The sequence below is a fragment of the Mustela lutreola genome, chromosome 2 (assembly GCF_030435805.1).
Source record: "Mustela lutreola isolate mMusLut2 chromosome 2, mMusLut2.pri, whole genome shotgun sequence".
NCBI lineage: Eukaryota > Metazoa > Chordata > Mammalia > Carnivora > Mustelidae > Mustela > Mustela lutreola.
Genome location: NC_081291.1, coordinates 19,903,845 through 20,033,926, shown reverse-complemented (window position 1 = coordinate 20,033,926; position 130,082 = coordinate 19,903,845). Strand labels below are relative to the sequence as shown.

Genomic DNA, 130,082 nt, shown 5'->3' with positions numbered 1-130,082 from the left:
CCTGTTTTCATTACGGAGGGAAAGAGCATCAGAGCCGTGTTTATAACCCCCTTTTAGATAACAAATCACATTTTCTTTTTGCCAGCGAGTGTGTTGAATTGATATTTTTTCCCCTCGGTTTAATGGGTTTGTGTGTTCAGGAATGATCTTCATCAACCGAAACTCCTTATTGTGTTTGATGTAATGTCAGCTTTCATTATGTGCTTCGGTCGGAGCCGGGCGCAAGGGAAAGCCGAGCACCCTGGAGCCTGGGCCCGGGGCCCCCAGCCCCCACACCAGGCCCACCGTGTTCCAGTCCTCCTGCTGGGTGGGTGGTGTGGCAAAGGTCAGAGATGCAATGGGAAGGCGGGTTGGAGCCTGGGTGCGAAGCCTTTCTTACCGCTGCTGTGTCCTCCTCTGTCTGAGGCAGGTTGCAGGGCTCCTGGGAGAGCCCTGAGCATGTGCGAAGCACTGGAGGCCAGCAGATGCCTCTGGTGACCAAAGCCATCAGGTTGTCTCCGGTCTTCCATCCACCCAGCGGCTGTAGTCTTGCCCACGCACATTGCCAGGCATGGGGCCGATGTTCCAGAATGCTTGGACTGTGTTTACGGGTCCAGCCAGTGGCCTCTACCCACCCAGACCACTGGTGGGAGACAAGACATCCCTGTCCCCACAACAAGCCCCCATACTGAGCACCTCAAACAATGGCCTCAGGCCCAGCACCTGGGCAGTCCCCAAGGCCAAGCCCCTCCCTGAAGCCCGAGGAGCCAGAGCTGAGGGGGAGCTGTGCGGCCCCAAGGTCATACAGCATGGAGTGAGGAGGGGGCTCTGTACTTGCCGTTTTATAGCCAGACCACTGGGCGCACACTTGGTCAACACCCCCATTTTTCAGACCACAAAGAAACAGGCTGCCAGGGCCACGCACCAGGTGTCTGCGGCACGAAACAGCGCAGGAAAACACTGGAGGAGGGCGACGTGGACAATGGCCCTCTCCTATGTCCTGAGCCCGGAATCCATAGGGTCAGGAGTGGGGTGGCCCCTCTGGAACCAGTGGCACTTGAAGGCCCCAGATTCACCTTCTGGCCGCTGCTGTCAGCCATGCTCAGTTCTGATTAAAGATCATTAAACATGAAATTAGCCCGTTTGTGTTACGGGTCCCCGGGGTGGCCGGTGATTATGGCGCGCAGATGGCCAAGAAACCAGGCTGCGGACAGGCTGACGAGGCCGGGGCGGCCGGGCTCACACCGGCAGGCGCGCAGAGCCCAGGGAGGCAGGTGCGGGGGCCGGGCTTTGTTTTCTCCCGCTCCTGTTGTGTAAACCCCCTTGCATTTCACAACAAATCACAGCTAATTAATAAGTACATGCCCGTAATGAGCAGGCTTTTTAATAGAAGAAATTGGAAGATGTGGTGTCGAGTCATTATTTCACTCTGGCCCAGACTCGGCTCTATTTTCCCATCTTCCTCACTCCCCCGGGGCTGCCTCAGCCAGAGTCTCTGCAGACAGGCTGCCTCTGAGCCCACCTCTCAGTGGGGTTGCAGAGAGGATGCCTGGTCCTGGAGTCAGGGAGTCTTGTGGAGACCCTGTGCAACCGGGAGCTGCGTATCTCCCCAGAGGCTATGAGGGCCCATGATGGGGGGAATGTCTGGGGCAGAGGTCGGCATGCCCGGTCCGATTCAGCCAGCTGTCCAGGAGAGGACCAGTGCTGTCCTCGGGCCAGGGGCCCTGGCTACCCCTCAGGTAGCCTTGTGCGGAGCTGTGAGTGTCAAGGCCTCTTTGTCCCCCCAGGAGGAAGATATCCTGTACTATGATGCCAAGGCCGACGCTGAGCTGGTGAGTCCCCTACCTCTGTTGCGGGGGGGTGGGGAGCTGCCAGAGCCCATCCCCCACCCCGGGCTAGTCGCCTCAGCTGTAAAATGAGTGTAAGATCTCGGGGCTCTCCCAAGTTCTGAGGTCACCCTGCAAAGTAGCAGTGGCACAGGCCCCACACCTGACCCCAGGCAGATAGTGAGACCCTTGGATCTCCTCCCATGGGTCAGTCCAGGTGCCAGCATGGAAGAGGCTGAGCGCTGTGGGAGCCAGGAAGAGGGAGCAGTGGGGAGGGCTTCCGAGGTGGCAGGCAGAGCCAGGATGCAGCTGTGATGCGGTTCAGATGGGGCAGGTACCTTCCCTGCGGTGAGGGGTCAGCGGCTTCCGCTTGCGGAGCTCCCTGCTGCTGGCCCCACCATCAGGGCTCCCCATAGCTCAGCCAGGCTTGCCCCAGCTGCAGAGGCAGCCCAGCCCTGTGCCTGTTCTTCAGACAAAGGACGGCCTCGGCAGCGGCGGCGGCAGCACTGGGGCTGGCTGGACGGCCCGGACCCACAGTGCCCCCCTGCCTCTGTGCCCCTGACTGGCTCATGTGTGCTTGGGCTCCCCGTCACCAAGGCCTCCCATGAAAGCCATATGACCATTTTGGTAGCAGGGGACCTACAGAGGAGGCAAGAGTGTCCGAAAGAGGACAGGGCCCACAGAGTAGACGGTTTTTGGTGAACACGCCAAGGCACAACTGCCAGCCTTGGAGGTAGACGCTGTTGAACCTGTCTTCTCTGTAAACGGAGGTGTCGTAACAGCTCACTCTCTGGGGCCCCACTGCTCTGGCCGGGGCAGGAGACCCCCAAATCCAGGGTTCCTCTCCTGGGCTTATTGGCCAGGGGCATTTCCTAGGGCGAGCGGGAGGTAGACAGTGACCCCCGGAGGTGGGTAGGCAGGCAGGGATCCCTGCAGAGGGTCGGTGGTGCCAGGCGGGCCTGGGTGAGCCTTCAGGAGAGCAGGCGGGCAGGGGGCCAGAACAGGGGTGCGGGGGGGCTAAAGCAGGTGTGCTTCCCCCTTGGCTGAGCCTCCGTGGCTCCCAGAGAAGTTGCTAAAATTAAAGCTGGAATCTGAAATTCAAATGAAGAACGAACCTTTAATTAGACCCTGAATCTAATTCCTTACCCCCCTCAGCAGCAGGCTGTAATTTTAGCAATCAGTGCATTAAATATAAACCAGGAGCCTGCAGTTGCCCACCGTACAAAACCCCTGGGCATGGGGGTGGCGCTGAGGGGCTTCTTGGCCATTCTGGTGCCTGGTCCCCTCCCAGGATCCCCTGAACTCCCTGTGCCCAGGACCCCCACCCCAGGGCTCCAGATCACTGATTCCCTGCACCACCACCCCTTCCCAGCCCCTCATGGGGGTAGGGACAGCCCCAGGAGGGAGAGGCACCCTAGGTAGGGCTGGGCTAAAGTCAGGCCAAAAGCCCAGCCCTCTATAAATATCGATGTGAACACATTTGCCGACTCCCCTGCTTGTTGTGTTGTTTTGTTTTTTTAATCTTTGCCAGAGGTACAGTTAGAGATCTTTCTAGACCATTTACTTTTAAATTACCAGCCAGAAGGTGGGGGTGGGGGAAAGAGAAGGAAGGAAAAAGTTCGCCAGCTGATAGCTTATCAGAACGGAATCCAAATGTCACATTAGTTGGGAAAGTTGGGAGATTAAATTTTCCAGCGCCCTTCATCTGCTGCTGACATTTCGGGGGCTTTCTTCTCCCGCACCTCCCCCTCCTGCAAGCGGAACGTGAGCGGCTCACGCCTCAGAGGCGGCAGGCTCGGCAGCTGCCTGGCCCGGCTTCACCCAGCATCCAGGAGCTTCTGAGGGCCCTCCTAGGGTGTGCCGAGGTGGGCAGAGGGTGGCACACACGGTGAGGGGCGAGGGAGCGAGGGGAGGGCAGCAAACGTCTTGGCTTTTGCTGTACAGAATCCGCCCTTGAAGAGACGCGAAGGGTCTTTCCTCCAGACCCTTCTGAGCCCTGCCAGCTCCGACCCAGGCCAGTCTGCGGCAGCCCATCCAGGCAGTAATTCATTCCCCAGGCCAGAGAACGGACCCGGAGCACTCCTGGGGTGGGGAGAGCACATCTGGCTGGGCAGGGAGGCACCATCACCCTTTCCCCAGACAAGATACAGCAGGAAGCAGGAACACGGCAGGGGTGCCCAGGACCCCGTGAGCAGTGGGGTCTGCAGAGCCACAAGGGGGTGGAAATGAGCTGAGCCTGGTATTGCCAGTGATCACAGGGACTGAGAGGCAGTAAGGGGCCATGAGCGTAATCCAGCTGCCCACACCCCTTCCTCCCAGGGCACAAGGCCCCCCAGCTCTGTCCCTGCCCTGCCTTGGTCTCCATCCCTCCTTTCCTCCCCATCTGGCTCTTCCCTGTTTTCCTCTTCATTCCCTACCACCATCTTCCCCTCCCCCTTGCACACCTGCACCAGTGCCTGCCCACCCCCCCGCCACCGCACCCTGCACCGCTCGGCTGCGGCATCAATGCGCTGTAGCCGCAGACCCGTTCCTGCCAGCCTGTGGTGGTGGGCGGGGGGGTGCACGGCGCATGCCCAGCCTGCTCGGCCGAGAGATGCTGTAATTGGCACCTGTCAGACGGCTGCAGCTCATTTTAGAAAGTCAACAGGAGCCTCTGCAGTCCTGCTGCTAGCAAGCGCTGAAGACCCTCCCTCCGGAAGTTCCTGGGTCTCAATGCTAGCCCCCACCCCAGCCCAGCTCTCCCCCCAAAACTCAGCCCCTACAGCCACCAGCTGCAGGAGTGGTGACTCTTCCCCAGAGGGGGCAAGGACCCTCTCCCTGGTGCCAAAGGAACCCCGTGCAGGGGGTGGGTGGAGCCCAGTGGAGGGTGTGGGGCTCAAGGCTCCTGAGAAGGGCTGCCTAGGCCTCTCTAGGATCACCCAAGCCTGTCCTTGTAAGCAGAGGTCTCCAGCCTGCTCCTCAACGGGATCCGTTTCCTTCACTGAGAATTGGTTTTCAAGAATGTGGGGGAAGGGTTCGTTTGGGTTTGGGCTTGGGTTTGAAATTTGGGTTTAGCAAATGTAGGGATGGTGGGTGTGGGGTGGGCAGGAACAGGTGGGAATCATGGGCCTCCTGGGGGAGGGGTCCCTACCCCCATACCTCTGTCCCTGTGTCTCTCCATCTCTCCCCGTCTCTGACTGCAGTAGTCTCTGATTCTGAGATGCCCCCGTCACCTGAGCTCTGGCCCTCTCCTACCTGCAGAGTTGTCTGACCCCACACCACCATTTTCCAGCCCTGACACTACCACGGTGTGGGGGGGTGGGGGGTTATCCCTCTCTGCAGGACGACCCTGAGAGTGAGGATGTGGAGAGGGGGTCCAAGGTCAGCACCCTCAGGCTGGACTTCGTTGAGGACTCAAACTTCAAGAACAAAGTCAACTACTCGTACACGGCCGTGCAGATCCCCACAGACATCTACAAAGGCTGTGAGTGTGCAGAGCGATCAGAGTGTGCAGAGCGCCCTCCGCAGCCACCACGGGGGCAAGGCCCACAGCCTGGGCATTGCCAGGTCCTGGGTGCTCAGCCGGTACCATCTGCCCTCAGCCCCTGCTACCCAAGGTCACACACGCTCACCTACACACAGTCATCAAGTCATTCTCAGGCGTGGCCTCACACTGACTCTCAGACTCTTACTGCTGTGCACAACAGTCTCCTGCCCTTGGGTGCACATGTGCCCCACAGGCCCCCAAAGCAGCTCCTCCACACCATCCCCCATCCCCAGGCCCCATGTAGGATTGGTTGAGGAGCTACCACAGCAGGGGAACACTGGGGCTGAGGGAGCAGGGAGCAGTCCCTCACTCACGGACACCAGCCCTGGAGCATTTCCCTCCTTGTCCAGGCACAGGGCAGCTTTGCACGGTGGGGAAAATGAGTCACTACAGCTGGAAGGATTTGAGTCAGACATGAGGAAGAACTTCCTGAAGATCTTGGGAGATGTAGGGAGAAGAGACTAAGAGTCAAGCACTACAGAGAGAGTTCTAGCAGTGGGTTTCAGGGCCCGGGGGTCTGGTGGCTTGGGGCTAATTCTGTGAGCCCCTACAAGGCAGCCTCGGACTCCGAGTGGCCCACTGGGTGGAGGCTCTTGGAACACAGATCCCAGAGCTTCTGGGTAGTCTCCAGAATGCAGGGAATCCTCCAGGGTCCTCAGGGAGGCCCCCTCCACCCTTCAGGTCAGCCAGACCTTCCAGGCAGCCTCAGGCAGGGGTGAGAATAGATGCTCCCCCCAGCCCTGGTGCCCCTGCCACGGGCCACCCGCAGGCCACCTGCCCGAGCTAGTCGAGGAGCACTATCACAGGCAGGCATACTAATTAAAACAGGAGCCATACCGCCCTCCCCAGTCACCCCTCGCTACCCACACAAATTACATTTTATATGTTTTTTATTTACTGTGTCACTTTTAATTAAATCTGTAATCGCCCGCCTGAGGGGGCATGGTCCCCGTTTCCCAACTCAGCGTGATCTGAGAGGGTGTGCACGTGGGTGCGGGTGTGTGCACGTGGGGCTGAGTCGCAGGCCCTCTCCAGGCGGGAGGCCGGAGTGCGCGCACGCATGTGTCTTACGCAAGTGCGGGTACGTGTGTGTGTGTTCACGGGTGCCTGCAGGGACCGCCCATCTGAGGCGGGGGGTCTACTCTTGGCTCTTGACCCAAGTCAAAGATGCACCTCTACCAGCAGCTAGAGGGGCTTCCAGGACAGTCAGCTCTAAGCCTCTCCTTGGGCAGATGGGGAAACTGAGGCCCAGTGAGGGTTGGGACTTGCCAGGCAGACTCTCCCAGGGTAGACAGTACCGTATGAAACATTGGGGAACCCAGCTTTCTTTTTTCGTTAAAGAGAAAAATAGAAATTGTTCGACTCACTAAGTTTCTAAATTAGGAACAGGACCATAACATACTGTTCAATAGGCAGAGCCAATGCTAGAAATGTGTTTTGTTTTCACATTATGGTCAGTTAAGAGAAGCTACATGGACGGAGAAAAGGGAGTGGGAGTAGCGGGAGACAGAGATTAGACAACAGACAGGATCCAGCAGAGGCCCCACACCGGAGGGCAAGAGCAGAGGGCCATGTGCCCAGGAATGGGTCGGCGCCCCCCTGCCCTCTGCCATGGGCAGAGCCTTGCACATTTGTCTCGAAATCACAGCTCTTCATCTGCTTTAATGGTCTCAGTGTTCAGAGGCTCTGCTCCCAAGAGAGGAGTCAAGCCTTTGGAAGGCGCTCTGATTCTCACTTGGGGTGGATCTGTGATAGGGATCTCAGGGTGATGTTGTCAGCGCTCCTCCTGGGGAGGAAGGAAGTGGAAGAAACTGGAGGGAAAAAATAGCCCCTTGGGGAAGGGGGGTTCGGTACAGAGGCCTGGCAGTCATAGGTGGCCAGCCCCTGGCCGGTTTCTTTAAGGGTCCTCTATGCAGAGACGGATACGCTGCGCGTGAGAGAGCATGGGCATGCGCACACATTGGCCAGATTTGGGGCTGTCCTGAGTTGGGGGATGGGGTGCTGCCCAAACCATCCTGAGTCTCTGCCCTGGTTGAAGGATCTACAGGACTAAGCCCACTCCTCTGGGAGAAACCTCGTTCTGTGACTGTGCATCGGGGCAGGGGCTGGGGGGCGGGTCTGGCCAGAGGATCACAGAGGTGAGGGGAAAGGGTGGGGGGTGAGGGTAACTTGCTCTTGTGAGAGCAAGACCCACTGCTGTCATCCCAGGGGTGCAGAGAGCTGTGTAGGTATGAGTGTGCCTGCCCCGTGCCTGAAGCAGCGGTCGGGCTGCTGGGCAGGAGGTTTGAGGATGAGGGACTCGCACACCTGGCTGGAAACACGGAGGCTCGGTGCAGAGGTATATGTTAGGGAGTGCAGGCTGTGTGCGTGTGTACATGTGTGTGCAAGTGCCTGTGTTGGAGCAGGATCATGGCACAGGCCCTGCCCTTCCAAGAGCCTCCACCCCCACCCCTGCCTGCTCCTGGCCCCAGCTGATTAATCATGGAGCTGAGTGGCTTCCAGCTTATCAGGTACCTTAATAGCTGAATAATTCCAGCCCCATCATCGGGCCCTTAATTGCTTTCTTGTGGCTGCAGCCTGGAGTGCATGCTGAGTGGGTGAGCTCCCAAGGGACCAGCTGCAAGCTCCAGGCAGCATGCTGGATGGGCACCCCAACTGACAAGTCCCTGCCACCTGAGCAGCCCCTCTCTGGGGGCCACGGGCCACAGCTGCCCTGTCTGCTCATGTGGGGCCTGGCCGAAGGGTAGGCTAAGCGGGCTTAGGAGGGGTTGAGGACCTGGAAGGCTTCCTGGAGGAGCTGGTGCAGCCCTCAGCTGAGCCCTGAGGAATGAGAGCCCTGCTAGGCAGGGCACACATGAGGCTTTCCAAGAGGGGGGAGGGGGGTGTTACATGCATGGGCGTCGGGGTAAGGTTCAACGGGGGGACAGCCCAGGCACTTTTCCCGCCAGCCCCCTGCCTCCCCCACAGCCACTGTCATCCTTAATGAACTCAACTGGACAGAGGCTCTGGAGAACGTGTTCATTGAGAACCGCAGGCAGGACCCGACGCTGCTGTGGCAGGTCTTCGGAAGCGCCACGGGCGTCACTCGCTACTATCCCGGTGGGTGTCAGCCCCTCAGCACCCACCCTCCCCTTCACCCAGCCCACTGTCCTGGGGCGTGTGGGGTGGTTGATCACTCTGTGGGCTGTGGGGGTAGCCACTCCTGCCAGGCCAGCTGGCCCTGGACAAGCCCTTCCCTGCCAGACCCCCCGCCTTCTTTCCTCCCGCAGCCACCCCATGGCGAGCCCCCAAGAAAATCGACCTGTATGATGTCCGAAGGAGACCCTGGTGAGTGGGCGAGGAGGAGCTGGGCAGGGACACCCCTCCACTCCCTACCTCTGCCGCCTGCTCCCCTCCCTCCCGATATCCAGGACTCCGAGCAGGGTGCAGCCAGCTCTATCCAATTTTCATTTCACACATCGTTGCCACTGGAAAATGGATCCCATCACCCAGGCAGGCCTCCCAGCTGCCTCTGCCCCCCGTCCACTGCCCAGCACTCCACCCCCTCGCGACTGAGGGATTGGGCTAGTGGGGGTTCTGGAGGGTGGATATCTCCTCTGATGGGTCGCCAGCCCCCAGGCCACCCATCAGAGCCCTGGACACCCCACCCTCTGCCTGTCTCTCCTGCGGTGCCCCATGACGTCCTCCCTCCCTGTTCGATCACACATACAGCTGGGACTCAGACCTCGGGGACTTGTCCCGGGCCAGGGGACATGACAAGCCACTGAGGCCATGGAACATACCCCCTTCCGCCTCTCTGGATCCCCTGCTCACCCCTCCTTGGGCTCAATTCATGTGCTGGGAGGCCAGGTCACTCATGTAATGGGCAAGGCCTGTTTTGGTTTTGTTTTTTTAAGATTTTATTTATTTGAGAGAGACAGAGCATGAGCGGGGAGAGGGCAGAGGGGGAGAGACAAGCAGACTCCCCACTGTGACACGGGGCTCAATCCAGGGCCCCGAGATCATGACCCAAGCCGTAGTCAGACGCTTAACCGGCTAAGCCACCCAGGCGCCCCAGGACGGTTTTATTAAATGTGCTATCCTCAGTGCCTAGAACGCTGTCTGACCCTTGCATTGGATGCTTCTTGGAAACATGTTGAATCAGTATATGGGTGAAGGAAGAGCGGACCCACAAGGTCCCAGTGAGGCTGGCCCTAACTGATGCTTCTCCCGGGCAGGTACATCCAGGGGGCCTCATCGCCCAAGGACATGGTCATCATCGTGGATGTGTGAGTGAGCGATGCCTGCAGGAGGGGTGGGGGGCAGAACAAGGGGTGCGAATCTGCTGCCTGGGACCCTCCGGAGGGAACAGCAGGAGGACACCTGAGGCCTAGCTGGTGCATCCATGACCTTCCCAGGAGTGGCAGCGTGAGTGGCCTGACCCTGAAGCTGATGAAGACGTCCGTCTGTGAGATGCTGGACACGCTCTCAGACGATGACTATGTGAACGTGGCCTCGGTAAGTGCCGAGGTGGCAGGCAGGCAAGAAACGTGTCACCCCACCCCGTGCCAAATGCCCCAGCCAGCCTGAGGCCGCTCACCACCCTTCCTGTCCCCACAGTTCAACGAAAAGGCACAGCCTGTGTCGTGCTTCACACACCTGGTTCAGGCCAATGTGCGTAACAAGAAGGTGTTCAAGGAAGCCGTGCAGGGCATGGTGGCCAAGGGCACCACGGGCTACAAGGCCGGCTTTGAGTATGCCTTCGACCAGCTGCAGAACGTGAGCGCCGGGAATGGATGGGGGTGGTGCAGGAGGGACTGGGGACGGGCCAAGGCCCAGGCTTGGTGACACCAGGGAAATCAAGACAAATGGCCTTGTTAGCGCCCAACAGGCGGCTCGGGCAGATCGCAGCATCTGCTGTGGGGAGGAGGGCCCTTCCAGGTGGGAGGGACACCCACCCCCAGACCAGGGAGGGGCCAGAGGCTGCCTGACCCCAAACCCACTCCTGACCAGTCCAACATCACCCGTGCCAACTGTAATAAGATGATCATGATGTTCACGGACGGCGGTGAGGACCGCGTGCAGGATGTCTTTGAGAAATACAACTGGCCCAACCGGACGGTGAGGCTCCGCCCAGGTGGGGGTCCCCCTGACCCGGGCCCGGTACCGGGGAGGGCTGTCCTCTCATGACCACGGCAGTAACCCCAAGCCCCAAACAGGTGCGCGTGTTCACTTTCTCCGTGGGGCAACACAACTACGACGTCACGCCCCTGCAGTGGATGGCCTGCGCCAACAAAGGTACCTTGTCCGGCGTCCCCACCCTGGGGCCTGCCTGCTGTGCCCTGCTGTCCATCGGGTTGCTTGTCCACCTGTCCGTCTATATGTCCAGCATTCCAGCTGCCTGTTTTCGCACTGTCCATCTTCCCACGCATGTGACTGTCCATCTCTCTGGCCACGTAACTAGTCCATCTGACTGAGCATCTTTCTGCCCATCTGTCTGTCCATTGTCCATCCATCTCCTGGCTTCTCTGCTCCTACATCTGTTTGTACTCCGTGCATGTGGGCCTGGCCCCTGGGTGGACTCTGAATGTCACCAGCATCCTGGCATGAGAGACCTCAGCCTCAGGCCCTTCCCTTCACCCTGCCTCTGCTTCTGTACATCCCTACACTCGTGGCCCCTTCCCTAGCATCAGCTCCTTTGACAGAGCAGTGGAAGGGAGCACTAAACGGATAGGAGTTTGGGAGGAGTGACACCAGAAAGAGAGGGGGCCTGGACATAGCCCAGGATACAGGAGCCCCTATGCCATGGGTCCCAAGTACCACCCAGACCCACCTCGCCTCGCCTTCCTTCACAGGTTACTATTTTGAGATCCCTTCCATTGGAGCCATCCGCATTAACACTCAGGTGAGAAGCCCCTCCACCCAGCCCCTTGCTTCCTGGGCACAATGGTAATTGGTGCACTGCTGCGGTGTGAGAGTGCCCCCTGGTGGTCAACTGATATACGGGGAGGCAGACCAGGGAAGATGCAGCAGGCAGGTGGATTTGTGACCCGTCACCTTCTCCCCAGGAATATTTGGACGTACTGGGCAGGCCCATGGTGCTGGCGGGCAAGGAAGCCAAGCAGGTGCAATGGACCAATGTGTATGAGGATGCTTTGGTAAGGCCTCTGGACTCCCACAGATGTGGGGGTCCTTAAATTCCTCAAGGGCCCCCATATGGGAATAAACCAAACAGAAGGAAAAAAGGGGGCCTATGCCTGAGCCAACCCTCTGAACACTCAGGGTGGGGCATGGATGGCCACAGGAGACTGACCTGTCATCCTCCTCTCCCTTCAGGGCCTGGGGCTGGTGGTGACAGGGACCCTCCCTGTTTTCAACCTGACACAGGATGGCCCTGGGGAAAAAAAGGTAAGGTTCCCAACCAGGGAAGGGCTAGGCATGCCCCTAGCAGGCCTGGGACAGAGGAGGGACAGGATAGCCTTCAGACTGGACAGAGGCAACCTCTTGTGAGCAGCATGAGGCCTAGGGCATGAGGTTTGGACAGTGGGGCTCCCCTGTGGATTTGAGTTCATTGCAGACCCCATGCCTCTGCTCTCAGAACCAGCTGATCCTGGGTGTGATGGGCATCGATGTGGCTCTGAATGACATCAAGAGGCTGACTCCAAATTACACAGTAAGTGTCCATCTGCCCGTCCACCCAGCTCTGCCTCCCACAGGGACACAAGCCAGGCTCAGCAGAGGTGTGTGAGAGGGCTTACAGCACCTCCAGGGAGACCTGTGAACTGAGGCAGTCAGGAAAGGCTTCTGGAGGAGGTGACATTGGGCCTCGAGCTGGGATCGGCAGACTTTCTGTGAGGGGCCAGACTATGAATATTTTAGGTTCTGCTAGTGTAAGTACTCAGACTCAGTTCTGCTGTTGTACAGAAAATGGCCATAGACAAAACAAATAAGTGGGCATGGCTCTGTTCCATAACAATTACGTTTGTGGGTCCCGAAATTTAAATTTCACGTAATTTTCATGGTATGATCTTTTTTAACCACTTAAAAATGTAAAAAAAAAAAAAACAGGGGCGCCTGGTTAAGTGTCTGACTCTTGGTTTCAACATGGGGTCCACCTAGGCCACTTAGCAAGGGAGTCTGCTTGAAGATTCCCTCCCTCTGCCCCTCCCCCCACTTGCACACATGCATGCTCACTTGCTCTGAAAATAAATAAATAAATCTTTTTAAAAAGAAATGTAAAAATTATTTCTAGCCACACAGTAACAAGTGACGGGCCAGGCAGGCCTGGCATTATGGTCAGATAGACTCCTTGGAGTTACAGGAAACCCTTTGAGCAAAGGACGGAAGGTGAACACCAAAATCATAAACCAGGGAAGGGGCAACGTCAGTGTGGCTGGCCCAGGGCCTGTGGCGAAGGCAGCTTTGGTCTTGGTTGCAAAAGGGTGGGGGATGGGACGTGTGTGACAGACAGCTTGCCTAGATGGGAGCCACATGAAGGCCCTGTGTCGCTGGCCTCCATGTGCAGTGAGAAAACAGCCTAGAGAGGTACGGGTGAGTCCAAGGTCCCATTCACTCCTCCTTCTGTCTGGAAGGGATACCCTCCTCCCTATGCGATCTACTGAAATGGGGACTAGAAGGAAACAGTAGTGGGGAAGGGACAGGGAGGGGATGTCCGCCCCAAGGGGCCAGAGGAAGCAGAACAGTCTAGGTGACTGACAGTTTGAAGAGAACGAGGAGCCGTGGGGGCAGAAGGCCAAATCGAATCGTGGTCCTGTGGAGCCCATCAGCCTCAACAAGGGACACTAGCGTGTTGGGCTAGATTTGAGAAACGGGTTCAAGGCCACATGGCATGTGAGGGCCCCTGGCCCAGGCAGGCATATGGCACCCCCTCAGTGATATGGAAAGCAGGCTGAGGAAGAGCTCGAGAGTCTGGGGAATCCCTGCCTGGCCCCTAGGCTCTGAGCCCCCTCATCTATGCCCCCAGCTTGGAGCCAACGGCTATGTGTTTGCCATTGATCTGAACGGCTACGTGTTGCTGCACCCCAACCTCAAGCCCCAGGTGAGCCAGGGGGCAGTTAGGAGGAGGGTAGACCCTTCAAGATGGCGACCCCTGACCTCCTGCCCTGCCTCCCACAGACCACCAACTTCCGGGAGCCTGTGACTCTGGACTTCCTGGATGCAGAGCTGGAGGATGAGAACAAGGAGGAGGTAAGGGAAGGGAGGGAAGTAAAGATGGCGGCCCCCAGAGCAGCTGAGAGCAGGGGCCTCGCCGCTCACATCCCTCCCCTTTCAGATCCGTCGGAGCATGATCGATGGCAACAAGGGCCACAAGCAAATCAGAACACTGGTCAAGTCCCTGGATGAGGTGAGAAGACAGTAGAGGGGGACAGAGTCAGGGCGGGCGCCCTCCCGCACACCATCCCACCCCTGCCTGCTGGCCCAAGTACTTGACCCAGCCTCTTCTCTCAGAGGTACGTAGACGAGGTGGTGCGGAACTACACCTGGGTGCCCATAAGGAGCACCAACTACAGGTGAGTGGGGTGGGGCGGGGCCGGCAGGGAGGGGCGGGGCAGCCGCAGAGCCCAGAGTCTGAGCCCTCTTCCTGTCTGGGTCTGCGGGTTGGGTCTGTGGGTCTGCGGGTTCTCAGGGGCTGCAGCCAGGATCCCAGTGGGGCACCAGCAGCCAGGGCTGCTCACTACTCACCCCGGGACTCTCAGTCCCCCAAGGGCCTCTGGCTGGCCCTTCAAGAACAAGGGCCATTTCCTGGAAGAACAGGACAGAGACAAGATAGTGCATCTGATGTCTCCCACGCCAGCCCACCCTCTCATGTCACCCCTGCCTGGATTGTGTCCCTGGGTATCTGCACCCAGGAGATCACCTTCAGCACATCCCTGGGCTGGCTCTCAGCAGGCACCACAGCCCTCAGAAGAGGTACCCTTATGGGTCAGGCCCCGGGCTGTGCAGGCTGTCTTCTTGGGCCCCCCAGAGCCCGTCTCACTCACACCCGCGTCCTGGCTTGTGGTTGCTCCTCAGCGTGGCAGCCCAGCCTTGCTTTCCACTGGCCCTCACACGGCCTAATCCTCTGGGGACCGAGGACCCCTCTCCCATGGCTGTGCTCCCACCAGCCTAGCTCACTGACAGTGCTCTGCCCCTTGTGAGTCTGCTGGCCTGACTGAGGAGGCTGGCTTGGTGTCTGGGAGCAGGGGCTGCTGGGTGGGGACTTGCTTTGGGCTGGGCATCCTGAGGTGTCCAGGAGAGTTTGGGGAGTGAATCTCCCACAGCTACCAGGGCAAGGTGGCCCTGGTGGGCAGAAGAGGGGACTTCACAGCCCATGCCACTCTACCCAGCTCCAAGGCCGCGGAGTAGGGGCGCTGGATGTCCATGTGGCCCCCCTCTCCCCAGAAGTGAGTGACATATGCTCCTTCCCTCTCCTCCTCCCCAGCCTGGGGCTTGTGCTCCCGCCCTACAGCACCTTCTACCTCCAAGCCAACCTCAGCGACCAGATCCTACAGGTCAAGTGTAAGTGGCCCGGCCCCTGCCTGCGCCCTGCACCCCTGCCTCTGCCCCGCACCCTGGCCGGCCCCAGGCAGCAGAGCCAGCCACTGGCGGCAAGGCAGCCCCTCCTGCCCAGTCTGCCCACCCCCCAGGCACCCGCAGGCTGGGGCACCAGCCATCCAAAAGTCTGTGGAAATCTGCATGCTCGCCTTTTCTCAGATTTGGTTCCAGATCATTCTCTCATGATTTCCGTTGAGGTTTTTGATTTTAGTTTCTCCTACTGCGTGTCTTCCCTCCTTAGCCTGCCTCCCCTCCGCACACCCCTGGGGGCTGCATTCTTGGAAGACACCCCCTCCTCTCATCTCTCCTCTCCCCAGCGCCCTGTAGCTCTCTCCCCTTGTCGTGCCCCTCTCCCAGGGTCTCTCTCTCCCCTCCTCCACCCCCCCAAACCTCCTGCATTTTCCTCCTCCCTCAGCTGCCCTCTCACCTTCCTCTGACCCCCCCTGCCTTACTCCCTCTGCCCTTCCTTCTCTCCCTCGGCCTCCTCTCCCCTTTCCCTGTATCCCCCCCTTCTCTGTCTCCCCCTTTCCCTCTCCCTTCTCTCTCCCCTACTCCAGTATCCGTACTCTCTCTCTCCCTCCCTCCCTCTGCTCTCCTCCCCATCTTCACCCCCCCCAGCCCACCCTCCCTGCCTCTCCTTCCTCCTTCCTCTCCCCTTCTCTTCCTCTCCGGATCTCTCTCCTTCCTTCCCTCCCTTGCCCACTCCTCTGCCTGTGGCTCATCCCTGCATGTCCTGCTCACCCTGGGCCTCCCCCCCCCAAGAGGCGGAGCCTGTGGCCCCGCCTGCCCTCTGCCCGGAGTCACTGGGAGGGAGGCTGGGGCTCCGGCCCCCACCGGGCGCCCCCCCCCACCTGCCTGGCCGACTGGGGCTCATCTCCTTTGAGTTTTCTCGCTCTCTCTTTCTCTCTCATGTCGTTTTTTTGCAAGAAGTTTCCTTTCGGTATGATGATGAGACACAATATTTTCATTCAAACAGCCATTGAATAAAATATTGTTTGTGCCCCTCCCCTTCCCCTCCCCCTTTTCGTTTGTTTTTGTGTTTGTGTTGTTTTTGTTTTCCTCGCTTTCTCTCTTGGTGGACTGTCCCAGTGCCAATCAGCAAACTGAAGGGCAAGTATATTCAGAACCAGTGCACCCTCCTCCCCCCACCCCACCCACCCTCACACCCCTGCTTGCCCCCCTCCCTGCCCAGGAACCAGCCAAACCTCCGCTCTCCAGGGCTCCTCCCAGCATCCCCTTGTCTCCTCTAGTTCTTGCCTTTTTCCTCATCCCTAAACCCCTATTACAGCCAGCAGCCCTTCTCCTGGCCCCGCCTGCAGGGTGGTTTCCGGGTGTTCTGAGAGCTCAGGCCCCCCCTCGTCCTCCTTGCTCCCTCTGGGCAGGTCCCTGCCCATCCCCACTTTCTCTGTCCCTCCAAGACAACTCAACAGTGGGGACAGGGCTGGATGCCTCTCCACCACCTCCCACCCCCCACGACAGAGGCCCTGATAGGCAGGGAGGGGCTAGAGAGAAGTCCTCCACGGGGCTTATGAAAGGCTTATGGGAAAGCCACAGCCACCTCAGGCTTCCTCTGGGATAGTTCTCCCTCCTGTGGTCTCTGTCAGTTGGTCCAGAAGTTGGCAGCTCCCCAAGGGGTGACAGAGGCTCTGGAAGCTCTGCCCTGGGACGGGCAGGATGGAGCATCAGCCACGCCACTGGGAGAGCAAGGCCGACCCAACCATCCTGGGCACTGGCCTAGGTGCTGACGCCCCTGTCCCCTACTGCCCCCACTGCTTTGCTAAAGCCCGCTGGCCCAGCCCAACCATGGTACCCACTGCCACTGGGGCAGGTGGCCAGGTATGGAGAAGATGTTCCCCGGGAAGGAAAAGCAGACTCAGGGATGGTGAGCCTAGCAAGGGCCAGCAAAAGAGCTTGGAGGGAATGAAGGGGATGAAGAAAAATGTTCTGGCTCTAAGAGATAACCGAAGCCAGAGACTCTGGAGGAAGGCAGGCAGGGAACTCGCAGACTCAGGTAGACAATAAGGAGAATGAGAAAGGGAAGCACGGGAGGGGCTCTGCCACAGGTACACAGAGACACCCTGCCCAAGGAGTGCTGTGACAAAGGGGCATGGAGAGCCACAAGGGGATGACCTGGAAGCCAGGGCTCCCCCAGGAGCCCCAGGGGCCCTATCCAGCCTAGTCCAGCAAAAAGGATAGAGCTGGCCCCAGTGGCCTGGGTGGGGGTGGGGGACAGGCCCTACTCCCACTGGCTTGAGTTGTCTTTTCTTCCCCTTCCACATCCCTTCCAGTGTCCCCAGAAATGCAGGGCTCTGGTAATAATGACAACTATAGCCTAGTCTCCCTACCTCCTTCTTCTTTCTCCTCCTTCCCCTCCCCCACACCCATTCCCTGTCGGCTTGTGTCCAAACCCTGCCTCACAGTCCCATCAGAAAGCAACAGTCCAACCAGTGACTGCCCAGCCCCTCCAGGCACCCCAAGCCCACCTCTCGGAATCTTGCAGTGCATTGTGGGAGTATCTGGGAACAGATAAGACCCCTCTTCTGCAAAAATAAAGCCCTACGGTGACAGAGAGGTTGGAACCTTGGCGAGGACAGGATTGGAAGGTGGGCAGCCCAGAGGGCAACAGGTCATGGGGCAGGGGCAGCCTGCCCCCAAAATGCAGAACCAGCAGGTAGCTGACCCAGCCCGGCAGGAAGAGGCCCAAGAGAAGCCCCAGCGTCACTCCCAGAGCCACCCAGAGACAGTCGTACACATGCATGCTCACACAAACACAAGCTCTCCCATGTACTTATGTGCTCACTCCCAAACATGTGCACAGGCCCAACTGGGGATCCCTCAAGAGCACCCCACAATTCCTGGAGCCCCAGCATTCCTCCTTGGCTGCTCTGAACCCAGACAGGTCCTAGGAAAGGTGGAGGCCCATTCTTCTTCTGCCAGCCCCCTCACCACCCTCATGTCGCCAGCCCAAGAGGACAGGACACAATCAAGCAGCACTCCCATCCCCCCCTCCCCGGCTCCTGACCTTCCTCCCTCAGCCTGGGAACATTCCCAGGCACCTTGAGAGTCTCCCCTGACCCAGCCTCCCAGCCCAGGAAGGACCGTGGGACCCCCACAATGCACTGCAGCCCGGCCCCAGCCACCCACCCTGTCTCTGGTTGGACTGTCTGTGCCCGTGAGAAATCCCCTCGGTTTGGCCATGTTGATGCCTGACACGGAACAAAAGCGAGACCTACCAAAATGCAAACAGCTGCAGCAAAGAAAGAGAGATAAAAATCCGCAGCCAAAAGCCAATTCCCTTCCTCAAAGTCTCTTTGGAGGCAAAGGAAGCTCCGCATGCGGTTTTTTCCATTACGGACGTGATAAGAGCGAGACCGGCGCCTCCCCCAGACCATGCATATATATAGCAGTGTGTGTATATATATATGTGTGTGTGTGTGTCCGTGTATATGTGCTATACACAGCCGTATGGAAGCATATACAGCCGCGCCACGGGACTCACTGCCGGCAGAGGACCAGGCCTGGGCAACATATTGGCTATAACTGCCCTCCTCCTGCGATGCGTGGTCTCCACAGGCCCTCCGCCCCCCTCCCCGCCCACCCCGTCTCTCTGCCCGCCCCTTCTCTCTGGCTCGAACTTGAACGTGGAAGTGGCGGGTTCCCTCTTTGCTGGTGTCTCCCCCTCCCTCAAGCCACCCTCTTTCCCTGTCCCTCCGCCCCGCCTCCCCCGTCAGCTCTGAGCCCCCTGGCCTCCTGCCTCCCCAGCCCCCGCCGGATAACCCCCCGTTTCTGTTGCAGATTTTGAGTTCCTGCTCCCCAGCAGCTTTGAGTCTGAAGGACATGTTTTCATTGCTCCCAGGTAGCTTGCGTGTGGCCTTGCTGAGGTGTCCTCCCTAAACCCAACCGCCCCAGCACCCCCCCCCGCCCTCCCTCCACCTCCTGCACTACTGCCTGGAGCTGTGTGTGTGTGTGTGTGTGTGTATGTGTACCCTGTGCGGTTTCGCCCCGGCCACCCCGTGCATAGCCCTGGCTGCGCACCCCTGTGCATCCCTGGACCATGTGGCCACACCAGGCAGCAGCGGCCAGCACCTTCCCCCAGCTGCAGCCCCCACTGGGCCTGGCATGGGAGGGCCCCCGGACTCTGCCCATCTTCCCTGCCCTCCCAGGCCACACCAGGAAGGACCCTTTCTGCCCTGGGCAGGCTGTCCACAGCCCACTCGTCCCTGGACAGCTGCTGTTCTGGTTTGTGGCGCGCGCCCCACCCCACCCCCACCCTGCACCCCAGCCTTGTTCTGTGTCAGTCAGTGTTTGTGTGGGTCTGGGGATGAGCCAGCCAGAGCTCCTGTGGGCAGTGCTGAATTTCCAGCTCACAGGGCCTGGGGGAGGTGGGGAGTACAAGGGCTTTGAAGAGCTGCTCAGGCTGGTGAGGGGCCGGGGTCCAGCACCCTGGGCCTTCCCTGAAGTGCACACTCAGCCTGCACACACATCCTCAGGTGCCCACCCTCTGCCTGTTGCCCCACAAGTGAGGAGGCCAACAGGCCCCCACGTGGCGAAGCCCTCCCCCACGACCTCACTCTGGACAAGGGGCAGTTTGGGGGAGCTGACAGAGACCCGGGGGCACTCTCAAGCACCACATGGGGGCTCTGGACACTCCTGACCTCCACGTGTGTGCACGTGTGAGCATGCTCCCACAGATTGCTCTCGACTCTCTGTAGATGAGTGTTTTATCTGTGAGTAACTGTGAACATTTGTAAGTCTGAATGTACTACGGGGGGATGTCTATGGTCATGAGTGACAGTGGCAATGAGTGAAAAGGCCTGTGTGGCCCACGTGGCCCTGAGAGAGGGGACTGGTTTGTTTTTGTCACTTCTGGACCTTTGGCTCAGGAGAGCTCAGTAACTATGCGTTGGGTGAGCGAAGGAAGTAATCCACAGCTGTAAATGTACATAGTGTTGGGGCAGGGAGGTGCGGCAGGGGGTGGAGGGTTGTAGCTGAAGCACGACCATATGGGTGTCCCTCTGCATGTCAGCTGTGCCCCACATGGCAGAGCACAAAGGCCATCGGGGCCAGAGAGCAAGCGGGAACTGAGATCCGGTCCCCGATGCCTCACCAAACCATGGGCCCTAGCATAGCCTCAGGAAGCAGTGCATTTTTAAAAATTCCTAAGGTTGCTGCCTCCAGGCCAGTGGGGAGGTGGATGGTGGCAGGGGCGCGGGACTGGGCAGGAAGGAGAGCTCCATCTGTACAAGGACAGCTCGCCAAGACTTCCTGGGGAACAGAGCCCTAAGCAGGCCTCTCATGACCCCAAAGTTCCCAAGTTCTTGGGACCCAGAACCCAAGCCCAGCGAGGGCCTTGAGGAAGTGAGGGATTTCTCCTGTCCACTTCTGGGGTAGGAGCATCCCAGGCAGAAGGAACGGCCAGTCTGAGGCCCCACATGCTCCCCCCTGACTTCCTGACACTCTCTGTGGTATGAGGGGAAAACCTGAGGCTCGTGGAGCTTAAGTGAGTTGTCCAGATGTGAGAAGCCAGGAGGCGGCAGAGGGCTTACACGCAGCCTGACAAAGCCAGTGCTGGTTCCTCACGCACCTGGTGCCCGCAGGTACTTCAGCGTACAAGGGGACGAGCCAGCCATGAGGCCTTTCCTGGGGCCTCCCCCGTGGGCCATCTCCGTCCAGCTACACAGGAGGGGTGGGAGGCTCTGTGGGGCTATACCCAGGAGGGAGAATCTGCCAGACTGGAGGAAGCGGACCATCCTTCTCGTGTCAGCTCTGCCCACCACCCCCAGACGTGGCAGCCTGCAGGGCACACACGGCCCTAGCCAGCAGGAATACACAGTCCCCAGCTGAGGCCCGGGCTTCTCAGCCAATGGCCAGGCAGGCCTGTTGGGAAACCTCAGCCCTTCTGCTCTGTCCAGCCCCCCAAGCCCACTCTTCTCACCCCTCCCCATCCCCAGAGAGTATTGCAAGGACCTGAACGCCTCAGACAACAACACCGAGTTCCTGAAAAACTTCATTGAGCTCATGGAGAAAGTGACTCCAGACTCCAAGCAGTGTGAGTGCCTGGTGGGGCCTCCGGTTCTGGGCAGTGCCCAGGCCCCAAGGGAGGCAGCCCAATAGAACCCCGAGACCGGGCAGGCATGATGCAGACCCAAGCCCAGGGCAGGGTCTGGGCCAGAGAGTGGGGAAGGCTCCAGACAGTGTGGGGTATACAGGGGACAGTGGGCAGGGAGCCACAAGAAGATGCCCTCTCCACCCTTACCCTCCCATTCCAGGCAACAACTTCCTTCTGCACAACCTGATCTTGGACACTGGCATCACACAGCAGCTGGTGGAGCGTGTTTGGCGGGACCAGGATCTCAACACGTAGGCACTGCCCAGCCTGTGGGGGCAAGGAGGCTGGGATGGGCCCAGAGGCCCTGGCACTGCCCTGAAGAAGGCAGGCCTGTGACTCACCTCCCTGCTGCCCCTCAGGTACAGCCTTCTAGCTGTGTTCGCTGCCACTGACGGCGGCATCACCCGCGTATTCCCCAACAAGTAAGTGACCTACCTGCCACCCAGGACCCTGCCGCCGCCTGGGACCCTGCCTCTGTCCCGCCACCCATAGGCCTCCTTGCACCTGCTGAGACACTGTCCCCTGCACACCACCCTTTCCACCAACCTCTGTCCATCTCGGTAATCAGAGCAGCTGAGGACTGGACAGAGAACCCGGAGCCCTTCAATGCCAGCTTCTACCGCCGCAGCCTGGATAACCGTGGCTATGTCTTCAAACCCCCACACCAGGATGGTGAGTGTCCTCCCAGGTGCCCAGCAGCGGGTGGGAAGTTGAGGCTTCCCTGTCTGCTCGGCCAGGGCTGGTCTCTGCTGCTGAGGCCGCTCTTGAACATGAGGTGAGCCAAGACTGGGGCCAATAAGAAGACAGAGCTAGGCTGTGTCAACGCTACACTGGGTACCAGGTGCTTGGCTTGGGCTCTGGGGTCCACAGGCCCAACACAGAGTGGCCAGTATGGCCACTGGCCCCTACCCCTGACCGCCCCACCCCACCTGCAGCCCTGTTAAGGCCACTGGAGCTGGAGAATGACACGGTGGGCATCCTCGTCAGCACAGCTGTGGAGCTAAGCCTGGGCGGACGCTCACTGAGGCCAGCAGGTGAATGCCTGGGGCGGAGGCGGGAAAAGAGATGATGGACAGGGTGCTGCCCAGGCAGGCGGGCGTTGATGGCCCCTTGCTGTCCTCTATAGTGGTAGGTGTTAAGCTGGACCTAGAGGCCTGGGCTGAGAAGTTCAAGGTGCTAGCCAGCAACCGTACCCACCAGGACCAGCCTCAGAAGGTACCTGGGCGGGGGTGGGGGCAGTAAGCCCAGCAGTACTGAGTCCCCCGCCCCCCAGGAACCCCTACCACTCACTCAGAGTGGTTCCTGTGCCTTCTGGGGAAACAGTGGCTGTTGCAGATGGCCTGGGGACACAGATGTATGAAGGGTGATGGGAGGGGGAGAACTGGCAGGCACCTTATGGTTCTTGCTCTCTGCCCAGCAGTGTGGCCCCAGCAGCCACTGTGAGATGGACTGCGAGGTTAACAATGAGGTACGTGGGCCCTGAACCACAGCATACCCTAATCCCAGACTTCTTAGTCCCAGCTGCACTGCTAGCCTGTCCCTTGGCCTGGTTGGGGGCGGGGCGGAGGGGTGTCTCAACATCCCCACCTTGACTTTACAGGTTTACCAGACCTGTGGGGGGAGTGGTGCCCCTTTGACCCAACCACCTGACTGCCAGGGTCTGGGGAGGAAGGTCTGGGCCTGAGCCCCTCTCCATCCTCCTCCCCTTTCCTTACCTCCCAGGACCTGCTCTGTGTCCTCATTGATGATGGGGGATTCCTGGTGCTGTCAAACCAGAATCATCAGTGGGACCAGGTGAGGGTCAGGAAGAGGGTGGGAGGAGGGGAACCAGGACTGAAGCCTTCCAGGGGGAGGGAAGATGTGGCACTGCCAATCCTGTGACCACCACTCTCCTGGCATTCCCAGGTGGGCAGGTTCTTCAGTGAGGTCGATGCCAACCTGATGCTGGCACTCTACAACAACTCCTTCTACACCCGCAAAGAGTCCTACGACTATCAGGCAGCCTGCGCCCCCCAGCCGCCCGGCAACCTGGGTGCTGCACCCCGTGGTGTCTTTGTGGTGAGCCTCAATGATACCCAGCCAAGAGATGGAGAGGGGGAGGGGCGGCCCTGGGACACCTGCCCACAGATGATGCTCCACCTCTGACGAGAGAGTTTGGGGCGGGGTGACCCAGGTCCGGGGACAGCCGCGGCAGCCCACGCCCCTCTCTCCACCGCAGCCCACCATTGCAGATTTCCTTAACCTGGCCTGGTGGACCTCGGCTGCCGCCTGGTGAGTCCCGGGGGGAGGGCACAGAGGGAGGGTGCTCCCTGGGCAGGAGGAGGGCTCAAGAGAGGTGGTGGGGCAGGGCGCTGATCTCTGGTGACCACTTCCCCACTCAGTGACCCATGCCCTGCAGGTCCTTGTTCCAGCAGCTTCTCTATGGCCTCATCTATCATAGCTGGTTCCACGCAGGTAGGTGGGGCTTTGGAAGCCCCTCCTCGAACACCCCACCCTTCCCCAGTCTAAGCTCAGACCCATCCCAAAGGGAGCTGGCCGCGGTGTATGGGTAGGGCTGAGGCGCTTTGGCCCTCGCAGACCCCACGGAGGCCGAGGGGAGCCCCGAGGCGCGCGAGAGCAGCTGCGTCATGAAACAGACCCAGTACTACTTCGGGTCGGTGAACGCCTCCTACAACGCCATCATCGACTGCGGAAACTGCTCCAGGTGCCGGCGGGGAGCGGGACCGGAGGAGCGGGTGGGATGGAGGAGCGGGTGGGATGCGGCCCGGACGGGAGCCTGCCGGGTGGGCGCGGCCCGGGGCGGGGACAGGGCTCCAGCGGGGAGGGGCGGGGCGAGTCTCAACGCCCCGCCTTCCCGTCCTGCCTCCAGGCTGTTCCACGCGCAGAGACTGACGAACACCAACCTTCTCTTCGTGGTGGCCGAGAAGCCGCTCTGCAGCCAGTGTGAGGCTGGCCGGCTGCTGCAGAAGGAGACACACTGTATCCTGCCCCCGCCGTCCCCCGCCGCCCGCGCGCCCCCTCCTGCCCCGCGCGCCCCCTCCGTGCCCTGCCGCCTCCTTGACTCCCCACCCATGCCCAGCGGACGGCCCGGAGCAGTGTGAACTGGTGCAGAGACCGCGATACCGGAGAGGCCCGCACATCTGCTTTGACTACAACGCGACGGTGAGGAGGGGGCGGCGCACTTGACCTCGCGCTCCCTCTCCTCCCCGGGCCACCCGGGCCGACCCGCTCCTTGCCTCTTCCTGCAGGAAGATACCTCAGACTGTGGCCGCGGAGCTTCCTTCCCGCCGTCGCTGGGCGTCCTGGTCTCCCTGCAGCTGCTGCTCCTCCTGGGCCTGCCTCCCCGGCCGCAGCCCCAAGTCCACGCCCACGCCTCGAGCCGCGTCTGAGCGTCCCCCTCCCACCCCTCCCGAGGCCTCCCCGTCTCTCCCCTACTCCCCTGCCCCCACACACCCCGCCTTAGAGCCTCGCCTCCTCCCTCACTGAAGGACCTTAGCGGCCAGGCTCAAGAGTCTGAGCCTTGGAGTGGGGGGGAGTCCCAAAGGAGGGCACCGCAGGTCTTTGGCCCCCAAGCCACATCTCGACGCTGAACCGTCAGAGTGACCCCAGACCCCTTATTCCCACTGGACTCACCCACCCCTGAGGGCTGGGACAGGGAAGCCACAGTACTGGTGCCAAACCAGGCCTCCACTGCCCACCCTGCCCCAAGGCTCCCTTTGTGCGGGAGACCTAGGCCCTGCCCCAGCGACTCCTCTAACCCGGCCCTTAGGTCCCACCCAGGACCAAATCTGGATTCCCTGGTAATAATGAAGTTGAGATGGGCAATTTGAGGCCTGTGCATCCCAGCTTAAGTCCTTGCAGGAGAGAAGTCCTGAGGCAGCCCCACAATGGACTCCTGCCCCTTTCAGGCCTACAGCCACCTCCCACCTTCCTCCAGCCCTAGAGGTGACAGGCCAGTGATTGTGACACTGGCTCAGACACAATCCCGAACACACCTGGAGCCCCGAGGGCAGAAACTCACATTAGACACACCAAGGAGGGGACACACACACACACACACACACACCATGGGGTGGGGTGGGGGTGGGGGCTCACAAAGCCTTACACAGGGCAAGGGGTTGGTGGGAGGGTTGGCACATCCACACTTCATCTCCTGCTCACCGCCCGCCTCTAATCTGACCTGCAGCCCAGCTGGTCCTCTGTCTCTAAAGCTGAATGTCAAATAGTGCCAAATGCTGGGGCAGGGGGTGACAACCCCTCTGTCCCACCCTAGCCGCCAGTATCCTGGAAATGTCCCTCACCCCGCCAGGTGCTCATTGTAACCATTTCGCACTAGTGTCAGGCTCCCAGCGGGACCACAAGCCACTGCCTGCACCTCTCAGCAGAGGAATATGCACCAGACATTGCCCTTTTCCTTAGCCAGAGTAACATAATCACTCCTGGCTGGGCCATCCCACCCCCAATCTGGCCCTTACACACTCAGGCCCGTGCCCATTCCCTGTTTCTTCACACACCCATACATACACACATTCCATGCCCCCAAATGGGGGGGGGTGGCAAACTGTTCCCGCTGAACACACACTTGCACATGCATAAACACATGTACATACACTGCACACACGGAGGCTGGGCCCAGGCACATGTCTTCACACCATTCATTCTGATCATTTCTCCTAAAGGCATCCCAGCCTGGGGGCAAGTGGGGGACGGAGGGCAGGGGGATGTGGCCAAGAGGCTCAAACGGACTGGGAGGAGGGGGGAGGGTGATGCATTAATTAATGGCTCCATTAATTAATGTCAAGTTGCTTGTTGCTTTCTCAGTGTGTGTGTATGGTCCATGCCCGCTGCTGGTGCCAGGGTGGGCACCCAAGCTGTACACCCAGCCTAGATGCCAGCCATGTCTTGTGGGGGCGTGTGTGTAACTGTAGTGTAGTCAGGTGCTCAATGGAGAATATTAAAATAAAAAAGAATCAAACATATATAGAAAAATATATATTTTAAGTTTAAAAAACAGGAAAACAGACAAACAATCCCCATCAGGTAGTTGTCCAACCCCGAGCTGGGTCTGATCCTTCTCATCACCCACCCGACCTGGCTGCCCCCTCACCTCGGGCTCGGGGGATCTGTGGGGGACTGGGGGGCCATTTCCTTTTCTCTGCGCCCTTTTTTTTGGTTGTTGTTCTATTTTGTACAGACAAGTCAGAAAAAACGGTGACAAAAAAGTCAAGAAACTTTGTAAAATATTGTGTGTGTGATTCCTTGTAAAATATTTTCAAATGGTTTATTACAGAAGATCAGTTATTAAATAATGTTCATATTTTCACTTCAAATGGTTCCCATCCACTGTGTCTGCCTCAGGGTGGGGATCGGGTAGCCTGAAGGCAGGTGCCATGACGTCAAAGTCGCATCTACCATTCAGCCAGGAGTGAAGGCCACTGCAACCTAGGTACCCAGTGGGTGTAGGGCATAATGCTTCCTGGTACTCCAAAGTGCCAGGACCTTGACATCCTTTCTCATATAACCTCAAAAGCCTCTGAGAAAAGCTGTCCTTATAGGCCAAGGCAGTGGAAGAAAGAAGACAGACGAGATTCAAGTTTAGGCAGCAGTCTAGACATCAAGGCAGACCACCAGGACCTAGTGGGCGGGTCATCCACTTGGAGCGATGAGTTAGTGGTACTGGGTGCACGTCCAGGACCCAGTGCTTGAGGGCCCCATCCTGTTGTCTAGAGGAGGCCAGGGTCTGGCCCACCCACAAGCATGACCACTGCTCCTTTCCAGCCCAGAAGAGGCTTAAGGCCCAGTGCTCTCCTTGACCGCCACTGCTCACACTGGAACCCAAGACTGAGTCCATTTCAGTGAATCCTCTCAGACCTTCCTCTGGCCTGTCTACACCCTTGTTCAATTTAATCCCAACTCTCTTAATAATCAATCCTAGTCCATGTGACCCTTCACACTCTTTTCAAGAAGAAAAACCAGTAACCACCAGCACAGAGGTTTCCCAGTACTGCTGATGCTCACTCTTCCATGAGTACACTTGTATGCACCGGCTGGGCAGCCAACCTACAACCTTAGACGTGGGTACTAGTTTATCTCCATACTGCAGATAAACAAACTGAGACAGGAGAAATCCTCTCCTCCATGGTGAGAAGGGCAAGAAATCAGCAAAGGTTTCAGAGAGGACCTGTGGCTGGAACCAGGCCTTCACAAAGACGCCCATCCTCATTCCCCTCCATGGGTTGGCCACAGAGCAATGCCTAACTAGTAACCCCAGAGACAGCTCCATGCCCTGCAACAGCCCCCAGATCCTGGGGTAGGGTTGCCAGATAAAATGTAGAATGTCTAGTCATATCTGAAATTCAAATAAGCACGCATTTTTTTTTAGAATGTTTCCAATACTGCACTATACTAAAAAGACTGGGGACATGCTTACACTAAAAAATCATTCATTTATCTAAATTTCAAATTTGACTGTACACCCTGTACTTCGATTTGCTCAGTCTGGCAACTCTACCCTAGGTGGCATCCAATGAGAACCCAGACCCTAGGCAAAGAAAAGGGTGTCACGTCAACACCCTTTGTAACCTGGAAGGCTATGTGCACACTGGGAGTTGTACTGAGATCAGTGGCTGAAAGGAAGGGATGGATTCTGCGCTTTATAAACGTGCTTTGTCGTATAATTATTTTAATTATTCATGCACAATTTTAAAAAGGGACTCAATACACCAAAAAATCAGTTTGCTCAGAAACTGCAGGAAGCCACTGTTGCAGTAAACACCCTGGCCCAAAGTCTGTCGGGGAGACCTCTCTTCCTCAGGGCCAGAGATGAGAAATCTGTGGCGGGGAAGAGAGTCTCTAAAAGGAGCCCAGTCTTGCCTCTTTAGGGGCAGGAGACCTGAATTCGAGTCGCAGCTCCACCACACTAGTAACAAGGTTAGCCTGAGCAACATACTCACTGGGCACCTAGGGTGGACTGGCATTTTACACCACAGTCCCCACGAACCCTCACCGTGCTAGGACCTGTCATCATCTCCATTTTACGGTTCATTAAATTGAGGAACTTGGCTCGTGTCACAGAGCCCCCAAATGGCAGAGCAAGAATCCCAATCTGGGTCAGGTCCCATACACCCATACAACCTAGGTCAGGCACACACCGGACTACGGAGTTTCGGGAGTTCCCGAACACTGGTACGCACACCGAGACCACCTACATTCTTACCTACACACCTGTCCACAAGGACACACTCAGATGTACTCAGAAGTACATGCACGGAGTCACTGTTCCCAGGAAGTTCAGCAAGCCAGTGTCCCCAGTTGTGCTGCCACGCGGGTACCCGGAGCCTTCCCAAGGTTACCTGAGCCAGTTTACTCCTCCCCAAACCCGGACAGCCAGCGGAAACGGCCCTAAGCACTACACCTCCCCAGCACAGCCTCCTCTTATCAACCGGAACAGCCGGGGCGCACAGCTTCCTGGAACTTGTAGTTTTACAGAACTCTGATCTCCGCTCGTCCCCGTCTTCAGGAGAGGACTACGTGTCCCAGCATGCCTCGGAGCCGGAAGGGCATCCCGCCACTGCCCGGACGCGCAGGCGCAGCACCGCTGTTTGTCGGCGCCTGGGAAGGGAGGAGGGTCTCGGTAGCAGCCGAGACCGAGGCCGAGCCGGAGCTGACGAGACTTGACTGGGGCTCAGAGCAAGGCTCCAGTCCGGCTCAGACCATCGGGCCCCTGAGTGGATGGAAGAGGCCGAGCCCTGAGATCAACGCCAGCCGGGTCAGCTTGGCGCGGGGCCCACAGGCAGGCAGGACGGCAGGCAGACGTGCCGAAGCCTCCCAGGGCCTTCCCTCAGGTCCCCGGCGAGGGGCCTAGGCCCCGGGCCCGCGACCAAGCCCAGCTCGGCCCTTTGGGACCGGAGCCGACGCAGCCAGAAGTAGAATCTTCACCGGGGCCATAGGCCAGTGACTAGGCCGGGCCCGGGCCTCCCGTCGGGGCCGGACTGGGACGAGGCCCCGGGGAGGCCCCTGACACACTAGACCCTTCCCTCAGGCCGACGCCCTTCGGGAAGATGCAGCGCGCCCTACCGGGCGCCCGCCAACATTTGGGGGCCATCCTGGCCAGCGCCAGCGTGGTGGTAAAGACCCTGTGCGCGGCAGTACTCTTTCTCTACCTGCTGTCCTTCGCCGTGGATACCGGCTGCCTGGCGGTCACCCCAGGCTACCTCTTTCCGCCCAATTTCTGGATCTGGACCCTGGCCACCCATGGGCTGATGGAACAGCACTTGTGGGATGTGGCCATCAGCCTGGCCACAGTGGTGGTGGCTGGACGTTTGCTGGAGCCCCTCTGGGGAGCTCTGGAGCTGCTCATCTTCTTCTCAGTGGTGAATGTGTCTGTGGGGCTGCTGGGGGCCTTCGCCTACCTCCTCACCTACATGGCTTCCTTCAACTTGGTCTACCTTTTCACTATCCGCATCCACGGAGCCCTGGGCTTCCTGGGTGGTGTCCTGGTGGCACTCAAGCAAACCATGGGGGACTGCGTGGTCCTGCGTGTGCCCCAGGTGCGCGTCAGCGTGGTGCCCATGCTGCTGTTGGGGCTGCTGCTGCTGTTGCGGCTGGCCACGCTGCTCCAGAGCCCAGCACTGGCATCCTATGGCTTTGGGCTTCTCTCCAGTTGGGTGTATCTTCGCTTCTACCAGCGCCATAGCCGAGGCCGAGGGGACATGGCTGACCACTTTGCTTTTGCCACCTTCTTCCCTGAGATCCTACAGCCTGTGGTGGGGCTCTTGGCGAACTTGGTACACAGCCTCCTGGTGAAGGTAAAGATATGCCAGAAGACAGTGAAGCGCTATGATGTAGGTGCCCCATCTTCCATCACCATCAGCCTCCCAGGCACAGACCCTCAGGATGCAGAGCGGAGAAGGTACTGTGGAGTCTTCCAAAACATTATTGAGCTAAGGGAGTTTTTATTGCCCGAGTCTCGTTCCATCTGTTGTGCTTGCTGTGTGTTGGCTGGCAGCCAAGGGTCAGGTGTTGGGACAGACTCAGGAGATAAAATCCGGTTTGTGGCCTTGAGAAACTCAGCAATTAGGTGCCGGGCTCCAGTAGCACTTTCCAACATGAAGGAGTGCAATTTGCCTTTCACACCACTCGGGCCACTTAACAAGTCCTAAGAAATGTCCAGTTTCCTTTGGTACTGTGTAAGGGCAATTGGAGGGTCGGGTACACATAATCCTGACCTTGTCTCAGAGTCTTGGAATCCTAGACACTGGTCCTGTGGGAGCCAGAAACAACCTGCTGGTCCTATTGAGGGAGGGACGCACATGAAGACCTTCCTTACAAGGTGGTCTGAGCCACCCCAGTTTCAAAATGCTGAACTATGTCCTCTTCCTGGGTCCTAATTCAGATGCTGTGCCTCTCTGCCACTTAATTTATTGAGGGGGAAGCCTCAGGGTATTACTAGCTTTGCCATCCTGTCCTTCCAGCATGTATGTGTCACCACACCCAGGGAACAGGCCATGTGACCCACCGCGGGAGCATGCTGACCACACAGGGAGTGGAGACAACCTTCATTATCTGTAAACCAAGCCATCTGGAGCCCCAGCTGAATTATTCACTGAATGTACCGTGTCCAGGGCTGGGAAGACATTTTTTAATTCAGTTTTCTCTCTCCCAGGTCTGTAGACTCACCAGAGTTGTCTTAGCTACATTTTCAACATCATTGTTGAAGTTCTTTTTTAGGCAGTTACTTTGGTAGTGAAATCTGGAGCAGACTCTGTTCCTCCTTTCTGGATTTGCCAAAGGCTTTTGCTTTTGCTCACCTCTTAAATTGATTTTTGGCAGGCAGCTTTATGAATTCACCTGAAAGGTTATCCCCGTGCTTAGTCCCCACTGGGTCTGTGGCATTGAGTGTAGGATACACCCCTTTCTTGAAGGAGTTGCCAGCTGGAGAAGGGCCACAGATTACTATGGCCTAAGGTGGTGGGTGTCGAAAAGTACACAAAACATGTTGCGGGGCATTACTGTGAGCCCTGTGGTTTGTATCTCTGTGGCCAATGAATCCTAAAGACCAAGGTCTGTCTTCACTTTATCCAGTGGAGAAGGTGGGACCAAGAAGGCTGAACCTGGCAAAAACTGAGCTGTCCTCAGAGCTCTGTAGGACAGGTACCGGTGGGGACTCTCTTTAGTGAGAAGTCTTGGATTAGTTAGGGTTGGCTGGAGATTCAAAACAGCTCTGCTCAGGTCCAAGAAAATGGCAGGCTGAGGTAGGGAAGGTTGTCAGGAGCTAGGTTCCTGGCATAGCCCTGTGGTTGTTACTTCTCCGACCAGTTGGGCCTCTAGCAGCATGCTGCTCCCAAACCCAAAGGGCTACTAGTAGTGCGAGGCAGGATTTCCTATCTTTGACCCTCGTGAGGAAGTGAGTACTATGTCACTTACCTCTGTTTTAGCGGACTTTAGACAGAACTGACAAGGCTGTCTCCAGGCTGGAGCCTGGGTAGCACAGGGAACTGTCCCATCTGTGCCAGTCTGCCATGTGTCAGGCTAGAGCACAGGATGGAATTGGGCTAGCATTTTCTGTGTCCATGTTCTTGTTGCCTTTCCTGTCATTTGCCTGGCATGTTGACAGTTTTGCTCCTCTGATGGATCTTGGAAGGCTGTTAGAGGCTGTCCCCCATCCTTATAGCACAGACAGGTTGAGGCATCAGGGTCCCAGAGTTACCACTATTGGAAGTATTAGCTGGCAGCATGGGCATTCCACCTCCTGGGTAAACTAGAGTCCCAAATGCACAGGTATACCTACCAGTCAACTTTCCCACCTTCCCCCAAAGTAAGGTCCAAAAGGGTTTGTCCAGTGGAACCGTAGGCTCTAGCCTGTCTCCTACACACATAAGCTGTCCCTCCTCTTTCTGCAAGGACTTGGTGTGTCCCTGCTCTAACACAGGTCCTGGTGGCTGTGGGGATTCCTCTGGGAAGGAAAACATTAGAGTCCGTTAGGAGGGATCGGCTGACCCAAGTTGGCCCTGCTTCCCAGGTTGAGATCCCACATAGGTGCTTGAGTTCCAGCATTCCCCTCCAACCCCTGCCAGGAGACTCAAAACACAACTAACAAGGAGAGAGAGAGAAGTAATAACCCTCTTCTTGGATGTGATACCAGTGCCCACATCCAAGGGACTTATCCTTCCACCCATCTTCCCTGGGGTACCAGCTCTGCCCATGCTTAGGCCCCATTCTCAGAATCATTGCTGAGGCTGGCCTGGTGGCCAGTCTGGCAGACACCCTGCTGGCCTTCTAAGCCTGGAGGTGCCCAGACTATGAAGGGAAAGCTCTGTGTGTGGGCAGCCAGCCCTTTGGGTCCTTATTCTGATGGCTGAATGGGTCCTATCCAGTCCCTGGGGAGCCCTGGGTCTTTCATGGCAAAAGGGAATGCATAAGATTCTAAGAGAAAGCTGGGTGGTAGGGGGAGCCAGCTTCATGGGGAAAGAATATAGGGCATGAGCCAAGTCCAAACCCATAGTGATTTGTCATCTTTCCTCTGGCTCCAGGCAATTGGCCCTGAAGGCCCTCAATGAGCGGCTGAAGAGAGTGGAGGACCAGTCGGTCTGGCCAAGCATGGACGACGATGAAGAGGAGGCAGGGGACAAGGTGGATAGCCCCATACCCTCTGACAAGGCCCCCATGCTCCCAGGAAAGGGGGCTGCCCCAGAATCCAGCCTGATCACCTTCGAGGCAGCTCCCCCGAAGCTGTAACTCCAGACCACCTTGAGTGTAGCATCTCCTCTCCCAAGCTCCCCCTTGACACCTCTCAGCTACTCCAGGGCACTGACTGCTCTGAGGAGAGGGAAGAAGGCCTGCTGGGGGTCTCCACAGCCTTCTGCTATTTCTCGCCAACACTACCCAGGACTCTTGCTACCTGGTTCCAACTCCAGACAACCACTATGCCAGGTATGGGGCCTCTGAACCATCAGCCAGCCCAGGCCCTCTGAGGTAAGACTGCACCTCAGCAGATAGCCCCAAGCAAGTGGCTACAGGGACACTGGTGTCACAGTGCCTGGGCCAGCCCAGGTTGCCTGGTTGCCAAGAGCCCTGAGCCAAGGCAAGGATTTGCCAAAAACATTCTGGGGGTCCAGCCAGTGCCGGACTGCAATTCCCTGCCCACCCTCAGAAAGACTATGTTCGTGTGAAGATTTCTGATTCCCTCTGCTGTGGCTGTGGCTTGTTCTGGGCCAGAAGAGCCACAGCTCCCAAGTATTTTTTACAGGACCACTTGAGTGGGCAGCCAGGCCCAGCCTTGCAGTATCAATAAAGCAGTTCTTTGAGGTATGGCTCCTGGGCTCTGTCAGACCACCTTGCACAGCCCTCTCATCGTGTTCAATGGTAAACTTAGGGACTTTAGAGTCCAGGGCTTGGTTGCCATGGCAACTCCAGCTGAATAAGAACTCTGTTACTCCCACTCCCCCCTTACCACCACATGCCCACTGTTAAAACCACCTTCCCAGGGCTCTCACTTCAGATCCTTACTCATTTTCTCTCCCTCTGATTCCCAGTCAGGGAGGCCCTGTCCAAAGGATCTGATGGCAGAGGGCCCGTCTCATGAAGGGCTGTTCTCTCTGATGGCTCACCCCCAAAACAGAGTTCTCAGTGCTTGATGTCTGTGTAAACAGGCTATCCCAAGTTCCCACCCTGTCACTGTCCGCAACTAACTCCCACAGTCTGGAGGCACCAGCACAGCGGGCAGCTGGGGGACTGAAAGCTGTACCACGCACAGCTACAGCTCTAGGGCCCTCGTGGCACAGGCCGCTCAGCAGCCGGATCCTGGAACCTTGTGTGCTGGGACAGCTTCAGCCCTGCAGTGAGCAGCCAGGGACGGGGGTCCCCAGCTTGCCCAGCTGCCTGTTTGTTCATGCTGACAGCATTAGCAAGCACTATCCCCAACTCTAAGCTATTCCTCCCATCCAATCACAGTCATTCTTTTTTTATTTTCCTTTTTTCTCTCCTGTAATTTTTGGACATACCGGTACAAGTAAGAGGTGAGTGGCCGGGGAAGTAGTCTTCATCCCCCACTTCATCCAGCCACACCATTCGTAAACTCCTCTGACAGTACAGAAGGAAAGGGGAAGCACTTCAGGGTGAGGAGCAAGCAAAATGTCACACACAAGACTCCTACTCTAACCTGTCCCAGTGCCCGAGGTGCTCCCATGACTTGGGTCAGCTGAGAGAGTCCAGGAGGTCCCAGCCCCAGCTGCTATGCTGAGGGGCAAATCCAGGCTTCCAGGCTGGGAAGAGCTCATGGTTGGATCCGTTTGCGGTACAGGTAGGCGTTGCTCACCTGACTCATGATGACCAAGCTGGTAATGACAGGACACAGCACAGCCAGATACCAGACCCCACCAGTGACTGTGGCAGTGAACCAGAGCGAACACATGGCCAATAAGAGGCTGGCACTACCCAGAAGGTAGCCCACCAGCCCAGAAGTGGCATGGTACAGCTTGAGCTTAGCCAGGGGCCATCGGGGCAGTAATTTGGGGTAGAGCAGCCCCACACCCCCAGAGCACTGCAGCCCCGCCCACAGCACAGCTATCAGCCCTGCCCTCCCATGCCACGTGGCCAGATGCGCTTTGCCAAGCTGTTCCTTGTGGAGGATGACAAGGCCTAGACCAAGCAGTGCACACAGCAGGGCCAGCAGCTGCAGCACCCAGTGGCAGCGGGCTCGGCCCTTCCGTGAAAGGGAGCGCAGCAGCGAACTTTCAGGAGAGAACACCAGCAGTGCCTCGGTCATCAGGAAAGAGAACTGGGGAGACAGGGATGGGAAACAAAGTCAGGGTGCTGCTCAGCAGAAGGAAAAAGAGGTTTAGGTAACTTGCTAAACTGCCAGGCACTCTGGGCAGTCTCCCTTTTCACTCTCCCCAGTGACAAGAGTATCCATTTGGTGCAGTAAGAGTAAGAAACGCCAGGGCCAACATCTGCCCTGAGTAACTGGTGAGAAGTATGTACGTCTCCACACTCCTTCCTAGGTGATATGCTAAAACGTCATCTCTGCTATATTACCCAGCAAACACTAGGTTTGAGATGTGGCAGTTATAAATGATTCACAGGCTTTGTTTCCCTGACACGGGGCTGGATACAATTTCTTGGCAAGAGCTGGCCACATGGGTGCACTGTTTCAAGGAAAATTCAATGTATCACTATAGATTAAGGTAAAAGGGGACACAGGTAGACCCAAATGCATTTTCTAAGCTTCCTGCCTGGAAGTGGGTGAAGTCTCATTTTGTGCTTAGACCAATTTGCTCTGGGTTTTGAATACTATGGTTCAAGTCTGGGGTATGAACCACATGAAGGAATTGGATTGCGCCACTTCTCCAATCCCACATTCCATCCCTCCTAAGAGATATGAAGTGTCCATAAGGATTCAGAGACTGTCAGGACTACCACCCATACCTGTGCTCCCTCCCACCCCTAAGAGCTGGCCAGGTGCACTACTTACAGCCAAAGACATAAGCGTGGGGTGCCAGGAGAACAGACCTGGAATGAAAAGGAGTTTTTGTGAGGCTGAGGCAAGAAGAACCCAGCCACATCAATCCCCCACAGGGTGAGGAAAATGGGCAGTCCAACACCCAAGGAAGCGCTGCCAAACTGCTAGCCCCCTCTTACTGCAACAAGCTCACCCCCTACCTAACCTTGCTTCCTGGTCCCTCCGTGGAGCAGAGGCCATGCTGTGCCACTCTGGCAGTTCTCCCTCCTCTTAGCACTTCACAAAGGGCAGCCAAGTGGGACACCAAGACAAGGAAAGAGAAGCCAGGTACTCTGGCCAAACTGATAGAACCCCCACACTCACCTCCTCCCCACTTAGCCCTCCATACATAGGATGTCCCCCAGCTGCCAGCCTTTCCTGGAGTCAGGCCCAAGGCTTCCTCTTGCTCCTGCTCCCCAGGAGAAGGAGCACTTTCCTTCCCAGAAGTCAACTATGAATTCTACTTACTGGAGCCAGGCCGGGCAAGCACAGCCACAAAGATGGTAAAACCCAGGGCCACAAGGTGGGCAGCAGCCCCAGAGGCCGTGCGCAGAGCTCTGTAGATGTGCGACTCGGTCTCCACAGAAAGGGCCATGGTCAACCAGGCCAATGGCTGTAGACTGAAAGCATAGTAGAATGAGCAAGGGTCTCAGGTGCCTGCTGTCCACTCTTCTCACTGGAGCAAAGGTTGCGGGTCAGGAATGCCACTCTCTTCCAAGAAGTTAAGGTAGGAAGGGACAATACCAACACAGGCACTAGGAATAGTCGAGGACCGGCAGCCTGTCGGCGTGTACCCGCATCTGAACAGGCACTGATCCCTGGCCCACCTTCCAGGTAGGATGCGCAAGGCCATGTAATAGACTACAAATCCCAGCGGGCGTCACGCCGTCGCCGCGCGGGAGCGCCAGCTAAAAGGGCGTGAAGCACTACGGGAATTGTAGTTCCCATCTGCGTACCAAATTATAGCCTGAATCCCTTCGCGCACAGTCTCCCTACGTGCCGCTGGCATGCTGCGCCTACACGCTAGGGACTCGCCTGCCTCACCCTCAGCGCTGACCCGATGCGGTGGTTTCGTCCCGAGAAAGCTGAATACTCGGGGCACTGCCGCGCGCGGTGCCGCTCCGACGCGGAGCCTCTTCACTTCCGGGTGCGACGTCTGCCCAGCCAGGACTTCCTGAGACAAGATTCCCCCACCTCCAGCCACACCTCCCAGTCGCTCTGCGCAAGCGCTGTTAAGCAGACAGCTTAACCGGTGCGTGAGTGCGCAGGCGTGCTTGCCTTGGCTATCCAGGCCTGAGGGCTGTCTCCGACGGGTGTTCGCAGGGGTCCAGGAGCCAGGGTCTACTGACCTGGACCCTGCCGGCGTCATGGGCAGCGGCTGCCGCATCGAATGCATATTCTTCAGCGAGTTCCACCCCACGCTGGGACCCAAGATCACCTATCAGGTGCCATCCGTGCCCGCGGGGCTGGGGTCGTGGGGGTCGTGGGAGAGGGACGCTCCCGGGAGCTGAGCAAGCTGCCCAGAAGCGGTGGATTCCTGTAGCCCATGCTGCACGCAGGCATACCACTCCTTCATTCGCGGAGAATCGTGAATCGAGAGGCCACTCAGACCCAGGTCCCAGGCTCCCGGTGTGACGGGGCAAACAACCCATAGACAATGATTGTGGGAAATCGGGCTGCAGAGACCCCAGGGAGGTGCCAGCTCCCAAGTGAGGCGGGGTGCATGGCCTAGTAGTATTCCTGGATGTTTAGGAATTTAGATGGAGGAGGAGTGAGTGAGCCAGGTAGGGGAAACAGCATATGCAAAAGCCAGGAGGCAGGTGAGAACATGGCATATGTTTGGAAACACAAAATAGTGGCAGGTCTGGGTGGATGGGGGAGAGGAGAATCTCTGGACAAGAGGGCTTAGGCTTTGGGGGGGGTCACCCAGTGTACTCTGCATTGTCCCAGGGTCCACTAAGGGGCCTCTTACCACTCCCCTCCCCAGGTCCCTGAAGACTTCATCTCCCGAGAGCTGTTTGACACAGTCCAGGTGTACATCATCACCAAGCCAGAGCTGCAGAACAAGCTTATCACTGTGTGAGGCCCTAGTGGGGAAGGGAGGGAATGTCCCTTGAGGAGTGGATGAGCTTGGGGACAGAAGGAGCCTGACTTTGCTCCCACCTGTTCCCCTCATCCAGCACAGCCATGGAGAAGAAACTGATCGGCTGCCCCGTGTGCATTGAACACAAGAAGTACAGCCGCAATGCCCTGCTTTTCAACCTAGGCTTCGTGTGTGATGCCCAGGCCAAGACCTGTGCCCTCGAGCCCATCGTCAAAAAGCTGGCTGGCTACCTGACCACACTGGAGGTCTGCAACAGGATGGGCTTGAGTGAAGGGGAAGGCAGGCAAATGTTTCCAAAGCCCTCCAAACCTGGGTATCTGCCAGGGCAGGATACCAGCCAGGGTTCCTGAGGTATGCCCACCATGTTGTCCATACTCCATCCAGCTAGAGAGCAGCTTCGTGTCAACAGAGGAGAGCAAGCAGAAGTTGGTGCCCATCATGACCATCTTGCTGGAGGAGCTAAATGCCTCAGGCCGGTGCACTCTGCCCATCGGTATGGCCCTGCCTTTTCAAGGACAGCAGAGGGGTAGAGGAGGGATACGAATATGGCAAGGGAAGGCAAGCCCAGCCATGGGCAAGACTTATGAACAAATTGGTGGCCCAGTGAGCTGGGTTAATGATGTCCAGGGTCCAGTGCATGTTGGGATTTGGGATGTGGAGGCCAGAAGAGCTCTCCATGCTCCTTGGGTATGTTCCCTTCCCTCTCTGGACCTGTCTCTTGCTCCCTAAAAGGGGGAGATTGGGAGCACCTGGCTGGCTCAGTCAGTAAAGCATGTGAGTCTTGATCTTGAGTTCATGAGTTCAAGCCCCACGTTGGACATGGAGCTTACTTAAGGTGGGGGTGTGGGAGACTGGCCCTACCCAGGGCCACCTGCCTGCCTCAAGAGCTGCTGGGAGAACTGAAGGGTAATTGAGGTCCTCTTGAAAGAGACGACACTGAAGATATGGGTGGGTCCCCTGCAGATGAGTCCAACACCATCCACTTGAAAGTGATTGAGCAGCGGCCTGACCCTCCTGTGGCCCAGGAGTATGATGTGCCTGTCTTTACCAAGGACAAGGAGGATTTCTTCAACTCACAGTGGGACCTTACCACACAACAGGTGTGCTATCCCTTCCTGGGTATCATCACCTAGGGCTGGCCACAGCTCTGGCCTCATCCCATTCCTACTGACCCTGCCCTACACTGCCCCGCTTTTCCCAGATCCTGCCCTATATTGATGGCTTCCGCCATGTCCAGAAGATCTCAGCCGAGGCAGATGTGGAGCTCAACCTGGTGCGCATCGCCATCCAGAACTTGCTGTGAGTGGGGCAGCAGTCACACTTGGGACAGGGTTGCTAGCCAGAGAAGACCCTCAGGACCCCACGTGCAGAGGTGGAAAGGCATGGCCCTCAGAAGCTGAGCACAACTATCTCCCCCAGGTATTATGGCGTCGTGACACTGGTGTCCATCCTCCAGGTAGGTGAGTCTGGGGTCTGGTTAAGCAGAGAGTAAGTTACATGGTTTGGCCAGACTGGGGCGGTGTCAGACTTCCAAGCCCCTCACTCAGGCCCCTGTGCTTCCTGCTACCCTCCAGTATTCCAATGTGTACTGCCCGACACCCAAGGTCCAGGACCTCGTAGATGACAAGTCCCTGCAAGAGGCCTGTTTATCCTATGTGACCAAACAAGGTAGTGGTGGGCTCTGGGGGAGGCCATCTTGGGGAGGGCAGGGCTACCTGCAGAGCTGACCCTCGGTGCCCACAGGGCACAAGAGGGCCAGTCTCCGGGATGTGTTCCAGCTGTACTGCAGCCTGAGCCCTGGCACAACTGTGAGAGACCTCATTGGCCGCCACCCCCAGCAGCTGCAGCGCGTTGATGAACGGTCAGAAGAGGATCCCCAGGGGCACAAGGGGTTTGCATGAAAGCGGATACATTCTACGTCTCTCTGGAGCCTTGGGTTAGAAAGGAAGCTGGAGATTCCTAGTGAGCGAATCATGTGGCACTACTAGTGTAGGCAGGCTTCCTGGAGGTGATACATTCGGAGGCCAACAAAATCAGAAGGGAGACTGCAGGAAAGGGTTAGCGGGGCTGGAGGAAGCCCTGGCCAGGGCATCACCCCTCTCTCCCTCAACCCCACCCCAGGAAGCTGATCCAGTTCGGGCTGATGAAGAACCTCATCCGCCGACTACAGAAGTACCCCGTGCGGGTGTCTCGGGAGGAGCGGAGCCACCCTGCCCGGCTTTACACAGGCTGCCACAGCTATGATGAGATCTGCTGCAAGACAGGTGGAGACAGGCAGGGCATCTGGGGTGGGGTCAGGGCAGATGGCCAGGCCAAGACTGCTCACCTTACCTGCACTGTCCCAAACAGGCATGAGCTACCATGAACTTGATGAACGGCTGGAAAATGACCCCAACATCATCATCTGTTGGAAATGAGGCTGGTGGGGGTTACATGCGTCTGTGGCTGCTCTCTCTCCTGCTAAGTGCTCCCCGGTGCATGAGAGCTAGACCAGTAGACCCGTCCATATTGTCTCAAGGGTGACCCTAACTTCTGTAAATAAAATTATCCATTTCAACCTATCTTTATTGAGTACTGCCTCTGAACCAGCCACCAGAGGACTGGCGGTGAAATAGCCGCGGTCCTGGCGCTCTGCTGCGCCATCTGGTGGGCATGAATGACAATGCACAAGTAAAAGTGCCAGCTAATTATTAATTGAAATGAACAGCCGAAAAACAATCGGGAAGCTGTCATGAAGAATGAGTTGGGGATGGGAGCTGGGGCTGTTCTGGATTAAATGGGCAAGGAAGGCCTCGCTGAAGTGACTTTCAACTGAGACTTGAAGGAGGAAAAGTATTCCAGGCAGAGGGAACAGATGTGGAAGCCCTGAAGCAAAAACAGGATGCATGAGGAAGCCAAGAGAGGCCCCAGGGGCTGCAACATAGGAGGCAATGGGGAGAGGGGCAAGAAAAGAAGTCCCAAGGTACTGAGGGGGCAAGAGCTTGATACTGCAGAGTTCCTGGTAAGCTGCTTTGGACATACTATTTCAAGGGCTAGAGGCAGCCATAGAGTCACCCAGAAAAAGACGACAGCAGTTACTTCGAGAGAGGTTGGTGGCAGTCTGCTAGGCTAGGATGGAGACAAGTGGGCCCTGCGCAGTACTTTGTGGGGGTAGAGGCAACAGGTGGAGCCGGGTGCGAGACACAGTAGGACGAGGAAGCCACGGAGAGGAGCATCCGCGCGGCCGAGGTGGATCCGCGGCTGAAAGAGCTGGAGGGGGCAGAGTGACCCTATCCCTGTGCGGGTCGACCTGACGTCCGAGGAGGGAACCTAGGCCACAGCAGTCTGGTACTCAGGGCAGACCCAGGAGCTGCCAGTCGAAGGTGAGGGGTAAAGTTCTGGGAGTCCAAAGAGGGTCGCTACCAGCCTCCGGGAGGGCGAGACGGCCGGGGGCGTGGCCGGCGCCTGTGCAGGCGGCACTGCGCAGGCGCGAACTGACCGTTTCCATGACTGCGAGTACCAGCGCATCTAAACCGCTCGGCAACTGCCGCGTCCAAGACCTGGACCCCGCGGGAGACGTTCGTCTCCGAGAGTTTCAGCACTCGCACCTCAGCGCCGGCTGCTGTCCGGGGTCAGCTGAACCCCCCCCTTCCCGCTCGCTCTCTGCGGCCACAACATGGGCGACCTGGAGCTGCTGCTGCCAGGGGAGGCTGACGTGCTGGTGCGGGGGCTGCGCAGCTTCCCGCCGCGCGACATGGGCTCCGGAGGGTGAGGCAGCTGGATCCAGGGGTTAGGCGGAGCCACGGGGTCGGAGTCCTTGAATGGAGGAGTAGGGACCTGACATGGGGGAGAGGGTGACCAGTGTGGGGGAGCCCCCAGGTGAAGAGACAGAGCTCTCCGACTTAGGAGTATATGGCCCTGAGCCCCCTCTGGCCCCTCAGGATCAGGTTAGGCTTCAATAGGACCCAGCCCACCCCCACTCCTACGGCACACGTGTGCTCCCAAATGCACATACACCCCCACTCTCTGGGACAGGTGGAACCAGCAGCATGAGAATCTGGAGAAGCTGAACATGCAGGCTATCCTTGATGCTACAGCCAGCCAGGGGGAGCCCATCCAGGAGCTGCTGGTCACCCATGGGAAGGTATGCTGGGATCACAGGCATGGTTCCTGCCTTCCCACAACCTCCCACACCACCACTCTACCTCTCAGGAGCACCCTGGGTGCCACTTCCCTCGGCGTGGTACACTTGTCTTCCCCAAGGGAAAAGAGAGGAATGTGCTACACCTTTGATTTTGTGCCCCTTTTGTACAGGACTCTGGCACCCAGTCCAAGTGTGTGGCATGGCTTGATTTGGGAGGTAGTTGTGGATCAAAGAACAGCCTAGGCTGTGGGGGGAGGGCCCACATTCTAAAGACATCCTTGAATAGACTGTCAGGCCAGAGGGGACCCTCAGTAAAGAACAGGGTGGGGGCGCCTGGGTGGCTCAGTGGTTAAGCAGCTGCCTTCGGCTCAGGTCATGATCTCAGGGTCCTGGGATCGAGTCCTGCATCGGGCTCTCTGCTCAGCGGGGAGCCTGCTTCCTCCTCTCTCTCTCTCTCCGCCTGCCTCTCTGCCTACTTGTGGTTTCTCTCTGTCAAATAAATAAATAAAATCTTAAAAAAAAAAAAAAAAGAACAGGGTGGGACTCTGGCATGGAAGGAGGTAGCCTTTCTCTTCCTCTTCCTCAAGGAGAGAGGACTTAGAAACCAGGGATCATGGGGCGCCTGGGTGGCTCAGTGGGTTAAGCCGCTGCCTTCGGCTCGGGTCATGATCTCAGAGTCCTGGGATCGAGTCCCGCATCGGGCTCTCTGCTCAGCGGAGAGCCTGCTTCCCTCTCTCTCTCTCTCTCTGGCTGCCTCTCCGTCTACTTGTGATTTCTCTCTGTCAAATTAATAAATAAAATCTTAAAAAAAAAAAAAAGAAAGAAAGAAACCAGGGATCAGCCTGACTGGAACTTGAGCCAGGACATGGCTCAGATAAGTAACCTAAGGCATCACTTTGCAAAAGCATTCTTCTGCAGATGAAAGGTGGAGCCTCCTGCCGGAGGGTGGGAAAGGACTAGGAAAGTAAGGATGAGGTCAAGGCACACTAGAACCTTGGGAGGCCAAAGGACTGGGATGAGAGGGAGGGCATCAGCAGGAGAGCCAGCCTGAGAGGAACACCTGGATGGGGACAGAAGGGACAAGAGCATAGATGTAAAGGAGAACAAGGCAACCTAGGGACTAGGCAAGAGCCAGTTATAGGAAGCATGAGGAATGTCCCCACAGAGATATCAAGGGCAATTAGAAATGAAGGTCTACGGGGTGCCTGGGTGGCTGAGTGGGTTAAGCCGCTGCCTTTGGCTCAGGTCATGATCTCAGGGTCCTGGGATTGAGTCCCACATCGGGCTCTCTGCTCAGCAGGGAGCCTGCTTCCTCCTCTCTCTGCCTGCCTCTCTGCCTACTTGTGATCTCTCTCTGTCAAATAAATAAATAAAATCTTTAAAAAAAAAAAAAAAGAAAGAAAGAAAGAAATGAAGGTCTAAGGTGCAGGAGACACATTGGGAAGGTGCCTATGGAAAGAATCTAGGGGCCCAGGGGACTTTGAGGAGAGTCAGGCAGGGCTGAGCCAGGGATGGGAGGGTTGCCAGGCCAAGGTAGGCCTGCTTCATCCCTGTCCTTTCCCCTCCCCCTCAAAGATCCCAACGTTGGTGGAGGAGCTGATTGCAGTGGAGATGTGGAAGCAGAAGGTGTTCCCTGTGCTGTGCAGGCTGGAGGACTTCAAGCCCCAGAACACTTTTCCCATATACATGGTGGTGAGCTAGGCCCCTGGTCACACCCCGCCTGTGCCTTTAGAGGGCTCTGGATTCAAGAGGAGAGCTAGTAATTTCCTCAGCAGCTCCGGACTCTGTTCTCTTTATCTGACAGGTACACCACGAGGCTTCCATTGTCAACCTTCTGGAGACCGTGTTCTTCCACAAGGTGACGCATCAGCCCTGCCCACCAGCTGTTGCCCCACGCTAGGGCCTGACAGGGAAGGGAGGTTGTGGCTGTGTGGGGAGAGCATTGGAGACAGAATGTTTCCCCTCTCCCCTCTATCTCCCTCTCAGGAAGTGTGTGAGTCAGCAGAAGACACTGTCTTGGACCTGGTAGACTACTGCCACCGAAAATTGACTCTGTTGGTGGCCCAGAGTGGCCGTGGTGGCCCTCCTGAGGAGGAGTCCCAGTACAGCACCCCAATACAGGTAGGTTGAGGTTCCCTGGGGGTGCCAATGGGTAGACCGGGCTCCCTCGGAGCCTGAGCAAGCTGGGGGTGGCCCAGCTTAAGCACCATGTCCCCCCCACCCCCAGGAGCTGCAGAAGCAGGCTGAACTGATGGAGTTTGAGATCGCATTGAAGGCCCTCTCAGTGCTGCGCTACATCACAGACTGTGTGGACAGGTGGGCAGTCCTGCCAGGCCTGGGGCCTACAGTCGAGGACTGGGATCCCGGGCCTGTAGCCTCTGCTCACTTCTCTCCACCACCACACCTAGCCTTTCCTTGAGCACCTTGAACCGCATGCTCAGTACCCACAATTTGCCCTGCCTCCTGGTGGAACTGCTGGAACACAGTCCCTGGAGCCGCCAGGAAGGAGGTAAGGTCCTCCCCCACCTGCCTAAGCCCCAGCTCACGGCTGCCCGGAGACATGTTCTCAGACTGACGGAGACAGGCAGCTTGCCCCGGGGAAACACACTCTGCCCGCTAGCTCGTATTGGATCCAGGGATGCCTCACGTGGGATGGGCTTGGACCTGGGCTATGCAGCAGGCAAGGCCTCTGTGTCTGCTACTAAGGACTCCCCCTGCTCTAGAGGAAGCAGTGCCCCAACCTGGGCCAGTCCTGAGCCCATGCAGCTGTAGTGGCTGAGTGAGCAACCCCCATTCCTCTCCCCAGGCAAGCTGCAGCACTTTGAGGGTGGCCGTTGGCAGACAGTGGCCCCCTCAGAGCAGCAAAAGCTGAGCAAGTTGGATGGGCAGGTGTGGATCGCTCTGTACAACCTGCTACTAAGCCCTGAAGCCCGGGCCCGCTACCACCTCACCAGCTTTGCCAAGGGCCAGCTACTCAAGGTGGGGCCCTCCTCCGGTTGCAGTGCCACGCCAGCCCACCCCAGCCCAGTGCAGCCCACTTACCTCAGCCCCAGTCCTATTTCTAGACCCTGAACCTCAAGCGACACGGTCCCCACAAGCACCTCAGCCCAGCCCAGCACAGGCCCTCTCTGGTCAGCCCTGCTTCACACTGGCCTTCCCTGGACTCTCTTGCAGCTTCGGGCCTTCCTCACGGACACACTGCTCGACCAGCTGCCCAACCTGGCAGACCTGCAGGGCTTCCTGGCCCACCTGGCCCTGGCTGAAACCCAGCCCCCTAAGAAGGACCTGGTGTTGGAACAGGTAGGTACTAGGAAGTCAGTGACTCAGGACAACTCCCCGCCTTGCCAGCTCCTCCCTGACACTTTGCACATTTCTCCCACAGATCCCAGAAATCTGGGAGCGGCTGGAGAGAGAGAACAGAGGGAAGTGGCAGGCTATTGCCAAGCACCAGCTGAGGCACACATTCAGCGCCTCAGAGCAGGACCTGCGGCTGCAGGCACGAAGGTGAGGCCTGCTGAGCAAGCAGAAGGGGTGGAAGGGATGCAGAAGGCACGGGCATAGGCAGGGGTGCTCTTGTGTGCCCACAGGCCAGGCCCAGCCAGGCTTTTCTGACCTCTTTCCTAGATGGGCTGAGACTTACAGGCTGGACGTCCTGGAGGCAATAAACCCAGAGCGGCCCCGCTGTGCCTACTGCAGTGCAGAAGCCTCCAAACGCTGCTCAAGGTGCCAGAGTGAATGGTATTGCTGCAGGTGAGGGCATCCTGGGACCTTGGACCCCTAAGACCCCCTTTCAGACCCTCTGCTAGCTCTGCATGCTCACCAGCCCGCCTGCTTGCAGGGAGTGCCAGGTCAAGCACTGGGAGAAGCATGGAAAGGCCTGTGTCCCGGCAGCCCAAGGTGACAGAGCCAAATGAAGGCTGCAGCTGCTAAAGGCCAGCCACCCGTACAGCCCACCGCCCACCCAAGAGTGTGCCCTTGAACCTCAGGATCTCAGCCTAGCCTCTGCCAGAGCTCCAGCCTCCCAGGTGGTGAGCGCAGCGAGCACAGACCCATCTTCCCCAGCAAAGCGCTCCCCACTTCCTGCGCTACCCAGCGGGTAGGCTGAGGGCGCTGCCTCTGCGAGCTGGAGCAGGAAGGCGGGGGCAAAGACAAGAGCCGGATGTGGGGACCCTGTTCCTCTAGCACAGTAAAGCTGGCCTCTAGAAACAGCCTGCCTTCGAGTGGCCCTTCGCAGAGGTCGTCATCGGTGTGAGCAGGAGGGGTGCTCCCGGGATGCAGGGAGAAAAGGAGAGGGAGGGCCCGGACCCTGCGAGAGCGCTCGCCATCCCACGCCCTCGCCACCCCACTCAGCCTGCGCGCCGACACAGCCCTAGCGCCCAGGTTTCCGTTGCGCGGCTAGCCCCGACTCTCTCCCGCGGCCCTGCCGGGATCCCGGGGGCGGTGCCGTATCGCGGCCCGCCCCGCGGCCCCGCCCGCCCCGCGCTCGCGGGCGCCCAGAGCCGGCGGGAGTCCGGGCCGGAATCAGCCATGTCCACGGAACCTGAACTCATTGAACTGAGGGAACTGGAACCCGCGCGGCGCGCCGGCCCGGGCCGCACCCGGCTGGAGCGTGCCAACGCGCTGCGTATCGCGCCCGGCACCTCGCGCAATCCCGCACGGCAACTGGGCGCGGGCCGCGGCCACCACTTCCAGCCCGCGGGGCCCGCCACGCACACGTGGTGCGACCTCTGCGGCGACTTCATCTGGGGCGTCGTGCGCAAGGGCCTGCAGTGCGCGCGTGAGTAGCAGCCCCGCGCGCTGGCGAGAGAGCGAAACGGGCGGCCAAGAGGCAGCGCCTGCGCTGCGTGTCAAGTCGCAAAGGAGGGGGTCGGTCGGCAGGGTCGGTTCCCGCGGGCCAGGTGCATTGGCTTTGACCCGTCGTTTAAGAGAGTGCAGGCGGATAGATATCCTTGTCCTACTCCACCTGCATCGGGGCACAGCTGCGCAGAGGCAGCTGCCGACGAATAACTATGAATAAGGTGCTGATTCCAAGCTTTTTATCTTTAAAGTGTCTTGGCTCTTCTTGAGAAAGGCTTTGTTTCCACCACTCACTATAAGCCCCTGTTCCCAGGCCCACCCCTTCCCAAAGATTCACTCACCATGTCCTTCTCCAGAATCTCTGGGATGGGGGAAGTTTTACCCCCTATGGGAGGGGGGCAGGGGGAAAGTATCTTGGGTGGGTCCTCTGCAAATAGGAATTTTGTTGAGCAAATACCTATCGCAGACCCAGCCAGGTGCCAAAACATGAAACACAACCACACACCAGCAGCCCTTCTGCCTCCCAGGAGTCACCCACCAGCAAGCAGAGGTTGCTGCCCCACTGGCTATATACACCAGCTAGAATCGTTTGGGATTTTACAGCCCTCCAAACCCCTATGCCTGGACTTCAGACCTGTTGAATCAATCACTGGGAGTGTACCAGCCATTGGCAGAAAACAAATCATTCCACTGGAATTGAGAGTAGTTGAGAGTCACTGTTCTAGCCCATTTAGGGATAGACACCCTCTAAACACCATTTAGAGAAGGTGTACCAGACTTGTGTAGGCATGGAGACCCTCTCATCCAGAACAAGAGTCTGTCCTGAACACCAGGGTTGTGACAGAATACCAACCATGAACAAGGGCTGGAACACTGAAGTGTTCCCAAGGAGAAATAAAGTGGACAGAGATAAAATACTGGACAATTTGGGTGTGTGTCAGAAGCAAAGAGAAGAGAGGAATCAAGGGTGATTTTGGATTTTTTTTTTTTTTTAACGTCAAACTGGGATAGTAGCAATTTTTGCTAAGATGAGGTGCTCTGGTGAGGGGAGGATGGAGGTGAAGAGTTGTTTTGGCCACTTTGGGTTGACAGGGGCTTCGACCTAAGGAGGGAGGTCAGCGATGGAAGTCTTGGATCTGGTGTAGGTAAGTGTACACAGAGCAGGGCAGTGATGAGGACTGAGCCTTAGACACTCTCCATTAGATCTGGGTGTTGAGACAGAACGAAAGGAACTTAGCAGGAGCTGCCGGGAAACCGGGGTAGCAAGGAGCTCTGGAAATCAAGGAGAGTAAGCATCAAATGATGCTGAGGGGGTGAGGATGAAGGGACCTGGCATGCGACCCTGCGCATGTTGCTGAGGACCCTAACTCGTTTTCTGGAGGGAGGGGCAAGCCTGACTGGTAAAGGAGAGAGGACGGTAAGCAGTGTATGTAGATGAATGTTGGTAAGTTTTGGTGCGAGGGATGTAGAGACAGATGACGGAAGAGAACAAGTGTTAAAGGCTTTTGTTAAATGCGCGGAGATGGCGGGGCGGGGGGGGGGGCGTTGACAATGAGGGAGGGGTATATTCTGCACTCAGTGCGAAAGATCCAGCCGTTCAACAGGCTGGATCCCTAACCGCCGGAGGCCTTCCCGTCAGTTTCCAGACGTTAGGGGACCAATACTAGAATCTGTATAGCAGCGGGGGGTAACAAGACCTTAAGATAAGGCCGGTCATGCAGAGCCTGGCGGGCAACGGCCTTCATCCCGGGGGTTCTCTTCCGTGCCCGGAATGCTTCTCTGAACTGTAGCTGGGGCTCCTCCGCCTCACCGCCAGGCCTCTCTGCAGATTGCAAGTTCACATGCCACTACCGTTGCCGCGCGCTTGTCTGCCTGGACTGCTGCGGGCCCCGGGACCTGGGCTGGGAACCTGCGCTGGAGCTGGACACGAACGTGGTGAGCGCGGGGCAGGGGAGGGCGTACGGAAAAGGCGCGCAGACCTGTCGGCCACACTGCAGGAGTTGCTTAGGCCGCGCGGCGTTACGCGCAAAGAGCGTTCTAACGGGGGGTTTCCCGCGACAGAGAAAGGCTAATTCTGCGCGCGGGCTCGAAAGGGTGCCAGGGATGCCGACTACGCGCGGACGGCCCGGAATCGCCCTAACTCCGCGTCCGCGCAATTTCCGCACCTCCCCGCATCCGCATCCGGTCTTGCGGCCACGCTGGTGCACATGCGCACACGCTCGGACCTGTTCCCCAAGAGAGGAGGGGTCTTCGAGGCAGAGCCGAGCCGAGCTGCCTGGGCTATGAGGTCATTCCTGGAGGCGTGGCGCGTAGGAACCCGCCCTCCGAAGTCCCTCCCCCAATGAGACGAGTGCCGGATCCTGGCTGTCTACGTTTCAGTGTTAACGGCTGCCGCGCGAACTCGGATCGCGGCGCACGCGCACACGCGCCTGGGGCGGTGGTTGGAGGCTACCGGCGCACGGGACTTGGGGAGCTGGCTGGCGGGCGGGCGCGGCGATGGGCGAGGCGGATGCGGGGACGCCTTCTTTCGAGATGACCTGGAGCAGCACAACAAGCAGTGGTTACTGCAGCCAGGAGGACTCAGACTCGGAGCTCGAACAATACTTCACGGCTCGTACCTCACTGGCTCGCAGGCCGCGTCGGGACCAGGTGGGGGCCGGGGTTTTGGGCGGCGGGCCGGTGACAGTCGCTGGGACCCTTCCCCTTCACACTAAGTTGTCTGCTCGAGTTTGTGGGCAGTCCCACTCCTCCGTCAGTTGGGATTCCATACCGCCCCAGGGCCAGCCTGCGGAACCGTGTGCGGGACTCTCAGCGCCTCGATGCCGGGTGCCGAGGCCTTGATGTCTCTGTCACAGACCGGTTGAACCAGGGGAAGCAGCTACGTGGCTTGGGGTAGATCCGGGATGGGCATTATCCACCTATGAGTAAAGCCGACCCCTCAGTCTGGACGAGCACCTCGATTTCCGCGTTTAGACGCTCCCACCTCCTCTCTAGGGGACGGGGGTGGGGGTGGTGGGAGGAAGTGGAAGGGAGGTGTCCTTGCGGGGAACTGGGAAATGTGTTTAGGAAGAAGGTTCGGACTCTCCCTCACCCCCCCCCCCATATGCACTCTTGGACGGAGCCAACTGAGTCCCCACCTCTTACTAGTCCTGGCCTGCCACTGGCTTCTGGCTTCTGGAATGTGGAGGATTCTGGAGTGGACCTTGCTGGAGTGCTCGCTTAGGCAGCACATATACTCAAATAGGTGTGGACCTGTAGGAAGGGTATTGAGATTCCTAAATACTTTAAGTATTTTAGGTATTTAGATTCCTAAATACCCTTCCTAGAGGTCCACACCGATGGGAAGGAAGCCTAGTTCTGGACTGTAAGCAAACAGGAGCATTTATCCACGGGAGGTGAGGCAGGCTAGATTGTACAAAGCTCAGAGGTGGGATCAAGAGAGATAGGAGTTACTAATCCAGAACTATAAGATGGGATGCTGGAGCAGCTGTTCCTCTCTGAGTCTTCTAGGTGTCCCCATTATCAGAAACCTCTGTGTGCCATGAGTATGACCACCAAGCTCAAGTAACTATACAGGAGCTGGTACACCTCAGGAGAGCACCCTGCACAGAGCATCAGGAAAGAGAGATGGGGACCGTGAAGCTCCGAATACCTTGCAGCAATGCAGCAGAATTCCTTACATGAGCCACAAAAAGGGACTTTTAGATGACAATTTTGTACTCTTCAAAATTTTTTTTAAGATTTTATTTATTTATTTGACAGAGAGAGAGAGCAAGAGAGGGAACACAAGCAGAGGGAGTGGAAGAGGGAGGAGGCTTCTTGCTGAGCAGGGAGCCCCATGTGGGGCTCGATCCCAGGACCCTGAGATCATGACCTGAGCCAAAGGCAGATGCTTAACGACTGAGCCACCCAGGCACCCCTGTACTCTTTAAATTTTACTCAAAAATTCAGCCCAGACCTTTGACTCTGGGTCAATTGACTGGTGCAAGGCTTGACTGGATCCCTGGGACTTTCTGTCACTCAGGTTTGAGCCACTTTCCATTGTGAAACAGTGAGAAAACCACAAGACACTAACCAGTTGAAAAGGTGGCTGGGGAGTCCCCAGTTGTAGGTAAAATACAAGCCATCAGTCACTGTGGACAGTGGCAGAGTGGAGGGTGGGTCACCATGGAGAAGGGAAACTCCATGGTCCTGCTGTGCACACAGAGGGCTGTTGGAATCCTCCAGCAGGAATCTTTGGAAGCAGAAAAAGAAACTTCTTATTCTTTTAGAATACTGACAGGACAGTGCAATGCCTCCAGTCTAAGTCCCTTATTTTATGAGTAAAGATACTAAGGGAGGCAAAAACAAACAAAACCTAAGGGAGGTTCACCTGGAGAGGGGAAGAGACTGGAACATAGATCAGTGCATCACTGCACCCCAGTCCAGGGCTCCTAGGTGACCTGGGAAGGAAGAGAAAGGAGCAAGTGTTCTCAAGTGTACTCTCTCAAGTGTTCTCAGGCTGGAGCTCAGAACCATCACAAGGAAGGGAAATAAGTTGGTGCCATCTCTGTGCTCACCGTTCTGTGAACAGAATTCTCTTCCTTCTTGCTGGGGTTTGGAAGTTTGTTCAGCTTTTCTCCTGCCCCACAGCACTCTCCTATCCTAGTACTCCTTCCTGTCCCAAGCCCTCTCCTCCAGCCTGAACAAACACATCCTCCCTTTATTCCCAGGCTCCAGCCTTCATTTTATCCTCCAAATCTCCCATTTCCCAGGGCCCACACCATTTGTTCTTTACTAGTCTTGGAGGAGTCCTCCCTGCCCCCAGTAAGATTTCCTTCGAAGAAAATTTTTCTTCGAAAATTCCCTGCTGAGATTTTCACTTCTTAGTGCTCTCCTCCATCCAGATTTTTTTTTTTTTTTTTTTGAGACTTGGGGAAACAAGTAGGCTTCAGTTTCCACACCTCCCCCAATGCCCCCTTCTGAGGCCCCAACTTAAGTTTTAAGTGCCACATACTTACTGGAAAGTTCTAGGTAAAGAGCATACTGCTAAAAGGCTGTCTAGGGGCGCCTGGGTGGCTCAGTGGGTTAAGCCGCTGCCTTCGGCTCAGGTCATGATCTCGGGGTCCTGGGATCGAGTCCCACATCGGGCTCTCTGCTCAGCAGGGAGCCTGCTTCCTCCTCTCTCTCTCTGCCTGCCTCTCTGCCTACTTGTGATCTCTGTCTGTCAAATAAAATAAATAAAATCTAAAAAAAAAATAAAATAAAAAAAAATAAAAGGCTGTCTAGATGAAGAGCACCCTACCATCTAATGTGTCCTCCTTATTCATCCCCATCGGACGGTTTAAGCTTGGGGGCTCCAAAGCACCAGTTAGGGAGAAGCCTGCCTCTCCTGGGCTCAGAGCTAGACACAAGTCATTTTGGAGGAGCCCAGCTGGTAAGAATTCCCCTGGGACAAAGCATTGGTCAGCAGTGATCTCAGCTGCATCTGTGACACTCCCATTCCAGCCAGGGCCTGACGTCAACAGGAAGTAAGGCTGATGCAATGGAACTGGGGAGTTTGATAGAAAAGTGTTTGTTCAGAGCCCTGGCTTCCCTGGTCCATACTCCACCCTTCCAACAAGAATCCAGCCCCTGGAGGAGTGGGGGATGGGCTGAGTGGTAGAGGGAAAAAAGTCTTTGGGCTGAACCTCCAGACAGGAGGGAGGAGGTGCAGAAGCCTACCTGCTTAGCACTTGTGGGACCAGCTCTACCAGGAGGCAGATTGGAGCCTGGCCTGAAGCTGCCTTTGGCGCAGCTTGGCCAAGATCAAATGGCATGACACAGTGGTTTCCTCCCTGTGTGTGAGACATATGGGGCTGGCCCCAGATCCCTCACCAGAAGGTGTTAAAATTGTAGAGGTTGCCCTTACCCTCATGCCTGTGCCTGGCTGGGCTCGTGGTGTGCACCAGTCCCAGACCTCTCGCCGGGTGGTCATGGCCCTTTGCTGGGGCAGAGTGGCAGAGTGGTCTTCCTTCTCCAGAACACTCCTGACCCCACCTAACTAAGGTGCTGGAATCAGGCTGTGCAGTTGAAAGTTGCTTTTATTGTCAATAAGAATCCCACATCTTTTCCTGGCCCCTGGCCTTCTCTCTTCAGTTTTCTTGGTTTTAAGGTATCCTTAGGGCCTCACCCAGTGTTAAGGAGGCCCCATGTAGGCAGCATAAAGAAGCCAAATGACTTGGCCGTTGCTCTGCCCATCCATTGCATGCAAAACCAGGAGCAATGGTGGCTTCTTCTCATCAGGACTCAAGCTTCCAAAGTTTCCAAAGGCTGCTTTTTCAGTTTCCAGAGGCTGCTTTTTCAAAGTGGCCCACGCAGACTCACCTCCCTGTATGTGACGTGCGTTGCAGTGGGGTGGGTTCTTTTAAGGACCCTGTGTCCATGCTGGCCCCTCTTACAGGACGAGCCTGTGGAGTGGGAAACACCTGACCTTTCTCAGGCTGAGGTTGAACAGAAGATCAAGGAGTACAATAGCCAGATCAACAGCAACCTCTTCATGAGCCTGGTGAGTTGACAGCCTGGGGAAGGGGGTGTGGGGAGAGGCTACAGCTGAAGTCACAGCTAAGGTATTCTTGGGTGGGCCTAAGCAGTAATTTATTTACACCTAGCCTAGCCCCAAGTGGACTAGCAGTGTCCAAATCTGTTCCATCTCATGTGGAACATAGTCATGGTTTGGTTTTTCCTCTTCAGAACAAGGATGGCTCCTACACAGGCTTCATCAAGGTTCAACTGAAGCTGGTACGCCCTGTCTCAGTGCCCTCCAGCAAGAAGCCACCCTCCTTGCAGGATGCCAGGCGGGGCACAGGGCGGGGCACAGCTGTGAGGCGCCGAACCTCCTTCTACCTGCCCAAGGATGCTGTCAAGCACCTGCATGTGTTGTCACGCACGCGGGCACGTGAGGTCATTGAGGCCCTACTTCGCAAATTCTTGGTGGTGGATGACCCCCGCAAGTTTGCACTCTTTGAGCGAGCTGAACGCCATGGCCAAGGTAGGCTTCCCTCCCCGCCATGTATGAGGGTATATATGCATGCACCATGTGTAAGGGGCTGAATGGGCTGGGCCTGACTCTAATCAGGTAACTTTCTTCTCCCTGCCTGGCCTTCAGTGTACCTCCGGAAGCTGTCGGATGACGAGCAGCCCCTGCGGCTCCGGCTCCTTGCAGGGCCCAGCGAGAAGGCCCTAAGCTTTGTCCTCAAGGAGAATGACTCTGGGGAGGTGAATGTGAGTACCCAGCCCTCTTTGGCTTCTTGGTTGTCACTGGATAAGGCTGATGGGTCACAGCTGCAGTAAAGTTGGAAGGAAGAGTAGGACTGGAGAAAAAGCCCTGCAAAGCCTCTTTAAGAGTATGTGAACCTTGTAGCTACAGTGAAGCATTCCAGGCCACTCAAACCAAGGCCACAGGCTTGTCCCAAGATGCCGGGAAGAATTGTCTTGGTGGTCTGTTCTTTTCTGTTGTGGAAAGTCCTCAGGAGATACAGGAATTCCTCTTGATAGTATGGTGATTCCAAGCCAGATCAAAACACACAGGGCACCTGGGTGGCTCAGTGGGTTAAGCCTCTGCCTTCGGCTCAGGTCATGATCTCAGGGTCCTGGGATTGAGTCCCACATCGGGCTCTCTGCTTGGCGGGGAGCGTGCTTCCTCTTCTCTCCCTCCCTGCCTGCCTCTCTGCCTACTTGTGAACTCTGTCAAATAAATAAATAAAGTCTTTAAAAAAAAAAACAAACAAACAAACCACAGATGGGCCCACATCAGGGAGGCTCCTGTTCAACCATTATGACTTTTTACCTAGAAGCTTTCTGGCTTCAAAGTTTTGGGTCTATGGAGTAGTATTAAACTCAGAGTGTGGGCATAGCCTTTCCACAGATAACTGGGTGACATCTGGTTTGGTTGCCTGTCTTCAAGGTGACTGCTCTACTTTATGGGGCCCATCTTCTCTACAGACTATTGTCAAGAATCCTAGCACAGGCCATTCAGGCAAGAACGTAACATTAGAAAGCCCTATCCTAGCTGTGTGACATGACTGCTGCTCTTCGCTGGGGAGGGCCTGCTGATTTGGCCATGCCTGCTGCAGCCTGTTTCCCTCCTTTCCACCTGCAGTGGGATGCCTTCAGCATGCCCGAACTACACAACTTCCTGCGCATCTTACAGCGGGAGGAAGAGGAACACCTGCGCCAGATCCTGCAAAAGTACTCCTATTGCCGTCAGAAGATTCAGGAAGCCCTGCATGCCTGTCCCCTGGGGTGACCTCTTGTACCCCTGGGGGAAAGGAGGAGAGTAGGCAGCGCCGAGAGCGTGCCGTGTGAGTGTGACAGGGCCCATGTGGCTTGAAGAATGAGTGTGCATGGAGGTCATCTCTTACCAGGGGGAATGAGCCCAGAGAACAGCAAAGGAGCTGGCCCCCTGTGTCCACCCATAGGTGTAGCAGAGCATGGCTCTTCTGCCCTTTGTGTAGTGGGTCATGTTGGGCCGGGGTTGCCTCAGAAAGCTGCTCCAGGCTTGCAGCAGGGATTGAGCAGAATTAAGTCTCTTTAATTCATGTCTCAGATACCAGAATCTTGGGAAACCCTACAAACAGAATAGGGTCATGTTTGCAGGGATAAGGGCCCTCATCTATGGGGAAGGGTCGTATGTGTTGGGTCTCAGATGGGGTGTCAGGACAGTCGGAGCCAAGGGCAGGTGTTCAAAATAAGGCAGGCATGGGGAACGAGTCTAGGTTTCCCTCTACAGTGGCTTCTGACTCCTCACACACACTGGGGTCAGGGAATGCTGGCTCATGGTGCAGCAACAGTGCCTCAGTGCCTCCTCCAAGGAGGATGTCCCTAGGCCAGGGTCTGTGTGAATGTGGGCACTGGTCCAGGTCTGTGCCTTCTTTGCCTATCAAAGCGAGGGTCTTTCCCTCAGTTATTTTTGATGATGTGTGCGAATGTATGTACTATTTTGTGGCCTCAGCTGCATGCCTCCTGTGGGGAAGGGAGTGGGGGTGACAGTCATCATCAGGGCCTGGGGCCTGAAGAGAATTGGCTGAATAAAGATTTGAGATTTCTGCTTTGGAACTCTTTATTATGGGTCCTCAACTGAAGTTGCCTTCATGCCAGTGGCTACCAAGAGTGATGGACAGGCTCATAGAGCACCTTTTAAAAGTCACCATTTGACCAATATTTGAAGGATGTGGGGGTACAAATAGGGACTGTAAACACGCACCACCATGGGGGTTCAGGTCAGGCAAGAATATAAGCTAGAATTTAGGGAAACCACACCCTTCCCAACACATACACACACACTCTAAGCTGTGGGAGGCGTTTTTACTGAGCTGCTACTATGGACCAGGACCAGATGCTGCTCATGGCCCCGAAGGTCTAGCTGTTAATTCTTGCCTTCGTGAAGTATGCCTTCTAGTGGGTTTGGAAAGAACACTGAACCAAAGTTCTTCAGACTGATCGTAGCTATATATTTGGCCAATTACCTAGTTTTCTTTAGGTTTGGTTTCTTTACATGCAACAGTGGTGATCACAGAAACGGTGTGGGTATAAAACGAAGCCAGGCGGGCAATGCGGGGCCTGGCTGGGGCAGCCCTAAAGGGCTGGTTGTGGGGAAGCTGGTGGTTGGGCAGCCCGCTGGACCTGACTTCTGGGGGCCGGGGACGTCGGAGACGCCACACATGAAAGCAAGAGGACACAACCTCCGCTTGACTGGGTAGGAGCTGTCCCAGCTGGGGAGAGCGTAGCCTGCTGGGACCTGACGTTTCGCGGTTCCTGCTGGGATGCCTAGCTTCCGAGAGCCGCTATTGGTCCCGCCCCGCGGACCGACGAGAGAAGCAGCCAATCAGAGAAGGCAGCGTGCGGAGCGTGCGGAAGCGGAAGTGAGGTTTCCGTGGAGACAGCGGAACCTACAGAAGGCGGCGGCGGCGGCGGCGGCACCTGCGAGCTGAGGCTCGGGCAGGGCATGGCGGCGCCCACGGCCCTGTGAAAGCAAAGCGGCCGAGGGGCTCGCCATGCGCCGGCGGCCCTGACATGGGCGCCAGCGGCTCCAAAGCTCGGGGCCTGTGGCCCTTCGCCTCGGCGGCGGGGGGCGGAGGCCCGGAGTCGTCGGTCGCTGAGCAAGCTTTGGTGCGGCCGCGAGGCCGAGTCGTGCCCCCCTTCGTATTCACGCGCCGCGGGTAAGGGCGCGGATTCCGCCCCGGGGAGGACAGGCGGGCAGCGGGGCGCTCCCCGTCACAGGGAGCTCCAGGAGGAGTCGGATGTTTCGGGCACCCGTGGGAGCAAGGGGTGGGGAAAGCAGAGCAGTCAGTCCCTAGCGATCTGGCTGCTTGGAAGGTCTCTCTAGGGGAAGAGTGGGCCTGAGGCTTGTCCATGGGCGGGCACGGTAAAGCTGAGCTGGAGCCTCCCTGAGACTTCAGAATTTCTTTCTTTCATCCCCTTCTTCCCAGCATGAAAGTTGAAGGCTCCTAGCCTCCCTCTCCCCCAATTCTTCTGAAGGAAGAATAACCCTGTTTTGACTGGTTTCGTTCCCCACCGTCGTGGGGTTAGACCTCTGAGGGTAGTAGCCGCGAAAGTAGGACTGGGCCCCAGTGTTGATGGAACCTTGGTAAAAAGACCTTCACCCAGGTATGTTCTTCACATCTGGAGTACTGACCTCCCTTCTCTTTTTCCACGGGTCCAGATAGGAGCGTCATACTGGCCTCCTCCTTGTGGGCCAATGGAAATGGTACTCAAGTGATGTTGGAGATTTGGCTGTAGATATTAGGGAGACTCAACAGTGGTAGTCTGGCCACACCAGCCATCTGGGGTGGGTGGGGAGGATTCAACCTTTTTCTCTTTAGGCTCCCTTCTAGTTCAGGAATCTGACATCTCAGGTTGGCCCACGGCCAGCAGCATCTTCTGGAGAGAGACACGTGCCCAAGCCATCATCCTGCCCACTCTAGAAGTCCTGGGTGAAGACAAGGGCCTGATGTTGGAATGGCTGCTTTTGTTGAGCAAACCAGTGATGAGAACTGGCTGTGGCTGCCATGACAACGTGCTCTGATTGATCCCTCTTCTGGGAGACTGACAGAGTAGCACTGGCTACCATCCCACTCCCCACTTGCTTCTAGTAGACCCTAAGCCCTAAACAAAGGATTCTTCGGGCATATTATCCTCTCTTCCTCCCACCAAGGTTGCTCCCCATTTGGAGGTGGGTGCATTTCCCTGTAGTCTGGTCATTTGCCATGACTGGGTGTGGGGCTCCAGCCCGTTCCCTCTCTCTCCACACAGCTCCATGTTCTATGATGAGGATGGGGATCTGGCTCACGAGTTCTACGAGGAGACAATCGTCACCAAGAATGGGCAGAAGAGGGCCAAGCTGAGGCGGGTGCATAAGAACCTGATTCCTCAGGTGAGGGTCTGGGCAGTGGTCATAGAGCCTGTGTTGAGTGTGTGGAGACCCCAGATGTGGTCTGCTGTCATGGTGGGATGTGCATGTCTTGGGGGAGGAGCTGGCCCTCACTAGCCTCTGTTTCCATGGCAGGGCATCGTGAAGCTGGATCCTCCCCGCATCCACGTGGATTTTCCTGTGATCCTCTATGAGGTGTGAGCCTGGGGAGTGGCAGGCATAAGCGCTCCCTACCCCACCAAGAAACCCCCAGGCTCAAGGTGTGGCTTCCATTAAGGAACCTAAGCTGGGGCCACAACCCTGAATAAACTGCATTGGCCTGGAAACTTCAGCCGTGAGCGGGGCAGTCCTGCAGTGTTGGTTGGGTGTTGGTTTATATGTGGACAAGAGGTGGCTGGCGGCTGGTGAGGGCTAATGGCAGAGTTATCAGCCCACCTTCCCCAGCAATCCCTGCAAGGTACATGGCAGGGCATATGCTGGTCAGGAATGCCTGGTTCCTGCACCCTTGCCTGGCCTGCTTTCTTCCAAGCTTGCCTAGGGCCCAGCCCTGCTAGGGACTACAGCACTTTACAAGCAAGGTCTGCCTTCTTCCAGCCCCTGGGCTGTGGGAACTGTACACAAGTGGGAACTTCCTTTCCCTCATTTCCCTTACCCCCTTGTTGGAGCATTTCAGCCGTTTGCTACCTCGATTCCTCCTATGTTGGACAGAGGTGGGGGGCAGTGCAAGCCTGATTCTTCCTGCCTACCTTCTCATCTGTTCCCACCCCCAGATGGATGGACAGTTTTCTGGCTGTTAATAGGAGATGGGACTGGTGTGGGAGGATTCTTCCTCCACCCAGGGCTGGACTGATCCCTCCCCACTGCAACTACTTATTGTCCCCCCACACACACACACACACCCCAGCTGAGAGGGCATAAGACGGGAACAGGAAGGGCTATGATGCCTGTGCCTATGGGGAGTTGCCCCGGCCCACCTACTTTATCTAATCCTCCTTGCCTTTGTACCAGCCCGACACTTACACACACCCCTGCCATAGGGAGGAGACCATCTGCCACCCTTTGGTGAGGGACAGCACCCCTAAGGTTGGTGTCAAAAGCTGTGAGGAACCCACCACCCCTTTCCCTACAGTATACCCATCCCCCAGGATCAGTCAATGGAAGGTACTGAAGCCCCTGGGTAGAGACAGAAAGGAGAGATCAGTCATAAAGGAATACTTAAAATGTGAAAGTCTGTAAATAGTCTAGTCCATGATGTTGGGGCAGAGTCTGATTTCTACATCAAAATGACTTTTTTTTTTTTTTAATTCCTTACTGTGCAAGCTCTGTGCTTTTAAGAGTGTGGGAAATGGCTTGGGAAGGGCGGCCCCCAATCTAAGAAGGATGTTGTGTTATTTGTTTAGTTTCAATAAAATTATTTGTAGACCCTGCATACAAGAGTGGCATCTGCTGTGACATCCCATGTCTAGACTGGGCCACTCCAATGGCTCCCATCTTTATCATCGAGATGAGCCCCCCTTGTGGCCATCCCAGCTGTGGCCAGCAGGTGGCAGTGTATTCACACTCCACTCATGGCAGGGCCCCTCAGAATGGAAGGCCACTCACTTGTCTATTGTGTTTAATAGGTGGAGACTCCTGGAATTGGAAGGCTTTGGGGTGCTTCACTAGGGATTGGCCCCATCTGCCTGACCTGAGGTGACAGCATTACCTCAGGTAGTTCTGGGACAGCTGTCTTGCCCCTAGCAATGCCAGCTGACCCCACATGAGGTCACAACATGAACCCCATGGACCTCCAGTATCCATCTTAAGTGGACAGCATTCAGCTGGGTGCCACCATGCCCTTGGCCTACCACCAGCCTATGTAGCCCCAACCCACCTGCTTCCTCCCAGGACTGTCTGTGGATACCACCAGGAGAATGGGTTTGGGGCTTCTGTTCCATCAGACAGAACTCACCCACTTAGTACTTTCTTTGTTCCTTGCTGACCCTGTGTTCTCCCCTCCTGCTGACCCTGTGTACATTCAGCCTACACTTCTCAGGCCCTGCTAGAAGGCTGGTTCCCTGCTAGGTTTGGCTATTGGCCATCAGCCCAAATTCCTGTTAGGAAAGAGGGAGTTCAGGGACACAGGCTTCTGGGTTTGGGGAGTTGGCCTGCCAGTCGTTTGGAGGCTTAAATTTGTCATATCCGGAGCAGGATCTTCCTGTGCAGCCTTTGTAGGTCTTCTTTGGGCACCTTCCCACTTCCCTGATAAGATGCCAGACATAAGGCCCTGTCATCCTCTGTTATCCCCCTTACTGCCCCAGGGCCAGGACTCTGCCATGCCAGATGGCATCCCATCTCCCATCACCACTATCCCAGTGTTGGGGGAACTCCCTGGGTTCAGCCTGCCCCAGCTGACCCCAAAGCTGGAAACAATGGGGGTCAGGGCAGTGTTCTTCCACTCCCTTCCACTGGGCTGTGTTCACTTCCTTCCTGCTGGCTGCCTGAGGAAGTGTCCCTGCCCTGGGACTGTCTGGTCTGGCCTTTGTTTCCCCAGGGGCCCCCACCCTTGCCGTTTCCAAGGCTTGTGTCCCTTACGGAGCCAGCACAATGATATGGGGACACACCCTCCCTTGCCATGTCCTGGACTCCTTGGTCCTCGGTGGTACTCTAGGGTGTGTACCCAGTTTCCCAGTCTTCTAACATGGCCTTCTGTTAGGAGAGGGGCCCTGGCCTCAGGGAGGTGGGCCAGTAGGGTGAATGGGGTAGGCTGAGGGTGATTTGAGGGTGTGCAGTCTTGCTCACCCCTCTAGAACAGCCTGCTGGGACTCCACTGCAGCTTTGCCTGGGGCTAGTCCTGTTATGGGCACGCCCCTCCCATAGAAACAGCCTTTTTCCCAGCCAAGTTATGAGCTCCCTACTCTACAGTGTCTTGGTGAAGTTCACCCAGGAATCTGGGGGCCTATAGACCCCTCCCAGCCCCTGTCCCAACCCCCAGGCTGCGCAGCATGTTACATCAACATGTTTTCCACTCTCACATTTGGGATGCTTCCGCTGTCAGTGGGAAAAATTGACCCAGCTCCTGGAAGTTCCCCAAAACCCCCCGGAGCCGGTTCCCTTCTTCACCACCTGCCTTGGGGGACCGTCAGCCAAGCATCCCACCACTGGGCCCCTTCACTCACAGGCTACTGGATTTGAGGACCAGCCTCACCCCCAAGAGGAGGTTAGGGAGAAGAGCTTTCAGGGTTAGGAAGCTGCCGGCATGGCGGAGGCTGTCACCTGAGCCAAGTCCTACAGCCTTCCTGTCACCTGGTGCAGTTGCCAGAGCCAGGGTATACTGCAGGCCGGGGGGGGGGGGGGGGAAGGGTGGGGAGGGCAGCCAGCCAGCAGGGCACGTCGGAGGGAAACAGGGTCAAGGCGGTCCCTTCCCCCGCGCTTGTTTCTGGCCCTTTCCTCAGAGGGGCAGCAGGAAGTGAGGAAAAAGGGTTGGGGTGGGAGGCGGGAGCGGGTGGGAGGGGATGGGGTTTATCAAGTCGCCGGCGGGCTGCCCGGCGGGCAGCAGCTGGTGCGAGTAGCTTAGCTAGAGAGGCTCACCCAGGGAAGAAGGGAGGCCGCCGACCTACTGGGCCCACGGGCTCCCACACAGGTGAGCCCAGTGCAGGCGACTGCTCTGCACCCCCTTAGATCCGCTCACAGGAGCTCTTTCTCCCTCCCCTCCCTGGCGCGCAGACGGGATGGGCTGGTGATGCAGACCCGGGCCCTTTGGGGGAGCTGAGCCCCGTAAGGGGCAGAGGATCTAGACGCAGGGAGATCTTGGCCCGGTCCGGCTCCAAGGCTGCTCCCCAGCGGGAGGAGCTTGTGGGGCGAAAGGGCTCATGATACCGGGTGGAGGCCGGGGGAAGCCCCTCTAGCCAGGCTGGCTCTCTGCGGTTGGGCCGGGTACTTCTGGGGGTAGCAGCCTCCTCAGGTTGAAATAAAGGCTGGGGGGCTCCTACAGGCCTCCAGAGAGCCTGGGCAGGAAGGAATGGGAGCCCAGGCATGGGCCTGTCCCGAATGCAGGTCGCGTGCTGGGGGCCCTATCCCCAGGGCCCGCTGGGCTTACAGACCCCAGCGGAACCCGCCACGCTGCGACTCAAAGGTCGTGTTGCCAAGACAACCCACAGCCTCCGCCCAGCCCAGCAGGGGCTGAGAGGCTGGTGCTTAGCCCCCTCCCCAAGACTAGCAGGGGGCGGGGCTTCCCTTCAGAATGGAATGGGGGGAAGGGAGCCCTGATACGTAGGGGACTGGGTGTTGTAGTCCCGGGAGGTCCGAGGTCGGCACTGGTCACTGTCTCTCTTTCCAAACTAATGGCCGCAGAGCTGGAAGCCACACTCGCGGGTACAGGGCCAGATCCTCTGCTGCCTCCAGCCAAGGCCCCGGGTCCCTCAGCACCACCTTATGGACGGGCGGAGGAACACCACCTTCTTTCTTCCCTCCGCGACTCCAGTCCCTAGCGCTGTCCCTTTAAGCTGCTGGTCGCGCGGCGGAGCCGGGAGGACTGTACCACCGGCCGCGAGCTGGTGGGGGAGGATATATTGGGCTGATTAGAGCTCGCGCCTCAGAATCCAGAAGAAAGCCCCATTCGGAGGGGCCTCACGGCCCCAGATGGATGGCCACATTCCTCCGCGGAGAACCTTGGAGGCCGAAACGCGGCACTGGCTGCGTGAAAGTCAGGAACACCTTCCTGCCCCGGGTCCACCTTCGCTCTGGATTCTTAAAGAGCCTGCGGGCCGGGGCTTGGGGGGGGCGGAGCAGCAGAGGCGCCGTGCCCGGGCCGCGCCTCGGCGAGCAGCTAGAGTGGGCCGGGCTGGGCCGGGGATGGCGGTGGTCATGGCGCGGGTCCCGGCAGCGCCCCGCGCGAGGTGAGGGCGAGCAGTATAAACCTAGCGGCGTTCCCACACAGGCTGAGTTCTGGACCCCCCGGGATGCGCCCAGCAGGACGGCCCAAGAACCCTCCCCCCACCCGGCCCGGCTCCGGCCCCACGTGCGGGGCGGGGGCGGGGTCCCGCACAAAGGACAGGCGAAGTGAGCTCCTCCCCGGACCCGCCTGGCGGGCGGGCGCGCGCGCGCGCATTCCCGGCGGCTGCGTAGGGAAGGGCCGGTTCGCTGGCGCCGCCGTGGGAGGTCCGCCGCCCCTTTGTCCCGGTGCGGGCCTCCACCAAGCTTGCGAGAGTGTCTGCGCTCGAGACAAAGTCCTGACAGCCCCACTCTTCTGCCGGGCGGGTGCTACACAGATACCAGTTCCGCGGCTGTGTTCCAGCTTCCTGGTGGCTGCATGAGCTGTGCCCTGCCTTATCCAAATGCTATCATTTCTCTGGATCGGGAATTCTTCACGGGGTACAGAGTGGGCCTCTGGTTCGGGGCTTTCTGAAACCTTGTGTTGGGTGGTATGCAGATATCTCTATTTCTGAGCGGCGAGTCCATGGCTCAGTCTGCCAGTTCTGAGTCACAGACCTACCTGAGGTCTCTGCCCAGCCATAAGCCACCTGCTCCAGGAAGGAGCCCTATGTTCCTGGCAGTGAGTTTCCAGGGTGTCTTGCATTCCCCTCACTGGCCTGTGGTCTCTCAGATCTGTAGCACTCACCTAACAGGGTCTGAACAGCCTGGGCACCGTGCCCCATCAGAGCCTGGGCTGTGGGAGTGTGAATAGGTTTGGGGTGGGCACCTCCAGGATTTTGTAGACTGACTTGCTCTCTCCCATCTTTCCCCCAGTTCCTGAGCTGGTGCCAGACAGGTGACACCATCTTCCTGCAGCCCCCAGCATGTGGGCAGGCCTGTGCCCTGCCGTCACACTGGCCCTGGTGTTGGTGGCATGGGCCACTCAGCTCAAGCCCACAGCGCCACCCATCTTCACCGGCCGGCCCTTCGTGGTAGCATGGGATGTGCCCACACAAGACTGTGGCCCTCGCCTCAAGGTGCCCCTGGACCTGAAGGCCTTTGATGTTCAGGCCTCACCTAACGAGGGTTTCGTGAACCAGAATATCACCATCTTCTACCATGATCGGCTGGGCCTGTATCCACGCTTCAGTTCCATGGGACGGTCTGTGCACGGGGGTGTGCCGCAGAATGGCAGCCTCTGGGCGCATCTGAAGATGCTGCAGGAGCATGTGGAACACTACATCCGTACCCAGGAGCCCGCGGGCCTGGCGGTCATCGACTGGGAGGACTGGCGGCCCGTGTGGGTGCGCAACTGGCAGGACAAGGACATATACCGCCAGTTGTCACGCGAGTTGGTGGCTAAGCGCCACCCTGACTGGCCGGCAGAGCGCATGGTCAAGCAGGCGCAGTACGACTTTGAGTTTGCCGCCCGGCAGTTCATGCTGGAGACGCTGCGCTTTGTCAAGGCCGTGAGACCACGGCACCTCTGGGGCTTCTACCTCTTCCCCGACTGTTACAACCACGACTACGTGCAGAACTGGGAAACCTATACGGGCCGCTGCCCTGATGTCGAGGTCTCCCGAAACGACCAGCTGGCCTGGCTGTGGGCGGAGAGCACAGCCCTCTTCCCCTCGGTCTACCTGGATGAGGCCCTCGCGTCCTCCACCCACGGCCGCAACTTCGTCAGCTTCCGGGTTCAGGAGGCCCTCCGCGTGGCTCACACCCACCATGCCAACCACGCGCTCCCGGTCTACGTGTTCACGCGACCCACCTATAGCCGCAGGCTCACGGGGCTGAGCGAGGTATGTGCCTTCGGCGGCCCTGCCTTCCCCCGCCACCCCCAACAACTGTGGGGGTGGGAGTGGGGTAGGCAGGGGGCCTCCTGCCCTCCAGCTGACTGGCTGCTCTCCATCCCCTCCCGTCATTCTCTCTGTGACCTTGTGAAAGGGTGGCATCATTAGGTCCATTTTGCAGATGAGAACATTCAGGTCGAGATGCTGAGAAATTTGCCCAAAGCTTCCCAGCACATCCAGGGCAGAGCAGGGACTTGGGACTAGGCTCCCTGACTTTGGAGTTCATCTTGATAGGTACATCCTAGATTTGAGTAGGCCATTGGTTTGGGAAATGGAAGCCTGAGTAGGAATGCAAATGGCTTGCACATCTAGTGAGAAAGGGAAACAGCCTCTGCCTGAGGGTGGGAAGGGGTATGGGGCTGAGGGGACCAGAAAGTCAGAACAGGGTGGGGGCCTGTCCAGCCTGTCTGGTCCTCATCCTGTGGTCTCAGTCTTCCCCAGTGACCATCCTCCTCCCACACAGATGGATCTCATCTCCACCATTGGTGAGAGTGCAGCCCTGGGCGCGGCCGGGGTCATCCTCTGGGGCGATGCAGGCTACACCACCAGCACGGTGAGTAAGACCCCCCCCCCAGCCTACTAGAGCGGAGTCTGCGGGAGTGGGGGACAGGCAGAGAGTTGCAGCTTTCGGCTGCCTACCTCAAGGTGGGCAAACCAACCTAGATGGGGCCCTTTGTCTGTCTCCCTCCCAAGGCGCCTCTGGTCCCAACAAAGAAAGAGTCCCTCCCCCATTCCCAGGAAAGGGATCATGCTGTCCTGAACAGCCTCAGAGGTCCACCCTTTCCCCTTACCCTACCCCCATCCCCTGGGCTCACCTCTGGAGCCACCTCCTTTCTCAGTGGAAACGGGCGGTCAGGGCTGGAGCACGCATGTATGTGAACACATGTGCATGCTGTTACAAGAATGTACAGGCACTGCAGGGTGAACACAGAGTTTCTATCCGGGCCTGTGGGTTAAGGCCACTGACCTGATCCCTGGCCTCTGTCCCCAGGAGACCTGCCAGTACCTCAAGGATTACCTGACACGGCTGCTGGTCCCCTACGTAGTCAACGTGTCCTGGGCTGCCCAGTATTGCAGCTGGGCCCAGTGCCACGGCCATGGGCGCTGTGTACGCCGTGACCCCAGCACCAGTACCTTCCTGCACCTCAGTGCCAGCAGCTTCCGCCTGGTGCCAAGCCATGTCCCGGGTGAGCCCCAGCTGCGGCCGGAGGGGGAGCTCAGCTGGGCTGATCTCAACTACCTGCAGACGCACTTTCGCTGCCAGTGCTACTTAGGCTGGGGTGGCGAGCAATGCCAGTGGGACCGTACACGGGCAACTGGGGGAGCCCATGGGGCCGGGGCTGGGTCCCACCTCACCGGCTCGCTGGCTATGGCAACCCTGGCCCTGACCTGGACTTTATAGGGATCTCTCACCCGGCTGCCGGGCAAGCTGGCCTCTGCCACAAGGGCTCTGCTGGGCACGTAGGAGCCTGCAAGAGGTGGACAGACTGGAGCCCCAAGGGGGCAGATCCCTGGGGATGCCTGGTAGGGCATCCATACCAGCTCTCACCCCCCTGTTCTAAGGGGGAGGGGCAATTCCCTGAGAGGCCCCTTCTCTCCCTGCCAGAGAGGAAGGGGGCTCAGCTGGGCCAGAGAGGACCTGACCCTACTCTCCTGCCCTTGGATAGTTTATTATTATTATTTTGGGGTCTCTTTTGTAAATTAAATACAAAACAACTGCTTCTGTGCTTAGACTGTGTGCACCTAGGCAGGACATGTGACAGAGATCCCAGTGTCTCTCAGGTTTGAGCGCAGCTCTGTCTCTATGAGACCCTGTGCTGGGGACTTCCTAAAGTCTGTCAAATGCACTCCGTGGAACCTGGAGGCCCAGAGCTGCCCATTCTGCAGCTGCCTGCTGAGGACCGGGAACAGAGGGATTCACATTCCATCCCAACACCCAGGGTCTTGCTTTCTCCATATTGATTGGAAAGTGGTTGGGCCCAGCCTTCTGTGAGGGACCAGGCTCATTGTGTTTCTGCTCCTTGCTTCTGGGTCCCCCCTGGCCCAGTGCCACTCACCTCGCCTTGCCCACCCAGGGAGAATGGGGAAGTGGATATTTGATCTTCCCTAGCTGGGCAGGCAGCCAGACTACCCCTCCTTGCTATTCCCATAGGCAAGGGCGTATCTTCCACTCCCTGCTCCCAAGGGCAGTGGACTCCAGCCCCACATACCTCTCCCCAGCTAGGTCACAGGTCTCCACTGGGGTTTGGGACCTGAATCCTGAAGTCCTGTCCCTGACCCACTCCAAAGATTTATGTTGGGGCAAGAAGGAGACATCTTGAGTCTGGGAGCAGAGACCTTCTTAAAGGTCAGCTCCTTCCTGGCACTGGGAGAATGTGGCTTGTCCCTTGCTTTCCCAGGGGAGAAAAGTAGCATCTGGAGTCATCAGACCAGCTCCAGCCTGCTTCATTCCCCTGATTCTGAAGGGGCTCAGCCCCTGTCCTCAGCCATCAGACCCTCACTTGGGGTCCCCATGTCCATGTCAGTGATGATACGGGCCCTGCCCTCAGCAAACACTGGCTGTGGGAAGACAGACTCAAGAAACAGCCAGGTGGTGAAGGGGGGCAGCCCAGCCACAAAGACTCAAGGGAGGTATCCTTGTGGAAGTGCCTTCTACAGTGAGTTTTAAAAGGGGAAGGGGAAGCTTGAGATAAAATGCAGGCAAAGGCTGGAGGAAGTCGGAACACAGCTGAGACTGAACACAGCCTGGCTCGGGCTCAGCCTCAGTCCTGGGCTGCGGCATGGCCAGGGTGTTAACTGCAGGAAAGGCAGGAAGGGCAGGAAGGGCCGCCTTCGAGCGCCACCACGCCTGACTTTGCCTGACAGCGGTGACCGCCTCACCTGTTCAGCAAACAGCATACACATGTACCTGGGCTGGGCTGGCCTGCATCCGTGAGCAACACCAGCAAACAGCATACACATGTACCTGGGCTGGGCTGGCCTGTCCTCCTGACGCACACCAGATACAGAGGCCAAGTCAGAGGCAGTCAGCAGAGCAGAGCCCGGAGCAGCAAGCCCCACCACGCTGATGCCAGCTCAGGTTGTAAAGTGATCCTCCTCCCTCTGGCTGACAACAGCCGAGCGACAGCAGAGAATGGAGGGAAGGGGGCCAAGCAGTAGCATGGGGAAGGCAACATCAGTTCATGCGGTGGGGGGAGAAGGCTGAGGCGGAAGGATGCCCAGCCCTCATGGCCACGGTGGGGAGAAGTCTGTTGGACAGAAGATGCAGGTGTTGGTCTATAAGGTCATGAGATGATGGAGCCAGCCAAGAGAGGGCAAGGAAGAAGCTGTGGCTTCCTGCCCTCGTTGCCCTCACACCTCTTGACTTCCCCTACCCAGCTGTGACCCTCAAACACACCAGTGAGCTACCCTACCCACATCTGTAACACCCAGCATCCGTGGCCTTCCCCACCTAGCCAGGACTGCATAGCCAGCAAAGCTGTGGTTTCCCCTACATGTATGACTTTACATGCCTGTTACCTCCCCCAAACACCTGTGACCTGTACCTATCTGGCTGGGACCCCTCCAGGCAAACCTGTGATCACCTCACATCCCTTTCCAGGAGGACCTGGACAACAGCCTTGTGGAAGGTGCAACTCGGGGACAGCCACAGCTGTGGGTGGGTCAGGGTAAAGCAGAGTAAGATGGCTCAGACCTGGGGTGTGCACGTCACCAGAGAGCAGGCAGGGCTGGACCACAAAGCTGGACAGACCCCAGACACACAAGGCACTTGGGCCAGTCCGGCCAGCAGAGCACAGCAGGGGTAGTTCTGTCTGCAGGGCTCTAGGGGGAGCATCTGGGGAGCATCTTCCTGCCGTTCCACCATTGGAGTGTCTCCCTTCAACCGAGGCTGCTGGAGGTTGCTGGCCTGACAGTTGGCTGAGTTGTGCCAATCGCGGCACTAGGTTTCTGGGGGCACCCGAAGGTACTATGAACCCTCAGGGAGAGGGAGTCGGGGCTGCCTTGATGCTCTCCCCCACCTCTCAAGAGTTGCGCCAGGCTCCCTGCCCCTAATGGTCATCACTCTGTGGCCCTGATTCCTGAATAAAACAGCAGCCACCACCTCTGTGGTGAGATCCTGTGCTGGGGTCCTCCTCTGGTGCTGTCAACTTCTCCATCCTAGCCTGGGGGATGGAGTGCAGAAGGTAGCCGGCTATCACTGACTCACTGGCCACTGTGCTGCGGGGGAGGGGTATCCCTAGCTCAGGCTCAAACTGGGCCCTAGACTCAGGCAGCACTCTCGCCCAGACCAGGTCCATGAGCTTTCCCTCACCACACCCTGGCAGGCGTGCCTGGGCCTGGGCCTGGGCCTGTGCACCTAGCAAGTCTCAGTAATCAGTTTCTGAATCAGCAAACAAGTGAAATCACAAAGGAATGAACAAGCATGTGGTCACTGACACACCCAGGCTCACCCAAACACGGGGTCTCAGTCACGAGACTACGGACTCTCACACCCAGTTCAGGTACTGGGTCCGCACTTGCACACGCACACACTACTGGGCCTTGCGCAGAGGCCTGGGCCGTAGCTGACCAGGGCTTCACAAAGACACATTCGCTGATTGGCCCCAACGTCGTAGACAGTGCCTTTTAGACTTGTCCCTAAAGCAGAGGGGAGTTAGTCACCCCCCACCTAGGGCAAGTGGGTGTAGGGCCTGGGGTTGCCATACTTCCAGGGGCCCAAGAAATGTCTTCACTTTTTCAAGCAGAGGAAAATATTTACTCATAATGGAACATAGAATAATGACTTCAGTCTGGATGGTACCTGTCCTTGCACCAGCACAGTTTAAAATGCATTTTTTAATGTTTTTTTTTTAAGATTTTATTTATTTGACAGATCACAGGTGGCAGAGAGGCAGGCAGAGAGAGAGGAAGGGAAGCAGGCTGAGCAGAGAGCCTGGTGCTGGGCTCCATCCCAGGACCCCGGGATCGTGACCTGAGCTGAAGGCAGAGGCCCCAACCCACTGAGCCACCCAGGTGCCCCTCATTTTTTAATGTTTTGAGGAAGGGGCCCACAAAGGTAAAAGTGCCCAAGGCCCACAGATGATATAAGGCAGCCATGCAGGAAAGTGTGCTCCCTCAGGATACGGTACCAAGACACCCAGACTCTGCTACCACACACAGACCTGCCCAGTGGGGTCTGCCACCCAAGCTTCCACCCCCACCCGGATTCAAAAAAAGCCACAAAGCCGGCCTGGTGTTGACCTTGTGGGCGGGGCTGCTTCCAGCCCAGCCCCACCTCCCACCAAGGCACTCTGTTAGGGGTGCCAAGGCAGCCCTCTGCGGGGCTCAGCCTTCCAACCCACAGCCTGCCCCTCAGCCCTCCCCCAGACTGGGTGGCGTGACCCCCCCCCCACCCCCTACAAAAGCTCAGAGTTTCCAGCAGCAGCTTCCTCTGAGTCTGGTGCAGCTGGGGCCAGAGTTGAGGAACAGAATCTTGCTGAGCCCTGCCTAGGCCCTCCCGCTGGGGTCAGGAAATCTGGAGGATGAGGCCCTTCAGCCCTGAGGTCAGCAGGGACAAGTGGGCAGACTGGTGGGTATACAAGAGGGTTGGGCTGACCTGTCCTTGGTTGCTGAGCATCTCTTCTTCCAATGGCTGGCCAGGATTCCTAGGGGAAGAGACAGGAAAGGATCCCCCCCATCAGTCAGGTCAGCCTGGGGGCCGAGGGCCTGGCTCTCAGCCGCACTTCTCAAAACAGAAGTGGTGGCTTCTGTGGCTCTTGGGGAAGGGGATTGGTTAGCGTAGGCCAAGGCGCCAAGGCAAAGCCTATGGGAGGCAAGAAGGCAGAGGTCCCACCCTCGAGGCAACTCTATGTGCCCTCCAGTGGCAGCGCTCCCCCTGCACGCCTTTCCTTCGCCCTCTGACCTCCCTGAGCCCTGAGCCAAGGTCAATGTTTACCCAAAGTGGAGCAGGGATGGATTAATAAGCAAGGGGCTTGGCCAGCCTTCTCTAAGCAGGGGTAAGAGTGTTCAGAACCTGCTCTCAGCTTTGCCTCCCCTGGCCAGGTTTCCCTAGACCCATCCTCTGCCATGGCAATCCACCTGCTTCCCACCTACGCCCTCTTCCTGAGCTTGCTCAGCATGGCTAAAGGCTCCAGGAGCCCCATGGTACCCAACCAGCCCTTCACCACCATCTGGAATGCAAACACGCAGTGGTGCCTGGAGAAGTACGGCGTGGACGTGGATGTCAGTGTCTTCGATGTGGTGGCCAACCCGGGGCAGACCTTCCGCGGCCCTGACATGACCATTTTCTACAGCTACCAGCTGGGCACCTACCCCTACTACACATCTTCCGGGGAGCCTGTGTTTGGTGGCCTGCCCCAGAATGCCAGCCTTGAGACCCACCTGGCCCGCTCCTTCAAGGACATCCTGGCTGCCATCCCTGCGTCCGACTTCTCAGGGCTGGCGGTCATCGACTGGGAGGCGTGGCGCCCACGCTGGGCCTTCAACTGGGACACCAAGGACATTTACCGGCAGCGCTCCCGGGCACTGGTGTGGGAGCAGCACCCCGACTGGCCAGCTCCTGAGGTGGAGGCAGCAGCGCGGAACCAGTTCCAGGAGGCTGCGCAGGCCTGGATGGCGGGCACACTCAGGCTAGGGCAAGCACTGAGGCCTCGTGGCCTCTGGGGTTTCTATGGCTTCCCGGACTGCTATAACTATGACTTTCGAAGCCCCAACTATACTGGCCAGTGCCCACCGGGGGTCAGTGCCCAGAATGACCAGCTGGGGTGGCTTTGGGGCCAGAGCCGTGCCCTCTATCCCAGCATCTACCTGCCTGCAGAGCTGGAGGGCACAGGGAAGGGACAGATGTACGTGCGGCATCGCGTAGGGGAGGCATTCCGTATGGCTATGGGTGTTGGGGACCCCAGTCTGCCGGTGCTGCCCTATGCTCAGATCTTCTATGACGGGACGAACCGCTTTCTGCCCCTGGTGAGTCTCCTATGACCCCACCCACCTTGTAGCCTACTTTGTCAGGCATTAGATCCAGTAAGGGAGGCCACACAGCCTTGGGGCACTTTTGTCCATTATTCCATTCCTTGAGTTCCTACTGGGTGCCAAGCTCTGTGCTCAGCAATGTTTTGGCCTTCATCACGAAGATGGAGTGCCTGCTGCATGGCACTCACAGGCTACAGTGACAGGCTTGCCTCTTGCCACGGGAGACTAGGGTGGCCCCCGGTGGGGGTTATGAGTTATTTGTCCCATCCAGTGGTGTTACAGCAATCTGCTGTGGGGGGTAGGGAGGAGAAAAGCTGTGCTTTTTTCTCAGAGCTGTGCTGTCCCTTTCCCCAGGATGAGCTGGAGCACAGCCTGGGGGAAAGTGCAGCCCAGGGAGCAGCAGGAGTGGTGCTCTGGGTGAGCTGGGAGAACACAAAAACCAAGGTAAGCTCAATGAGCCCAGAATGGGGGGTTAGGGTGGGGGCAGGGGTGGAGCTGCCAGGCTGATTGGGAAGACCCTGGCCTGCCCTTTCTATCCCTGCAGTCCTGGCTGGGACAGCAGGCTGGGGGCCATGCACTATTGTTGTGTGTCCCTGATGCTCCTCCTCCCACTCAGGAATCCTGCCAGGCCATCAAGGAGTACATGGACATCACACTGGGGCCCTTCATCCTCAACGTGACCAGTGGGGCTCTTCTGTGCAGTCAAGCCTTGTGCTCAGGCCATGGCCGCTGTGCCCGGCGCCCCAGCCACCCTGAGGCCCTCCTCATCCTCAACCCCACCAGTTTCTCCATCCAGCTTGCTCGTGGTGGCCGGCCCCTGACCTTACAAGGTGCCCTCTCACTTGAGGATCAGATGCGGATGGCTGTGGAGTTCCAATGTCACTGCTACCGTGGCTGGAAGGGAGCACGGTGTGAGCAGCAGGGCACGTAGTGACTGGTCATACACCAGGATACACACATGGAGCTCCTGTTTACCTTAAAAATAAAGTAGTTATTTTACCAGCAAAAATGGGTTTATTTGGGAACAGGAAAGTAGTGCCATTTGGGACATGCGACCTGTTACAAAACCATGGGCAAGTCTGGAGAACAAAGAGGAGGAATGCTGTTTTAGAGAGGAAAGGGGGTAGTTGGAAGGGCCTGTTACAGAAAATCCACTGGAGTAAACTGGGAGTTCGAAGGGTGGTGGCAATGTCTTTTCATTGAGTTATGAGACTCTTGTTGGCTGGGCTGTTGTCAGGTAATGAGAAAACCTTTCCTCCCATTGCAGGTGTAAAGTAGGCTCCTTCCTGTTGGGTCTGCAAAGGGCTGCAAGGAGTGGTATGTCTGAGTTCCCCCTTCTAGCCTCTCGACTTCACTTTATTTTATTTTTAATTAACTTATTTGGCAGAAGGAGAGAAAGAGCAAGCACCCAAGCAAGGAGAGCAGCAAAGGGAGAGGGAGAAGCAGGGTCCCCGCTGAGCAAGGAGCCCAGTTCAGGACTCGATCCCAGGACTCTGGGATCATGACCTGAGCCGAAGGCAGACACTTAACCAACTGAGCCACCCAGGCGTCCCTTGACTCCATTTTAAATGAGGTTTTCTTTATTTGATTTCACAGCCTAATGCAGTCTGAGCCTGACCACAGCTTTCTGAAGTACAGGCTATCACACTAGCCATGGTCACAGTCAGGAGTACTCTCAGAGACCATCAACACCACATGCCTGCACCTGCATACATGTTTACAGGCCAGGATAGCTGAAGGCTCTAACTCCAGCACCCACCCAGCAAGGTCATAAACATCTCCAGAGACTCCAGAGACACTGAGCCCAGTCTTTTTTTTTTTTTTTTTTTAAGATTTTATTTATTTATTTATTTGATAGAGATCACAAGTAGGCAGAGAGGCAGGCAGAAAAAGAGGGAGAAGCAGGCTCCCCGCTGAGCAGAGGGCCCGATGTGGGGCTTGATCCCAGGACCCTGAGATCATGACCTGAGTGAGTCAAAGGCAGAGGCTTTAACCCACTGAGCCCCCCAGGTGCCCCCTGAGCCCAGTCTTTAAGCTGTAACAATCATGACATTGTAGCAAACTGACATTCACTGGGGACCTACTCCTCCCAAGTCCTATGTTAAGCATTTTAAGTGGAAAAACTCATTCAATCCTAACATGAGGTTGTGAGGAAACAGGCACACACTAAAAGGGTAAGCACTTTGCCCAAGGCTGCACAGCCAGAAAAATATGAGAAGCTTAGGTGGAACCCAGGCTGTCTAGCCATAGAGGTAAAGCCCTTTGGCTCCTCCTGTGTGTTGACAGTAACAAGCCCTGCACGCAACCTGAACCTGCTCACAGGTACCACCCTCGCAAATAAAGCAGACATGATTCTTGCTTCAAGAGCTATTAAGCGCCTAAAACGTACACGCGCTGGGATGCAGAGAGCACAGGAAAGACTAGTCTCTCTCACTCTGTCCTGATGTCTGTCCAAGGACGGCTGCTTCCGAGTATGGGACCCACATTTCAGGAGGAAGCTCCGTTTCTACACAGAACCCTTTTACCCCTGGAGGCCAACGGGGTCCGAGACCTGCCTGAGCCTAGGGTGGGGCAAGACAAGGCAAGGCGGAAGTAGAACCAGGTGGAGGAGGGGCCCACCCGATCAAGGCTTTGGCGAGATGGGTCCCGGCAAGGCCTCGGCCGAACGGAAACCGGGAGAACTTAAGCGGTGCCCAGGAGCCAGAAACTTCGCCTGCCTTGAGCAGGGCACGGTCGAGGAGGAGGTGGAGCCTGCGCTGGGTCACAGCGTTGCTGCGCACGGAGCCGGGAGCTGTGGATTGGCTACGGCAGGAGAGACAGAGGCGGAGCCAGGGCAAAGACCCGACCTGCGTCGGCCCCGTGTTATGACGCGCTGAACCGGGGGCGGAGCCTAAGAGGTGACGCGCGGAGGCGGGGTGGGATCTGGCGGCCTAGGGAAAATCCGGACCAGGTGGGGCGCTGCGGGCCGCGACGGCTGCAGTGCGTCCGCCACACCACTAGGGGCCAGCGCGGGCGGTCGGAAGAATCCAAACCACAGAGCGAGAAACCGGCCAGCGCGGAGCGAGGACGCGGAGCATCCCAGATCTTGCCTTCAACATGTCAGTACCTCCCTCTTCCCATGCGCAGCGTGTTCGTCCTCAGTGTCTCCCGTCCGCCCCACGCGTGCGGCCCTCAAGTGGCTATGCCGCCCCGCACGCCTTCCCTGCGTCTGTCGTTCCCTCCCAGAGCATGCCGAGCCACACCCACCCAGAGTCCAGCTCCCGAAGCAACCCCCTCCCAAAAGCTCCACGGTTTGTCACCCACTAGGAGGGAGGGGGAAACAGCCACAGGACAGCCTTGCCGCCTCTCCCTGAGAATACATGAGCCCCGCCCACAGTAGGTGGGGTCGGCACTGAAAGGGTTAAGCCCGCGGGGACGTCTGGGGTTCCAAGCCTGCGGGCGGGTCCTGGGGCTTCCTCCCTCTAGGAAGGCTGCGGCTGCTGAGGAGGTAGCTGATGCAGGTGAGGGGCTCACAGCCCTCTGAGTGGGATATAGTGTGTGGGGGTGGGGGCTCCGACCTGGGCATGACCAGTGTGGAATTGGCCTCAAGCTTAGGGGACCTTCTTGGGAAGGTGGGGAAGGGGAGCTAGGACGTCATCTCTGGAGCAGGTGAGTAAAAGCGTGCGGTCCAGCGGATACCCCACCACCAGAAATCCCCCAGCATAGACCCTCCTGGCAGCAGGGCCTGCGGTCGAATGGGCAAACAATGGGATTTAGGCGCAGGAGGTCTGAGCCCCCAACCTGGTGGCCGTTGGACACCCTTGTGGATTTAGGAAGGAAGCTGTGGTCCTTATCTAGGGTGACTACGAAACTCAGGCCAGGGGGAACCAAGCCTGCAAGAGCCACATTGCTGTGGGACTGTGAGCCAGGCCCCTTGCAAGTGTTGTTGGGGCCCCATCTGAAGGGTGTCTTTGCCCAAAGTGTCCTGAGCTGCACAATGTCGGGGAGGGGGCAGTGGACTCTGTGCTGCAGCCAGGAAAGGCAGTTCAGGGAAGGAAATCCGATCCTAATAGATGGGTGAGTCGTGCCCCAGGATTGCTCAGGTAGCAGGCATGGCCCAAGCAGCCAAAAAGACCAAGAATGTAGGGAAAAGGAAGGGACAGAGAGCTCTTGGGGTTAGCTGTGTTTCCTCCAAAGAGAATTCTGAATGGGCTAAAGTAGGGGGTGTTGGTGTCTAGTTTGCATGTTCTGTCTGATGGCCAGCCAGCCATGGTGGTAGGACTAATCCACTGTCCTGGGGAGGACATAGTTGTAGCCACAACAGGCTGGGGCCAGGACTTTTGGGTTCTGCCCCAGCCTTAGCCTTTGGCCTCCCTCCAGTGTGGGGCAGGACACGCTGGATCTGTTTCCTCTGCTGTCCACCTGAGTCAGGTATAGGGGATGGTCTCCAGATTACCTGTGTCATCAGGTGAGTATAGGGACAAGGTATAGTTTAGTAGTTGCAGGATGCTTGGGTTCCCTAGCACTCTGTCAGCCCCTCCCTGCCCCAACCCTGTCCTCCCTCTTGGTACAGCTTAATGTGGTTATTGTTCATAAGAGGAGCACCTTTGTGGTCCGAGGAAATACTACTGTCTGGAAACCGTGCTCTTAATCCCTAGCCTTCCATTGAGCCACCTGCAACCCAGCAGGGTATGACTTTGGCTCTCAGCCTGACTCAGCTGAGCCTAGATCCTACATGTAGACCAGAGCTCACTCTGAGCCCTGCCCCCCCCCAAAGCTGATCCCTATCCTAGACCGTGCACACCAGATAGAGCTGATCTTGAGTACCAGCCCAGTCGAGCTGACTCTGGATCCTGCATGCCAGCCAGAGTTGACCCTGAGATCCAACCTGGCCGCGCTGACCGAGGATCCTGCACACCAGAGCTGACCCTGAGCCCCAGGCTAGCTGAGCTGACCCCGGGTTCTGCATGCCATCCAGAGATGACCCTCAGTCCTGGCTCCACTGAGCTGACCCTGGATCCTGCACACCAGCCAGAGGAGACCCCAGCTCCCAACCTGGCTGAACTGACCCTGGAGCCTGTGCACTGCCGACCTGAGCTCCTGGATGCCTGTGCTGACCTCATCAATGAGCAGTGGCCCCGAAGCCGAGCCTCCCGCCTGCACTCCCTGGGCCAGTCCTCAGATGCCTTCCCCCTCTGCCTGATGCTGCTGAGCCCCCGCCCCACACCCGAGTCACTCCCCATTGTGGTGGGTCATGCCCGCTTATCACGGGTGTTGGACCGGCCCCAGAGCCTCCTGGTGGAGACAGTGGTGGTGGCCCGGGCTCTGAGGGGCCGTGGCTTTGGCCGCCGTCTTATGGAGGGCCTGGAGGCTTTTGCTCAGGCCCGGGGCTTCCGCCGGCTGCACCTCACCACCCACGACCAGCTGCAGTTCTACGCCCACCTGGGCTACCAGCTGGGTGAGCCTGTGCAGGGCCTGGTCTTCACCAGCCGACGGCTGCCTGCCACCCTGCTCAAGGCCTTCCCCAGAGCACCCCCTCCCCAGCCACCCTGCAAGCCTCTTAGTCTAACTGCCCAGACTGCCCCAAGAGCCCCCAAGGGGCCGGCACTGCCACCACCCCCTCCCCTGCCTGAGTCCTTGACCACCTCACCCCCACCTCCTGCGAGGCCCCCTCCACAAAGTCTGCTGGAGACACAGTACCAGGACCTGAGAGGATGCCCTATATTCTGGATGGAAAAGGACATCTGAGGGCTACCCATGGCAAAGCACTACTGTCTACAGGGTCGATGGACTGCTTAGGACAGTACCAGCCTCATATGGCCTCAGTACCCCCATTGGCCATAGCTCAGTCCCTAGAACCTGGAAGCTGCTTGTTTCCCAAGCACCAGCAAGGCTGGGAGAGGCTCCACAGCTGGGGCTCGGAGCTGTCAGTGTGGCTGAATAAAGGCTTCTGATGGGTGCGGCTGTGACAGTGTATTTGTTGACCCACTCCCACCCCCCATCCTTATCTTAGATCACTGTCTCTGTAAGATCCTTGGGATCCACCTTGGCCCTGGACCCTGGATGAAGGGAAGCCTAACCTTTACCCCTCCCATTCTGCCAGGCCACTGTGACAAGGTGTCTGTCTGTTCCCTTCCATGTTCACTCATCACCATTCACTGAGCACCTACTGTGTGTCAGGCCCTAGACTGGGCCCCGGGCAATGAGGAACTAGACTGATAGGGCCTTGATCCTGCCACAGGCATACAGTGGCAGGATCTATGTTGGGACAATGGGAACCTAAATACCTTCAGTCCATTTGGAAATCCGGGAGAGGTAATGTCACAGCAGAGATCTGAGTGCTAAGTAGGAGTCAAGTCAGGCAAGGGGGAGGGTGTTACGTGTTCCTGGGGCAGGGAACAAGATGGACAGAGGACAGAAGGGGACTGGTGAGAACTGTGAGTAGGCAAGGTGTCAGAGGGCACAGTGGTCCCATGACAAAGAGGGAGAGCATGGGAGGGGAGCTGCCCAGGCCGATGCATGGCGTGGCTGGTTTGAGGGGGCTAGAGGACTACAGGGGGGCCATATTTTCCCCATTCCCTCATCCTTGTGGGGAATAGTGGGGGAGTGTTCCTAGCTTTCCAGGCTGTGTGGAAGGTATGGCCATGGAATCGGACTCTAAGCTCACAGCTCCTCTCTCCTGCAGGTTTCCATCCCTGGGGCATGATCATGCTGCTGGGCCTGGCCCTAGTGCTCGGAGTGGCCCTGTGCCTAGGGTTTGGCCAACCCCTGGTGTGGGCTCCTGAACGCCCCTTTTCTGTGCTGTGGAACATACCCTCAGCACACTGTAAGACTCGCTTCGGCGTGCACCTGCCACTAGAGGCCCTGGGCATCACAGCCAACCGTGGCCAGCGTTTTCATGGCCAGAACATCACCATCTTCTACAAGAACCAGCTTGGCCTCTATCCCTACCTTGGGCCCGGGGGCACAGCTCACAATGGGGGTATCCCCCAGGTTGTCCCTCTTGACCGCCACCTGGCACGGGCTGCCTTCCAGATCCATCGCAGCCTAGGACGTGGTTTTGCTGGCCTGGCAGTGCTAGACTGGGAGGAATGGAGCCCACTCTGGGCTGGAAACTGGGGCCGCCGCCGAGCCTATCAGGCAGCCTCATGGGCTTGGGCACAGCGGGTATTCCCCGACCTGAGCCCCCAGGAGCAGCTCCATGAGGCCCGTGCTGGCTTTGAGCAGACAGCCCGTGCCCTGATGGAGGACACACTGCGGCTGGGCCAAGCCCTGCAACCCCATGGGCTCTGGGGTTTCTACCGCTTCCCAGCCTGTAGCAATGGCTGGCATGGTATCACTTCCAATTACACGGGACACTGCCACCCAGCTGCCCTTGCCCGCAACACCCAACTTCATTGGCTCTGGGCTGCCTCCAGTGCCCTCTTCCCTAGCATCTACCTCCCACCCAGGCTGCCACCCATCTACCACCAGGCATTTGTCCGAAACCGCCTGGAGGAGGCCTTCCGTGTGGCCTCTGTTGGACACCCACATCCTCTGCCTGTTCTGGCCTATGCCCGCCTCACACACCGGAGCTCTGGAAGGTTCCTGTCTCGGGTGAGTAAAAGTTGAGATCTAGGGGTCTGAGTGGGGAGGCATGAGTGGGGAGGCAAGGCCCTGACTGAAGAGAAGACCTTGCCCCAGGGGAATTTGATGGGGAGGCTCTGATCTAGTTCTTCCTGGGAGGTCCCATTCTGGAGCATCTGAAAAGGGAAGTTTGGCTCTGCCTTGGAATATCTTGAGGGGGAAGGCAAGCCCAGCCATTGGAGCCCTCGTCTGAGGAGAAACATCTTCTGAGTGGAGGACCGGAGAAGCCACTTAGAGGCTCAGTGCCAAGGAATCTTACTCTAGATGTGAAACCTGATCATGGCGATAAGCCAGAAAAGTTTCTCAAAGGTGGAAGTAGGCCCAGTTGGATCTGGCCAGTTTAGCCCTGGCTTAGCTGTTCTTTGCCTCCAGGATGATCTTGTGCAGACCATTGGTGTGAGCGCAGCACTCGGGGCAGCCGGCGTGGTGCTCTGGGGGGACCTGAGCTTCTCCAGCTCTGAGGTGAACATTGTCCCTCCAACCTGCCATGCAGCCCATGCTAGAATCCCAGGGTTGGGGAAAAGACCATGTCAGAGCCACAGAGCAGGAGCACTGATACATCATTCCCCTTTCTTCAGGAGGAGTGCTGGCATCTCCATGACTACCTAGTGGGCACCCTGGGCCCCTATGTAATCAACGTGACCAGGGCAGCCATAGCCTGCAGTCACCAGCGGTGCCATGGCCACGGGCGCTGTGCCTGGCAAGATGAAGGACAGCTGGAAGCCTTTCTGCACCTGCAGCCAGATGGCAGCCCTGGATCCTGGGAGTCCTTTGGTTGCCGTTGTTACCTGGGCTGGGCTGGCCCTACCTGCCAGGAGCCCAGGCCTGAAGCAGCAGCATAAAGCCAGAAGTTACCTGCTCCTGTGTCTCTTGTCCCTGCTGCCATATGTCTCTTGTCCCTGTCCCACACTTGTTCTATTCAGTTTATACTCAGTCCTCCCACACACACCCTCCACTTCCCATGGGACCCCTGGGAAGTGGAAGGGGCCAGAAAAAAAATGGTTTACCCCATTTTACCTTATTATTTTGCTTGCACTATTTCAAAACCAAAGTTCCTCTGAGATCACTGGATCCCTTCTGATAAGAAAGCAGCCCAAGGGAGAGTCAGCGTTTCAGATGGTTAGGGTTGCCAGCCCAGAGCTCTGTTCCAACTCCTCACCAAGTCCATGGAAAGGTCATAGGAGACCCATCCAGGGACAGGTAGGCTCCAAGATCTCGGCTAAGGTCTGTAAGTGCTAAGCTGTTGTCTTTCCTCTGCTTCATCATAAAGTCACTTTTTCTTTCACTGCCTAAGGTTTGACTGTTTACTCAGTTCTACCAAGCCCCACGCTCTTTCTGTGGCGAACATCCAGCCTCAAGTGCCAAGAAATGCAGGTCCTGCCTGCCTTGGTAGGCTGCTCCAAGGCCGCAGCTTCAGAGTTTATGACTGTGCTGGGAAGCACATGGACACGGGAGGAGGGGTGGGTGACCGCAGGGCATTGTGGGTGCATAGTTCGGCGAGAGCGTCGTGGGCTTTTGGGTCTCGGGAGTACACTACAATTCCCGAGATGCTCTGCGCCCACCCGGCCGGCCGTCATTTGCGCGCACAGCCCCCTGGGACTAGTAGTTTCAGCCGCGTGGATGTGGGCCTGAACCCAATGGCCAAGAACTCACATTCCCGGCCACCCGTTTAGCAGGGCGGGGCGCTCCGACCCGTTTGGCAGGGCGGGGCGCCTCGCGAAGATGGTGTCGCGTGTGGCGTGTGGCTCCCGTCGTCTGCCCAAGTCTCAGCTTAGCCCAGCGGCCGGCGTCTCGCCGGTCTGGAGCCCTCACCCGCCGGGTCCCTGACCCCGCGCCCTCCGCGCGCCCGCGCTCCTGATTCCCGGCATGCCCCGCGCCCGTAAGGGCAGCGCGCCCCGCAAGGGCGCCCAGCGCCGCGGAGCGGGTAAGTGGCGAGCAACTAGTGAACCGCGAGCGGGGTCCTGCCTGGCTTTCCCGTCGGTGTCCCGGAGGGTCCTGAACAGAGACTTCTCCCTCGACCAACCTGGCGCTGCGTCCCGCAACTCCCCCGCCGTCGACACGTGCCCCAGGAGGCAGCGGCCACGTGGGTGTCCAACTCTAGCGCACTGCTTGCAGCTCCGGAGCTCGCGTTACCGGCCCTAAACCGGTGGGCGCCTCCCCGCCTCAGTTTCCCGCATTGCCGCCGCACCCCAGTTGCTTCCTATGGTGGACAAACCGCCGAACAGAGCAGGAAGCCTGTCCCCCCTCGCCACTACCTGGTGCTTTCCTGGACTGGACTAGGAAATTGGAGGGAGGCCTAGCCTGCCGGGGAGTACTGAGGGGATCGGCTATAGGGAAGTTGCAGGATTACGGCTTTGGTGGGCCTGGCACGGCTTTGGTGGGCCTGGCGGGAGGGTTGGGGAGTGCCCTGGAGCCCGAGGCGGCTCTGAGACTTATCAGCTTCCAACAGGAGTGTGTTTTGATGCAGTAAACACATATGTTTACTCTTCAGGAATGGGGTGCCTGCTACGCACAGCTCAGACTTGGCCACAACCCTAACAGGACTTGGGTGTGGGGGTATCTAAGAGGGTAGCCACATTCCAGAAGGGTTGGTGCTGTGGGATAAGTTCATTAAATGGTGTCAGCTCCACACTTAGGAACCAAGGAGTTCTGGAGGGGCTTGTGGGTGAATCCCGAGAAGGTGAAGAAGAGAGTGCTATGCAGAGGGAAAAAGTTGTGCCAAGCCCTGGCATCTGGAGGGAGCACATGAGGGAGGCTGGGCTGCTTTGGCTGGTTAGGGCAGTAAGAGAGGAGGTGAGGAGAGGCCTGGATGCATGCTCAACTTTGTCCAGCAGGCACATGGAGTATTTAGTTCCTGAGAATTAGGATCAGCCTGGTGACCAGAACCCATCTGGGGCTCTGTTGCAGCAGCTGCCCTTGCCAAAGTCAGCCCCTGACCCTGGGCAGAACCCACACACAGGAGTGTACGTTATGCTGACCCTGACATTCTCCTTTGTTTACCTATTTTCAGGGACTCACGGGGTCAGGGGCCACTCCATTTTCTGCATTTCCCAGGATCAGGAGGGTGCTGTGTGTCCATTCACCCAAAGCTAAAGGCTTGGGATGGTCCAGGGGGATCTCAGAAGACAGTATGCTTGAAGCCTGGGGCAGCCACCCACATCCACTAGGAGCTGGGCTTCTGCCCCAGGGCAGATAGATGATGTTGGCCCACAGAAGAGCCACAACTAGTTGTTTAGTTATTATCTATACCAGATATAGATATATATTTGCTATACCAGAAGAGTCCTTTAGCATCTCTGTTTTGCACATGAAGAAATTGAGGGGGTAAAGGCTAGGTATTTGACTTGGTTACACCTCTTTTAAGATAGGAAGCTGGAATTTGAACCCTGTGTGTGTATGTATTCTATATATACAGATCCTATAATTAAGCCCCTGACCTTTGCCCTGGCCATTTTTAGGCATAATCTGGGCAAGTAGCTGAGCTCTCCCAGGATTTGCCTAGAAATAACCCCACTCCAGGCTCAGCCACAGGCTTAGGTGGGGCCTGTGCAGCCCTGTCTACCGCTACCAGGCTCTCAATCTCTGTAAAGCACACTGTAGTCTCAAGGAGGCTCTACTCACCAAGCCTGCCGGGTTTTCCTCGGCTGGACCTCGCGTCTGATGTTCTCCAGCTGATGGACCTCATTTCCCTTTCTCCTCCTTCCTGGCTCAGTGTTCCCTGAATCCCAGACCCGGTGCCCCATGCCACAGTCTCTGTTTCCTCATCTCTGAAAGGGGCAGGATTTTATTCTCGTGGGCTTATGAGGTTGGGTGAGGTACCCCCCAGCCATCCCTCATCAGTGGAGGCAGGCCAGGTGCTGCCACAAATGTGTCCAACCTTTCCCAGGTGCCCGGAGCAGTACCCAGGCTGACTCAGGTTCCAGTGAGGACGAGGCTGTCAGTGAGGCCCGCAGCACCACCAGTGAATGCCCCAGCCTCCTTAGCACTGCAGCCGAGGACAGCCTTGGTGAGAGCGGGTGGGAGGTGGCAGGGCCTCTGTGGGGATTCCCTGGGATAGGTCAAGACACAGGGCTGACCCGCTGACCTTGCAGGGGGGGATGCCGCGGAGGAGCAGGGCCAGCAGGAAGACCTTGAGGAGAAGTTGAAGGAGTATGTGGACTGCCTCACAGATAAGAGGTACCCCTGACTGCTGGCCAACCCCCACATCCGTGTCCCTGCTCAGCCCATGCCAAGTGTGACCCAGTAGGGCTGGCCCACAAGGTCCCCTCTCTTCGTCCCCCAGTGCCAAGACCCGGCAGGGTGCTCTTGAGAGCCTTCGCCTGGCCCTGGCATCCCGCCTACTCCCCGACTTCTTGCTGGAGCGCCGCCTCACCCTGGCTGATGCCTTGGAAAAGTGCCTCAAGAAAGGTTGGGCCCTGGGGGCTCAGGGGAGACCTGAACTGGCTGGGTGCTGACCCTCGCTGCATGGGCTGACCGGAAAGCATTTCTCCAGGGAAGGGTGAGGAGCAGGCGCTGGCCGCTGCTGTGCTAGGCCTGCTCTGCGTGCAGCTGGGCCCTGGACCCAAGGGCGAGGAGCTCTTCCACAGCCTGCAGCCCCTCCTGGTGTCTGTGCTCAGTGACAGCACAGCCAGCCCTGCTGCCCGGCTCCACGTGAGTGTTTGAGGCTCTATGACCCCCTTCCATCCCCTAGTTCCCAAGCAGAGAGGTGGGTTCCACCTGCCTTCAGGCTCCCCTACTCTAAGGGTGAGCCCTGTGGCCAGGAACCCAGGCTCACTCTCTGATTGTGGCATGGCTTTGCCCCCCTTCCCACAGTGCGCTTCTGCTCTTGGCTTGGGGTGCTATGTGGCTGCTGCCGATGTCCAGGTAAGTCATCTCCGGGCACAGGTAATAGCGCACCTAGGCCCTGGCTCTACCCCTGAGCCATTCCCACTGGCTCCCTGTGTCCCTAGGACCTGATGTCTTGCCTCAACTGCTTGGAAAGCGTTTTCAGCCGGTCCTGTGCAGTGGGTGGCTCCACAGTCCCTGTGGTCCCTGCCAGCCAGCATGGCCTGCTCTGCGCTGCCCTGCAGGCCTGGGCTTTGCTCCTCACCGTCTGCCCCAGTGCCCATATCAGCCACATCCTGGACAGGTAAGTGACTGCTCGCTGTGAGTGGGAGGGGAAAGGCAGCAAGGCCCCGGCCCACACATAGCTCAGCCTGCCCCTTCCCCAGGCAGCTGCCCCGGCTGCCTCAGCTCTTGTCCAGCGAAAGCGTGAACCTGCGAATTGCTGCCGGCGAGACCATCGCACTACTCTTTGAGCTTGCCCGGGACCTTGAGGTGTGAGGCGGATTGGGGGAAGGGAAGGGATGGGGGCCTCCTAACACCACCTGTCCAACCTAGGCTGGATGCAGGGGACATCGCAGAAGTTAGGGCAGCCCTAGGTCGTGACAGAGGGGAGGTCACCCTAACACAGACTCAGATGCCGGGTGCTGTGGTGGGGGCTTTGAGAGGGGTGTCTGACCCCAGATAGGGGCCAGGAAGGGATTCAGGGGGACCAGGCAAAGGAGGAAATCACTTTGGCCGTGAGAGGAAGGGTTTGGGCAGCCCCATGTTGAGAGCATGCAGGACCTGGGCTTCTGCTCACACACTCTCCGTTGCTCCCGCTGCAGGAGGATTTTCTGTACGAGGACATGGAGGCCCTCTGCAGCGCCCTGCGGACCCTGGCCACCGACAGCAACAAGTACCGTGCCAAGGCTGACCGGCGGCGGCAGCGTTCCACCTTCCGTGCCGTGCTGCATTTCGTTGAGGTACGTGTGAGCACGTGTGTCCTGGTGAGAGTGCTCCCTGGACACAGCCGCTGAGCCCTGTTCTGTGGGTCCCCCTATGCTGCAGGGTGGGGAGTGTGAGGAAGAGTCCATCCGCTTCGGCCTCGAGGTGCTCTATGTGGACAGCTGGGCGCGGCGCCGTGCCTACGCTGCCTTCAAGGATGTGCTGGGATCGGGCATGCACCACCACCTCCAGGTGGGAGGACGGACGGGGAGGGGTTGCCCAGCTTGGCTCTTGTGGACCAGCCTCAGCTCACTGCCCGTTTCATCCCCCAGAACAACGAGCTCCTCCGTGACATCTTTGGCCTGGGCCCTGTGCTGGTGCTGGATGCCGCCGCCCTGAAGGCTTGCAAGATCTCACGTTTTGAGAAGGTTTGCACCCTCGGGCACCCTTCTCTTCCCCATGTTCCCATGGCCTCGAGGCCCAGAGCTCTGCAGGGGCTGGAGGAAAGGGCTTGGGCCTCCCCTTCCCTGGCTCACCAGAGCCTTGCTCGCTGCCCCCACTCCAGCACTTGTACAACGCTGCTGCCTTCAAAGCACGGACCAAGGCACGCAGCCGCGTGCGGGACAAGCGGGCAGACCTCCTCTGAGGCGGGGCCAGCAGAAGAGACTGTCCACACCCGTGCCTGTGTTTTTAACAGAAGACACTGCAACAACTCGTCCCTGCCAGGAATCATCGCTTTATTTTTTTAATGACAAAACCAAAAACAGACATGGGGATGGGGTGGCCAGAGGCCAAGGCAATTGGGATCCTGGCCCCTTGCCCCTGCCCACAGCGCTGTGGCCTCTCCCTGCCCTGTCCCAGGCCTGGCCAGATGTGTGCTTATCCCAGAGCTGTAGGACACATGGTAGGAGGGCTGCCCCTTGCTCTCCTTCCTCGGGCCCTGCTCTTCTGGGATGACCCACATCCTTGAGAGGAACGGCATCTGCCAAATGGCACCGAAACAGGTGGGGACACGAGGGTGCCTGGAATGGATCTATATGCTGATTTTTAAAGATTATTAGAGATAATTAAACTGAATGCTCAGCCTGCTGCGGCCATTAGCTCTGGGTATTTCCGCCTGCCCTCCCATCTGCCGCCCCCGTGGGCTCTGCACCATCTCCATCTCATCTTTGCCTTTTAAGACCGTCTCCTCAGGTGGCCGTCCTCCCCATCCTCAGAGTTTTCCTGCTTGAGTGCTGAGGCGCTGGATCCCCACTGGGAGGCCTGGCAGAGTTTGGGCAACTGGGGTGGGAGCAGCTATTTCTAGATTTGAACCTACGTCTGGGGGAAGCCAGAAGCTGCTGACAGGCCACAGAAGGAGCCAGGAGGCTGGTATTGCTTCCTCTGACCTTGGGCCACCCAAACCAGGGCCTTGGCACCAGAAAACCTGGCCAGCCCTGGCCTGAAGACAGGAGAGGCGGGGAGCATGTGGTCAGGTCAGACTCTGGTACAGAAACCTCACCAAGGAAGTGCAGAACGGTGGGTCAGGAGAAGCCTGCCTTGGCCACTTTATCCCCGCCCCCCCATCCCCAAGCCCTGGTCCCATTGGTATCTCAGCTGGGTGCGGGGGCCTCGCTGGAGTTGAGCCTGCGCAGCTGGCTGAGGCTGGCCAGCCGGAGCCTGAGGAGCGTCTCTTCCTGGGTGTGCAGGGTGTGTGCCAACACGCGGAGAGACTCACTCTGCAGCACTGGGGACAGGCAGGAATGAGGGGGTCATCAGACCTCCTGCCACCCCACAGCTCCCCACCCTTCGCTGCCTCGGCCTCAGCAGCTGCTCCCTCCAACCATACAGAAGGAAGTGCCTTCCAGGCCCTGCTCCTCACCCTCAGTCCCCACTTGCTACCCACACCATCCATCTGTCTGTCCGTACCGCTCAGATAGACAGCCAGAATGGCGAGCGCCAGGCAGGTGAGCACCAGTAGTGCCAGCAGCATCAGGAAGCTTCCCCGGCCTTGCAGGGGACCACAGCCAGCCTGGGCACACAGTGACGGGGGCAAAATGCCCAGCAGCTCATCCCATGGCTGCGCTTCCTCAGCCAGGTAGGGGCGCAGCGAACCTGGGGGGCAGATGGGGCATCAGGAGGGTAGGGGGTGTACCTGCCCTCCTCCCTACTCCCAGTACATCAGTCCTGCCGCCCTGCCCCCCTCACCTCCGCTGTGCAGGTCACTGATGGACTCCACCTGGTGCAGCCGCACCTCCTGTGTGTGGCTGGGGGCCAGTGGCTCCCTGCTCCTGGAGCTCGCTGTCAGTGCCACAGTGTCTGCTGGGACAGGGCAGGACTGATTCAGCCAGCAGGCCACCCCCCACTCCCTTCTTTGAGGTGGCTTCCAGCAGCATCAGGGACTCAGAGAAGATGGGAAAGGACAAAGGGAGGTTGGCTCCAAATGCCCCAAAAACCAACTCAGAAATGATCCTTGTTTGGGAACCAGGATGACCATGGAGCCCCCCTGGGCCTGGTAACACCCACGACAGCAGGAGGTACATCTGACTTGCTCCCTCTGCCCCCCCCCCCCTCCGCCCAGTGAGCATCTCAAGGACTTTTAGGCATTCCTTTGCCTGCTCATTCCTAAAGAGTTAGCAGCCTTGGAGGGCTCAACTGACGGTGCATGAAATTTCATCCCTGCTTCTGCTATCAGTTTGTTCTGCAGACCCTGTGAGGTAGCCACCAGGCCAGACCCAGTGTCTGGCAACTTTGCATGCCCCACAGAAGCACCCCTCTCCTAGCTGGGTGCCACCTGTCCCCCAGGGCCTGCTTTAACGGCCTCTGAGATCTGTGATTCAGCTGTACTTCTGTGAACCCTGCTGTTTTCACTCAGCCTTGTAACAGGAGACCCGCCTTTGTTATCAAGCTGTTCCATAGGCTCCTGCCGCCTCCCTTTGAGGCTGCCTGGGCATTTAGGTTGTTTCCAGTTCCCTTCTGAAGCTAATAACCCCTAGGAAAGGACATGCATCAGCGAGTATGAAGGTTTTCCCCATTTTCCTAATTGTTAATAAGGACAGATTACTAGAAGCAAAGTTACTGGCTTAAAGAGCAGGGGCTTCTTTAAGCCATCATCAAACTGTCCTCCAGAATGGCTGTCCATAGCTCCCAGTAGGGTATATCACCACCTTTAGGCCTCTTCACTGAAAAAAAAAAAAATTACATACATACATGCGTACACATGTTTGCCAAACTGGGAGATGAGGAAGGGCCTTCCTTGACCTGTTTGATTGGGTTTCTTCCTTTTTTATTTAAAAGATTTTATTTATTTATTTGACAGAGATCACAAGTAGGCAGAAAGGCAAGCAAAGAGGAGGAAGCAGGCTCCCTGCTGAGCAGAAAGCCCGATTCAGATTCAGGGACCTGATCTGAAGGTAGAGTCTTTAACCCACTGAGCCACCCAGGCGCCCCTTGATTGGGTTTCTTTGCCTGAAATACTTTCCTTATCCATTCCCAACCTCTGCCCACTTAGTCACTGGGGTGTCTACTTTTCTTGTGATTTCACTGATTTTTAGACCCATCAAAAATATTTTGTGGGGGCGCCTGGGTGGCTCAGTGGGTTAAAGCCTCTGCCTTCGGCTCAGGTCATGATCTCAGGGTCCTGGGATCGAGCCCCACATCGGGCTCTCTGCTCTGCGGGGAGCCTGCTTCCTCCTCTCTCTCTGCCTGCCTCTCTGCCTACTTGTGGGCTCTGTCAAATAAATAAATAAAATCTTTAAAAATATATATTTTGTGATTTCTAAAAAGTATACTTTTTTTTTTCTCTTTTTTTTTTTTTAAAGATTTTATTTATTTATTTGACAGAGAGAAATTACAAGTAAGCAGAGAGGCAGGCAGAGAGGAGGAAGCAGGCTCCCTGCTGAGCAGAGAGCCCGATACGGGACTCGATCCCAGGACCCTGAGATCATGACCCGAGCCGAAGGCAGCGGCTTAACCCACTGAGCCACCCAGGCGCCCTTTTTTTTTTTTTTTTTAAATAATCTTGGCTCCTTATACCTCCAGATACCCAGCTAGACACTAGATAACAAAGCAGGGAGGGCACTGAGGGAATTCCTGCTGATAGGGGCAAGGGTGATGGGACTTTCAGTCTGTCACTTTCAGAACAAGAACTCAGCCTTCATGATTTGCTTGAAATTGGCCCTTGATATGCCCCAGAGTAAAAAGAGATGCTGCCAGTCACGTTTGGGTGATGGGTTGGGGATCATAGTAAATTCCTCTCTGCAGCTGGCTCTGCTTTCCCCACACTTTTTAAAAATAATATTTACCTATTTGAGAGGGAGTGTTTGTGGACACAAGCAGGGGGAGGGGCAGGAGAGGGAGAGAATCTCAGGCAGGCTCCAACTCCCTGCTGAGCGCAGAGGGCTCATCTCACCACCCTGAGGTCATGACGTGAGCAGAAATCCAGAGTTGGGTGCTTAACGCACTGAACCACCCAGGTGCCCCTTCCTCACCCTTCCTAAGTTGAACTTGGATTCTGTTAATTCCCAGGGAAAAATTTGATAAACGTTGTTTGGACCCCAGATGGAGGCAAACATCTCCCATCACTACTGGGGGCTGGGCACCCCGCCCCCATCCAGCTGAAATGTTGAAAATGTGGTAAGGGAGTTGACCGGCTGGGCCAGAGAAGCGTGGGGCAGCTGGTCAGCCCTGTTCGGCCCCACTGAACCTCTGTACTTGGGTGCAATGGGGCAGTTAGGCGAGTGGCCACCAAAGGCCTAACTAGCTCTAAGCCGCGCCAGGCCAAGGGATCCCAACTAGCCAATAGTTAGGTCCATTTTAGGCTCAAGCTGGAGGAGGCCGGAGATCTACCCACTCCCCGTCTCTGGGCCACATGCACAAAGGCTTCCTGCAACAGCCTACTCGGATCCCAGCTTCCTCCCTGAATGAAGAGCCTAGCTGGCCAGGCATCTGCCCTGCCCACACCCACTTGGGCACAGCCTATAGTTGACCAGGTAGCTCCCCCCCAACCCCTCCCTGTCCTTAGCAGGGGAGACAGGCAGGGCAGGAGAGGACATGGGGTTCCAGATGTGGTAAGCCCTCTCTCCATGCACAGGGGGTAGGTCCGTTAACTCAAGCTGGGACATGGTGACTGATGACTCACTAGTTAAGGAAGTGAGGTCAATGGGATGAGGCAGGGCTGCTCCAGAGTCCACAGGGTCACAGGACAGGGGACTTGCCCTCCCCCATTAATGCTCTCCTACCTTCCTGGGTCTCCTCAGGCATGGCGGGTGGTGGACAGTTGGGGGGCTGATAATAACACCCAGTAGCAGGACAGGATGAAGGCAGCAGTGGCTCCTCAGAGCCTGGAAAGGCTAGCGGCCTCCCAACCCAGGCCTAAAATAGGCCTGAGCTCAGCCCACTGGGCTATATTTAGAGGGGGCAGCCCTCAGCCCTGGGAATGGGTGGAGTGACCCAGTGGGGACTATCTAGCTGGTGATGGAGCCCAGACAAGAGCACACCTCCACTAATGCAGGTGCCCAGGGTCTTTCCTGGGGAACTCTGCCACCCCCGTATATGTACAGGCCTTGGTGTCTTTACCCAACGCCCCTCAGGGCAGCTGAGACCTGAGCCTCTCTACTCCCAAAGATCTCTACTCAAAGCTGGGTCATCTCTACTCCAAACCAATGGACAAGCACCTGGCCCTGTGTGACCTGCTGGCCCCAGGGACTGGGGTGATGGATAACGAGCCGGGGACATGAAGGCCCCCAGAGGGGGCGGAGACACACCTACACATGCAGGTACTCATGCTGGTCAGTGGGCAAACTTAGATTGAAGATTGGTATTTCCGTTAAAAAGCTTACAAGCTGGGGGAAGGGATTGCCCCCTCTCTGCCCTCCATTTCCTCATCTGTAAAACAGGAATGACAATGGTTCCTCCCTGGCACAGGACACAGGAGGATGGAAATACAGCCACATGTCAGAAGCACTTAGCACATGCAGTTTAGAACCCTCCTACTCTCCAAGGGTACACAAGTCACACACAGTGTATGAGGAGGCATGGTACCACTTACCCTTGAAGGGAGGAAGTGGCCCATCTTAGGGCCCACACTCTGCTATTGGACCCCTGAGGCCCTCCTTCCCAACTGGGACAAAGCAAGACAATAAGCTCTACCTCCTTAAACATCCCAAATCCATCACTTCACTGTATCACTGGCCTCCTTGATGTTCCTTGAGCACAGCAACCTTGTTTCTTGCCCTGGCTCTTCCTTCCAAGGCTCTCCCCTGGATACTCCCGCAGCTGGCTCCTTGTTTAGCTCAAATGTCACCCCCTCCTTGATGCTTTCTTACATTATTTTACATATCGCCAAATTGCATTTTCTTCATAGCACTCAGCCAAGAAATTCTATTATTCAGAATACGTTGTGTATGTCAGTAGGGCCCCGAAAGGTCCCCACGGAATCCCCTCAGTCACATGGAAACCATCTTTAATCCTCACCACAGCATCCTTAGCAGAAATTGAGGTCTAGAGACCACGAAGAAGTTGCCCAAGGCCACACAGCGAGACCTAGCACCAGCGGTTGCGTGCTGGGGCCGCTCCAGCTTCGGCTGATAACGTGTTTATTGCATTAGTACAGTCGGCCTGCCCCACCCCCACCCCCACCCGCTCAGCCTGTTCACAGCTTTCTGCTCATCCCCCAGGGAGGAGGGCCTTCCCCGAGGGAGGGCACTCCGGGCTCCTCCTCCGCCCAGGTCGCTGCCTTGGAGCCCTCTTCTCTGCCTCCTCGCGACCAGCAGGACCCCGTGCCCGGCCTGGGCCGTCCCTCCCACGGCTACATTCAAAGGTTATCCTCTGTTAATAAATAAGCTGGCGAGGCAGCCCCTCGGCCAGGGCCTGTCGGTCGGTCGGTCTCCATCGGCCAGGGACCAGTGTGCCGGGCCCCGTAGCCGTGCGTCCCCCAGGGTCTGTCCTCCCGCTCCTGCCTGGAGTCGCCTTCCCTGTACCCAGCCCGGAGGCCGAATCACCAGTGCGCGGCGCTGCGGGGCCCCCGCTCTGCGCGCGGCTCGGGGGCGTGCCTTCGGCGGCTTCGGCCCTTCCTCCGCGATTCGGGAGGCGGTGGGCGCGACTCGGGCTGCAGACGACACATTCGCAGGGAGCTAGCGCCACCGCCGCCCGGCTCCACCAGCTGCAGGAAGTCCCGGTACCAGAGCTTGGGGCCTGGAGGGGCGACGGGCGCAGCCTCCTCGGTCCGGGCCAACCTTTCGGCCTGCGCTGCACTCAGCACGTGTAGCGCCAGGCGACGCAGCGGCTGCGAAAAGCCCTGCTCCACAGCCGCGCACAGGTACACGCCTGAGTCCCCGCGCCGCAGCCCGCGCAGCAGCAGCCCCCGCGTCACGCGCTCGGCGCGCTCTTCCGCAGCCACCTGCAGGCCGGGCCAGCGGGAGGCGGGGGCGTCAGGGTCGCGAACAGCGAAACCCCGCTCCAGGCCCGGCCGGGAGATGCAGAGGGTCACCGGCGGCCGAGCGGGAGTAGGATAGGGGCGCCCGCAGGGGCACGTTTGGAGGCTGGGGGCACTGGGACCGGTGGTCTGAGAGGGGATCCCCGTACTGGGCAGTACATGGGGGGTGGCTCAGGGAGAGCAACAGGAGGGGCGAGGGCGCGACTCCCTCTCGGGCGGGGGGGCTGGGTCTGGAGTCTATTTAGACTGAGAGGCCTCACGGGGAGGCGGCGTGCAGGGAAGAGACCAAACCAGGCAAGAGGGGCCGGTTAGGCGGAGTCTCACTGGGCGGGGCCGCACCTCGTCTACAGGTGGGAGCCGGCCCGAGGGCCTCATTGGCTAGGGCGGGACCTCTCCTGGATGTAGGGGCGGGGCCAGGGCCCGTTGAGGAGCCCAGCGCGGGAGGCTCACCTGGGTGCGGGCTGCCTCCCCTGCGCGCTGGAAGGTCCATTCCACGCGTGCCTGCAGCGAGCGGGGCTCACACTCTAGGAAGGCGCTGCCGCCCTCCACCCCGAACACCTTCCGCTCCAGCAATGTGGGATGGGATGAGTCTGGGGAGGGCAAGGGATTGTCAGATTCAGGCAGGGCAGGGCAGGCTGTGGCATCTTCGAAGGCCGCGAAGTCGGGGCAAGCTGGGGCACTCACCCCCGGAGCACAGCGTACTGGGGTCGCCGTTCTTCACGTCTTGCCGCCGAAACCGCCTGCGGGGAGCAGGGCACGTGGAACTTCCGTGAGCTCTTCTTCCTTTAGCCAGCCAGGTGCGGCAAAGGATTCCGGGTGGCCCGCCCCCGACCCGGCCCACCTTTTAGCGCTGGGCTGGAAGCGCGTGCACGCGGCCCCGTCCCAGGCGCAGTAAGGGTCACGCGCCAGGCAGCATTCGGCGCAGGCACGGCCATGGGCAGCACAGCGGTGCAAGGGGATCTGGGCCACTGCGCTCCGTGAGGCAACGTACAGCTGGTGCTAGGGGGCACGAGGGGCTCCGGGCTGACCGAAGGCAGCCCCGTGCCCGCCTCCCACAGGTCAGAGATCCCTTACCCCACTTGACAGATGGGAACACTGAGGTCTCAGGTCACGCAGTCTAGCGAAGGCAGAACCTATTCTCAAACCCGGGATTCGAACTACCAAGGGAGGCATGGGGGTTGGGGCACTCGGGGAACGTACGGGGTCCCTTTTACCCCCAAGCGTTCTGGTCACTTACTCTCTTAGAAGAGATTTGCATGCTGGTGATAGCAGCCGAGTCCTGAGAGGGAGGGGGAGCACTGGGATCAGGGATCAGTGGGGTGGGGTTACTCCAGGCAGGGGGGCACAGAGGTTGAGGTGAGGGGGATGGGGGGAGGCTAGATCTCACCTCAAATACGTGCAGCTCCTCCAAGAGCAGCCCCTCCCCGTTAGGCCGGCTGCTCTTGGGGACCGAGATCACCTTCAGCACTGTGCCAGCATCTGCAAGGATGAGGAGTGAGTGACTAACTCCTTGTTAGCCCTCATAGCTAGGGCTGGGGGGGGTCTCCTCACTTCTGAGGCCTTTGCCCTCAACATGGTTGGGTCAGTGAAGAACATGGGTTGGAAGAATAAGAGCAGCATCCAGAAGGAGATGGGGGCATAACCCGGACAAAGATTCGAAGGTGAGCCTGGACAGGGGCAGCTTCAGTAACTGGCAGAGTCTAGACTGGGTTTAATGAATGGTCATGGCAGACCACTGACCTGTGCCAATGAAGAGGACGTCGTAGTGTCCGTCAGCAGCTGCCACACGGTCTGCAGTGATCTGGGTGAAGGTGTATCCGGCACCCACTTGTAGGAAGAGAGGGCGCCCACCCACGGGCAGGACTGAATTGTACATGAGAGGGTGGTTCCGGGCAAACTGAATGACGTCATCAGGGAAGTCCTTGGTAGAACTGAAGGTGCCGAAGGTCTTGCTGGGGCACTGGGCGGTGGGGAGGAGGCGCGACAGGGATGTGGGTATGAGGGTCTGGTGGCCCCACAAGAGACCTCCAGGAACTGGGAGTGGGGGTGCTAATGGATAGAGCCTTGCCCTGGGACTCTGAAGAGAGAAGACCCAGCCCTCCCTTTGGGAGTCTTAGGAGGAAATATGGCCTTCCTTTTAGAAGCCCTGTCTGATCAAATTGATGTTTATCCACCCATAACAAGAGGAAGAAACCACATTCACCAAGAAGATCCCAGACCAGATTCTCCACCCCTGAGACTTTGAGCAGATTGTGGTGGGAATCCTGGGGCTACGCACCATGCCTGGCCGGGGGTAGGGGACACGGCCCTGATAGGACACCCACTGGTGCAGGGGCCCTTCCTTGTGTGCAAAGGGCCCCAGAAAGGCACGGCGCACGTCGTTCATGCTATACACGCACACTGCAGAGCCTTGGAAGACGGTGCTGTGGGTGAAGGCAGGAGTAGAGTGAGGGGCCCAGAAGAGCCAGGCCAGTCCCGCCCACAACCTCGCGGCCCTCACCTGGATGTGGAGAAGACAGCATAGAGCAGCGGGCTCCAACGGTCCCTCAAGGACAGCAGGAACACATCCTCTGTGGGGAAGGGGCCCAGTTGGGGGAGGGCACACAGCCCTCAGTGTGGCCAGGCTCCCAGGTCTGGGGCACTGCGCTCCCTCTCCCCAACTCCATCCTCCACTCCTGGCACTCACGGAGCTGGTCGAAGTGCGTGTCACCCTCTGCACCAGGCACAGAGCACACCAGCCGTGCCTTCAGGAACGTGGTCCACTTGTTCACCAGGCTGCGCTGGCCACCCACATCATTCTGCGTGGCCAATCAGAGGGCGTGAGGGGGAGCCCCAAAGAGGTAAGAGGGCAGGGGTGTGGTCACAGGCTGTGGCCCAGGGACTCCTCACCCGACAGATCTGGCCAACACGGGACACGGACAGGCGCCCCAGTGCTGGTGCAGCTTCCACTGCAGACTCACGGAAGAAGAAGTAGATCTTGTCATCATCGGGATTCTCGCTCTCCGGGATCCAGAAGACCTTGACAAACTTGGGCTCTAGCAGCAGGAGGTGTGAAGTCAGCATTCCCTCATGAGACCCATATACTCTCTCTCCTAACTCCTAACTCTGGTGCCTCCAGAAGCCTGCCAGGCAGCATCTGAGCACCCAGTCTCTAGGATCAAGTTCATCCGGATGGCCCCGCAAGTCCACGGGATCCAGAGGATCAGGGCCTGTGAGTCAAGAAGCAGCCACAAGAGGGCAGCAGAGACCGAGACTACCTGGAGAGCCCACCTCAGCCCGGCAGCTCCCCAGGCCAGATGGCCAGGAAAGGAGGGAGATGGCCAATGAGTTGTACCTTCACTCGCGGATCCTACTCTTGAACAGGAGGCAGGGGCCCCCGTTCTCCTCACTCTTACAGCAAGTGACTCAGCCCCTGATGGTGGAGACCCCTTCTCCTCTCTCCTCTCCTGTGTCTAATCCTTGGTTTGTTCCTGCGCCAGATTCTTGGCTCTAGTTGCTCTTTCCCTCCATCCTACGGGGCGTTTGGAATCAGCTCAGCCCCCCTCCCCAGCAGACTGGCTTCCTTTCTCATTCTCCCACCTGATCTCCTTTTCCCGTTCTGTCTGTGCATTGAACAGTCTCATGGCCATTGGAACTGATCTTATGATGTATTCGTTCTGAGTTCTGTGAATTCAAAGAGGACGGAGGCCCCATGTCTTGTCTGGCCTACATCCCCAGTCCCTGGCACAAGGCTGGACCCATGCTAGCTACCTGGTGGGAGCCCGGCTGCACCCACTGCTCACTTCTGTTATGGGCCTTCCTTGGCACCTACCCTGTGGGGGCCAAGGGCCCCCCTTCCCAAAACCCCACCAGCTTTTCACCATTGAGCCAGCGGGAGTCATGTGGTTCTGTTCGAAGACTCGGACGCTGGCCCAGGCTTCGGAAGATGGTGAAGTCCCGGCCCATGAGGTCTGCAGCCACCCCTGAGTACAGTTCTTCTCCTGCAGACAGGGTGAGGGCTGCTCAGCCAATCTGAAGGTTCTCGGTGGGGGATGGAGGTGGGGGTGCTTGGAGAGCTCTGGCAGCAGCCTGGGAGTCAGTGAGGCCGTGGGGGAATCTCTGGGGCTCTCAAGAGAGTCAAGAGTCTCTGAGGGGCCCTAGCCTTTGGACTCACCCACAAGCACGGAGGCAGCCCGATGCCTCGGGTCATACGGACTCTTGCCTTTGCCATCCTCTAGCCTCCGAAGGTCCAGCCGGAGCATGGGCTCCTGGGAGGCAGGAGGCAGTTGTTACTTCTGGACCTTTCTTCACCTCCCAACCTCCCTCTCTGCCCAGAGCTGGACTTACCTCCAGCCGGTGGCCCACCTCCACAAATGCACAGGTTGGATGGAAGGCCCCCGTGCCACAGGCCAGCAGATGGGTGCGGTTGTAGGCATGCAGCAACTTCACGAAATTCATGCACTCAGTCTAGTGGGCAGGCAGGGTCAGGGACAATGAGGCCTCCCCCAGGGAAGCAGCCTTAAGGAGTCCCAGCTCCCAGTGGCACCTCACCCCTTCCTCTCTTCTGCATCAGTCCAGGCAAGCACCAACATGGGCTGCGGTGAACTGCATGCCCTTGGTGACCAGCCCGGCCCACCTCTCACCAGAAGGCGCACATGGAAAAGCACAGGCCTGTATGTCCCCCTGTGACTCAGAGGCCCCCAATAAGAATCACATGAGCCTCCACCCTGAGTCACTACCTCCAAACTTCAGACATCTCAACCCCCTGCCCCCATCACAACCAAAACAGGCAGGCCTCTGTCTTGGCGCCACTGTGTGGAAAGCGGGGGGCTGGCCTCCCCGCTCCCACCCCGAAGAGAGCACTCACGCCAATGTCTTTCCCTGCCCAGTTGCACTCCTCTCGCCATTCCACGGGGGCCGGCCACGCCAGCTACAAGGAGGTCGGGGGAAGGGGACACAGGTCAGGGCCCTTGCGTGGTCTCTGTGCAGAGAGTGTCCGCTCAGGGGGCTCATCCCTCTGGGCCTCTCCAAGCAGTCTGGAGTGGGGTCCTGGGGCTCCTTCCCTAGGCAGCGCCAAGGCTGGGGGTCCCTGGTACCTTCTTGGCCCGCTTGCTGATGTTGTCCAGGCTGAGGGAGGCCACGTGGTTCTCAGCGCCCACAAACAGGCGTCCTCTTTCCTCATCCACCAGCAAAGCTTCATAGCAGCAGGTCCTCTCCAGCCTGAAGGTCCGGAGACCATGCCGGGCCTGGAGCTCTGCAGGGGTTGGACACCACAGAGGATCTGCCAGCCCTGCTGGAAGCTTCCCCTAGACCCTGCCTGTCTCTCTCACAGGTCATGGTTGTACATGGGACCTGGCCCACACACATGTGAGTTTCCATGTGTGTGAGTTTCTACTGATGAAGACAGGCCCACCCATGTGTGAAACTTCCATGGTGGGCAGTGCAGCATCCCCCCCAATCAAGGGGCAAGCAGGTTGAGCTCCTTGGGCAGGCTTGGACAAGCAGTGTCTGCAGGCAGGCACACTGGGAGGCCGGGGTGCCAGTGGGGGTGCTGAGCATGTCCGGAAAGCCAGAACCCCAACCCCAGCATGGGGGTTTCCTGCCACCAGCCTGAGCTCAGTGCGATGCCATTGCTTAGTGACCAGTGACCGACCTCCTGTGTAGGGGGTGTGGGAAGGAGGCTCTAGTAACCCCCACACCTCAGTTACCCCCACACCTCAGTTTCCCTGGGGGTGGGTCGTGGATGGGACCCAGGCAGGATCTGTTGCCATGGGAACGGAAGGGGGGTCTTCCTGGGAAAGCAAGAAGAGAATGTGCACAGAAAGTCGGGGGGCTGAGGCCAGGACAGGGTTAACTGGAGATGGCCTGAGAGTGTCCCCAATCAAACCTGGGCCAGTGGCACAAAGCAACAGCAAACGCACGCCCCCTACCCACACTGGGACCCTCTCCCGCCCACCATGAGCGGAGCCCTCCAGCCCACCAGGTGCACCTACCTTGGAAGGAAAGCCGCAGGCGCGGGGTGCTGGGGGTTGCATCCCCCCGCACTGCCGCCCAGAGCAGAGCCAGGACCGGGATCATGGCGGCAGCCCCGGCCTGCCCCATCCTGGTGGCTCAGGGTGCTCCCGGTTCAGCAGGCGCGTGCGGAGGAGCCTTGAGCCGCCCTGGACTCTGCCCCAGGATCTGGAAGAGAAGGAGCTGCAGCAAGGACGAGGGCGGGAGGCTAGAGGGGGGAGTCCCCAGGGATCAGATTACAGCCCCTAGGGGAAAGAGGCTGGGGGGTCGCATTCCACTTCCGAGCTCTCCCCTCCCTGAGTGTGCCCTGCCTGGCCACAATCACAGACACACCCACGCCGGGCACACCCTCGGGGTCACCCCCACACTGGCAGGCGCCCGCCCCACCACGTCACCCTCCCCAGGAACACCCCCCCCTTCCCGTAGACACGCTCACAGACATTAATTCACAAACTCTGTGTGCCTACTTCTTGCCAGCCTGGGACACTGGGGGACACAGACAAGGTCCCCATGTAGGAGAGGGCAGAATGCCAACAAGGACTCAGATCAGTGCAGTCATTTCAGAGGGCGCCAAGTGCAATGAGCAAAACAAGCCAGTCATGGGAGTGAGCAGCAAGAGGGGGTCAGGCCTCTGGAGGTGGTTGTGCACCCACGGGCCCACAGAGAAGTAGAGGTACCTCTGGGGCTGGAGCCAGTGGTGTGGGCGCCCGTGAGTTTGAGTATTTCTGAGGGTCCCTTTGTGTATCTGTATTGTGTGTGTGCGCGCACACGCAGACAGGTGTATGTCCATGTCTTCAATGGCATGCGCGTGCACTTTGCAGACACGCGTACATGTGTGTTGTGTACGTGTGCATTACGATTGTGTGTGCACACACAAGTGCATGCGTGTCCCTCGGCACGCCAGTGAGTAAATACAACCACAGGGACAGTCACTGCCTGTAACTCTGAGAGCGCCTGGATAGCCACTCCTCAGGAAGATGTCTGTCCGGGAGCCCTGAGGACTGCGCCCCCAACCCAGGCTGGAGGGAAGCCTCAGCTTCTACTTGGAGGTGATTCCCAGTAGGACATCACAGTCCTGGCTTCCTGCTTGACCCCTCTCTCCCCACCTGAGCCTAGAGGGGGCTGGTTATGCAGAAATTCTGTGGGCTGACTTAAGACCCAAGAGTAATCAAGTTGGGGGAGAGCCAAGGGTCTCAGGCAGCCTCTCACTCCCACTTCAGGTGAGTTGCCCAGCCCTCTCTAAGCCTCCCCTGCCTTCTCCCTCAGGTTTCCCCATCTTTGAGCCCCTCCAACTCTGCGCCAGAGCCCTTCCCCTGAACCCCTTTTGTGGGGCCAGCCTCTGGCTGCAATCCCCATCCTCCTTCCCAGAGCTGGCGGGGGCAGGTGCTGGGTACAGGAGCCTTAGCATGGGGCAAGGTCCTGGGGTGCCATCAAGCAAGGGGCACACCTGCCAAGCCACGTTCCCGACTGCCCCCAAGCCCCTGCCCAGTTCCGCAGCTTCCAGACCCCTCCCAGGCTAGGACTCCCACCTCCTGCTGTCCCTCCACTGACACTTGCCACTGTCTCTTCTGAGCCCGTGAGGTCTGCAACGCCACAGAACACCCGGCCACCTTCCCACACTCCACCAGAACTCAGGCGGCAGTGCCTCTCCACCCCAGCCCCGGCTCGCCCGGGAGGAGGGGAGAAGCATGGGGACTGTAGGGCACCCTACAACGGCTCCTTTAAGGAGCAGCCCCCGCCTCCACGCAGCCGGCCGCCGCCCCACACGCGCCAGCAAGTTTACGGGGGCGGATCGGGTGACCAGGCAGGAGTTGGTGGCCTGGCCAGAGTGGAGCGGGCACAAGGGAGGGGCGACCCCTCCCCTGTCAGGCCTCGGGGCAATAGGGTGCGCCCAATAGCAGTCCTGTGCAGAAGCTGGGCGGCCAGTCAAGGCAAAGGAGGAAGAAACCATATAGGGCTCCCTCCCCAGCCCCAAAAGGCTCTGTGAAGCAGGCAGAACAGCAGGTCCAGGGGACTTCAGGTCCTCACCGGTCCCTACACAGCTGGAGAGCTGCAAGTGGGTAGTGAGGGGCTCAGCTGGGGAGGGTCTGGGATCTTGGCCTGAAGCTGAGTCTGGTGGACAACCCCATTTGGTCTGCTAGGGGTCTACTCTGGAAGGGCCGAATGTTGACCGTGGCTGAATGGGGCCCTCGGGTCTATGTGACAGGGCTTGAGGATGGCCTTTCACCCCTCAATCCCCCCAAAAGGCATCCTCCTGGAACCTCCCCAAGGCTGGTCAGCAGCTTGTCAGTGGTCGGTGAGGGAGGCTGTGGTTTCCAAGGGCTGTGGCCCCTCTCTGGTCAGCTCTCCCAGAGTAGGGGTGTCAGTGCCTGTTCCGGGTGGGGCCGGGCTCTGCTTTCCTGAGTCTCAGGACCTAGTGTTCCTGGACTGGCCTGGCTGGCTGGCTGGCTGGCTGGCAGGCAGATGAAGGGAGGGCCTCCGGGGGAGAACCAGGGGTCTTCCGGAGAGGGAGTAGAGGGATGCACCCCAGCCTGGGCTCTTGGACTTCCAGGATGCAGCCTCTTCCTCCTCCCAGCTTCTGCCTTGGACCTGGGCAGCCTCCCCCGGCCCCACGCAAGCAAACAAAATTCTTCGGCTGTTTACAATTTTCCACCCTAGCCGCCAAGATCAGCAAGTGCATTTGAGGTCCCCATCCACCCCCACGGTGCCCCCTACCTGCCCCCACTGCTTTTAGTTCTTCAGGCTCAGGGTCCCAGTCTCTGTTTCATTCCCTCCAAGCTCCACGTCCATATTGAAAAGCAGGACCAGGAACCCCCCCCCCCTTTCCAGCATCTTGGGGCTGCCCCTTGCGCACTGGAGCCCTTTATGTTGCTTCCCTTGCCCTAGGTGAGTCCTCTTCCCTGGGGTAGGAAGGGAGATCTGCAGGGGTGGGAGCCCATGGTGTCCCCCAGGGTCTTTGTTCCTCAGCTACAGGCCCAAGTATATGCCAGACTCCGGTGGGGTAGCAGGGGGCGGGGGGGGGGGGACTTCATGGAGGCAGTCCTCCAGGAACAGCAGTGGGTTACACTGTACTCCGGGAGTTCCTAAGGATTCTAGAATCAGGCAGCCTGGGCCTGAGTCTTGACAGAATGGAGCAAACTAGGGAAGGCAGCTGGGGTCCCTACTCTTACCTGCAGCCCCCCTCCCACAAAGGCCACCTCAGACTCCAGGCCTCTACACTTTGCCAGGGTAGCCACGGGCAAAAGCAGCCTGGGTTCTCGCCCCGATGCTGCCTGTCAGTGCCACAGCCTCCAAGGCCTTGATTTTTCCTTCTGGAAATACTAAATCGTTGTGCCAAATCCTACCACCTGCCTTCTGGGCCCTCACCCTCAGCCGGGCCCGCCCTCAGCCTGGACTCTGGGTCGTGTGGCTGGGGTAGGGCATCCATCTGAGGAAGGCCAGCGTCAACCCTCCCAGTGTCCAGGCTGGGCTGGGTCAGGCCTTGGCTCCCCGCTTACACCTGCTTTAGCCATCAAGGCTGGTGACTCCGACATCACATTTCCTACTTCTGGCCACGTGGGTACTGGGACTCACTACCCTGAGGACTTAGGCATTGAGTGGGGGTGGGCTGGGGGGCAGGAATGAACCCAGCAAAGCCTAACTGAGGCCTGACTTCCCTGACAAAGTACTACCCACCCCGGGGAGATCCCCTGGGAAATGGGGGGGGCCCTTCCCCCACCCGCCCCCAGCCTGGAATCCATGCTCCCGGAGACCCCTGGCCCACCTTTTTGGAAAGATCAGCTCTTCCCCTCCTTGCCTGTTCCCCTTCCCTTCTGAGGGCCATGTCAGGGCTGAGGTGGAGGGGCCGAGGGCGGGGCTGCCTGGAACCCTGGGCCTCTGGCTGCGGCCCTGCCCCCACCCGCTCCGCCCCAGCCCTCCGCCTCCTGCACATTCCTCCTGGGCTGAGGTCAGCCCCTCTGGGATGGGGGAGCCCCCCCCACCAGCCACATCACAGCTCTCCTCTCGCTCCTGTTTTCTTCATTGCCCAGCAGGGTTGGGGGGGGGCGGGGAATAGGGCAGGGGGTGGAGCCTCCCTCTCCCCTCCTCCACAGCCTAGGGGAGTAGTGGGGGTGCTGCCAGGAATGCAGCCAATGTAGACCGGGGTGGCACTCCAAGCTTATTAACATTTATTAACATAAATGCTACCTTCTCTTAATCAGCACGGAGGGTGGGTAAGGAGGGGGACAGCTGCCCTGGAGTGCAGGTTGAGGGGCTCGAAATGCTGGGGTGGATCAGCACCCTTAGTAGGCTGGGAAGGGTAGGGTGGGGTCGTGAGGGCTCCTCACCAGCTGTGTCCTTAGGGAGACACTGAACCTCTCAGATCTCTCTACTCAACTGCCCTGCGGTTGCAGCAGGGGGCAGGGTGGGGGAACACAGATGTCCGCTCTTGGTGTCATCTCCGCACCCAGCAGACCCCTCAGTGCTGCGTCTTTCAGCCCAGCTTCACTCCTGTCCCCCATCCCCGCCCCAACACGACGACTGCTGCCACCCTCCACCTGAACCTCCATCCCTCCCTGACCCCTGGGGACTCCTCAGTCTTCTTCCTCCTGGTCTGCAACCCAGCCCTGGCAGGGCCCAGGTGCCCATCCCTTCTCCTGAGGCCTGATCTTAGGGAGACCTTTAGGCCCCCTGATTAGCCAGACAAGGCCCTGCCTCCTCCCCCAGCAGCATCAGCACAGAGACCTGACCCCTTCACTCTCCCTGAGGCTGTGCCCCTGTGGTCTTTCTGCCCCTCCTCGTCCCAATACCTCCCCTCTGCAGTCCCCCACTACCCACCTCAGAGACTTGGCTGGAGCTTGGGGGCTCCCAGGCTCAGCCTTAGCTGACCCCATGAGGGCTCTGGGCACCCAATTTCCAGAGGGGCAGCAGGGCTTTGCTTGGGCTGTGCCCTCCACCCCTTAGCTCCTCCTCTTTGCCACCTGCTAGACTCTTTTCTTCACCATTCAGTCTTCAGGTCTCCTGGCGTCACTTCCTCTGTGAAGCCCCAGATGCCTAGAACACCCAGGGTCGAGCCTCTCTGCAGGCCTCTGGGTCCCCCAGTGGCTATCATCACAGGACCCAGCAGAGGACAGGCCCAGGGAGGGAGGAGAGAGAGAGAGAATGCCTACAGGAAGCCCTTCTACCCTCCTGGGCCTGCTGAGTCCTGGGGATGGGGTGCGATGGGAACTGATGGTCAAGTCCTTCCTGACCCTGCACCAGCCCCTCAGGCCTTGACTCTCTCCACCCACAACGAGGTTGGAAATCAGAGTCAATGGGAAAGGATATCAAACCTATTTTTCTCCTAAATAAGATCACCTGTGGGGCTTATTTCATGCAAGGGGAGAAACTAAGACAGGGAGGAGAAAATGATCCATGGTGTTGACCCCCCTCCACCCTAGTGCCCATCACCGTTATTAACCAAAGAGCCAAGTGGCTGACAAGTATGGACACACTCACGTAGCTGCACACATACCCCACCTGGCCTGATGCCCTCCTTGAATGTGTGATTCGGGCTGGCTTTCCCTCTGGGAGTCCAGGAGGGTTTAGGGGAATGTGTAGCCCCACGATAGGGATGTGGGCCCCCAGGATCTCTTGTCAGGCCAATAGACAGGAAGATTGAGCTCAGTTGTTCGGGAATGACCCTGAACCCAGAAGAGAGCCAAGAAATGCTACGATCCTATCCCAGCCCCCACCCTGACTCCCAGGGCAGCTAGGACCTGGTCACCCATGCCACAGACCAGGTGGCTGGAGTCAGGGCTTATGTTCTCCAGCGTCCTGGCTGGCCTGGCATTCTGGATCTGGGATGGGGTCTGTTGGGGGTTTGATTTGAAAAGCTCTGGCTGCATGGGGAGTAGGTTTTCCTGACATCAGAAGGAACAGTGGGGCCACCCAGGAACACAGTGAGGTGTTCTTCCAGGCCTTGACAGCCCCTTCAGTGTCACAGGTTCCAAATCTCATGGGTTCCCTCCCCATTCTGCACCTGGAATCTTGGCCTCCACCCACCTGTCATGGAGGGCCTGGGCCTGAGCTGGGGAGTGGCTGCCCACCTGGCTCCTCTCTGCAGGGTCTCCCTAGATCCTGTTCTCCTGAGCCCTGTGGAGCTCAGAACTTGTCTTTCTTTCCAGCTGTTTCCCCACCCTACAGATGGGTTAAAAATACCAAAGCTGGCACCACATCAGTAGCCTGAGCAACTATTTGGAGTGGGGTGGGCCCTCTGAGAGGTGGGTCAGCCTCATGGAAGTCTGCACCGGCTGGTGACAGCCCACTTCATACAGGGACCCACAAGCTTAGTCTGGAAGCAGGAGCCTGGGCCCCTTTCCTGGCTCTGCCTGTCTAGGGGTCCCAGGCCTCATAGCTGCAAGCTACCAGTGACTGGGGCCAAAAAGATGGGGCTCCTTAAGCTGGGAGTGCTTCAGGGTACACAGGGCCAGGGAGCACTGAGTCTCTCTAGATGCCCTCACCCCGTGGTCCCAGGGATGAGGTTCAGCCCCAGGAAAGCTCTAAGCATTAGGGGATCCCCAGAAGTCAACCGCCTGGAGTCCCTCCCTTTGGGGTGCAGGACACCTGGGGTGCCATCACCCCCCCACCCTCTGCTAGCTCCAGCTGCCCCCCAAGGCTGGGAATTTCCCAACTGCCAAAGACAAGGAAGAATTGAAAGGCCGCCCCCGCCAGTGCTGGGACAATGGGGCCTTATGACCTCCAAATCAGAGCAGGGGTAGGAAGGCTGAAGGCAGGTGGGAGCCTAGCTCTCTGCACGCAGGAAAGAAAGTGCTGCTTGCCAGGACCCCACCCAGACCCGCTGCAAAGTAGATTCAAGGGGATCCTGGCCAGAATCCTGCAGGGCCCACCCATGGAGAGAGGCACTGGGTGCGTCTGGCAGACAATGCTGGCCACTCAATGCTCCCTCTGTACGGGGGTTCCCCTCAGGAGGTTAGGAAGGAACCATCTCCCGGCGCGGCTTCCTGCTGGGCGGGCTTCACGGCCCCCGGAGCCCCGGCCCCGCCCGCTATCCGGGGCTCAGCGGGGTCCAGGCCTGACCGCCGAAGGAAGGCAGGGATCCTGAGTTGGACGAAGGATCCTGTTCTCCTTGTCAGCCGGCCCTCAGCCATCAGTCCCGGAGGCAGCGGTAGCAGGAAAGGCCCGAGGTACTGGGGCGGCAGCGGAGGCTGGGGGGCGTTGATCTCCTTCCGATCGGGCGGCCACGGCCTCTCATCTCTTGCCAACCAAACACTTGGGGGCCCTGAGGCCGCGCGGGGACTGGCAGGTGTGCGGAGGCGGGGTCCCGGGTGCCCAGCCCCACCCTCCCACCCTCCGCCTTCCCCGCCTCCGCGGCGCCGACCCCAGCCCAGGCCCCTTTGTCCCGCCGCGGGCGCGAAGCCGTCGCTGCCCCACAAAGCTGTCTTTGTGCCCCGCGGCCTCCGCAGGACCCGCTGACGTCAGCGTCCGTGACCAGCCCGGCGGGGCCGGCCACGGACTGCGGCGCCCCCTGGCGGCCAAACGCGGTCGGAGCTCGCCTCCGAGCCCCGCCCAGCAGAGCCCTTTTCCGTAGGCTCAGCTGCCCGCTGTCGCCACCAGCCGCAGGACAAAGTCCAGGCGCCTCGCCAGGCGCTCAGGGACCCCACCCCCAGGCACCCCCACCCACCGCGGGCCCCGCCGCCTTGTCATCTGCCATTGTCTTCTCCAGCGACATGCGTGCACTTCCCATAGCTTCATGTTGGCTTCCGCATTTCTAGGGCCCTTGTCCCAATGCACCAAGTCTGATGCCCTCCGGGGCCACTTGGCTTATGCCTACAGACACACTGATGTGTAGCCACCTGCCTGTCCCTCCCTGCCCCCCAGGATTTGGGCCAGGGCAGAGACGCTGCTGAATGTCTCTGGTCCCTACTGTCCCCAACTTTGTCAACCCTGAGAAGCCCAGTCCTGAGCAGAGAACACCTCTGATTAGAAGGGAGGGGATACAAGGGACTCAGCACAGCCTTGGGGCTGGGAGGTCAGGAGTCACACTCTCCTCCTGCATCCCTCACTGGACACCTGCTGCTCCCAAGAGAGAACCCCTCGGAGGAACCGCTCTGGAAGAAATCTGTCCTGCTCTGCAGTGAGGCCTGGCAAGTGCCACTGACCCAAGGCCATGCAGGCGCTGGGAGGAGAGGGGGCATGTACAGGCCCCAGGACATAAAATGACTACCAAGTGGGAAAACTGAGGGGCCACCTACTGGGCCTGAGGAGGACGGAGCAGCCAGGGCCCTACCACAAATGAGGATTCTGGTTCGGGTCACTATCCCCTTGGCACAGCTTTGTCTGGGTCTCTAGCCCGGGGACAGAAGAGGACCGAGCAGTACTTGGCATTTTTTCTTTCTACATTTTATTATTTCAAACCAGGTGAACAATTCCATAAAACATGTGAAAAAAAGCAAGGAAGTGTTCAACGCTGAAGGACCCGGGCCTGGGGCAAGGGCATGAGGGCCGTGGCCCTCAGCAGGCAGCAGCGGTTCCTAGGTTAGCGCGCTAAAGAGCTACATTTAGGTTAATGGAGCCAGGGCCCAGGGCCACTGGGACGGGCCCTCGGTGATGTTGGCAGTTGTCTGGAACAGCCCTTGGAACCCAATTCTGTGGAGGGTAGGGCAGGAGTGCTGCCCACACAGGGAGGGGGGTAGCCAGCAGAGGGAAGGGTGTAAACACGCAGACACACTCAAGGCACGGAATCACTGGAAGGGGGCTGGGTGGGTGCTGGTCAGGATCTGACAGTTTTAAATAGTTTTTCTCTAAAAAGTTTTCTAGGTTTGCAGTTTTGTCTTTTTTTTTTTTCCTTTACTTTCATTTTTTTAAAAAGCTACTAGAATGAGCAGGTGGACTGTAGTCTCCGGGAATGGTGGTGTCTCACACTTCTTGTGCTTTTTCCTTTGGGGCCTCCAAGCGGCTGGAGGGCTGGGATGGGCAGGAGGCTCCCTGTAAACATCTGGACTTGGGCTGGGTCACCGGCTGGTGTTGAGCGAAGCCAGGGGTCCCAGGCTGGAGAAGTGAGTGCCCCTTCAGACACAGGCCTTGGGAGACTCAGCATGTGCTCCCCTCCCCCATCACAGAATAAGACAATGGTTAAAACCAGAACAGATGCCCGGGAAGGGGGGTACTGCGGCCATTTCCGGCACCTAGGACAAGGGCCGGCTTCAAACAGGGAGGCCTGTGGCAGCTCCTCCCACGAGTCTCTGGAACTGAGGGAGGGAACAGGGGAGCCAAGAACAAAGAAAAGGGGAAAAGCAGCCAGGGCGGGGGTACGGACAGGCAGAGAGCGTGGTCCTCTTGCCCCCATCTTCCTCAGGAACTGGGGGAAGCAGAGTCGGCGGTGGCCCTGGAGGTGGGGGACAGTCAGGGCATGGGTCGGGAGGTGGCCAGGGTGTGTCTCTCCTCCCCCCTCCCTAGACAAGGACTCTCTCCTTTTTCTCCTCCACCTGTTATGAGGGACCCAGTGGCTGCCCCAGAGCCAGTGTGTGTGTTGCTGGGTTACGTGAGGGAGGGGGATCTACAGCACTGGCAGAACCGTGCCCATCTCCCCCACGGCCAGTGGGGCCAGTGTCAGCCCAGAACCCTCAGATAGGTCTGAGGGAAAGACTGCAGGGCTGAGCACAGAGCCGGTCACACTGAGTGTCAGGTGGCTGGGCCCTCTGTTAGCCAGCCTCCTTCAGGCCAGGCCAGTGGTTTGACAGGATCAGAAGTAAGCTTTCTCCAAGGGTGGTCAGGACAGCCATTCCGTTGTCTCCCGGCGCACGGCCGGATGCTTCTGCCATCTGGGCCCCGGCCCGGCCTATCCGTGTGCCCATGCCCCTCAGGTCGTCCTACCGACCTACCACTCTACCACCATACCCCCACCACGGCCCACCCCAGCCCCCACCGCTCCCTTCTCTGGGCTCCACAGCTCTGCTCCGCTCCACCCCGGGCTCACCATCCTGCCAGGCCCCGCTGCCCCTCAGAAGAGGCCGCAGTCCTTCAGGTTGTTCTTGATGATGACGTCGGTGACGGCATCAAACACAAACTGCACGTTCTTGGTGTCGGTGGCGCATGTGAAGTGCGTGTAGATCTCCTTGGTGTCCTTGCGCTTATTCAGGTCCTCGAACTTACTCTGGATGTAGCTGGCTGCCTCGTCGTACTTGTTGGCCCCTGTGGGAGATGAGATGGTGAGGACTCGGCCACATGCAGGCAGGGCACAAGCGACAAGGTTCTGTGCACGTGGACACACAAGCACAGAACATGTGTCCCTGTGTGGAAGGGGTGATGGTGTGCGTGTGGTACATGCGGCGCCAGTGTGTGTGAAGAGGAGCTCCTGACTGTGCGCGTGTGTTGGGCGCCGTGCGCGTGTGCTGGGCGCCGGCCCGTGTGCAGGTAAGAGCCCCGGAGCGCAAGCCAGGCCCCAGCTCCTGCGCGAGTGTCCTGCAGTTACCCTTCTGTCCAGCGGGGGGCGCCGGCGCACCGCCTGGTCACCACCAGCTCCTCCCCAGAGGCCCAGTCCCCACACCTGTGTACTCGGGGAAGCAGATGGTCAGGGGGCTGTGTGTGATCTTCTCCTCAAACAGGTCCTTCTTGTTGAGGAAGAGGATGATGGACGTGTCTGTGAACCACTTGTTGTTGCAGATACTGTCAAACAGCTTCATGCTCTCATGCATGCGGTTCTGGGGGCAGGACAGCGCGGTCAGCACCGGCCCCTGCCCCCCGCCCCCACACCCTCCCAGCGGCCTCTCGGCCCCTCACCATCTCCTCGTCCTCGGCTAGCACCAGGTCATAGGCGCTCAAGGCTACACAGAAGATGATGGCAGTGACCCCCTCAAAGCAGTGGATCCACTTCTTCCGCTCAGACCGCTGGCCTCCCACATCGAACATCCTGCAGACACGGGGTCGCCTTAGCTCCAGAGAAAGCGCGTTCCCAGAGAAGATCCCCGCTTTGCAAGTTGGCTAAGGACAGACGCCCGCTCAGAGGGGGACGCTATCTTCATGGAACCTTCCTTGGCTGTGTACCTCCAGCCTGGTTCTGGGCCAGAGCCCTTGTGTTCAGGTAGGGCCGAAGCTGGTCAGCAGGGCAGCAGAGGAGCTGGGCCACTGGCACCCACACAGCCTCAGGAAACCCCAGAGCGATGCTCAGGACTCCTGGGAGAGCCCCTCCTGCCCAGCAGAGCCATCAGCAGGCCTTTGAGTGAGGGGATCCCCCCACCCCACCCCGGCCACACTCCCATCTGTCCTCCAAAGACTTGACCTTCCACCCTGCCCACATGCAGGCTCACTTGAAGTGGAGGTCCTTGAAGGTGAAGTGCGTCTCCACGATGCCCGTGGTCTTCACACGGGTCCGTAGCACATCCTGCTGCGTGGGGATGTAGTCGCTCTGTGCAATGCGCTCCAGATCATTCAGGTAGCTAGAAATGGGGGCAGGTGGGTCAGTGGGGAACAGCATCAGGCCTCTTTACCTGGACCCTGGGCCAGCTGACCCAGGCCCCATTGCTCCCTTCCCCTCACTGTTCAGACAAAGCCCTTGCCTCTTCAACCGTTGCCTTCATCATAATCATTGCTCAGATGAGGAAAAACTGGACCAGCATCCCTTACCCCCCGCCTAGGGAATGGGCCTGCAGGAGGCGCAGCTCTGTGCCCCGCAAGCCAAGCCCTAGCCCCCAGGGCTGAGCCAGGTCTGCCTTGGACAGGATCCAGGCTGGTGAGCTGCAAACTGAGGAGGGCGGGAGGGGGCCAATGAGTCCTCTGGGGAGGGATCTGGGGTGCTAATCGGTCCAATCATGGCAGCCACTGCAGAGCAGCCCGGCGTGACCCTCAATGCAGGGCGGGATGGGTCAGGGCCCTCCAGGCTCCATGGGCTCTTTGCCCGGTGCCCAATAAAATTTGGGCTCCTCGGCGGGGGCGGGGGGGGGCACGGACACCTGTTTGGCAGGAGTCCCATGGGCTCCTCATTACCAGCTCCCTGAGTAGTAGCAACACTGCCCCTGCTAGGCTCTGGGACTGACTCTGCTGTCTGCCTCAGTATCTTTGCTGTGCCCTGGGGACTGGGTCCTCCAAGCGGCTACCGGGTGCCGAGGTCTCACTCCTGGCGTAGGCCTGCTGGGGCCAGGGGGAAATGATCTCAGAGACGCAGGGACAGAACAGAAAAACAGGAAGGACCATGAGGGCCCATGACGCATGTGCTGTGACCTGCTTACTGCACACTGTCGCCTACTGAAAAGCTCCTGCCTAGAGGCCTCCTGGGCCTCCTGGTGGGTTCTACACCAGCCTCTCCCTCCTCCCCGGCAGGACTCACCACAGGGACCCACTGCCCTGCCAGCAGCCTTGAAGGACTGCTGTGAAGAGGGACTGGAGTCCTCTGCAGCATTCCAATCCACCCCCTGCCTCTTGTCCCCCGGCCCACCCCTGGGGCCTAAACCTGCCTGGGAGAGCGGGACCTGCGTCACTGCTGAATCCCCACACCCAGACCAACGCTGGCCACACAGTGGGTGCTGAATGTCCAGGGAACGAAGAACGGCACGATGGAGCAGGAAGTGGCCTGGAAGGTGTCTTACCCTCACCTCCTTGAATGCCCCAGACACTGAGGTGGTAATGGTTGGGAGGGCCGAGCCCTGCCTGCTTTTAGGACCTATCAGCTCTTTTGGCGCTGAGCTGGGGGCATGCTGAGGTGTGACGGTCCTCACAGTGTTTGCTGCAATTCTGCAGCTCCCATGGGCGACACTCACAAGGGCATTCAGGCCACTGCAAGGAGAGGGAGTCAGTCCCTGGGACTGGGCACGCTTGGGGCTCAGGCCCAGGCAGGCCCTGCCTCCTATCCACCCAAGCCCTGGTCCAGCCTCTCTATGGGCGGGCTCAGGACTGGATGGGCAGTGGGAGGGAAAAGTGCTACAGGAGGGCGTGCTGACTTAAGCAGAGGTGGGAGGGGTCAGGTAGAGCACAGGGACAGCTGCCTCTTTGGGTGGCCTCATCCAAAAAGCCTGTGCACGTCCCCTACAGCCCCCCGGACATCAGCACTGGCCAGTAACCTGTCCTGTTTTCCATGGGTGCTCAGCCCCCAGCACCAGGCATGGCACGTGGTAGGCAGCTCAGGGAAGGAGTTCGGAGCATGATCCTGCGGGCTGGGCCTCTGGAAAACTCCCGGAACCCCCTGGATTCCCCAGCTGAGTCTTGGGCTCTAAACTGCACAGAGATCTGGCCCCACCCAGTCTCTTCCCCTTGTATCTTCCGTTCCAGCCAGTGTGAACATCTGTAGCCGGCACTGCTCCCTCCAGGACTATGCACATGCTGTGTCCCTTCGTGTGAGCTTGTCCTGTTCCTCTCCTGCCCATCTCTTGCTCAGAACTTGGCTGAGGCAGTCCCTCCTCTGGACCGACATCGACTTCCACCATGACACAGACACCATGGGTAGTCACTGCTTGGGAATCCGTCCGCTCCACTTATCCCTGGGTCCCTCCAGCCTTGCCCAAGGCTGGACACAGGTGGTAGCAAATGTCCTTTAGAATGATTATGTCTAAGGACAGATTAGCCTCAGTTGGCCCTGGGGGACAGCAGCCCTGTCTGGCCCTCCTCCTAGCTTTCAATACCACTCCTCCCACCTCAAGGCAAAAACCGCCAAGGCCTTGGTGGACAGTCACCAGCTTTCAAAAACAGGGACTGGGGGCGCCTGGGTGGCTCAGTTGGTTGGACGACTGCCTTCGGCTCAGGTCATGATCCTGGAGTCCCGGGATCGAGTCCCACATCGGGCTCCCAGCTCCATGGGGAGTCTGCTTCTCCCTCTGACCTTCTCCTCGCTCATGTTCTCTCTCACGGTCTCTCTCTCAAATAAATAAATAAAATCTTTAAAAAAAAAAAAAAAATCTCAAAAACAGGGACTGGCAGTGTCTTCCAGACAGTGCTCAAGCCCTCGACTCCTGCCTGTGGTCCAGAACCCCCTCACCCCACCCAGCCCCACAGGGTACTCACTAGGCCGCGGAGTCGTTGAGCTGGTACTCCCGAGAGCGGCCAAAGCAGGCCTGCACACCGTGGTCGGCCCAGAGCCTCCGGATGACCCCGGACAGATCCTCAGGGAGGACACCCTGCTCCTCAGCAGTGCAGGACAGTGCAAACAGCTGCCGGGCATCGTCCTGGGCACAGTGGGGAGGGGTCAGCCAATCACAGGAGCACATCCCACCCTACCTGGCCAAGGCAGGGAGGCTTCCAGAATGGGGCCCACACAGGCTTGGGTAGTGCCAGGTTTCCCAGGACAAGATCTGCCCTGGCGCCTTCAGGGAGGCAGGTGAGGATTGAGGGGAGGACATACCGCTCGGGAGGGGTCGGCAAAGTCAATCTGCAGATTGCCCATGGCTTTGACAATGGCCATGATGGACTGGATCGTGTTGCTGTAGACGACCGCCCGGTACTGCCGGCATTCCTCCTCTGAGTAGCCGTCCTCGTGGATGATCCTGGCAGCCAGGGGTCAGGAGTTAGGGCCCAGAGGGCACAAGGACCACACATGGCTTCGTGGGGCTACTGGGGCCTGCAGGACCTACTACAGAGAGGAGGAGGAAACTTCCCCAAGCCCTGGGACCTGAGGGTGGATGGCTGCCTCTGAGACGGTCTTGGGGCATTACTCGGGGCAGGAGATGGGGGCAGCAGAGACTTAGAGGAAGAAGAAAAGAAGAGGGGACATCAGGGTTTGGTGGCTGCCTCTCACACAGAGCACTTACTTCATCTGCTTGACAATGGTGCTCTTCCCTGACTCCCCAGCACCTGGAACAGAGGGCACAGGCGGTCAGGGAGCAGCCCCAGCAGGGCTACACGGACAAACCACCAGTGGCCCAGCCACCCGCAGTTCTGGAGGCAGAACTCACCCTCCTCATCAGCCTCACAGGGAAATGGAGGCAGTGGGGCCTGGTGGGTGGCAAAGCTAACCAGGGTGTAGCTGGCAAGGCCATAGTGCTCCAGGCAACCCAGACCGCCTGCACCCCTGGGGGACTCACCCCAAGCCTTTGCTTCCCATAAGCTTCACTGCCCACCATGGGACACCCTGCCCCTCCAGTGCTGACTGAGCTCAGGGGCTTTGGTCAGAGACAACACCAGCCCTCAGGAGTCTCCCTGTCATTCTCATGGGGATAGGGGCAGGCAGGCTTGCCAACATGTGCCTGGGCGCAGCTGACAGGAAGGAGCCCCGCACACTTCAGCTAGGTAGTAGTGCCTCTTCTCCTCACATTCTGAACTACCAAGGGGCCTGGGCTGGGGCACAGGGTCACACTCCTGCCTCCCAGGCATGGCCTGAGTCTACCCTCGGCAGATGGAAATGGGGACGTGGGAGACACACACACAGACTCACATGCACACACCTCTGGACCGACACATATGCTTCCAAGTCTGGCAGAGGCCCATTCTGTATTCTCTTTGGCCAGTACTGAGGGATCTGCTGGTGCTCTTTCCCATGACTGTCATATGAGCCCCACAAACATACTGTTTCTGTTCCCATTTCACATACAAGGACACTGAGGCTCAGAAAAGTAGTCCTGGGGGCGCCTGGGTGGCTCAGTGGGTTAAAGCCTCTGCCTTCGGCTCGGGTCATGATCCCAGAGTCCTGGGATCGAGCCCCATATCCGGCTCTCTGCTCCGTGGAGAGCCTGTTTCCTCCTCTCTCTCTCTGCCTGCCTCTCTGCCTACTTGTGATCTCTTTCTGTCAAATAAATAAATAAAATCTTTAAAAAAAAAAAAAAAAAAAAAGAAAGAAAGAAAAAAAAGAAAAGTAGTCCTGGCCCAAGACTGTGCAGCCGGGATTCAGGTGGGCAGGGAAACACACAGGACTGTGACTGACACCTGGCCTGCCCAGCCTTTCTCAGAATGTGGCTCAGAAAGCCTTGGGAGTATATTTTCCAAAAAAGCAGATTCCCAGGTCCCATCCGAGACACACAGAGCCAGATCTTGAGGGGTGCAGCCCAGAAACCCACATTCCCCAGGGACTCTGCAGGGAAGTGTGAAGACCACGAGGGCTGCTGGCCTGCCTCCCTGGCTGGGAGATGCTGGGAGTGGGGGCAGGACTTCATCTCCTTTCTCTGTCCTAAACTCCAAGTAGAACACATCTCAGTGGGGCCAGCTTTCCCTCCCAGTGCTTGCCCAGACTGTTCCCTCTGCTCCTTCCCCATCACTGCCAGTCACACCTGCACTTGCCAGGCCCTGCCTCTTCTTGCCAACGCCAGGCATTTGCTCATGAAGTTTCCTGTGCTGGGCACACAAGTCCTATGCCCCATTTCCATGTGTCCCAACCGTCTTGAGCAATGTGGCAGGTCAGTCCCTCTGAGCAGCTCAGCGGGGCAGATAGTGGGGTCTGTGGGGAGGGTACACTCCGGCATCCCTCAGGGTGGGTCAGGACAACCTCAGAGGATGAGGGGCTAACACATACATTAACGCGAGCCGCAAGATTCCTAACAGCAAAGCCGCAAACAGCGCCCCCTATGGGCCAGATGCTACTCGACGCCTACCGCAACAACTAAATCACCTCTTCCAGCAATCCCGCCTAGCAAATGAGGAAACAGGGAGAGGCTGCGGTCACACGGTCATCATTCCCTCTGCAGATGGCCCACTTTGCTGGCCTCCTAGAACTGCCCTTGGAGCCCTGTCCTGCGGCTGGGCCACACCATCCTCTGCCCCGACTGCACCTGTCACTGGGTTCACACCCTGCTTTCCTAGGCAGATGTTGCTCAGTCTCTGCAGTGCCCTCCAGGCAGCAGGAGAGCACCCCTCCCCTGACCCGCCAAGGTCCCTGCCCACCTCCATGTACCCCACCTCCCACCCCAGATCCACATTTTACCTGGAGAAACTGAGGCACAGCTGTGGCCCTCACAGGGGCGGGACTGGGTACATCCACACCCCAGTGGCCTCCCTGAGCAGAAGGGCCTGGGCTCTCCTCACACATCCACCAGCTGCTAGGGATCACTAGGCTTCTCACTGTCCCAGTGATGCCCAACCACAGAGGCCCACCCTCCAGGGCCTGGAGGGTAGCACCGGAGGGGTGAACCACAGGGGGGCGGGTGACCTCCTGGCCACCTAGTCACTTGCTCCCACACAGGAGGAAGGAAGCACATCCTGGGGTGGAGGAAGACTCAGGAATCAGGGGTGTCAGCCAGTACTGGGGGCTTAGTGGGGAACAGAGGCCAAGGATGTGAAGTGATGGGTTAGTTCAATCATGCTGGCCCCAGACTCAGAGCAGGGGCAACCGTCCGGGCCGCAGGAGACCTGAGATTTTGGTGAGGTGTCCCCTCTTGTTTGTCCACCTGAAGCACCAACTTCCCTGCCTGGCCTTCTGACCACTCTCTTGGTCAGAAGTGCTGTGGCATTCCGTGGCCCTGCCCAAAGATAGGGATAACAGCACGCTCTTGCTTTGCATGTGATTTTCCTAGCAGCAGCAGGCCTGGTAGGCCCAGAGGTGGGCAGCACCTGGTGACCAGGCTGGAGCCACAACACCTGCTCCCTGCCCCAGCCAATAAGGAGTCCACTTTCCTATCCCCTTTCAGCCTCAGGTTCCCTTCCTGTCTCATTTTGAGGGTTAGGAGGACATTTTCTGCCCCCATTTGACAGGTGGACAAACCAAAATCAGGGAGCCCCCATCCCTGGACTCAGAGCAGTCTCTTTGTCCTCCTAGCGGCTGTGACTCAAGCAGGAAGGAGCAAGGGGCAGGACGAGGGTGTGGTACCGGTGGCCAGGCAGGAAGCTGCAGGGAACACAGGGAGAGAAGCAGAGGCAGGGCCTGGGAGCAGAAACAATAAGCGGGGACCAGGGAGCAGGGGAGAGGTGGATGAGATGGTGGAACAGGTGGGGCTAGGTGCCCCATGAGCTGTGGGTCCCAGCCCCCCACTCCCACCCCCACCCCTGGGGCTGTATCCCATCAGGGCCTCACAGTGTTCCCCTATCCAATAAGGCAATACTGGAATGAGTTTGCTTGTACCCTGCTGATCCTGGGTACCCGGTTCCTCCCACCCAGCCCTGCACCTTCCCAAGAGGAAGGGGCTTCACTGCCTGGCCCTGGACAGCTGCCAAGGTGCCTCTGATAGAAAGTGGCAGGAGTCTCCCGCCCACAGAGGACCCCACCAGGCGCTCCCTTCTCCAGCTGGGAGAGATCAGAGGGCCCCACAGAGGCTTCCGTGTTCCCATGGGGCCATACCTCTTCTCACCAAGCAGAAACCTCTACAGCTCTCGCTCCAGGGCGCAGCTGCTGGGCCCCCCCGCAGGCAGGCAGTAATTGCCATGATGTGCTGGCCACAGCGGCTGCGTTAGAACATCTGCTTCCACTCTGGGAATGCTGGGCCCCAACGGAGAGGGGAACGGATGGGGGAAGGGAGATGGCGCAAATCCACCTGCCCCAGCAAGGCCGATGGGACCTGTGGCCTGATGCCGACCTCCAGTCCCAGTGTCAAGTCATGGTTGTCTGTTGGTCAATCTTGGACCCTCTACATCCCAGACAAGGCTCTGCCCTGCTGGGAGGCCCTGACATGCTGCTCTTGTCCTCTCCGGCCTCAGTTTCCCTTCTGCAGAGGCTGCCAAGCCTCAAGTGGCCAGCTGGCCGAACTCTCACTCTCAGATCCTCTCCCAGAGGGAGGTCCAGACCTCCCACAGCGCTGGTGCCCAAGCTCATCCTTCCTGCTGTCTCCAAGGGCCTCACCCCACTCCTGCCCTTGCTCTGGTACCCCATCCATGAAACAGGACACCACCATTATCTCCTCTAAGAGGGAGGGGAGGATTTGACACAAAGCGCTTCTCATAGTGCCCAGCACACGGTGAACACTCAGATAAAAGTTATCACGATGTTTGTACTCTATGGAAGATCACAGATGTCCCCAACCCTTTCATTTCCTGCAGTCTCCAAAGACCATACTGCATAGGTCACTGTAACCACAACCTGCAAAGTGGCCTGCTGCGGCCATCTCATCGGGAGGAGAGTTTCTGAGGCTTTCAGACAAGGCACAGTGGAGGGTGAGGACCAGTGGCTCAGAAGCTGGCGTAGCACTGCTGCTCCCTGCTGGGACTCGGAGACCCTGAGATGGCAGTCAGAGCCCTCAGGCCTTTCCGGGCATCTGGCTCTGGGTTCATCACACCCCCTCCACAGGAGGCAGGACTTCTGCATAGCTGCGGAGCCTCCTTCCCACCCAGAGCCCGGCCGCAGACACTGCTCACAGACTCCTTGCGCTCAGAAAGCCAGGCAGAGGCTCCTGCGCTGGTGGGCTCCCCTCTAACACATGGGGCTGGGGAGCGCAGCCAGCTGACGTGGCAGCCTGAGGGCAGAGATTCTCATAAGCAGCAGGGCTGGGACCACAGGGTAGACTTGGGCTGCAGCCCAGCTCCAACCCACAGTACCAGGCCCGCCTCAAGGCCACCCCCCACCCGGCCCTAGTGGGGCACAGGGAGAAGGTGGGGATGAACCTTGGGAAGCCTACCCCAAAGGCAGCCTGGGCACCACCTCCCACTCTCATCCCAGGAAGGTGCCACGTCTCTGGCTCAGCCAGTGGTTCCGGGCCCCTTGGCTCTCGCCCCTCCCCTGCAGCCTCAGGGTCCCAGGCCACGCCACCGCCAGGGGGAGCCCGGCAGCCAGAGACAGTGGAGGAGGTGGGGGCTGGGCAGTGCCGGGGAGCCTTCGCTTTTGAAAAGCAGCCTAGGGTAGGGGCAGCTGGGGGAGGTGCCTGGACCCTTTTTCAATCAACTCCCTCTCGCAGGCCTGGGAGGCCCTCCGCCCGCGGAGACCCCGCACACCGGGGAACAATGGAAATGGGGGGGAGGAGGGCTCCGCCAGACAAAGGCCCTCCAAGCCCCGCCCCCGGCGTCTCTTCCTTCCTCCAGGTGGTATTCTTTGGTCCCATCACTCCCTCTGAGGCTAGGCGCTCAGTAAGGGTCTGGCACTGTGGGGGGCAGGGACATGAGTCTTGGATGGGGGCCGCGACATGCCCACCCACAAGTATGGCCTTGCCTCCCCCCCAGATGCCCCTAATAAGCCTGGAACCTCCCTCTCTCTGGTCTCTGTCACTTGGGCAGCCTCCAGTGGCGTCCAGGCCTTCATGATGCCCCCACCAGGGAAGGAAGCATCAGCAACCAGGATCCAGCCTGCTACTCCAGAGTCAGAGCTCTGTGTGTAAGGGACTGGCCTCGGGGCCTCAAGCCCTGGAGAGGGCTTGCCAGGACAGAGCTGTGTCCCCTGCCATGGAGCCTTGTCCACTGGACAGAGGGAAACTGAGGCGCTGGGTAAGGCAAGCCAACCTGGAGGGGAGAAGGCCCAAATGCTACAGGTCTCACCCTTTACAGGAGCCAAGAGATGCTGTACCGGGCCCAGGTCACGCAAGGAGCCAGGCCTTTTGACACACTCCTCTTACTGGATGCCTCTTTGTGGAAGGAATCCCTTTGCTGCTTTCCAAGAATCTGAGTGCCCCCCCCCCAACTTCTTTTTGGGTTCATTGTTGTGGGCCCTGGGTGAGATGCCCAGCCCCCAGGCTTCGGGGTTCCCATATGTGAAATGTACCCCTCCAGGGAGTGTGCCAAACTCAAGGCCTGCCCTGAGCAGCCTCCCTCGGACCCTCACACTCAACTGCCCCAAGGTTCAGCCCAAGCGCACAGCGTGTCTCTGTGCCCACAAGCCATGGGCCCTTGCTGAGAATCAGGACATGACATGTCCCAGTGCTGGAACACAGAGAGGGAAAAGGACAGCCTGAGGTCACACAGTGAAGAAGGTTGGGGTGGGGGCTTTCTGGGACCCAAGGGCTTGAGTGGCCATGAAGATGCATGTTGTCTGCTTAGTGTGTGGCCTCATGGCCCAGCAGGCCCTTGAAGCATCTGTGCTAGCCATCCTAAAATCTCCCTCAGGCTCCTCAGCCCCCTCTGGCCTGGCCTGATAACACAGAGCAGAACCCCCAGGAGCCTCCGCAGGGGAAGGCAAGGCCACAGAGCTCAGATTCACAGGCTGAGGAGTTTGAGGACTAGCCTCTCACCTATCATACTGTTGCCAGTCCCCCACAGCCTCGGCTCTTAGCGGGAGCCCTCTGCAGGAAAGCTCTTCCCTTCGCCTCATCTGGTCAACTCCCAGACTCAGGCGCCCCTACCCTGGACTCTGACAGCCTCTGACCCTTCCTCAGGCCTTGTCTCCGTCCTCCTGACCCTGGGGGCTAGGGGAGGAATGAGCATAGTGTTAGGAGACAAGTGAAGTACTCAGTGGCCAAACTAGGATCCGAGTCTTTCTGTGAGGGAACACGGGCTGGGAGGGACGATGGCAGCTGCATTTGGATCAAGTCACCCCGTGGCCACACAGCAGACTTTTGGCACAGAACAGGAAAAAGATTCACGAACAGACTCTTGGGTCCCCCACCTCCAGAGCAGGCAGACTGAAAGAATCTCCTAGAAGAGGAATCGAGGTCTCCGGAGACGGGTCCCCAAGCATAAGTAGAAAACACACAGACCACAGAATCTGCCTCTCATCCTGACTGACCAATTCCTGCCAGTTGGGCACAAACTCCTCACGGACAAAGGTAGTTGTGGAGGGGTGCTCCGTCATTATCTGCTCCTATCTTGGTGACTCTGTGTACTGGGTAAGTCATGTAATATCTCTGAGCCTGGTTTCCTCATCAGTGAAATGGATGTAATGGCCCTCCCAGCCTCATAGGGTTAAACACGGAGAGACACTGAAGGGACCAGTTCTATGTAAGACATGGTTTGATCAGAGACAGCTGCTGTTACCACTGAGGGTAAACTGAGGCCCAGTGATAACAGCAGCTCGTCTCCCAGTGATGGTACCCCCCAGGCCCAGCAGGTAGTAGTAGCAGAGGGGAATCCTTAGGCTGGACTAAGGGCCCCTCTGTCCACTGCCCGGCAGGGGAAACCCAGAGTGAGCTAATCCCACGGCTGCAGCTCCATTTCCGGGCATTCATCTAGGCCTGTAGCCGGCCTTTCCGGCTTTGCAGGGCAATGGCCGCTCGGGAATAGAAGAGCAATCCTCTGCTTTCCTGCTAGCCGCCCGCCCCCCCCCCCCACCCCACCCTGCCCCTGTCCCTCTCCCAGCCACCACTTCCTGTGGTCAAAGGAGGGGCCTGGAATCCTTCTCAAAGGCACCACCTTTTCTGAGCTCCTGGGCCCAGCAGTTGCTGAGGTGGGACACGGGACAGAGTTGCCTGGAATGACGCCAACCTCGTGACTACCAGCAGCGGCGCTCAGGGCTATATAGCGATGAGCCTGAGCAGGTGGGACTCACCTTCCAGATCCCCCCCACCCCATTGACAAGGCTCACACCCCCACCCCAGGACAGAGCAGAAGCAGGCCTCGAGCTTCTTCCTCTTTTGGGCTCCTCCCCCTCCAGCTGCTTCCTCCTTTTCCTCCGGTGTGGACACCACTTCCCCACTTCCCCGAGAGGCCCAGCCCTGCCATGCAGACTTCACTACCCCTCCTCCCGTCCAAGGCACAGTGGATGCTGCCAATGACAACCCCCCCCACCGGCATATTTTGAAGCAGAGCAGCCTCCCACCCCAGAATCCTCCAAGCCTTCCCCACAAGCTTCTCACGGAGCTTTAGACAATCCCACCTTCGGGCTTTGTTTCCAGCTGACCTGGCACTTGCTGCCAAACCTTGGAAATGCGTGCATAAGGCCAACACCGTGACTCAACCCGACCCAGCCACTGTAGGGTGATTCCACGGAGACGCTTTCTCCCAAGCCACTAGCATGAACATCACTTAAAGCAGCAGCACTGGGGTGAGGGTGAAGATGGGGTTGGGGTTCAGTAGGAGCAAGAGCTTCAGGTCAGAGGAGGGCTGCATGGAGCTGGACAGAGGGACCCCACCCTGTGATTGTGGCTGACAGAGGGGCTGCTGAGAGCCCTGCCTGGGGTACCGGGCCACCATCAAAGAGCTTAGTCCTCTGCCTCATCAGGGCACCTAGAAATGCATCCTGAGGCAGGGCTCATGAACTGTGGTCTAGTCCGAACCCGATGACCCCTACCCCCGCAATGTGCTCTGAGATTGGGAATCCTGCCCCAGGATACTATGAAGACAGGACAGATGCTGGCCTGGGCCCTCCTTGTCCCCATCTGCCCAAGGCTGCCCCACAAAGCACAAAGCGGTTTTGGGGAGGCTCCAGGTCAGACCGTCTCATCCTCTCCTGGGGGTCTGATGGGGCAAGGCCCCGGTCCCTCAGTGGACAAAGCTTATGTGGACAAAGCATCTTCCATCCCATTCCTGCCTAAAGAATGGGTGGCTTTTAGAGACAAAGACCAAGAGATACTGCTGTGCCCACCTGTGGCCCAAGCCGCCTCTGCAGGGCTGAAGGCTTAGTGACCTGCCCAGGATGGGGTCAGGCCCACCCTAACCTGCGGTCACTTGCTGAGCCATGTTTGCAGGCCTAGGACGCCAATGATGCCACCCAGTGACCCTGCAGCTCAGGCTAGGCCAGGGCCAACCCCTGATGGGCCACCCAAGCCTGAAGGGGTCCCTGACCACGGCGGACCAGGCTCCAGCTGAGCACAGTGAGTGGCTTGATACTGCTTCAGGGCCTGGCATGGAAGCCTGTGCCTCCCAGCTGCCTTGAATTCCACCTCCAGCTACGGAGGCCGCTCATTCCCTCTCTCCTTGCCACCTGCTCTACCCCATCTGGGGTTCGCTACCCCCATCCTCCTGGGATGCCCACAGCTGAGTGCCAGCGTCACTCCTTTGCAAAGCCACTCTGATTCACCCAGTCTCCTGGCTCAGGGTATCCCCTGAGGAATCCAATCCCACTCCTATCTACAGGTCCCTCATGATGGCTGCACCAACACTAGGGGCGAGGGGCTGGGCCCAGCAGGACTGGGCAGGTTGCAAGCACAGGGGTTCAGAAATGGCTGAGACCCTTGCTCACTTCCCAGCGTGGGAGCTCCGGCGCGGCTGCTCGCGAAGACAAAGCCTCGCCCAGCCTGGGGGAGGGGTGGGAAGGAGAGACGGGAGGCCCCAAGCTACCCCGCCCCCCATTCAAGTGCTAATGAGCTCCAGCCGGGACCTCGAGGCTCCGGGGAGGACCGACCAGGAGGCTAGAGGGCGGCCTGGGTACCAGCCCACCTGGTGTCCAGGGCCCAGCCACATCCCCCTCAGGCCCCCAGGAAGGCCACTCAGTCCCCAGAGGTTGGGCTTACGGTCCCCAGGACAGTCTGTCACTCCAGCTGGCACAAACTGTCTACACACCTCGGCCTCCCTATGTGCTTCAAGCAGCTGCCTGAGGGGAAGGGAGGGGGATCCCCATACTGGGGCCAGGCAGCCTGTAGGCTGGGGAGAGGCCTCCCCATTAACTCTCAACTCTCAACTCCACAGGAGCCGTTAGGGGCTCTCTCACTTGTTTTGCAACCTGCAGACTGGTGCACTGTCCCCACAACACCTGTGGCTGCAGGCAGGTGCCCCATGGGGAACAGAACGCCTACAGGATTTCACCTGTCGCTGTGTTTCTCAGAGGATGCACTAGGTGGAGCTGGGACAGAAACCCACATCTGGGTAACCCCAAGAGCTAGTCCAAAGAGGTGAGCCCTCCTCCCCCCAGGCCAGGCCTTCCAGCTTCAGTGCTCTCGCTGAGTGGGTCCCTCTGCCCCACACCTACCCTTGGCAAATGCTGCTCATTTTTCGAGGACACCCCCCCCCCACACACACATATGCAAGCACACTCCATTTGGTCTCTTCCCATTACCCAGCCAACAAGGACCCTAGGCTATCCCTTCTCCAGCTAGACCAAGGGCCAAGCAACAGCCCCAGAATTACTTATCCCTGTGCTCTATAGCGTCATTTTTTCCACACATGCTTAATAGGCACCTACTGTATGCCAGGCCATTTGTTAGACACACAGACAGGACAGAGACCATAAAACTCCCTTTTTCTTTTGGTAAACCTAATTGGGCCCTTGTGTGGGCAGTCCCTGGTCTGGCCAGGCTAGGAACTCCTGTGGTGTTGCTCTGGCCTCAGTCCCCAGGCTGTGGGGCAGTCCCAGCCCTGAGAGCACTCTCCTGGAGCAAAGACAGCAGGACTGCGGCAGTCCCCAAACTGCCTGAGCTGAAAGGAAGCATGCCACGCCATTCTCCTAGGAACAGTGGAGGCCTGACCACATGCTCTGCCCTGTGACAGGCTCTGGACTGGTCAGCAAGAGTTCTGCACGAGGTAGGATGAAGGCTGTGTCTGACTGGGCAGGTGGGGAGTTGAGGAAGAAAGAGTCTACAGAACTTCTCTCTGGCTATCCCCCCCCATCAGTCCCTATCACTGGCCCAACACTGAGCCTTGTCACCTGCCCACAATGTCAGGTTCAGTGACCCCCATCTTACTCCTCCATCACCCACTCATCCCCAAGACTGAGTTCAGACTAGCAGCACTTCCTTCATTCAACAAACAGGTAAGAAGCATTCCGTAAGTGCCAGGCTCCCATGTTTGGCACAGAAGGCTCAGAAACGAATCGGACACAGCCTGCCCCTGTAGTTTCAGGGAAAGGCAGCAGTCACCCAGGCAAGTATGATGCTGATGACAAAAGCAGCAGCACCAAGAAGAGCCAGAGGAGGAGCATGAAGTGGCCTCCATGAAGGGGAAATGTCAAGGAAGGATCCTGGGAGGTGGTCCCAGAGAAGAGTCTTGAAGAACAATCAAGTAGGAGTGAGTTAGATGGAAAGAAGGGAAATGCAGGCCAGGCTAGGAGAGTAGATCCAAAGTCCCAGGGGCAAGAGAGAAGGGCTGTATTTATACTCTGAAGCCTGCATGGAACCCACCAGGGACAGCCTCTCCTTCCTCTGTGGGCTGCCCACACAAGCCCATCCCAAATCAGAAACATCCCCCCACCCCCACACACACACTCTGGCTTCCTTTCCCCTAAGTGCCCAGCCTAAGGCGCCAAATTCCACCTGGGGACTGTCAGTCAGTCAGGTTGAGCTAGATGGCAGCAGGGGGTGTCCCTGAGGTAGGGCTGGTATGGAAGCTCTCCCCCAACCAACCAAGCTACCAGGAAAAACACACTCACTGGTGTGCAGCGCTTCTGCCTCTGCCCCCGGTGCCCATCCGCCAGCAGGGCTACCCAGGAGGGCAAGGAGCCAGTATGCGGGTGGGGCAGCAGGCGTGGTTCTGGCTGCAAGGGAAAGCTGGCAATTGCCCAACCGAAGAGTCCCGTTGCCTGGACAGAGTTCTTCCCGCTATGTGGGACAGGCGCCCAGCACTCTGAAGCTGCCCCAGCTGGGCTCCCAGCACCTCCCTGGACCTGGATGGGAAAGGGATGGCCGGCCAGGACACTTACCCAGGCAGCCAAGGGTCCCCAACTTCAGGCAGAGGTAGGTCTCTCAGCTCCTCGAGGTACACCCTCTGCAGGGTCTTAGCTCCCATTCCCTACCCTCAACAGGAACCTCCATGAGGCCCCTGTTCTCCCCATCCTGGGCCCAGCACTCCTCTGGCCCAAACCCAGGAAGCCCATTCAACAGAGGAAGCAAAGGCCTGAGGAGCAGGATGCTGAGATGGACTCCCCAGCCTGGAAAATGTTTAGCCAGACCCTGCACCCCTGGTTGCTGCCAGCCCAGTGTGGGAGGAGTTTCCAGGCCCAAAACCTGAGCTGAGCTCCAAGGAGCGAAGCTAGTGGCATGGGGCTGGGATACAGGGGGCCATAAGCCCTCTGTACCCTGGCCCTAGGGCCCAGTGGCCCGTCTCCTCAGCCGATCCGCCTGGGAAGGGGCCGGCCAGGGGCCTCGGGGTGGGCACCAGGAGACAGCGATACCGGAAGCACCCTACCCAGGCCCAGCGGCCATCAGCAACGGGCCCTCCACCTTGGCGACACCCACTCACTGGGGCTGCCGCACTCGCAGTAAAGACAGGAAGAGGCAAGCGCCCAACGCAAAACAGCCCAGGAGGCTGGGCCGCCGCCCCTTCCCGCCCCTTCTCTTCCTACCCGCAGAGGCGGCGGAACGGATGCCATTTTGAAACCTCTGGGCTGTGCCCCTGAGGCCAGGCCCCCAGGGACAGTCAACAGATGGGCTCAGATGGAAGACACGCTGTCCCTTGGCCAGGCCCCCAGCAAGGAAAGCTCTGCTTTTCAGAGCCTGGGGACCCCATGGTGGCTCTAAGGCTGAGGGGCCACACCCCCACACACATACACTGTCCAGCCTCCAGCGCTGCTCTGAGGGCATCTCTCCCCCGACCCCCGAAGCCTCCGAATCAGGCAGCCACCAGGCACCACACCCGCTCCCCAGTGGAAGGCTGGACGGTGACAACTATCAAGCCCACAGTCTTTACAAAAGTCCACCTCAGATGCCCCCCAACTCCGGCTGGCCCCCAAGTCCGCATCTAGCTGGTCTATCACTTCCCCCTCAGAGAGCCTCACAATCTGACAGCCCCCCCCCCCCGACTCCCAGAGGCCAAGTCCTTGGCTGCTGGGCCCAGAAAGGGTGCGGGAAGACCAGCACCCGTCAGCATATCTCCTCGGCCCGCCCGCCGGGACAGCAATATGTCGGCTGTCTCACCACTTCCACTTCCCCCCACCCCTCAAGCAGCCACCATCTTCCCTGGCCTTGGAGGCGCCGCAACCCAAACTCCTCCACACTCACACTCCCTCCTACTCCCCAGACGCCCCCCTCACTGGCCCAGATGGGGCTCAGAAACTGGGAAAGAGCCAGCCGGCGGAATCTCCCTGGGAAGCTGGAGACCTGGCTCCCTCCCCCAGTGCAACCAGTGGATCCTCAGTCCAGCCCCTCAGTCTGCGCCCCCTCCTCCCATCCCGGCCGGGCCCACCCAGTGCAGGAGGGGCGGGGGGGAATCTGAGGTAGGCCAAAGTGTGGGAAAGGACTTAGGGAGGAGGAGCAGCGGATTTGAGGAGTACTGTGTGCAGAGAGGGACCAGGTGGGCCAGAAGGAGGGAGCAAGGATCTCTAAAGCTTTGGAGGTTCTGGCTGGAGTGAGGACTCATGAACAATCACAGTTTCCACTTGAGAGGTACCGTGGTGTCAGGGCGCCCAGGTGGAGGATACAGGGTTCAGAGAAGGGATGGGGCACAGAGGGGGAAGGAGGGAGTGGGTGGGAGCCTGGTGGGGGCCCCAGGAATATTCACGCCCAACAGGAACCAGGGGAGCAGGTGGGGGAAACAGGTGGTGCCGGAGGGTGGGGGCCAAGTGGGGTTCTGGGACTTTGAGTCAAGTCTAGGGGGGATGGAAGGACAAGGCAGGGACTCTGAGGGTCTGTGAGGTGGTCAAAGAAGGTGGATGGTCAAGCAGGGTTCTGGGTCTCCGTGTTTGGCGTCTGCGGCCAGTTGAGGGTCTAACCAAGAATCTAGGCTAGACGGATCAGAGGTCTAGGCCAACCCAGAGTTTTGAATCAGTATCTGAGTGTCCTGACCAGGTGGGGTCTGGGAGTTCAAGTCCAGGTGTGGGGGGTCCAGGCTGAGTCCGAGAGTTCAAGGCCCTCAATCTGGAGGCCAAAGTCCTTGTCTGGGGATTCGGGCGGGGAATCGGGGGTCCCAGAGCAGGGCGCGGCCTCACCCAAAAGCAGCAACTTCACCTCCCGCGCCGCCTTCTCGCCGTCTTCCCGCAGGTTCTTGTCGATCATCTTGGAGCGCTCAGCCGCCGCCTTGTCCTCGGCACTCACGGTGCAGCCCATCCCGCCGTCCGCCGGCCCGGCCGCCGCCCGGCCCCCACACGGCCCCCGGCCCGGCTCGGCCCCGCCCGACCCACTCCGCTCCCGCCGCCGGCCCTCTACGGGTAGCTCTCGGGTCGGCAGTTCCGAGCGTCTGCGGGCGGAGCCTTCCCGGCCGCCGCGCACCGACGGCGGGGCGGGCCGAGGGTGGGGCCGAAGCAGGCCAGGCCCGGGACTGGGCCGGGGCGGGCCCTAAGGCGGGGCCATGGGAGATCCGGGGCCGGTGATTGGCTCGAGGGCGGAGCGAAGTAGAAGTTAGGCTCAGCCCAGGCTCGGGTTTGGGCTGGAGGCGGAGCCACGCCGAGGAATAGGGGCCGGAGTGGAGCCAAGCCCAGAAGGATTGGGCTCCGGGTGAGAGGCAGGCGGGGCCGGGCTCCGATTGGATGCGGAGCGTCCGGAGCTCCGCGGCCCGACGGCGGGGGCGGGCGGATCTTGTAGCCCGAGGGTGGGGATCCGGGACACCTCGCTGGCTGAGCAGAAACCAACCCTCGAGCTTAAGCAAGTTGGACCAGCAGGGTGGAGGAGGCGTGTCTTCGTCTCGTTAAATTTAATGAACCCAGTAAACTTCTTTCAGGACCTACAGAGCCCCGGAGCCTCTCTGAACGATGGCTCTCTCTGTCTTACGGCGGGTTTGGCCTCTTCTCTCTTGGATTGCAGTTAAAAAAAAGTCTACTGCCACCTCTACACCTTTGTCCAGGCTGTCTCTCTCAGCCAGGGTGCCTTCCCTTGTCACCCAAGGGTTTAATCATCTTTCACGGATCTAGGAGGCATCTTCCTACACGTAGTCATCATGGACTTCAGCCTGGGACATGGCAACCAGGTCGAGAGACAGAGAGACAGAGAGTGTAGAGGTCCACCTGACTTCCGGAAGCATAAGTGGACATGATGCTATGGTCTGTCCCCACTGGACAGTGGCTGCAACCCTATTCCTGGGCAGAGGAGTGGAGGCAGCAGCGTTTTCAGCAGAACACTGCAATCTTTCTGATACTCTTCGGAAGAGCCCACAGCCCTGACCTCCAATGGGCCTCCAATGAAAGGATGTACCAAGAGATACTGAGAAAGATGTCTTGGCGAGGAGGCCCCAGCCCAAAGACAAGGAACATCCATAAAGCCAGGAAGGGAGCTGGCCACCCACAGCCCCCTGTTCTGCATAGACTCCCTCCTTATGGCCCCTACCACACATTTTGTTTCAGCTCCAAATCCTCAGGCTGTCTGTTCTCCTGGAAGGGTCTGTAGATCCCTATCTGAATGGCCCCCTTGCTGAGCAGCCATTGGCCTGTAAGTCCTCCTGCTGTTCTTCCAGGGTCCTCTCCTGCCTGGAGCCAAAGCTCAGGCCTGTCCTGCCACAAGCATGCAGCAAACATGATGAAAACATATACTGGCCATCCAGGGACAAAGACACTCGGAGATATGCACAATTCACCCAGGTAGAGGCCCAGCTTCCACCATGCCTCAAATCCACCGAACATACTATAAAATGGGTGCACCCAGCCAAAAACACAGCCTGTCCATGCATAGGCTACAAACCCAGCTTTAAGGCGGGCTTCTTCCCCCGCCAGCCCCGCCCCACGTTTGAGAGCTGATCCTCCCTCCTTGGGCCTCCCCAGCTGGCTCCTAGCAACAGCCAACAGCTCTTGGAGTTGCCCGGCAACGGGGAGAACCTGTCAGCCCCTTAGAGGCCAGGCTCACCAGAGGTGGGCAGACACAGACCCCAATCAATGGAGGCAGGGCAGGACAGGGCCACGGGGAGGCATGTCCTCGTCCAGCACCAAGCCAGGCTGTGCCGTCCTTGCACACTTACACCAGATAGTCACACCCTCCAATTGTGCATTCTTCCCCGAGTGTCCAGCAACCCCTGTTTCACCCCTCCCGGCTGCCCCCTCTCCAGCTTCATGGGAGCCCCAAGGCTATGGCTGAGCCTCTGCTTGCCACTCCATTCACATGCCTCCCTCCCATTCCAGGGGCTCAGAACCCCACTCTGTCATCTCTAGTCCAGCTTCTCCCTCTAATCACCAGCCCCATGTCCATCACTGGTCTGAAATCTCTCCTACACACTTCAGGCACCTCCAGGGGCCCTCGTTCCTGGTCTCTCCACTTTGTGACCTTTCGCCAGCCGGACTCATGACCCCTTTGTCCCTAGCCCTACATCCCGTCAGTCTCTTCCCCTTCTTAACTCCCCCTCAAATATGTTCCTGTCCCATGTCCCTTACTTAAGGCCTCCAGCCTCATCCCTGGCTCTCTTCTTTCCTCCACAATTCATCCTCTACATAGCAGCCAAGGGATCCTGTTGAAAGAAATCACATCACTCTCTTCTCACAAACCTTCTGTCGCTCCCCAGTGTCCTGATAATCAGGACACCCCAGTTTGGACTCTGCAGGAGACAGAGGTGGTAGAGTAGCAGTTGACAGCAAGGACTCTGGGGCACAGACTACAAACTTGCCAGGTTTCTTACTTTGGGGAAATATCAGAAACTCCTGGTGCCTCAGTTTTCTCATCAGTAAAATGGGCCTAACAGTAACATCTACCTACTACACTGGCTGAGGTCAGCACTAAGGGAGGAATTGTAGGTAAAATGTTCAGAATATGCATGGCACATGGAAAACTCTAAGTAGGGGTAAGTTGTTATAACAGCAATTTCTGCAAGGCCCTATCCCCACCCAAGGCCACCTCCTCTTCCCCCTCACTTAACACATTAGCACTCAAGCCATCTGACTGGCCTCACTCACCCCATCCTCTTCTCCTTGACCCCTCTCTACTTACTCTTCCTCCCTATTTCTCATTTCTCATTGCACGGCTATGAGCTGAGCCTCTAGGACCCCACCATCCTGGAGCTTCCCCCCCCCCCCGGCCCAGATCCCACGGTCCTGGTGGTAACTCTCTTCCACCCAGGTCTCTGATTCCAGACCCCGTACAGCATAATCCTGCAGGGTGGCACATAAATATCTGTCAAATTAAATGAATGAATCACTCAATCCCTACCCTACCTTTCCAGGGGTCCCCCCTCCTGGAGCTGGGAAAACTGAAAGCAACTAATCTTGCTGCCACTATATTTGTCATAGTCGTGTGTGGCATAGAAAGGAGAGAAGGGAGAAACTGC

At 58.4% G+C, this 130,082-nt stretch overlaps 15 protein-coding genes and 1 long non-coding RNA gene across 32 annotated transcripts in view; 11 read left to right on the top strand and 5 right to left on the bottom strand.

Moving 5' to 3' along the window:
• CACNA2D2 (calcium voltage-gated channel auxiliary subunit alpha2delta 2) overlaps positions 1-26,304 on the top strand; it is a 138,594-nt gene extending 112,290 nt beyond the window's left edge. Inside the window, exons 5-39 of one of the 4 annotated variants that reach the window (XM_059160967.1) lie at positions 1,767-1,811; positions 5,127-5,268; positions 8,299-8,430; positions 8,601-8,658; positions 9,549-9,599; positions 9,729-9,828; positions 9,931-10,089; positions 10,324-10,431; positions 10,530-10,608; positions 11,166-11,215; positions 11,379-11,468; positions 11,647-11,718; positions 11,909-11,983; positions 13,295-13,369; positions 13,447-13,518; positions 13,604-13,675; positions 13,780-13,841; positions 14,753-14,829; positions 15,955-15,975; positions 18,661-18,721; positions 20,817-20,914; positions 21,135-21,225; positions 21,334-21,396; positions 21,543-21,646; positions 21,910-22,008; positions 22,101-22,189; positions 22,395-22,442; positions 22,697-22,768; positions 22,880-23,032; positions 23,193-23,245; positions 23,373-23,428; positions 23,552-23,678; positions 23,844-23,953; positions 24,054-24,136; positions 24,223-26,304. In XM_059160967.1, the coding sequence (XP_059016950.1) occupies positions 1,767-1,811; positions 5,127-5,268; positions 8,299-8,430; positions 8,601-8,658; positions 9,549-9,599; positions 9,729-9,828; positions 9,931-10,089; positions 10,324-10,431; positions 10,530-10,608; positions 11,166-11,215; positions 11,379-11,468; positions 11,647-11,718; positions 11,909-11,983; positions 13,295-13,369; positions 13,447-13,518; positions 13,604-13,675; positions 13,780-13,841; positions 14,753-14,829; positions 15,955-15,975; positions 18,661-18,721; positions 20,817-20,914; positions 21,135-21,225; positions 21,334-21,396; positions 21,543-21,646; positions 21,910-22,008; positions 22,101-22,189; positions 22,395-22,442; positions 22,697-22,768; positions 22,880-23,032; positions 23,193-23,245; positions 23,373-23,428; positions 23,552-23,678; positions 23,844-23,953; positions 24,054-24,136; positions 24,223-24,363 (2,988 nt within the window). In that variant the 3' untranslated portion in view covers positions 24,364-26,304. Of the gene's footprint in view, positions 1-1,766; positions 1,812-5,126; positions 5,269-8,298; positions 8,431-8,600; positions 8,659-9,548; positions 9,600-9,728; positions 9,829-9,930; positions 10,090-10,323; positions 10,432-10,529; positions 10,609-11,165; positions 11,216-11,378; positions 11,469-11,646; positions 11,719-11,908; positions 11,984-13,294; positions 13,370-13,446; positions 13,519-13,603; positions 13,676-13,779; positions 13,842-14,752; positions 14,830-15,954; positions 15,976-18,660; positions 18,722-20,816; positions 20,915-21,134; positions 21,226-21,333; positions 21,397-21,542; positions 21,647-21,909; positions 22,009-22,100; positions 22,190-22,391; positions 22,443-22,696; positions 22,769-22,879; positions 23,033-23,192; positions 23,246-23,372; positions 23,429-23,551; positions 23,679-23,843; positions 23,954-24,053; positions 24,137-24,222 lie in introns of all 4 variants that reach the window. The other 3 variants (XM_059160966.1, XM_059160969.1, XM_059160968.1) reach the window with 3 other exon arrangements.
• Positions 20,855-21,657, bottom strand: LOC131823974 (uncharacterized). The gene is made up of 2 exons (XR_009350723.1): positions 21,521-21,657; positions 20,855-21,241 (listed from the first exon to the last, which is right to left on the bottom strand). It is a non-coding gene; the product is annotated as an uncharacterized LOC131823974 (long non-coding RNA).
• Positions 26,305-28,556: 2,252 nt separating the features above from the next.
• Positions 28,557-33,279, top strand: TMEM115 (transmembrane protein 115). The gene is made up of 2 exons (XM_059160991.1): positions 28,557-29,885; positions 32,506-33,279. Exons 1-2 carry the CDS (start codon positions 29,035-29,037, stop codon positions 32,708-32,710), a joined length of 1,056 nt encoding a protein of 351 aa, XP_059016974.1. The 5' UTR covers positions 28,557-29,034; the 3' UTR covers positions 32,711-33,279.
• Positions 33,280-33,919: 640 nt separating this feature from the next.
• On the bottom strand, positions 33,920-36,657 carry LOC131823971 (transmembrane reductase CYB561D2). Of its 3 annotated transcripts, none has more exons than XM_059160993.1 (4): positions 36,516-36,657; positions 35,940-36,091; positions 35,445-35,482; positions 33,920-34,751 (listed from the first exon to the last, which is right to left on the bottom strand). In XM_059160993.1, exons 2-4 carry the CDS (start codon positions 36,064-36,066, stop codon positions 34,248-34,250), a joined length of 669 nt encoding a protein of 222 aa, XP_059016976.1. In that variant the 5' UTR covers positions 36,067-36,091; positions 36,516-36,657; the 3' UTR covers positions 33,920-34,247. The 3 variants fall into 3 exon arrangements, with proteins under 3 accessions (XP_059016976.1, XP_059016977.1, XP_059016975.1); XM_059160994.1 differs by having other exon boundaries at positions 36,529-36,657; XM_059160992.1 differs by lacking the exon at positions 36,516-36,657 and adding an exon at positions 36,428-36,500.
• Positions 36,658-36,710: 53 nt separating this feature from the next.
• NPRL2 (NPR2 like, GATOR1 complex subunit) lies at positions 36,711-40,136 on the top strand. 2 transcript variants are annotated; one of them, XM_059160988.1, is made up of 11 exons: positions 36,713-36,916; positions 37,459-37,550; positions 37,652-37,820; positions 37,960-38,068; positions 38,539-38,675; positions 38,777-38,874; positions 38,995-39,031; positions 39,150-39,243; positions 39,319-39,436; positions 39,697-39,839; positions 39,925-40,136. In XM_059160988.1, the coding sequence occupies exons 1-11, from the start codon at positions 36,839-36,841 to the stop codon at positions 39,990-39,992; spliced, it is 1,143 nt and encodes a 380-aa protein (XP_059016971.1). In that variant the 5' UTR covers positions 36,713-36,838; the 3' UTR covers positions 39,993-40,136. The 2 variants fall into 2 exon arrangements, with proteins under 2 accessions (XP_059016972.1, XP_059016971.1); XM_059160989.1 differs by lacking the exon at positions 39,925-40,136 and having other exon boundaries at positions 36,711-36,916; positions 39,319-39,511; positions 39,697-39,835.
• Positions 40,137-40,995: 859 nt separating this feature from the next.
• ZMYND10 (zinc finger MYND-type containing 10) lies at positions 40,996-45,906 on the top strand. The gene is made up of 12 exons (XM_059160983.1): positions 40,996-41,322; positions 41,590-41,698; positions 43,274-43,390; positions 43,503-43,556; positions 43,685-43,819; positions 43,926-44,014; positions 44,107-44,207; positions 44,505-44,677; positions 44,873-44,998; positions 45,081-45,202; positions 45,323-45,448; positions 45,537-45,906. Exons 1-12 carry the CDS (start codon positions 41,231-41,233, stop codon positions 45,610-45,612), a joined length of 1,320 nt encoding a protein of 439 aa, XP_059016966.1. The 5' UTR covers positions 40,996-41,230; the 3' UTR covers positions 45,613-45,906.
• Positions 45,907-46,187: 281 nt separating this feature from the next.
• RASSF1 (Ras association domain family member 1) lies at positions 46,188-55,560 on the top strand. Of its 2 annotated transcripts, XM_059160985.1 has the most exons (6): positions 46,188-46,475; positions 48,324-48,430; positions 52,917-53,021; positions 53,207-53,504; positions 53,622-53,737; positions 54,615-55,560. In XM_059160985.1, the coding sequence occupies exons 1-6, from the start codon at positions 46,226-46,228 to the stop codon at positions 54,759-54,761; spliced, it is 1,023 nt and encodes a 340-aa protein (XP_059016968.1). In that variant the 5' UTR covers positions 46,188-46,225; the 3' UTR covers positions 54,762-55,560. The 2 variants fall into 2 exon arrangements, with proteins under 2 accessions (XP_059016968.1, XP_059016970.1); XM_059160987.1 differs by lacking the exons at positions 46,188-46,475; positions 48,324-48,430 and adding an exon at positions 48,840-49,144.
• An 832-nt stretch (positions 55,561-56,392) lies between these two features.
• TUSC2 (tumor suppressor 2, mitochondrial calcium regulator) lies at positions 56,393-59,318 on the top strand. The gene is made up of 3 exons (XM_059160998.1): positions 56,393-56,673; positions 57,767-57,887; positions 58,020-59,318. The coding sequence occupies exons 1-3, from the start codon at positions 56,528-56,530 to the stop codon at positions 58,083-58,085; spliced, it is 333 nt and encodes a 110-aa protein (XP_059016981.1). The 5' UTR covers positions 56,393-56,527; the 3' UTR covers positions 58,086-59,318.
• Positions 59,319-61,361: 2,043 nt separating this feature from the next.
• HYAL2 (hyaluronidase 2) lies at positions 61,362-66,351 on the top strand. 3 transcript variants are annotated; one of them, XM_059160974.1, is made up of 4 exons: positions 61,362-61,506; positions 63,612-64,579; positions 65,094-65,183; positions 65,622-66,351. In XM_059160974.1, exons 2-4 carry the CDS (start codon positions 63,662-63,664, stop codon positions 66,030-66,032), a joined length of 1,419 nt encoding a protein of 472 aa, XP_059016957.1. In that variant the 5' UTR covers positions 61,362-61,506; positions 63,612-63,661; the 3' UTR covers positions 66,033-66,351. The 3 variants fall into 3 exon arrangements, with proteins under 3 accessions (XP_059016957.1, XP_059016958.1, XP_059016959.1); XM_059160975.1 differs by lacking the exon at positions 61,362-61,506 and adding an exon at positions 62,614-62,761; XM_059160976.1 differs by lacking the exon at positions 61,362-61,506 and adding an exon at positions 62,985-63,236.
• A 3,165-nt stretch (positions 66,352-69,516) lies between these two features.
• HYAL1 (hyaluronidase 1) lies at positions 69,517-72,611 on the top strand. Of its 2 annotated transcripts, none has more exons than XM_059160979.1 (4): positions 69,517-70,199; positions 70,673-71,596; positions 71,957-72,046; positions 72,219-72,611. In XM_059160979.1, the coding sequence occupies exons 2-4, from the start codon at positions 70,697-70,699 to the stop codon at positions 72,531-72,533; spliced, it is 1,305 nt and encodes a 434-aa protein (XP_059016962.1). In that variant the 5' UTR covers positions 69,517-70,199; positions 70,673-70,696; the 3' UTR covers positions 72,534-72,611. The 2 variants fall into 2 exon arrangements, with proteins under 2 accessions (XP_059016962.1, XP_059016961.1); XM_059160978.1 differs by having other exon boundaries at positions 69,518-70,173.
• A 60-nt stretch (positions 72,612-72,671) lies between these two features.
• NAA80 (N-alpha-acetyltransferase 80, NatH catalytic subunit) lies at positions 72,672-77,545 on the top strand. The gene is made up of 4 exons (XM_059165012.1): positions 72,672-72,679; positions 72,870-72,919; positions 74,329-74,700; positions 76,446-77,545. Exons 1-4 carry the CDS (start codon positions 72,672-72,674, stop codon positions 77,327-77,329), a joined length of 1,314 nt encoding a protein of 437 aa, XP_059020995.1. The 3' UTR covers positions 77,330-77,545.
• HYAL3 (hyaluronidase 3) lies at positions 74,603-80,492 on the top strand. Its single transcript, XM_059160984.1, is given in 7 exon segments — positions 74,603-74,700; positions 78,267-79,177; positions 79,580-79,669; positions 79,786-80,027; positions 80,029-80,059; positions 80,061-80,098; positions 80,100-80,492. Coding segments are annotated over 6 exon segments (1,464 nt in total). The 5' UTR covers positions 74,603-74,700; positions 78,267-78,283; the 3' UTR covers positions 80,269-80,492.
• A 386-nt stretch (positions 80,493-80,878) lies between these two features.
• IFRD2 (interferon related developmental regulator 2) lies at positions 80,879-86,043 on the top strand. Of its 3 annotated transcripts, XM_059160980.1 has the most exons (12): positions 80,881-81,131; positions 83,094-83,213; positions 83,299-83,383; positions 83,490-83,614; positions 83,700-83,857; positions 84,020-84,070; positions 84,157-84,335; positions 84,418-84,523; positions 84,856-84,993; positions 85,079-85,207; positions 85,288-85,383; positions 85,521-86,043. In XM_059160980.1, the coding sequence occupies exons 1-12, from the start codon at positions 81,074-81,076 to the stop codon at positions 85,599-85,601; spliced, it is 1,326 nt and encodes a 441-aa protein (XP_059016963.1). In that variant the 5' UTR covers positions 80,881-81,073; the 3' UTR covers positions 85,602-86,043. The 3 variants fall into 3 exon arrangements, with proteins under 3 accessions (XP_059016964.1, XP_059016965.1, XP_059016963.1); XM_059160981.1 differs by lacking the exon at positions 85,079-85,207 and having other exon boundaries at positions 80,879-81,131; XM_059160982.1 differs by lacking the exon at positions 84,418-84,523 and having other exon boundaries at positions 80,880-81,131.
• LSMEM2 (leucine rich single-pass membrane protein 2) lies at positions 85,672-90,668 on the bottom strand. Of its 2 annotated transcripts, none has more exons than XM_059160996.1 (4): positions 90,175-90,668; positions 87,143-87,256; positions 86,864-87,049; positions 85,672-86,681 (listed from the first exon to the last, which is right to left on the bottom strand). In XM_059160996.1, the coding sequence occupies exons 1-4, from the start codon at positions 90,194-90,196 to the stop codon at positions 86,548-86,550; spliced, it is 456 nt and encodes a 151-aa protein (XP_059016979.1). In that variant the 5' UTR covers positions 90,197-90,668; the 3' UTR covers positions 85,672-86,547. The 2 variants fall into 2 exon arrangements, with proteins under 2 accessions (XP_059016979.1, XP_059016980.1); XM_059160997.1 differs by having other exon boundaries at positions 87,143-87,253.
• A 712-nt stretch (positions 90,669-91,380) lies between these two features.
• Positions 91,381-102,267, bottom strand: SEMA3B (semaphorin 3B). 4 transcript variants are annotated; one of them, XM_059160970.1, is made up of 18 exons: positions 102,124-102,267; positions 98,342-98,528; positions 97,445-97,602; positions 97,216-97,278; positions 96,696-96,815; positions 96,523-96,616; positions 96,230-96,349; positions 95,259-95,404; positions 95,056-95,167; positions 94,870-94,939; positions 94,648-94,792; positions 94,110-94,329; positions 93,757-93,848; positions 93,607-93,648; positions 93,211-93,368; positions 93,054-93,109; positions 92,820-92,959; positions 91,381-92,333 (listed from the first exon to the last, which is right to left on the bottom strand). In XM_059160970.1, exons 2-18 carry the CDS (start codon positions 98,448-98,450, stop codon positions 91,932-91,934), a joined length of 2,247 nt encoding a protein of 748 aa, XP_059016953.1. In that variant the 5' UTR covers positions 98,451-98,528; positions 102,124-102,267; the 3' UTR covers positions 91,381-91,931. The 4 variants fall into 4 exon arrangements, with proteins under 4 accessions (XP_059016953.1, XP_059016954.1, XP_059016955.1 ...); XM_059160971.1 differs by having other exon boundaries at positions 98,342-98,543; positions 102,124-102,217; XM_059160972.1 differs by lacking the exon at positions 102,124-102,267 and adding an exon at positions 99,890-100,297.
• Positions 102,268-107,164: 4,897 nt separating this feature from the next.
• Positions 107,165-127,038, bottom strand: GNAI2 (G protein subunit alpha i2). The gene is made up of 9 exons (XM_059160990.1): positions 126,832-127,038; positions 113,072-113,114; positions 112,666-112,807; positions 112,329-112,489; positions 109,646-109,774; positions 109,119-109,248; positions 108,886-109,039; positions 108,316-108,530; positions 107,165-107,724 (listed from the first exon to the last, which is right to left on the bottom strand). Exons 1-8 carry the CDS (start codon positions 126,947-126,949, stop codon positions 108,340-108,342), a joined length of 1,068 nt encoding a protein of 355 aa, XP_059016973.1. The 5' UTR covers positions 126,950-127,038; the 3' UTR covers positions 107,165-107,724; positions 108,316-108,339.
• Between the last annotated feature and the right edge of the window lie 3,044 nt (positions 127,039-130,082).

Bases quoted from the DNA above. Each gene is read 5' to 3' on its own strand.
- GNAI2 (XM_059160990.1), bottom strand. From the start codon at position 126,949: ATGGGCTGCACCGTGAGTGCCGAGGACAAGGCGGCGGCTGAGCGCTCC. The intron at 109,249-109,645 runs GTGAGCCTGCAT...CCGTGTCTGCAG, and splicing joins TTCAAGGACCTCCACTTCAA to GATGTTCGATGTGGGAGGCC. The intron at 109,040-109,118 runs GTGAGGGGCCGA...TCCTGCCCCCAG, and splicing joins TAGCCGAGGACGAGGAGATG to AACCGCATGCATGAGAGCAT.
- SEMA3B (XM_059160970.1), bottom strand. From the start codon at position 98,450: ATGGGGCAGGCCGGGGCTGCCGCCATGATCCCGGTCCTGGCTCTGCTC. The intron at 97,279-97,444 runs GTACCAGGGACC...ACCTCCTTGTAG, and splicing joins TCAGCAAGCGGGCCAAGAAG to CTGGCGTGGCCGGCCCCCGT. The intron at 93,849-94,109 runs GTCAGTGGTCTG...TCATCCTTGCAG, and splicing joins CGTCCTCTTCATTGGCACAG to ATGCTGGCACAGTGCTGAAG.
- TUSC2 (XM_059160998.1), top strand. From the start codon at position 56,528: ATGGGCGCCAGCGGCTCCAAAGCTCGGGGCCTGTGGCCCTTCGCCTCG. The intron at 56,674-57,766 runs GTAAGGGCGCGG...CTCTCCACACAG, and splicing joins TTCGTATTCACGCGCCGCGG to CTCCATGTTCTATGATGAGG. The intron at 57,888-58,019 runs GTGAGGGTCTGG...TTTCCATGGCAG, and splicing joins ATAAGAACCTGATTCCTCAG to GGCATCGTGAAGCTGGATCC.
- LOC131823971 (XM_059160992.1), bottom strand. From the start codon at position 36,480: ATGCCAGCGGCACGTAGGGAGACTGTGCGCGAAGGGATTCAGGCTATA. The intron at 35,483-35,939 runs GTAAGTAGAATT...TTTTCATTCCAG, and splicing joins GCTTGCCCGGCCTGGCTCCA to GTCTGTTCTCCTGGCACCCC. The intron at 34,752-35,444 runs GTAAGTAGTGCA...CTGTCTCCCCAG, and splicing joins CCACGCTTATGTCTTTGGCT to TTCTCTTTCCTGATGACCGA.
- ZMYND10 (XM_059160983.1), top strand. From the start codon at position 41,231: ATGGGCGACCTGGAGCTGCTGCTGCCAGGGGAGGCTGACGTGCTGGTG. The intron at 43,391-43,502 runs GTGAGCTAGGCC...TTTATCTGACAG, and splicing joins CTTTTCCCATATACATGGTG to GTACACCACGAGGCTTCCAT. The intron at 44,015-44,106 runs GTGGGCAGTCCT...CACCACACCTAG, and splicing joins ATCACAGACTGTGTGGACAG to CCTTTCCTTGAGCACCTTGA.
- IFRD2 (XM_059160980.1), top strand. From the start codon at position 81,074: ATGCCCCGCGCCCGTAAGGGCAGCGCGCCCCGCAAGGGCGCCCAGCGC. The intron at 83,384-83,489 runs GTACCCCTGACT...TTCGTCCCCCAG, and splicing joins GACTGCCTCACAGATAAGAG to TGCCAAGACCCGGCAGGGTG. The intron at 84,994-85,078 runs GTACGTGTGAGC...CCTATGCTGCAG, and splicing joins CCGTGCTGCATTTCGTTGAG to GGTGGGGAGTGTGAGGAAGA.
- RASSF1 (XM_059160985.1), top strand. From the start codon at position 46,226: ATGTCCACGGAACCTGAACTCATTGAACTGAGGGAACTGGAACCCGCG. The intron at 46,476-48,323 runs GTGAGTAGCAGC...GCCTCTCTGCAG, and splicing joins CAAGGGCCTGCAGTGCGCGC to ATTGCAAGTTCACATGCCAC. The intron at 53,022-53,206 runs GTGAGTTGACAG...TTTCCTCTTCAG, and splicing joins GCAACCTCTTCATGAGCCTG to AACAAGGATGGCTCCTACAC.
- NPRL2 (XM_059160988.1), top strand. From the start codon at position 36,839: ATGGGCAGCGGCTGCCGCATCGAATGCATATTCTTCAGCGAGTTCCAC. The intron at 38,676-38,776 runs GTGTGCTATCCC...CGCTTTTCCCAG, and splicing joins GGGACCTTACCACACAACAG to ATCCTGCCCTATATTGATGG. The intron at 39,840-39,924 runs GTGGAGACAGGC...TGTCCCAAACAG, and splicing joins TGAGATCTGCTGCAAGACAG to GCATGAGCTACCATGAACTT.
- LSMEM2 (XM_059160996.1), bottom strand. From the start codon at position 90,196: ATGCCTGAGGAGACCCAGGAAG. The intron at 87,257-90,174 runs GTAGGAGAGCAT...GCCCTGTCCCAG, and splicing joins GCCTGAGGAGACCCAGGAAG to CAGACACTGTGGCACTGACA. The intron at 86,682-86,863 runs GTACGGACAGAC...GCCTGTCCCCAG, and splicing joins TCTGGCTGTCTATCTGAGCG to TGCTGCAGAGTGAGTCTCTC.
- NAA80 (XM_059165012.1), top strand. The intron at 72,920-74,328 runs GTATGTCTGAGT...TGCCTTGAGCAG, and splicing joins GCAAAGGGCTGCAAGGAGTG to GGCACGGTCGAGGAGGAGGT. The intron at 74,701-76,445 runs GTCAGTACCTCC...CCTGCATGCCAG, and splicing joins CCAGATCTTGCCTTCAACAT to CCAGAGTTGACCCTGAGATC.
- HYAL1 (XM_059160978.1), top strand. From the start codon at position 70,153: ATGAGGCCCTTCAGCCCTGAG. The intron at 70,174-70,672 runs GTCAGCAGGGAC...TCCCCTGGCCAG, and splicing joins TGAGGCCCTTCAGCCCTGAG to GTTTCCCTAGACCCATCCTC. The intron at 72,047-72,218 runs GTAAGCTCAATG...CCTCCCACTCAG, and splicing joins GGGAGAACACAAAAACCAAG to GAATCCTGCCAGGCCATCAA.
- HYAL2 (XM_059160974.1), top strand. From the start codon at position 63,662: ATGTGGGCAGGCCTGTGCCCTGCCGTCACACTGGCCCTGGTGTTGGTG. The intron at 64,580-65,093 runs GTATGTGCCTTC...CCTCCCACACAG, and splicing joins GGCTCACGGGGCTGAGCGAG to ATGGATCTCATCTCCACCAT. The intron at 65,184-65,621 runs GTGAGTAAGACC...CTCTGTCCCCAG, and splicing joins CAGGCTACACCACCAGCACG to GAGACCTGCCAGTACCTCAA.
- TMEM115 (XM_059160991.1), top strand. From the start codon at position 29,035: ATGCAGCGCGCCCTACCGGGCGCCCGCCAACATTTGGGGGCCATCCTG. The intron at 29,886-32,505 runs GTACTGTGGAGT...CTCTGGCTCCAG, and splicing joins CAGGATGCAGAGCGGAGAAG to GCAATTGGCCCTGAAGGCCC.